General features: G+C 39.1%; 7 protein-coding genes across 8 annotated transcripts; 5 read left to right on the top strand and 2 right to left on the bottom strand.

Annotated features, from left to right (window-relative positions):
- Positions 1-12,800: 12,800 nt before the first annotated feature.
- Positions 12,801-17,049, bottom strand: LOC137737832 (brassinosteroid LRR receptor kinase-like). Its single transcript, XM_068477403.1, has one exon. The coding sequence runs from the start codon at positions 16,716-16,718 to the stop codon at positions 13,110-13,112; it is 3,609 nt and encodes a 1,202-aa protein (XP_068333504.1). The 5' UTR covers positions 16,719-17,049; the 3' UTR covers positions 12,801-13,109.
- A 14,083-nt stretch (positions 17,050-31,132) lies between these two features.
- On the top strand, positions 31,133-32,319 carry LOC137725477 (uncharacterized). Its single transcript, XM_068464181.1, has 4 exons — positions 31,133-31,187; positions 31,280-31,362; positions 31,416-32,019; positions 32,132-32,319. Exons 1-4 carry the CDS (start codon positions 31,133-31,135, stop codon positions 32,317-32,319), a joined length of 930 nt encoding a protein of 309 aa, XP_068320282.1.
- Positions 32,320-39,160: 6,841 nt separating this feature from the next.
- On the bottom strand, positions 39,161-44,881 carry LOC137736136 (UDP-rhamnose/UDP-galactose transporter 4-like). Of its 2 annotated transcripts, none has more exons than XM_068475465.1 (6): positions 44,559-44,878; positions 43,935-44,150; positions 41,809-41,993; positions 41,509-41,709; positions 40,962-41,123; positions 39,161-39,769 (listed from the first exon to the last, which is right to left on the bottom strand). In XM_068475465.1, the coding sequence occupies exons 2-6, from the start codon at positions 44,062-44,064 to the stop codon at positions 39,449-39,451; spliced, it is 999 nt and encodes a 332-aa protein (XP_068331566.1). In that variant the 5' UTR covers positions 44,065-44,150; positions 44,559-44,878; the 3' UTR covers positions 39,161-39,448. The 2 variants fall into 2 exon arrangements, with proteins under 2 accessions (XP_068331566.1, XP_068331571.1); XM_068475470.1 differs by having other exon boundaries at positions 39,627-39,786; positions 44,559-44,881.
- A 32,608-nt stretch (positions 44,882-77,489) lies between these two features.
- Positions 77,490-79,442, top strand: LOC137725474 (TSL-kinase interacting protein 1-like). Its single transcript, XM_068464170.1, has 4 exons — positions 77,490-78,352; positions 78,577-78,758; positions 78,872-79,110; positions 79,181-79,442. The coding sequence occupies exons 1-4, from the start codon at positions 78,226-78,228 to the stop codon at positions 79,440-79,442; spliced, it is 810 nt and encodes a 269-aa protein (XP_068320271.1). The 5' UTR covers positions 77,490-78,225.
- A 118-nt stretch (positions 79,443-79,560) lies between these two features.
- On the top strand, positions 79,561-81,199 carry LOC137728475 (uncharacterized). Its single transcript, XM_068467255.1, has 3 exons — positions 79,561-79,958; positions 80,757-80,879; positions 80,976-81,199. Exons 1-3 carry the CDS (start codon positions 79,707-79,709, stop codon positions 81,069-81,071), a joined length of 471 nt encoding a protein of 156 aa, XP_068323356.1. The 5' UTR covers positions 79,561-79,706; the 3' UTR covers positions 81,072-81,199.
- A 19,352-nt stretch (positions 81,200-100,551) lies between these two features.
- Positions 100,552-102,587, top strand: LOC137725464 (uncharacterized; the record flags this gene model as incomplete). Its single annotated transcript, XM_068464158.1, has 2 exons — positions 100,552-101,043; positions 101,880-102,587. Coding segments are annotated over 2 exons (1,200 nt in total), but the record flags the coding sequence as incomplete, so codon positions are not given.
- Positions 102,588-114,359: 11,772 nt separating this feature from the next.
- Positions 114,360-117,945, top strand: LOC137725455 (probable serine/threonine-protein kinase At1g54610). Its single transcript, XM_068464146.1, has 7 exons — positions 114,360-114,770; positions 114,890-115,174; positions 115,376-115,690; positions 115,823-116,044; positions 116,227-116,321; positions 116,902-116,968; positions 117,499-117,945. Exons 1-7 carry the CDS (start codon positions 114,360-114,362, stop codon positions 117,943-117,945), a joined length of 1,842 nt encoding a protein of 613 aa, XP_068320247.1.
- The last annotated feature ends 24,600 nt before the right edge of the window (positions 117,946-142,545 follow it).

Genomic DNA, 142,545 nt, shown 5'->3' with positions numbered 1-142,545 from the left:
TAATTTTGAACAATTTTTCTAAGTATTTGGAATAATTTGTTTGGCTTTGGTTTGTTTTGAATTATGGATTGTTATTTGAATGGATATTATTTTCTTGAATTGCTTAATTGAATGAATGGACTTATATTTATATATGTGATCAATTCAATCAATTTATTTCTAGGTATGTCTAATGGGGAAGTTAGTTGTCTGGCAGATAGTGCAACCACGCACACCATCTTGCATAAACGACACTATTTTACTAATTTAATACCCAAGTAAGCTCATTTGACAACTCTCTTAGGCTCATCCAACCTGATTGAAGGATACGGAAAGGTACGTATCATGTTGTCAAATGGTACAATTTTAACCATTAAGGAGCCACTTTATTCTCCACGTTCTAGAAGAACGTTGTTGAGTTTTAGAGATATTCGAGATAATCAATATCATATTGAAACCACTGAAGATAATAGTTTTGAATTTCTTTGTATCACTTCATATGAATATGGCCAGAAGCATATTCATAAGAAGTTGGAATGTCTGACGAGTGGGTTGTACATCACAACCATTCACGTCATAAAAGCCCACAGTGTGGCCGGCCATATGTCTGAGTTCCAGAACACTTTGTTGCTTTGGCATGACCTTCTGTGACATCTTGGATGTGACTTGATGCGCCGTATCCTCAAAACTTCACACGGGCATAAGTTACATCCCTATGTAAGACTTCCGCCATGCAAAGCGTGTTCTTTAAGGAAGTTGAATACTCAACCCTTATATACAAAGATTATTAACGACCCCCCTAAGTTTCTTTAGAGGATTTAAGGGGACATTTATGGACCTATCCAACCAACTTGTGGACCATTTAGATACTTTATGGTGTTGGTTTATGCATCGACACAATAGTCATATGTTTGCTTTTGTCTACACGCAACAATGCGTTTGCTAAACTCCTAGCTCAAATCATTAAGCGAAGGGCTCACCACCCTGATTATCCGATTAAGTCGATTCGATTAGATAATGCTGGAGAGTTTACATAACAGACTTTTGATCATTAAGATTAATAATGCTCCTTACGGGATTAGCCGCAAATGAACACTTCGCCTGGAAGGTTGCTCATGTTAACTATCGGAGTGTGACCTTAACCATGAATGTACACTCGTCCGTGGGCCTAGTCAAGAGTACACGCTCCTCCACGCTCTAAGAAGGGAGTATACGCTATCTCGGGGGCCCAATCGGGAGTGTACACTGCCTGAACACTCAGTTCGTGGCTGGTCAAGTGGTTGCTTGCCGGGACGCTGCTAGAGAGGTTCTTTGTCTGCCCTTCTCCTACTTCAGGACATCTCGTCTGGGGCACGTTGCATCTCGATATGCTATAAGAGCTGGTTCACCAAGGTTGAATGTTGTACGAGGGCGCTCGTCAACTCTATGATGTGTCGAGACAAGTGTTGTTCTCCATTTGGGTTGGAATAGCATGGAAGGAATGCGTCTCCTTGAGCAATGGAAGTGTGGTAGACTCCGAGCGCGAGATTTAAGTTAGGAAATGTCAAATCCACAGAAAAATGTGGTGAAAATGCTTCTAATTCTATCGTCGGTCCGAAAATTTAGAGCCAGGATAGTTGAACTAATCTTAGATCGATTTAGGCTGCTTGGAAGGCCATGGGAGTAGATTGGGCCGTGGGAACAGGCTGGGCCACGAAAGCAAGCTGAGCTACAGTATTGGGCTGCTTGACGGGAACAGGCTAGGCGACGAGAGTAGGCTGCTCAGCGGAAGCAGGCTGGGCCAAGTAAGTGGGCTACCTGACGTGTGGCACACGTGGATGTGAGGCTAGGGCTCTGCTTGGCAACGCTTAGGGCTCGCGTTGGGCTTAGAGTGACATGGCTTGGGCCGTGGTTTTGGTGTCGTGGGCCTTAGATGGCACAGCTCAAGCAGTGGTGGTGGTGTCATAGACCGCGTTGCGGGTGGTGGCCACCGCGGTGGTTGCCATGGTAGAGCCTTATAGCAGTGGTGCCACTCCACCTATGATCAGATTTAGCCTCGTGGATCGCCACGGTCCCATTTCTTGAATATTGGAATTTTCACTTGTGGAATTTTCTAAATTTCTAGCCCTTGTATTTCTCTTTGATGTTTTATCAAAGAATCTTTGCAAATAAAAATTATCATAATAAGAACGTACAAAAAATATACAAATGGACAAGAAAAAAATAGAGAAAAACCTTTTATGCGAGAGTCTTCTACGAGCGTGTGTACTTCAACTTTCAATGAAAGCACCAATTTGTGGATAAAAATTTCCGCCTCCTTCTTCTTGGACAAAATTGCACCTACAAAACAATTAACACCTTAGGGTCAAGGCCAAGAGCCTTACTCACCCACGATGAATGGGTGGGGCTTTGGCCGAAGAACCTCCGATGCCAAAGTTAGAATTTAGAGAGAAAAGTGTTTAGAGAGTTTTTGGAGTATTGCAAGAGTGTGGACTTAGGTTTTTAGAGGAAATGAAGTTGAATATATAATGCATGGCCGGTCTTCTTCTTGAGAAAAGGTGGCCGGCCCTTTGGGATATTTTTGTGTGAAATGGGTGATTTAATTGCTAATTAATGTATTAATTAGGAATAAATCCATTAATTAGCCAATTAACTCAATTTATATGGAATGTTTTGAAGGTTATGAAATAATTACCTTGTGGAAAATATAGGATGAGGATGGATGAAATAACTTTGAATTTGTTACCTATTTTGGGCACTTTTGACTTGATTGTGGGATGTTTGTCCACTGCTCACACATAGGAATTCTGGTGCTCCTCAAGGGTAATTTTGTCATTTTTGCCCCAAAAATCCATGTGTCGCCTCTTGATTATTTTTGGCTCCATAAATGCCCCCACACCTGTTGGGCTGCTCGAAGGAAAGGGCAACAGGTGTAGAGATCTTTTTGCTTTAGGAAACATATGATTGTTTCCTATTTTGATGTTGATTCTCTCTCTAATAGGAAATTAGATCCTTCTATAAAAGGGAAATAAATTTCTCTCAAAGCCAATTTAAGTCCACCTTAAGTGGGTTATTAAATCAACTTTGGATAGCGACTTATTATACCCTACAAGAGAGAGAGAGCTTAGAGGATATTTGTTCCCCCTCCTCTAGCAATTTTCTACATTTTGCTCGTGCAAAGGATCGTCTTTCATTACTTTCTTTGTCTTCTCCGCACCGCATCGAGGTAAGAAAAATTAATGTTCCTTGTCTTTTTCTTGGATAATGCTATTGCGGGGCAGCCATCGGGGTGGTGCGGTACGTCAATTGGCAAGGCCCAGAAGTTGGCTCGGCATGGGGCAATGAGGTGTTGTGGCAGGGACTATTACTTGGGCTACTCAGCTTAGCTAGAGCCAAGGGCAGCTTACGCGGCTGGGGCCGTGGATTGAGGTGTTGGGGTACAATGCTAGGCGAGCTGCATAACTTATGTCATTTAGGCTCTTGGACCTAACGGGGGCCAAGCCGGTGATTGAGAGATATTAGAAGGTCGAGGGCCTCATGGGCTACTAGAATGTTGTGCATGCAGGCCTCTTGCCTGTTGGTCTGGGAGAAAAAATGAGGAAAAAACTAGTATTGGTTGAGTTCCCTTGCTGAGTACCGTGAATAACATTGGCTGCTTAGTTTTCTTCGTGAGGAGAAATGTGGGTTGCTTCCGAGAGAGAAGGTAAAGAGAATTAAGGCGGATACTTTAGCTCGTATGATCGCTATCGTGGAGCCTACTGTGAATGAAGGTGGAAAAAGAAGATTTTTCCCGTCTGCTTAAGAGATGCTGGTTAAGAAAAAACTGAAGACTTCTTCTGTTGTTCATGAGGGTCCACCTGCTGTCGAGAGGCCTGTGATTAAGGCTGCTAGATCTGAGCCTGTGACGCCTACCATGTCAAGAATGGCTAATTCGATTGCTGATAGTATTGCTCAATGGAGAGGTCTTGTCATGCCCTCAGTGCCAAAGTCTATGCCAAAACGTCCGTTGGGAGCTAAGTCTTGTTCTCATTCGAAAAAGGCTTGCTATTATGAAGAACGATAAGGTGGACTCTGCTGCTAAAGTGGCATTAAGGCCCACTCCCTCTGCTACTGAGACTGATTCGCCTGATAAGAAGAAGAAGACTGCTCGCGTGAGCAGTTGTGAAAAATCCATTAAGCCTGCTTCTGGGAAGGTTACTAAGATCTGTATGCTCTTGAAACCAGATCTGCTTGAAGACATGGACGCTTGTGCCAAGTTTGTTGATGGCGTTTAGAAATGTTTGTTTTCCCAAGTTCCTTTACGAAACATACGACCCAATATATAAGGACTGCTTTGCTTGCTATGATGTAGATATAGCAAAGTTACCAAGGAGATGGCAAAGACTATAGCAGCTGAAGCTTATTCCTCGACCAAGAAGATCAAAAGGTTGGATTTTGAGATCGTTGCTTTGAAAGGGTCTAATATTTCTACCCTCATTTCTTTTGCAGCTTGAGACCGCTCGCCTAGATATTGTTGACTTGAATACTAAGCTTGACGCGATCCAAGTTAAGTATGAAAGTACAGAGAAGGAGATTGGATGTTACATACCTCAAATTCAAGATCTTGGGTTTATAGTTTATGAGCTTCGTTTCGTTACTTACGCAAGGGATGAAGAGTTGATTGCTACTTATAATCAAGTGATCCACTTCAAGCAAATCGTCGATAGGCTTAAACCCCAAGTGCTATGACTTCAAGGTGTACTAAAGATCAACGAAAGTCTGAAAAAGGAAGTGGATGAGCTGTAGCTCGTCCATGTTGGTCTGCTCGAGGAAAATGAGCAACTAAAGGGTGAGAAAAATGGGCTCGAGGTTTTGAGACCTTCTCTATTTCTCCGGAAGACTTGCTTGCTTTTACTTTTGAGGCTTCCATTGGTGAAGTAGTTAAAGAAGTTGGTGGCCAGGCTAAGGCAGCCAGGGGTGAAACGTTGGATGATGCCTCTGCTAAGAGCGTCGTGGTTGCTAAAGGTGTGGCGATCGAGTAGTCGTGGGATGTCCAAGCTGCTGAAGTGTAGTCTTTTAGGTAGCCTTTAGGATTTTCTTTGTTTTTCCTTGTAGCTATTGTTTTTCTTGAACTCATTCGGCCTTTGCTAGTTGTTTATAAATATGCTTCCTTTGCTTTTCTTCATCTTCGCTTCTTTTATGCATGCCCTAACCTTTAGACTTTATAGACTAGTGGCAGGCGTGCTACTTTTCTATAAGCAGACAGGCCCGCATAACCTATGCAGTCGTAGGTGTTGGTGTAGAACTTTGCAAAGTTGTTAGCCATAGGGTTGGCAGCCGAATGCCTTACTTACAGAAGCAGACAAGTCCGCATAACCACTAGGCTGTTAACCTTGGCTTTCTCCAATTCCGTAGGTTGCGTAGCAAGTATCACAACACTTTAGGACTTGGTGTAAGTTATTCCGCGCTTGGCAGAGGTGAAGCATATCGACTACATAGCATGTTGGCAGTGAATAAAGCTTCATATATGAACGCCAGCTTGTTTAACCTTTCACAAGAATGTGCAATTATATAAGTCTAGCATGGCTTTATTGCTCAAAGGGCAAGCCGTAGGCAGTCTTCTGAAAACCGTAGGCTACCTTACTGTACTCGGTAGCAACTTTAGGTTTCTAGGGCAGCCGTCCATAGGGCGTACTGCGTAATGTGCCCCTCCGTCTCTAGGGCCTGGTTCCTTGCAGATTAGGCCAAGAAACCCAAAATCCTTCAGTTAGCTAAGCCTTGAAAAATACCATTGTGGCTACTTCTAGGAATCCTGACGCAAGCCATCATACATCTAGTTATACTAAAGCAACTAGGCTCATCCACGTCTGGATATTTAGAGTGTAGAGTTTATCCTCCCGTCTTGGAGAGTTGCCAATGTGGGTGTCGGGGAATTGGCTTACCCTTTCGCACTGGAGAGCATGGTTAGTCCCTCGGAAGGCCCAATTCCTGCAATAAGTCCCTAAAAAGGGCGCGGTCTTCTTTTGAACTGTAAAAGTGATTAGTTGTTGTAAGCATACAGCCAAGCCAAGTTATGATTTCTTCTGAATTCCTTATTGAAAAACGAATGAAACGAACGAGAACTTAGTTGTAAGGTAGGAACTACATAACAACTGGATAGTCCTCGGCTTGTGAGGTGATACCCGTCAAGTTGCTTGAGTCTTCAGACTTTGATGTAGTGGGAGGTCACACCTGGTACTTCCTCATATTGTAGGCGCTTCACTGCTTTTCGATCTTGTTATCGTTTAATGGTGGCAAGGGTGTAATTACTTTTGCCGCCTACTTTGCTGATCTTGTACGGACCTTCCTAAATGGGATATATCTTTTTGGAGCCTTCTCTGTGGGCAGTGATGAAGGTTTTTCTTAGGACTAGATCTTCGGGCTAGAACTGCTAGATCTTGGCCTTTTTGTTGTAGCTGGAAATGAGCTGTTGCTGGTAGGCTGTGATGCAGGTAATGGTCTACTCACGCTTCTCCTCTACCAGATCTAAGTTTGTGGCTATCTCCTTACTGTTCTACTCAATGATTGGTAGTAGAACGATGATACTTGACTTAATGACATTGGGATGAATGATTGCTTCTGAGCCAAATGCCAAAGAGAAAAGAGTCTCACTGATTGCTCGTCTTTTGGTGGTGCGATATGCCCATAGACATCCGGGGAGTTCATCTGGCCATTTTCCCTTCTTGTTGGTGAGGGATTTCTTAAGGCAGTCGAGGATCATCTTGTTGGATGCTTCGACGTGGACATGTGCTGCTTGATGCCATACTTTTGGAAGAACTTCGCCACATCTTTGCCCACGAATTGCGGGCCGTTGTCTGTGACGATGGACTGAAAGATGCTAAATCATCAAATGTTGTTCCTCCATATGAAGTGCTCTATGTCCGTTGGAGTCATAGTCGTCTTAGGCTCTGCTTCTACCCATTTAGTGAAGTAGTCAGTTGCCACCATCATCATGCATCTACCCTCAGTAGCAGGCGGCATAATTCCTACCAGGTTGATTTCCCACTTCATGAATCGCCAAGGACTCGTATGCTGGTGTAGCTCTCTGGCAAGCAGTGCTAGTATCGACTTGTAACATTGGCAAAGGTCGTACTTTTGTATTAACTCCTTAGCATATTGGTGCATGGTAAGCCAATAGTAGCTTGCGTTAAGAACCTTTTGTGCTAAGGATCGACCTCCGAAGTGATTTCCATAAATGCCTTCGTGGATTAAGCTTAGAACTTTCAAGTCATCGAGAGGTACTAGACAGCGGAGATGTGGTCTGGTGTAGAATCTTCGGATAAGAATGTCGTGCTATATGTAGTAGCGTGCTGCCTTGATTTGGACCTTCCTAGAATCCAATCTTTCCGTAGGGAATGTGCTATTGACCAGGTAGTCTACAATGGAATCTTGCCAGTTTGGAGTTGTAATAACCTGTGATACCTCGGCTACTGGCTTCACCTCTATGCTTGGCTTGTCTAGATATCCTCCGAGATAAGGCATTTGAGTTGGTGGTCGATGGCAGAGCCTAGGCCGGCTAGTGCATCCACGCGAGTGTTGTCTGCCATCAAGTCTTTTGCCATTTGAAAGCCTGCTAGTAGGGTTTCGTACTCTGTTTCGTTGTTGGGTACTTTGAAGCCTAGAGTGATCACATGTTCGAGTATCGAATCATCTGGGGTGACAAAAACTATGCCTGCTCTTGAACCTTTGTAGTTGGATGAGTCGTTGACATGCAAATGCCAAAAGTCTCCATCGGGTAGAACAGGCATGGCTAGGGCATGCTCGGTTACCTTGGAGGCGTCGTTGGGCCACTCTATTGCATTATGAATACATAGTAGGGAGTCGTGGAGTTAGGGTCATGTTACATGTAGCAAGAGATGCTCAACAGCTGGTATTGGACCATTCTAGATCTAAATTATAGAGCAAGGGTCGGCTAAGGCCGTGTAGCGTACAACAGAAGGTAGTGCTCAACTGCCGGTACATGTTGCTCCTAAGTAGAATCTTTTGGGGCGACAAGGACAAAACTTGCTTCCGAATGTTTCCTTCTAGTGTTCATCTGCCCTTGGAGTGTCTTTTGGGCTGAGTTGTTGCGTTCGTCAGAAAACTTTGCATCCGTCAGGGTTTACGCCTTTATCGTTGAGTGTCTGGATTGAGCAGAATAATGTGCCATGAGGATGACTGCATGCATTTAAAGGTAAAACTTGAGCTTTTGGGTTGCAACAACTATCGCCAAAGTTAGCTTTTGAATTTCTTATAGCATCGAGGAGAGCTTTTGAACTGTGGAATAAAGGTAGTTGGGCCCCTAGCTCTTCTTATATAATGGTAGAGCTTATTGCTGCTTCAGATACTGTCAAACATGTGAATAAGTCCTCTTCTACTTCTGGTTTAGATAATATAGAGGTGATGTCAAGTACTCCTTCAAGTCCTCGAATGTGCATTGGCGAGCCTCGTCCCAAAGTGCATGTTTCTTTTCCAGAGCAAAAGAATCTACTAGAGTTAGATCTTCTTTCATGATCAATTTTTTGAATAGCAGGTGGTCTGCTGGAAGTCCTTTTTGGAAGGCTGTTTTAGCTATTGAGTCGTTGCATCCGACTATCCTTGCCTTCTCTGCTTTAAACCTCTTCACATAGTCACAAAGCGACTCTTTTGGGTTCTTCTTGACGTTAAACAAATGGTCGGACTTCTTTTTGATCGAGCGATAGGATGAATATTCTTTGGTGAAAACCAAAGAAAGTTCATCGAAACTCTAAATAAATTGTGGCGGTAGGGTGTAAAACCAATCTTGCATCTCACCTTGTAGAGTAGTGGTGAATATCTTGCACATGAGATCATTATTGTTTCGACAGAGGATCATTACGCTTCGGTAGTGTTTTAAGTGTTTTGGGTGTTCATCCCCTTTGAAAGATGTGAAATACGGCATGTTGAACTCGCGTGGGGGCTCTGCTTGCTCGATCTCGTATGTGAAAGGTGACCTGCTTATGTTAGTCACGTTCTGTCGTAGTGCCTTATTGGCGACCTCATTGCGTTGAAAATTACGCAATCGCTTGGTCAAGAATCTCTCTATTTCTTCCTGAATTTTCCTTTGTTGGGGTAGCGGAGCTCTCGGCTGCCCCCAGCCATGAATTGCTAGTCTAGGCTGCTTTTCCATGTGTTTGGCTCGTCTATACCATGGATGTAGTGCGTGTGGTGCGTTCCTAGCAGGCGAGCGAGTTCTTCGTAGGCTGCCGATTGGGCTTGAGTGACTAGTTCTCTCCATCCGTCGTGCTACCTACTCCAATATAAGATGAATGATGCTCTTTACGGGTTCAACCGCAAATGAACACTTCGCTTGGAAGGTTGCTCATGTTAACTATCGGAGTGTGACCCCAACCGTGAATGTACACTCGTCCGTGGGCCTAGTCGAAAGTGCACTCTCCTCCGTGCTCTAAGACGGGAGTATACGTTATCTCGGGGGCCCAATCAGGAGTGTAAATTACTCGAACACTCGGTTCGTGGCTGGTCGAGTAGCTGCTTGCCGGGACACTGCTGGAGAGGTTCTTTGTTTGCCCTTGTCCTACTTCGGGACGCTGCTGGAGAGGTTCTTTGGTTAAGTGGCTGCTTGCCAGGACATTGCTGGATGCGCTGTAAGAGCTGGTTCACTAAGGTCATCTGTTGTGCAAGGGCGCTCGTCAACTCTATGACTTGTCGAGACAAGTGTTGCTCTCCATTTGGGTTGGAATAACTTGGAAAGAATGCGTCTCCTTGAGCAGTGGAAGTGTGGTAGACTCCGGGCGCGAGATTTGAGTTAGGAAATGTCAAAACCGCAGAAAAATGTGGTCAAAATGCTCCTAGTTCGATCGTCAGTCCGAAAATTTGGAGCCGGGACAGTTGAACTAATCTTAGATGGGCTGCTTGGAAAGCCACGAGAGTAGACTGGGCCGCAAGAGTAGGTTGGGCCACGGAAGCAAGCTGGGCCACGGGAATAGGCTACTCGGCGGAAGCAGGCTGGGCCACGAGAGCAAAGTGCTCGACGGGAGCAAGCTGGGCCACGAGAGCAGGCTTGGCCACGGGAGTGGGCTGCTCGATGTGTGGTGTACGTGGATGCGAGGCTAAGGCTCGGCTTGGCAACGTGTTGGGCTCGCATTGGGCTTGGAGTGACATGGCTTGGGCCGTGGTTTTGGTGTCGTGGGCCTTAGATGGCACGGTTTGGGCTTGCTTAGGTGGCACAGCTCGAGCCGTGGTGATGGCGCCATGGACCTCGCCGCGGGTGGTAGCCATGGTGGCCATCGCAGTGGTTGCCATGGTGGAGCCCCGTAGCAGTGGTTCCACTTCACCTATGATCACATTTAGCCTCGTGGATCGCCGCGGTCCCATTCCTTGAATATTGGAATTTTCACTTGTAGAATTTTCTAAATTTCTAGCCATTGTATTTCTCTTTGACGTTTTATCAAAGAATCTTTGCAAATAAAAAATTATAATAACAAGAACGTACGAAAAATATACAAATGGACAAGAAAAAATAGAGAAAACCTTTTATGCAAGAGTCTTCTACGAGTGTGTGTACTTCAACTCTCAATGAAAGCACCAATTTGTGGATGCAAATTTCCGCCACCTTCTTCTTGGACAAAATTGCACCTACAAAACAATTAACACCTTAGGGTCAAGGCCAAGAGCCTCACGCGGCCACGATGAATGGGGGGCACTTTAGCCGAAGAACCTCCGATGCCAAAGTTAGAATTTAGAGAGAAAAGTGTTTAGAGAGTTTTTAGAGTTTTTCAAGTGTGTGGACTTAGGTTTTTAGAGGAAATGATGTTGAATTTATAGTGCATGGCCGGTCCTCCTCTTAAGAAAAGGTGGCTGGCCCTTTGAGATATTTTTGTGTGAAATGGGTGATTTAATTGGTAATTAATGGATTAATAAGGAATAAATCCATTAATTAGCCAATTAACTCAATTTATATGGAATGTTTTGAAGGTTATGAAATAATTGGAAAATATAGGATGAGGATGGATGAAATAACTTTGAATTTGTTACCTATTTTGGGCACTTTTGACTTGATTGTGGGATGTTTGTCCACTGCTTGCGCGTAGGAATTCCGGTGCTCCTCAAGGGTAATTTTGTCACTTTTGCCTTAAAAATCCACGTGTCACCTCTTGATTATTTTTGGCTCCACAACAACTCTGAGCCATTTTGTACTCGGTAACAATAAGCCATTTTCTTAAATAAATAAAAAATGAGTAAAACAAGTCACAAAACCATTCAACCCTTGTAACTTAATTATGCCCGTCTAGACAGTTTAAGTGGGCGCCTAGACGAGTTTTCTGTTCTTATATAGAGAGAGGTGCTTTCACATCTTCTTAACCGGAAACGGCTGGGGAGAGGAAAGGGGTATCAAAAACACATAAAAGTAGTAAATATAAATGGATATAGTAGGTTCCATCTCTTCTATGGGGAAGCGACAAAAAAACATCTTGTTCTTTCTTCAACAATTTCTGATCTCTAGTGGACCTCTCAGTAGGATTCGAACCCAAATGAAGTTCTAACCATCTGTCAGAGAAAAAAGAACGACAAAAGTCCATTGACCGCCTAACTGACACCGAGTAAAATCTCCTTGTGCTTCAAGACCCTACAGTAACAACAAGGAGTGCGCTCATCGCGGATGGAATAGCTGTTGGGCGGTTAGGACACATGTAAATAGGAGCAAGAAAGTTCTATGGAAAAATGAAGGTTCAATTCGATGTTTAACGGGGAGTTACAATATAGATGTAGGCTAAGTAAATCAATAAACAGTCTTGGTTCTTTTGAAAATGCCAGTACACGCTCTTTTATTTTCTAAATGAGTAAAAAATAGGTACAATCGTCTAACGTCTGGACGACTTTAGACGGAAGCTTTCAGAACACGGGTTAGAAATAACTTAAAAGAAAGAAACATGTAGAAAAGAAAACGACATGTTAGGCATGGGGGTGGTGGGGTGGGGGCATTCCAAGTCAAGATCTGACATAACAAGTTGATAATGTTGATGGAAGCACCAATTAATTATTTGATTTGTTAGTCAGGAGGAGGGGTAGAAGCAAATTTTCCCAGCTGGACCGAGAGCACGTGCGGTGCACCATTGCACGCACATTGTCGATGAGAAATGGACAAATTTTAATTGTATTAATGTGTTTTAAAATTGGTTTTTGGAAAAGGGGCAGTCATGAAGGAAACGTTGAATGCAATTTCCACCAGTTTTGAGGTTACGGCTCGCAAATTATGGGAATTGGGGAATGGTCCACTCTACACAGAGATGTGATTGATGGAATAGGCTCCTAACGGATTCACTTTATCAAAATTTTATTCCTCAGTCCATCTTATTCGTTTATTAGTTATTTTAGATATAATAACCAAAAAAATTTAAGTTAGACAAATTGACAGTTTTTTGTGATTTTATTGTCTTGCTGTTGTTGTTTTTTTTTTTTTTTTTCATTTTTTTGGAAACTTACTGTTGTTTTCTTTTGAAGTCTTAAAATTTAATTCTTACTCGAGTAATAATTCATAAATTACTGAAGTAATATTTCAACAACTCCTTAAATAATGTATTTATGTGGCCTAAAATTATAGGCATGTGGTTGGGGCCTACCATATGAGTGAGAGAGAGAGAGAGTGAAACCAAATCAGGTAGGGCCAAAACAGAACTCTCCAGTTAGTGATGATGAATGAGGTCACAATCGCAACAGCTTGTTTTAGATTTTTTTTTTTTTTTTTTTTTTTTTTTAATTTCAAAAGATAAATTTTATTAGATTAGAAGTTAGATTAATCATCTACAACCGACGTCGCCATCATACAAGTCCTGAAAGAGAAGCAAATGTAAAGCAAAGGCAGCATGACAACTGAATGAATTGAAAACTGAAGCTGTTTATATACACATTTATAACAAGAAGGAAGTTAGACAAGAAGAAGAAGAACCCTTCTCACTTCTCAGCTCTCTCTCTCTCTCTCTCTCTCTCTCTCTCTCTCTCTCTCTCTCTCTCTCTCTACTGTATAAATAACCACATTACAATTACATACATTAAATTGGCTGCTCCATCCAATTCCAACGCATTTTCAACTTGTAAACAAGAGGGAAACAAAATTGGGACAGCTTCCTTCTTCCAGTACAATTCTCTTGAAAAATCGGCCTTCTGCCTATCCCGGCCTACTGCTTGCTTTCCGGGACTTCTTTTATGCTCATCTCTACCATTTCAACTCCGCCAAAAACTCTGTCGTCGTCCATGGCTATCGTTGATTGGGAGTCCATCCCAGACCCGGCTTGGATTTCCTTGAACATTGCCATCACTTGGATCATTGTTGGACGCCGCCATGGCCTGTCGTCCAAACAAGCACAAGCTACCTTCAAGTGCTGTAAAAGCTCAATCTCAAGGCTTGCGTCCTCTTTCATGAGCTCCGGATCAAAAACATCACTTATTTTCAATTTAGCGTGTTGTTTTACCCAACCCACGAGATTATTGTCGCCAAAATCTGCTGAATCTGTAGGCCGTCTTCCCGTTAGCAGCTCAAGCAATACTACTCCATAACTATAAACATCACCTTTCGTGGAACATCTAAAGCTCTGGTAGTATTCAGGAGGGACATAACCAGGGGTGCCTGCTAGAGTGCTCACACTCAAATGGGTGTCCATTGCACTCATAAGCCTTGCCATTCCAAAATCGGAGACTCTGGCTTCCAAATTTTCATCCACCAGCACATTGCTTGATTTCATATCCCTGTGAATGATGTGTGGGATGCAATTGTGGTGAAGAAAGGCCAGTCCCCTCGCGGACCCAATGGCAATCTTCCTCCTTGCAGCCCAGTTCAACTTGATGCCAGCTTTCTTCGGTTCATGTAAAACATCATCTAAGCTTCCATATTTCATGTACTCATAAACCAAAAGCCGTTCTTCTCCTACTTTGCAGTATCCAAGGAGGGGGACAAGGTTCCGGTGCTTGATCTTCCCTATTGTTTCCATTTCTGCAGTGAATTCGCGATCACCCTGTCCGCTGATATGTATTAGTTTCTTTATGGCTACGACACTGCCATCTTTCAATTGGGCCTTGTATACATCACCAAAACCACCTTTGCCAATAAGGCTGTTATCGTGGAAACCATTGGTGGCCTCGAGAAGATCTGCAAAAGTGAGCTTTTGAAGGGGCTTCTCAAATGTCGCAAGGTTGATGCTTAATGCTTCCCGGGCACCTGTTAGCTTCCAGCCATTGGCAGTTCCTGATTGGTTACAACTGTCGATACAAACATCAAGGGCCGATTCCTTTTTTTTTCGCCTTTTCTTGGTTTCAATGGCAACAATGAACAAACCAAAGATGCAGAAAAGTGAGATGAGTAACCCCATTGCCACACTGCCCACCAGGGATGGTTCTCTTCGATGAGACTTTTGATGTGCATTTGCATTTGGCCCCAAAGCTCCCCCACATGAAGCCAAAGGATAGCCACATAGGCCAGAATTGTTGGCAAATCTGTAGGCAGGGAACGTCTCAAATTGACCCGACTCTGGAATCATTCCAGACAAACGGTTGTTTGATAGATCAATCTCCGTTAGCAAGGTAAGGCCACTCAGAGCCGGTGGAATAGTCCCCGCAAGGCTATTGCTAGAGAGATCAAGAATGTTAAGGCCGGTCATTTTTCCAAGCTCTTGTGGGATTGAACCAGATATATTGTTATGGCCCAAATTCAAAATATAGAGATAGTACATGCTCCCAATCTCTTTGGGAATGCTACCGGACAAGGAGTTATGCGAAAGATCAAGGAAAATCATAGAACCATTATGGTTAAACGTTGGTTGGAGAATACCTCTGTAAACTCTAGTGAAGTTGCAGGGATTTCTTGTCGAAATCCTGTTCAGTTGCCCGTCTCTGATACCCGCAAACTCGAGCAAATTTCCTGCTCCATGGCACTCCTTGCTACCATCATTCTTGATATATACATACGTTTTGGAAGCAACAAAATTCACTGCAATGTTTCCGGATTGCTTGAAAAGCGAAGGAGGGATTGTGCCATTCAACAAGTTGGTATTGAGATCCAACCATATCAAGCTCTTACAGTCACCGAGCTCCGGGGGAATATCACCAGAGAATGAGTTATTACTGAGCTTGAGTATTGCTAGATTTGGAAGCTTCCCAATCCACCTGGGAACCTCACCACTCAACTTGTTGTTAGCCAATGAAATCCAATTCAAATTGGTGCAGTTGCTTAAACCGATGGGAATCGACCCCGTAAGGTCGTTGAAGTCCAGAATGAGATTCTCAAGCGACCCAAGGTACATCAGCTCTTGTGGGATTTCCCCACTCAGCTGGTTCAACCAAATGATCAAATCGCGAAGCTTTGACAACGACCCCAAGCTCGAAGGGATGGTGCCCTTGAGATTATTGAAGCTCAAATCAAGAGAAACAAGCTGAGAACAGTTGCTCAAAGACGGAGGGATCGTGCCGGTAAACAGATTGTTCTGAAGGTACAGCTCCTTCCAGCTGTTGCTAGGCTCCCCGCAGAGCCCAGCTGGGATTGACCCAGACAAACTGTTGGAGCTGAGATCCAAGCTCTCCAATGTCGCGAGCTTAGACAGAGAATTGGGCAGAGGACCAAAGAATTTGTTGAAAGAAAGCGACACAGCCTTTAAGTTGGTGAACTTCATCAAAATCTCAACGGGCAACTCACCAGAAAAGTTATTGGCGGATATGTCCAGCGATTCCAACGAAGAACAAGAGCTCAGTGCATCAGGAACCGAACCCGAAAGGCTATTAGCCGACAGATCGAGCTCCACAAGCTCTGCACACGAATCCATTAAGCTCACAGGAATTATACCCTGAAACCTATTACCTCCAAGTGACAGGAACTTCAAGCTGTTGGTGGGCATGGCCGGAATCGGACCGTCGAAGTGGTTCATGGAGAGGTTCAAGAAACTGAGCTGCTTGCAGGAGGAGATAGCGCGACCAACGTCGCCAGAAAACTTGTTGCCAGAGATGTCAAGGTGGTCCAAAGCCGAGCAATCCCCGAAAGACGGAAGAGAAATGGAGAAGTTGTTGGAGGACAAGTCCAAGTGCTCCAGCTTGCTGCAGGTGGACACAACGCTCATCTCGCCGGAGATTTTGTTCCCCTTCAAAACCAACCTCTGCAAGTCACCGCAACCGTCGGATAAGATCCAACGGACGACGTTGGGGCCTGTAATCTTGTTGTAAGAAAGATCAAGAACTTGGAGGTTGCGGAGGGGAAAGGCGGAGGAGGACGGTTTGGTGGGTAAAACGAGAGAGTTTGAGGAGAGGTTGAGGAAGGTCAAGGCGGAGCAAGCGGCGGCGAAGTCGGGGACGTCTGAAAGAGGGCCGGAAAGGGAGTTGTGAGCCAGATCTAAGGAGGTGAGGTGAGGGCTGCACTTGGTTCTGGTAGGGAAGTGGAGGGAGATAGAGCCGGAGAGAGAGGCTGAATTGAGAAAGAGAGATTCAAGGGAGTCGAGGGTCATGAGGAACGTGGAAACAACGGTCAGATTTGTAGCGAGGGAGATGGAGGAGAGGTCTATGGACGAAACCCTGGTTGCTTTGCAGGAAATACCAGAAAAGGAACATGGGTTTTGGTTGGGGAGCCAGTTGGGGAGGATGGTTGGGGTTGGAAGGGAGGATTTGAAGCTGAGGAGTTGCTGGGTGTATCTGTAAGAGGAGGAGGTGGGCGGAGTTGCAGAGGTGGGTGGCAGAGGGAGGAGGAGGAGGAGGAGGAGGAGGAGGTAGAAGGGGAAGGGGAAGTGAGAAATGGACTTGTGGGATATCATATTTTGGGTTTTGAGGTGGTGGTGAAAGAAGAAGGGGTTTGGTTTTAGGTTCTGAGGTCTGCCATTAGAGAGAGCTCATAAGCTACAGCTGCCAGTTGAGAGAGAGAGAGAGAGGAGAGAGAGACAGAGAGTCAAAAGCCGGACAAAGGAAGGTAAGAAGAGTATATATCAAGTGGACACACGCAGGGGTTGCTCACATGCCATGTGACTCCTTCTCTCTTCCTTCTCTCTTCTCCGTCTGTCTGGCTGTTTGTCCGAATTTACACTTTCTCTCTCAACACTTTTTCCTTACAAAATCACTTTTTAATCCGACTACTGCTTTTGTTATCAATCATTCTTTTTAGCTCTCGGTCTATTTATTATGCAATTTAGTACTATGGTTTGAAATATGATATTCACATATTTTATTTTACTTTTTATATATTCTTTGATAATTTATATTCATTGATTTTTTTCAATTCATCTGATTTGACGATTGAAAATTAAAAAAAGTATGTGAGAAGTAAAATGGGTTGTGTGGATATCACACCCCTTACGGTTTTCTTTACGTTAAAAGTTTTACGTTTAATTATGATCGAAGATGAATTAAAATCACTTTATTATTAGTTCATTATGAGATTAAATCTATACTCTTCTTTTTTTTTAATGTAGATAAAATAATTTGTTAAAAAATAAAAAAAAAAAAACTCTCAGTTTATTTTATTTCTGACAATTTATTTTTGTTTGTTTTGAGTAAGAGACAGGGACGAAGAGATTTGAAACTCAAAGTACGTGTGTTTAGTGAGGGTGTTTAGTGAATAAGATTTGTTAATTAATAAAAAGATAGATTATTCTCTCTCCTAAAATGATTAACTATAATTATCACGTTCTCCTTGTCTTTGTCTCTCTAGCTTTATGGCTTTCTGTGTACGTGAGAGAATTCAGATGAGAGCAAACCATAGATCGATCTATATATCTATCTATCACTGTCAATTTATTAAGATTCCATCTCTTGATTTATTGGGTCTTTTTAATTAGGGGATCTGGTCTTATATTTTTTTAATTAATAATTTTGTTTAGTTATTTCTTATATCAAGCTAAAATTAAAGAAAGGGACAAAGTTTGAACTGAGAAAGATGCACTTGTTTAAAAAAGAAGACATTGTCCACACGTCGATTCGTCACTTACAAAAACATGAAAAGAAAAAAAAAAACTCATATAAAGGGTTGGATTGAATCACCATATCCATTGTTTAGGGTGAGTGTGATTCGCTTTCACATCCAAGTTTTTTTATAAATAAAAATTAAAAGTTACACCTAATTAGTGGATATAAACTTAATTCTCGAACCACCCAGAAAAAAAAAATTAAAAAATTAAAAAATAAAATAAAAGAGAGGGGATTTACACCTCACCTCTTGAGAAATGAAAAAAAAAAACATTAAGAAGAGGAGGAGGGTCATAGAACCGAATGCCTCTAAAATAAGTCTAAAAGATAAAATCTTTCAAAACAAAACAATAAGATTAGGAAAATCTATAGGTCTCGAAAAATCTAAGTAATTAAGTTGCATTAAAATTATGATATAGCCTGCTACTAGTTGTCGACCCAAGATTAACATTAACAAGCTCATCGGTATCATCCTTAACCCAAAGCCAAGGTGAAGGATGCCATAAAAGTAAAACAAATCAAATATGCACTTGGACCAAGGCCAAGGTGAAGGATGCCACAATTGTAGGAAGGGATGCATGGCTAATCTCAGGCCATTAGCAAGGAGTCGCCATTAGCAAGGAGTTGCTAAGACAAGTATATAGGTTTTAACAAAGATTAAGTTCACTAAACACGATGAACCCTGACTTCTTACATTGTGTCATATTTACATTTCAAGCAAGCAACTCCGAATTGCAATTATGCAAATTAATCCCTAGACTTGAGACATCATGATTGGCATATGGATACGCCGATGACTTTTGTTACATGTACTATGCCAGAGCTATGAAGGTGCTACGTTTGAGACATCATGGTTGGCATATAGGGGACAATGTTTTAATTTTATCAAAGAATGCATCTGGAAGCGTCTCCAAAGTTGGAAAGGAAAACTCTTAAGCTCGGTGGGTCGGGAAATCCTTGTCAAGGTGGTTGCTTAGGCAATCCCTCTCTACAACATGAGTTGTTTTCTTTTACCTAAATATTTCTGTGATGAACTTAATGGTCTTGTTTAACAATTCTGGTGGAACGAATCCGACTATGGCAGAAAGATCCATTGGTTGGCTTGGGACAAGCTTTGTCTTCCTAAATGTGATAGGCATCTAGGCTTCAGAAATCTACATGCTTTCAATCTCGGGATGCTTGCCAAACAAGGTTGGAAGCTGTCAACTGAACCTAACTCTTTGGTGACACTCGTTCCTCGCGCCAATTATTTTCCCTTTTCCCTTTTTTTCCAAGCAAAGGTTAAGCTCGGTGACTCTTTTATTTGGAGAAGCTTATGTTCTAGTAGAGAGGTGCTCACTAGGGGATCGAGACGGCGAGTAGGATCTGGATAAAAGATTAACATATGGGTTCCTTTGCCTTCATCATTTCGTATTTTCTCCACTAAGCCTCATGCCTGCCCCGTTTCTCTGGTCAATGATCTCATTAATGTGGAAGAGAAATGTTGGAGAACTAATGTCATAAGGACTTTATTCTTAGCTTTAGAGGCCAACCTTATTCTCTCTATTCCTATTAGCCATCGTCTTGGAAGATAGACTCATTTGGCACTTCAACAAACCTATCGTGTGGCACTTGACTTGGTTTCTGGCAGGATCAGCCGGGCTTCTTCCTCAAGTATATCTGACCCTTCCTTGCTTTGGAAAACGATTTGGGGAGCCAAAGTCCCTCCAAAAGTTCAAATAAATGCGTGGCGTCCTTGCAAGGACATTGTCCCAACAAAGTCCAATTTGGTAAAGCGTCACATAACCTCTGACTCTATGTATATTTTGTGGCAGTGTCGGCGAATCACAAGTCCATATTCGTTATGACTACCTTTTTGCAGCCTGTGTGTGGAGTTTCTTTCCTCTGGGTCCCCTACCTTGTGGCCTCTCATTCTCCTCGCCTGTTGTTGGATGATGTATCTCCTTCCCAAACTTGATAAGCATAATTTTGATTTAATTATGATGCTCTATGCTATTTGGAGCGCTAGGAATATTATGCTTTGGTTAGGTAAATGTGATCCCCCCTAACATCGTGGTATCTCGCACCATCTCCTAGTGGCAAAACTTCCAACTTGCCTCCACCCCTACTTTCGCTACTAGCCACTCTTCGGACTCATCAACTGTGAAGTGGGTGAATCCTAGGCTTGGTTTTTTGAAACTTAATGTGGACGGAGCTTGGAATGCAAACTGTCTCATTGGTGGCGTACGTGTGGTTCTCTGAGACACTGCGGGCAATTTTGTAGCAGGCTTAGCTAAGTATTTCCCTCACGTTCCTTTCTCCTCTCTTTGCTGAGGCTTTGGTGGTCAAGGAAGGTCTTGCCTTGGCGTCTTCTAGAGGTCTTCACAATATAGTTATTGAGAGTGATTCACTCTAGATCACCCAATCTCTCTGATCTTCTTCGTTAGACCATTCTCCTATTGGTCTCATCATCGAGGACTCTAGAGAGCTTTCCTTGGGGATCACTAGAGTTTGTTTTACCCATATAAGACGTCAAGCAAATGAAGTTGCTCATCGACTTGCCCATTGTTGTCTTCGTCCAGCAGCCCTTCATGTTGTCTGAGGAACCACCAGACTTCATTTTAGATGTTTTATTTGCATATTGTAATTCTGATCAGTGACTGCTCCCCTTTTGTATCGCCGTTGATTAAAAAAAAAAAAAAAGAAGTTCTTTACCAACTTCACTTCTCTCGAAGTACCTAAGGATATATATGCTTGGATGATTGGATCTCACAACTTCACTTGTCACTTTCTAATTGTTAGTTTGGCACTGCTTGCTTGTTTAAGTGTTAGAAGTAATTACTTTTTCAATGACAACGTGACGTAATTTAATTGTACAAAAATCATAATTGGAAAACTGTTCATTTTTTTTTATCATCGTCTAAAGATCATTATCTGAATAAATGTGTTCAACTTGGGTACCATTTAGTCATCCCTATGAATCAAATTATTGATGATTCATCACGAAGGTGTAACTTGTACCATAATTGTCAATTTGTTTGGCACATATAGATGTGCTAAACGGTCTCCAATTGCTTGAATTTTTCTAGAGATGATCTTTAAATGCTGACAAAGATAATGAATGGTTCTTATTTGTAGGGTGAATGATGTTGAAGGAAGAATGACTCTTTTCATGTAAGGATCAAGTATTGTCCTTTTAGTTTTCATTATGTATACTCGAGAAAGAGTGAAAGTATATTAGAGAAATGAGGAATTGAGAAGAAAGAAGAGAAGATGGAGAATGAAGTTAGATAATAAGAAAACGAAAAAATAAAAATGAAAACAACTTAAAGTATTTTTAATTTTTTGTTATTTGTTTTCATATTGTGTGTTACTCCTCCTTGCACATTCCTTTCACATTTCTTCCACCAATCTTCTTTTACTCTTTTTTTTTTTTTTTTTCATTCCTCATTTCACACGCACTCTTTTTCTTTATTTATAACATAGAGAATAAACAAACTATTTGAAAAATAAATTCACATTCTTCACTATACCATTATGATTTAGAGATGTGTTATCCACACACCATTTTTTACTTTTTACATTCCTTTGTTAATTTTATCTTTTGATTTCCTATAATTCATTCGATTCGACGATCGAAAATTAAAAAAGTATGTAGATAACACACCTCTATGATTTACATTTAGAAATTTCAAGATGTATTTTTTTCAGTGCAGGACAGGAGTGCAAAAATAATGGCAGAAATGCATAACTGGAATTTGCACACGAACAGTGAAGTTGGTGAAGTGCCAAATTAAATACATCAATGTCAAATCAATGCCACAATGCCATGTGTTTTTTTTTTTTCTTTTTAAATTTTTATGTTTTACTTCCAATGCTGTTGCGATTAGCCTGTGAGTGTGTATTTGGTATGTTGTGACTAATTCAAATGAATTTGAGTTTAGTTTATTATTTATTGTGTTATATGTGAGATGGACAAAACTAGACATGATTGATTATGTATTCACAATAAAGTAAGTTATTTAACATGTCTTTATATATGAGTTACAAGTCTTGTCTTATATGTCCCTACCAATTCAATCATATTTAGCCCACCAAACGGACTCTTAAGTGTTACCATGTACCCAAAACATGCATCAATGGAATGCAGTTATCACAAACCCATAAATGTCCACCCCACACTATCCAAATTCTACTTTATATTTATCTCTGGTGTGGCTTATCTAAATATGTTTGCAGGAAAAATTTTGAGTTTAACCGAATGTATATTTATTTTCTTTATTTTTGAGATCATTTTTAAGTGGAGAGATGCAGATTTGAAATGTAAAAATCATACGTACATCTCAAAGTCTGAGGGATATGAATGCAAATTTTAGGATAATCTTTTGTGTTAGAGTAATATTAACAAGCGATATTAAAGATAAGGGTAAATTACATTTTACCCCCTGAGGTATGGGGTAAATTTCAATTCCTTACAATATCTTTAAAACATTTCAATTTCATACATTTACTTATCATTTTATTTCAATTTCATATATCCGTTAGAAAATCTATTAAGTGATGACGTGGCAAATATGGGATCCACATTTGTGCTGACATGGCTACCACATTGTGCCATGAGGCAAAAAAATTTAATTTTTTATGCATTTAAAATATAATATTATTTACCCCATTAAAATAAAAAATAAAAAAAAACTAACCCAGAACCCCCTCGCAACCTACTTCTCCATCTTCTCCCTCTTCACCTCTCATCCCTTCTCTCTCTCTCTCTCCCTCCCCCCCCCCCAAAAACCCACTCCTTCCTCTTCACCCCCGACCCACCTTCAGCTTCGAGGCCCCAGCCAAGACTTTCCGAAGACGACGGCATCGGAGATCATGAAAGGTCGGGTTGACCGAATTTCGGTGCCGTTGCGGCGAGCTCTTCTACTTCTAGCACCAGTCCTCCGACCACCATGTGTGCAGCTACAACTATTTGGGGTTTTGGGTAGGGGGTTGCGGGGGAGGTGGGGTGGGGTTGGGGGTGAAGAGGAAGGAGTGGGTTGGGGAGAGAGAAGGGATGGGAGGTGAAAAGGGAGGAGATGAAGAAATGGGTCGTCAAGCGGGGTGGGGGGGGCGAAGGGTTCTGGGTTAGTTTTGTTTTGTTGTTTTTTGTTTTTAATAGGGTAAATAATAATATATTTTAAATGCATAATAAATTAAATTTTTTTTTGCCACATGGCACTAATGTGGTAGCCACGTCAGGATAGATGTGGATCCCATATTTGCCACGTCATCACTTAACAATTTACTTAACAAATTTTCTAACGGATGTATAAAATTGAAATAAAATGATAAGTAAATGTATGAAATTGAAATGTTTTAAAGATGTTATAAGAAATTGAAATTGACCCCAAACATGAGGGGGTAAAATGTAATTTACCCTAAAGATAAAGAAAAAAGAATAAACTCGTACCTGTATAGCAGAATTTCTCAGTGTTTTGTATTAAATTAAATAGACAGATATTCGAAGATGATGTGTCCAAGAGAGGCAGATTGTCTGCCTTCCTGTTTGGGTGCCCTTCCCATCCCCTCCTATTTTTGTGCGATCACGGTTAAGCCACATTAACATTTTATATTGATTTTTTTAATAGAGATAATAAGACAAAAAGCAATAGGAATATAAAATATTTATGTGGCTTAACTGTGACCGCATAAATAGGAAGGGATGGGAAGGGCACCTAAACAGGAGGGTAGACAATCTGTCTCCGTGTCCAGGACCACCAAAGCTCAATTGTGGCTGTGGGGGAGCTTCAATTATTCTGGAATTTTCAACTATATACATAGTAAAAGCCCACAAAATACATGAAGCTTTCAATGAGCTCTTTCAAATTTAATTGTTGATTATTATTATCTCATGTATCTTCTATATATAAAGCCAATGAAAAGGTGAATAGTGATTTTTGTGTCACCAAGTTTCAACAAAAATATTTGAACAAAAATGCCCTCAAGATAAAAAACTTCAAAGGTATTCCAAAATAATGCACCAAATAAGGCAAAAGCATTTTCATCATTTTAACAATATTTTTTTTTTTGTGTTTTTTTTTAATTATTACCTCACAATAGGCTATCAATAATAAAAAACTAAATCACAAGCTTCTGATAAAAACCGAGCAGTTCTAGTAAGATTTATAATATGAATGCCTTTACACTTTGCAGAGATATAAGGTGCCATTCTAGGATTCCAGATTCAATTTCCCTATTTTTAAATACGTTCAAAACATCTTAAGAGGCATGTAATGCCAGTTATAAAAAAAAGGTCATTTACACGTGAATAATTATGTGATTAAATTAGTTGTCAAATGATTGTTTGTTTTTTTTTTTTCAACAAACGATATTATCTATACTAAGGGGGAGGGGGTGGGCTTAGCCTCACAATGGGCTAACAATAATGTAATTCAATAAGTTGTTTATTAAGTATTATTTTCTCTATTTTAAACACATTCAAAACATCTTAAGAGGCGTGTAATGCCGGTTATAAAAAAATTCTTTAGCACGCAGATAATAATGTGATTAAATTAGTTGTCAAATGTTTTTTTTTTTTTTAACAAACAATATTATCTACACTAAGGATGAAGGGGTGTGCTTAGCTTCACAATGGGCTAGCAATAATATGATTCAATTAGTTGTTTATTAAATATTATTTTCTCTATTTTTAAACACGTTCAAAACATCTTAAGAGGCATGTAATGCCAAGTATAAAAAAAATCTTTCACACGCGGATAATAATGTCACATCCCGGGCCTCGACCCCCACCACATCCCGGGCTCAACTCCACCGTAGCACGATATTGCCCACTTTAGGCCCCGACCACGCCCTCACGGTTTTGTTTCTGGGAACTCACACGAGAACTTCCCAGTGGGTCACCCATCCAAAGAATGCTCTTCCCCGAACTCGCTTAACTTCGGAGTTCCTACAGAACCCGAAGCTAGTGAGCTCCCAAAAGGCCTCATGCTAGGTAGAGATGAGAATATACATATAAGGCTTATGGGATCCACTCCCCTGGGTGATGTGGGATGTTACAAATAATGTGATTAAATGACATTAAATTAGTTGTCAAATGACTATTTTTTTTTTTTTTAACAAACGATATTATATACACTAAGGAGGAGGGGGTGGGCTTAGCCTCACAATGGGCTAGCAAGAATGTGATTCATTCAGTTGTTTATTAAATATTATTTTCTCTATTTTTAAACACGTTCAAAACATCTTAAGAGTCGTGTAATGCTGGTTATAAAAAAAGGTTTTTCGCACACGGATAATAATGTGATTAAATTAGTTGTCAAATGATTTTTTTTTTAACAAACGATATTATCTACACTAAGAGCAAAAAAGGTGGACTTAACCTCACAATGGGATAGCAATAATGTGATTCAATCATTTCTTTATTAAATATTATTTTCTCTATTCTTAATGTAAATTTCGTAGCGACCGATTTTATTATGCCGATTCAGCTGTTTTAATTGGTTTATGAGGGGTTTGTTCTAGCATGATCTAAGATTATTCATTTATTTCAAATATTTAACTTTCCTTTTGTCAATTTACACATATAAATACATTTAAAATGACACACCCCGATCGAGATCAGGGCATGCTGGCCGTCACGTGGAAGTGACGTAACCATGTGCACAGTGCGGAAGCTAATAAAATAATAATAAAAGTAGTACGAATAATTAAAATTAAGCTTTACACAAAGTGATAACATACATGTGCAAGCGTAAGTGTGAAAACAAAGTTCAGAGCACGAAGACCTAATGCAGTCCGGGAGAAAACGATACTACAAAAGCACACCCGAAGGTGGTCCTACACTGGTAATAATCTGTCAGATATGCCGGGGAAATCCTCAGGGGAGCCACCAAAAGTGCTAGCCAATTAGAACTTGGAGGGGCGCAAAACAAAAGCGTAAGTGGGCAAAAACAAAGCTTTTCAAAAACCATTTCATAAACAAAGTTCTAACTCCTCGCCGTAAAACCTGTATACTTCCCAGAAAATATAATATACACATATATAAATCATGCTCGGAAAATATGCCATGCCAAATGCCTCGAATAAATGCAAGTGCTCAGGTAATGTCAAAACCAATGCCATGTAATCTGTCAGCCGGAGTCACCTAACGTGACCTATACGGCTGAATCTAGAGCTCAGATCTCCAACTCACTAACTATACCTGCACACGAGTCGAAACCACCTAAAGTGGTCTGTATGGCAGGACTGGGTGTAATATAAGTACGCTCAAGTGCTACGATCACGTGAAGGCTGGGCGAACAATCGCGGGTCACCTACGAGTCGGAACCACCTAAAGTGGTTTGTACGACAGGACTGTGCACTTAACTTGGATCCAAGATGAGCGTGTGGTGCAGGAGGTGAACATCACGTGAAGGACTGTGCCCAACTCTGGGCGGGAGCACTGACACCAGGGGTGCAGGTTATGAGCTCTCTATGCATCTCAAATCACTACTGAATGTAAACATAAATCATAACTCACCTGGCACTTACCTGTGCGTCCGCAGCACCAAACATAAATAGACATATGCAACTCATAATGCATAAATAAATGGCAAACAATAAGCATGGCATATAAACGTATAATGTTTCAAATCAATTTCTGGGAAAAACATAAGTATATAGGTATATACGAAAAACCAAAAGCCCACTCACTGGTATGTAGAAGGGTCGTAACCCCCTTGCCTCGAGTGACCGGGCTCGTCCTCGGGATAGGTCTCACCTATATGCGAAACAACTATAAAAACGTTAATTTTAAAACACATAACCAACCTTATGAAATAACTTCTCATACAATGCTCAAATGGGGTGTATGAATACACCAACGTGATCTACTCAACCTCAGGAACATCCCCATATTTTTAGAAAAATTTTCCACCGTCGCACGCGCCCCCACGCGCCGGCCAAGGCACGTGCCTGGCACACTGACGGTGTCAGTTAACGGCGTCAGGAATATTTCGTTAATTTTAACGGATTCCGTTAACGCCGTTAGGAATATTTCGTTCAAACTGACGGAATATTCCGTTCAAACTGATGAAATATTCCGTCATCTTCTCCGGCGAGGCTCAAACGCCGTCGGTGGCGCCGGAAAATAGTGAAAATTTCAAAACTTCATATCTTCTTCGTTTTTCAACCAAATTTCACAAAATTGGTACCAAAATGAAGCTTACAACGAGAGGACCAAATCCATACCACTTTTAAGTGCTAAAACACACGGAATCTCGCCGGGAAAACACCACCAACTCCGGCCAAGCTTGTAACTCATGATCCCGACGTCCAAAACCTTCAAATGAACCACCCCGAGCCTCTAAGGACCTCACCAAGCTCCCTACAAGCTTGAAATTCCCAAAAACACAATAATTAACGTGTGCATGAACAGTGACAAAATCGGGGTATCCCGAGTTCGACGTGAAAACGAAGGTATCCTTACCTGAAATGGGTATGGTTGAACTTCTACGGACCTCACGAGGATGAATATGTATTTTGTTTCCTCGATCTGTGAAGATTTGGAGGGTTTTGGGGTGTGTCCGTACAAATAGGAATAGAAATGGGAAAGAGAAAGGGCTCGGGACAGGGTGCAGGGCAAGGAAAGGGTGAGAGAGGTGTGGGGGAGTGTGTGTGGTCCAGAACCTGCCAACAAAAATCCCAAAAACAACCACACAACGAAACAACCATGCTAAGGGCAAAATCGTCATTTTAACCCTACGGTTCGAAAATCTGGAACGGGTTGTCACATAAAATGTGTAAATCGTGCGTAGCACGCAGTGATTCAAAAAATGCCTTCATCATTTTAATTAGTTCTTTTGTGCTGTTTTTTTTTTCTTTTAATTAGTACCTCACAATAGGCTAGCAATAATGTGATTAAATTATTTGTCAAATAACAAATTTTTTTGTGATATGTTTGTTTGTTTTCTTTTTTTAATTAGTTGTAACGACCCGTCCCCAAAAACTACAGTTTTTATAACTTTAAAATGTGAAATTTTGAAAATGCCCTTCGAGGCAAATGCATTGACTTTTGTTAACCTCCTTGTCGAGTCATGTAAGATCCATTTTCTTGGTGTATCCTCGTAGTACTCGTCGCTACGAACGCATGGACGCAAACGGAACGTAATTTGAAGTTATTAACGAATGAAGTAGGGAAAAATTGTAAATTTATTATTTTCTAGAATGCTCCGGATTTTTGGAGCAAAATCTGGAAAGCTACATGTGTGGCCTAGATTAAAGGGAAGAAAAGATGGGCGGTGGAGATGAAATATAAAGGAGCGAAATGAGGGGCGGGACGCCCAATTAGAAAGAATGGAAAGAAGAGAGTGACCAATGGGGGAGAGAAGAAAGGAGGGGAAAGGAGATAGTGGAGGAGCATCGGATCACCCTTGACCCGGTTCCTCCCCGTCAACCCGACCCGTTCCACATTATTCCGACTTGATTTTCGTTGGTTTTTCCGTTAAATCGCCGCCATCAAGCACCTGGAAAACATTCCATGATCTCCAAAAGCTAAGTGTGGGGGAAAGGAAAGGAGGTTGTGTTTTGTTTTCTTTGTTTTGCTTGGGGACTAGCAAAAGCTAAGTGTGGGGGAATTTGATACGAGCATATTTATACGACTTTGTTAGCCTATTTTCTTGCATTTACTCAGTTGATGGACATTTTTGAAGATCAAAAGAGGCTAGGAATGTGCTAAAGAGTTGAAGAAATTAATTCAAGACATAGAAGATAAGGAATCAGCTAAAGAGACGAAACATTATCCAAAACCTTATCTTATCTTATCCTAACCTTATCCTAATCCTATTGTACCTAAATTCCAGCTGCAAGGGGGAGTTATTTTCATATTAGGACATCTAAAAACTTGATTTCTAGAAGGCCTTACCTTTTCCTAAAAGGGTGCCACATACCTTATCCCTTGTCCTTGTTGGTTTATATTGTGCAATCCTTTTCCAACGCAACCTTTGGAGTGCCAAATCCTTCTCCAAAACTACCTTGTGTCGTGTACCCTCAGCCTATAAATGCACCACAATGCCGCACCATTCAGATCACCACACACAAGAGCTTGAAAATCAGAAAAACACATTTGTGCCTAGCTTAGCAAGGAAGGAGAAGAAGAAGCTTGGAGCCATGCCTGCCATTCAAGACCTTTGGATTGCTAGTTTTAGTTAAATGTTTATTTTAATTTGGTTTTCAATTATGATGAACATGTGGAACTAATTTCGTTTTAGCTAGAGGTGAATTCAAAGCCATGAACATATATGTGATATGAATTGATTGTATTTAGTTATTGTTTCATAAATCGTGAATGCAATTTACTTAACTATTTGATTGATAACTTATTCTTGTGTGTTGATTAAGGGGCCCACTTAGTTTGCATGCATGAATTTGATGCTAAAATATAAGGGAGTTTCACCTAATAGTTATGAACTTATATTTACAAGTAGCGGAGGTTGCTAGTCACGATCGCGTTAAGTAAATTCCTGGCAGGAGTATCATGCAGTTTATAGTTACGAATGTCATGTCAATGCTTATGATTTTCACATAACTTAATGACCTTTGATATGTATCTCTATTATGCCGTTCATATAGGGAACTTGATAAGAATAATTTGATTGCGTCGCTAAGTCCAATTCAATGAATTTAAGAAAATCTTAGAGTTAATTTATGCAGGTCATGGTTAACTTGGGGCATTGTCATTCATGGTTTCTAGGAAGAATAACTGGAAATCGATTTGTATGCATATGTGTCATGTGTGGAGAAGGACCCTCTAGCTAGCCTTTCACCCCCTTCATTCACCTTAATTTAGTATCAATTAGTTTGTTTTCTGCAAGTTACTTAGTTTTAGTTTTAAATTTCGTCCAAACCAAGCCCCCATCATTGTGTCATTTTAGTTTAGTTTTAAAATTCGTTCAAACCTGTCCCCATTAGTATTTTCAGTCAAGTTAAGTCTAGAATTCGTCCAAATCACCCTTTAGTTCCTGTTTTGAGTCAATTTGTTTGTTTTGTGCTATTTTGAGTTAGTTTGTGTTGATTAGCATCCCTTCTAATCCCCGGCCTAGAACAATCTTTACTTACGTATACTACAATTGTCTAAAAAGGGTTTAATTTGTGTGTTAGTTTCTATCACATCAAATTTTGGCGCCGTTGCCGGGGATTAGCAAAATTGCTAATCTTCCCCTTTGTTTATGTTTTCGTGTTTCTTTTATGTTTCTGATTTTGTTTTGTTTTCTTTGTTTTAGGTACTAGTTTATGACTCAAAGTTCTCAACTTGTTCGTGAGCATATATTGGAGTTTGACGACGATTTTGAACAAACTTTGAGAAGGAAAATGAAGCAGCCAGAATTCAATCCACCTAGTTCTAATTCCGAATTTGAAATTGAAGCTGAAATTGAGACAGATTCGAAAGGGGAACAAGACATGGCTGTGGACAATTGAACAATCAAGGAACTGTCAGCCTCGGGATTGGATAATGTAGTCCCTCTTTGCATTCAACACCCTAGGACAGCTCAAGGTAAGACCGATAAATTTGAATTGAAGTCTAGTTTGCTGCATCACATTCTCAAATACCATGGGCTGTCTATGGAAGATCCGAACAAGCATCTTAAGGAATTTGAAGTGGTGTGTTCGAGTATGACACCAATCAACGTGGATGGGAATATTTTGAAGATGAAAGCCTTTCCATTTTCTCTTATGGACAAGGTTAAAGATTGGCTCTATGAACTAGCACCTGGAACCGTTACTTCTTGGGAAAGCATGAAGAAAGCATTCTTAGAGAAATTCTTCACAACTTCAAGAGTCATTCTTTTGAGGAAGAAAATTAGTGGAATTCAACAAGGCCCGAGAGAATCCTTTCCAGTGTACTATGAGTGTCTTAAGACATTAGTTGCATCCTGCCCACAACATCAAATGAAGAAAGAGCTTTTAATTCAATATTTCTATGAAGGACTACTTCCACTTGAGAGACAAATGCTTGATGTTTCAGCAGAAGGTGCCTTGGTTGACAAAACACCAATTGCAGCGAAGATCTTAATAGCGAACTGAGCCTTGAATGCACAACAATACGAAGAAGTTGGATAGAGAGACCCCCCCCCCCCACGAGAACACCAAGTTAATGAGGTAAGTTCAATGGTCGAAATTCAATCTCAATTGGCTAATCTCACTATTCTTGTGTCACAGGTTGTTGAAGGATCCAAAATGCAAGGAACAAGTACTTGTAGCGTATGCTCTATGCAAGGATACCCCACTGATTAATGTCCTCAATTAATAGAGAATGGAGGATGGGAAAGTGCCAATGCCATGGGTTATCAAGGCCAAAATCAACCAAGGTATGACCCGTTTTCTAACACATACAACCCGGCTCGAGAGAGTATCCAAATATGAAGTGGAGTGAACCTCAACAAACTTATCAACAAAGCAGATATAGACAGCCACCTCCGGGACTCTATCAAAGGCCATTCGCACCACCACAACTCCCACCACAATCTGCCCAACCAAATTCAGGTTCGTCATTAGATAATGATAAAATTCTTCAAGCACTAACTTTTTTGACTCAGGGTTTACAAAAGCAAGCCAAAGAGATGGACGAAGTGAAGAAGAAAATTGGGCAGATGGCGGAATTCATAGGACAGTTTAGAGAACAAGGCAAACTACCTAGTTCAACCATTGTCGATCTAAATGAAGGTTTTGAAACCGCCAACACTATCACGTTAAGAAGTGGCAAGGAGATTGGAACAAGTTCAAAAACGTCAAAATCAACCCAAGATGAGGATGAAAAGTTGCTGCAACAAGAAGAAATAGCCATAACAAGGAAAGAACACCCCTTGCCGCAACACCCTAAGCACCCTATGCCATCCAACTCAACTAAGGTAGGTCCAAATTCAATTCCTTCTGACCTTATTCCACCAAATGTGCCTTTCTCTGGCAGGTTTATGCAATCTAGGAACAAAGCTAATGAAAAAGACATTTTAGAGACCTTCAGGAAGATGCAAGTCAATATCCTGCTCCTTGATGCGATAAAGCAAATTTCGAAGTATGCTAAGTTTTTTAAGAAGCTTTGTACAACAAAGAAACAAATTCTGGAGAAACAGGTGGTACATGTAAGTGAAAATGTCTCTGCAATGTTGCAAAGAAAGCTGCCACCTAAATGCAAAGATCCAGGTAGTTTCACTATCCCTTGTGTAATTGGTAATACAAGGTTTGAACATGCTATGCTAGATTTAGGTGCTTCCATTAATGTCATGCCATTTTGTTTATGCATCTATGAATCTAGGAGAGCTTAAAAATGATGGATTTATTATCCAACTAGCTGATCGTTCTAATGCATATCCGAAAGGAGTTTTGGAAGATGTTTTGGTGCAGGTTAACCATTTGATCTTTCCAGCTGATTTTTATGTGCTTGAGATGGAAGATTCAACCCATTCTCCACATTACCAATCTTACTTGGATGACCTTTCATGAAAACAGCCCAAACCAAGATTGATGTGGCCAATGGAGCGTTAACGATGGAGTTTGGTGGCGATATGATTAAATTCAATGTTTCTGAATCTGTTAAGAATCCTAATGATGTTCGTTCTTGTTTTGCCATAGATGTGATTAAAAATTTAGGGCAGGAACGTTCAACAGCACCAATCAAGAAGGATGTATCTAGAACCACCATCGAATAGGGAATTGGAGAGGAGCACAAGGAACACGCCACTGCCCTCAAAATACCCAATCTGGCCGAGAGCATCCCTAGTGAATTTGTTGACAGTGCTGCTACTTTTGAGCCTTCGTCGCAGTATATTGGTGAGCCACCTATTCCAATTCCAATTCCCATTTCAATTAATAGGTTGTTACCTTCTTTGGTGCAGGTACCCAATCGAATCCAAGGTGGTGGGATAGTTTCGTTGACTTTTGGAAACATAACACCAAAATTAGGAAGGATCACTATCCTTTGCCGTTCATAGATCCAATGCATGAGTATTTTGAGGAGCATGTCGTGGAGGAAATACCCCTCTATGCCATGGACCCTAATGGAGCTTCAAAGGAGATATCATCCGGCTGTAAGACGTTAAAGCAAGCACTTCTTGGGAGGCAACCCATGTGTTCAAATAAAGAAGATCTAGGAATCTCCGACTCCAAAACCAGATTTGCGTTCCTTAACCCTACTCTTTATTGCTTTTACCTTGCCATAATTGTCATGTTTGTTAGTTATGTTGTTTGATTGTTTGCGTGTGAGTCTACTTTTGAAACATTGACGACAATGTTTGGTTTGAGTGTGGGGGGTAAATAGATGTTTATCATGACTTATTTTCAAAATTCACCACCTATCACTACTAATGTTGTTATTCACTATTTTAAAGTGTTTTCAAGTCATAAAACAAAAAAAACAAAAAAAAATTTCGAAAAAAGTTTGAAAAAATACCAGAAAGAGTCGTTTTTGTTGAGTGTTTGTGTCTTAGGGTACCTTCCAACACAATGACGAGGATTTGGTTTTTAATTGCATGACTGCTAAAGAAAGTTACAAACATGGGTGGAAGTTTGATATGCTCTTTGGTTAATGCTTAGATGTAGTTGTCATTTACGAATTAACTTGTAATCACAAAGAGAAAAAAAATCAATTTTTGTAACATTCTTGAAGGAAGAAACTCAAATTAACGCTACAACCCTGAGAGACTTAAGCCTAAACTTTATTTGGAGAGTTATTAATCTGTGATGTTTTTGTTTTCTAAAGTCGTTGCATGATCTCATTATTTCTTTGCTTGGTTGCTACTTAGAATGCTTTTTCATCATTTTAGTTCCAAATACTAGAACTCATACCCATTTCATTCAAAGCATAAAATTGAGTGCATAACAAATAACAAGATGAAGTTGTTTAGTTAAACCAGAGCCAAAAAGCCTTACCCTTTGCATATGTATTGTAGGTTTAACCCCGTTGAGCCTTAGTTAACCTATTTTCTTTGTTAGCCACATTATCCTTACCTAGCCTAGAATAGGACTATCCATACCCTTGTTCTTAAAGAATAGTGGAGCATGACTTAGAGGGAATTCCTTTTGATCAACATTATGCAGAAAAACAAGTGTGGGGGAAGGTTTTTCATTGGAAATCTATAAGGTTGTACGTTTAGTGTGCCAAAGAAAGAAAAGGGCACGGAAAAAAAAAAAACTTGAAAAAGAGAAAGAAGAAAGGAAAAAAAAAACAAAAAAAAAAGAAGAGAAAGTTGAGAAAAGAAATGAAAAGAGTTGAGAAATAAGTGAGAATGAACTCACAAGTATTGGTTCTTGAAGAAATGGTCCAAAAGTTTGAATCCGGCCCTAAGTGTGTAAGAATCTTTCCCTTGTGTTTGAAGTTAGTTGCTACATTCAAAAGTTGAATTCTAAGTGTTGATTTCATTACTTTGCTTACTATCACTTTAAGAACTTTTGTGTATCCTTAACCATTCTTTGTTAGCCAATACCTTAGCCCTGTTACAACCCTTAGATTTCTATCTTGATTGTTATGTGATTCAATAGGTGGAGTTTGAAATTGGTATGAACATATGGTATCCCTGGTTCTCATTTCTAAGTAGTGGCATTCCATTCATGAGATCATATACATGTTGTATTAATAATTTCAGAAAGTGCCTTCTTTGTTATAACATATGTGAGTGTTAGTCATGTTTACTTCAATCTTCTCACATTACTTAGTATAGGGACTGTAGTCAGAAAATCTGTGTGAAAATAGAGAGTATATCCGGTGAGGAATTGAGTGGATTCTCTAAGGCATGTTACTACATTCAAAATGTTGTTTTAATTGATTAAATGCGAGCTAGTGAGTGGTTACTGCGATTCAGTATAAGCCCGTGGGTAAGGAGAGCTAAAATATGTAGGAGTGGTGATTTTTAACATGTCATGTTTCATTGGAAATCCCTGAGGCAATTGTTGGAAGGTTTAGGTTGTGTTTTGGTTTCTTTGTTTTGCTTGGGGACTAGCAAAAGCTAAGTGTGGGGGAATTTGATATGACCATATTTATGCGACTTTGTAAGCCTATTTCCTTGCATTTACTTAGTTAGTTTATATTTATTAGAGTGTTTTAAGCTTTTGTAGGTTCAAATGGCAAAAGTGGCAAGAAAAGGCAATTTGGAGCATTTTAGAGCAGTTTTGGGCTTGGAATGGATAGCACATGCATGGAGCAAGGTGGATGGATGTTTTTGAAGGTCAAAAGAGGCTAGGAATGTGCTAAAGAGTTGAAGAAATTAATTCAAGATATAGAAGATAAGGAATCATCTAAAACGAAGGAACATTATCCAAAACCTTATCTTATCTTATCCTAACCTTATCCTAATCCTATTGTACCTAAATTCCAATTGTAAGGGGGAGTTATTTTCATATTAGGACACCTAAAAACCTGATTTCTAGAAGGCCTTACCTTTTCCTAAAAGGGTGCCGCATACCTTATCCCTTGTCCTTGTTGGTTTATGTTGTGCAATCCTTTTCCAACACAACCTTTGGAGTGCCAAATCCTTCTTCAAAACTACCTTGTGCCGTGTGCCCTCAACCTATAAATACACCACAATGCTGCACCATTCAGATCACCATACACAAGAGCCTGAAAATCAGAAAAACACACTTATGCTGCAGCTTGGCAAGTAAGGAGAAGAAGAAGCTTGGAGTCGTGCCTGCCATTCAAGACATTTGGATTGCTGGAGCGTTTCTAGGTGTATTCTATCCTTAGTTTTAGTTCAATGTTTATTTTAATTTGGTTTTCAATTATGATGAACATGTGGAACTAATTTCGTTTTAGCTAGAGGTGAATTCAAAGCCATGAACATATATGTGATATGAATTGATTATATCCAGTTATTTTTTCATAAATCGTGAATGCAATTTACTTAACTACTTGATTGATAACTTATTCTTGTGTGTTGATTAAAGGGGCCCACTTAGTTTGCATGCATGAATTTGATGCTAAAATATAAGGGAGTTTCACCTAATAGCTATGAACTCATATTTACAAGTAGTGGAGGTTGCTAGTCACGATTGCGTTAAGTAAATTCCTGACAAGAGTATCATGCAGTTCATAGTTACAAATGTCATGTCAATGCTTATGATTTTCACAGAACTTAATGATCTTTGATATGTATCTCTATTATGCAGTTCATATAGGGAACTTGATAAGAATAATTTGGTTGCGTCGCTGATTCCAATTCAATGAATTTAGGAAAATCGGAGAGTTAGTTTGTGCAGTTCACGGTTAACTTGGGGCATTGTCATTCATGGTTTATAGGAAGAATAACTGGAAATCGATTTGTATGCATATGTGTTATGTGTGGAGAATGACCCTCTAGCTAGCCTTTCACCCCATTCATTCACCTCAATTTAGTATCAATTAGTTTGTTTTCTACAAGTTACTTAGTTTTAGTTTTAAATTTCATCCAAACCATTAGTATTTTGAGTCAAGTTAAGTCTAGAATTTGTCCAAATCACCCTTTAGTTCCTGTTTTGAGTCAATTTGTTTGTTTTGTGCTGTTTTGAGTTAGTTTGGTCAATTTTGAGTCATTAGAGTCTAGTTTTGTGTTTTTAAGTCGAGTTTGTGTTGATTAGCATCCATTCTAATTCCCGGCCTAGAACAATCCCTACTTACGTATACTACAATTGTCTAAAAATGGTTTAATTTGTGTGTTAGTTTCTATCACATCAGCTTTGCTTGCCATGTCGTAAATAAGTTACATTTTAAATATTGCATTGTTACACTTGTGAATTGTATTGTGTGATGTTGCGGAGACTCACGTAAGCTTCAGGTGATTATTATGTGATTGAATAGGTTATATTGCATTGGTATGCACACATTTATTTAGAGCTCATCATGGCTGCACCCTGGTATTAGTGCTCCCGCTTGAGGTTAGGGCCAGCCTTCACGTGATTGTTCACCTCCCGCACCACACGCTAACCTTGGATCCAAGCCTGGTGCCAGTCTGTCGTACAAACCACAATAGGTGGTTTCAACTTGTAGGTGACCTACGATTTATCTCACAGCTTTCACGTAATCGTAGCACTTGAGCGTACATATTTATACCCAGCCTGTTGTACAAGTCACACTAGGTGACTCCAACTCGTGTGCTAGCCTAGATTGATGAGCTACAGGTCCAATCTTACAGGTCACGTTAGGTGACTTTGACTGGCATACTATTTTATATTGGTTTCACACCTGGCTTACATTTATTTTTGCTGAGATATTATGACACGGCATACTTTAGTTTTCGCTGCTCTTGTGCATTGGTTTTTATACCTACGTTGTAGTATTATTTTCTGAAAACTATATTGGTTTTACGGCAAAGGGTTATAACGCTTTCAAAAGGTTTTTATTAAAACTTTATTTTTTAGGCCCACTCACCCTTGTTTTTCGCCCCTCCAGGTGTTAGTAGCAGAGTTTTTGTACCAACAAGGATTATTGGCAAATCTTGTGTAGGCGATTATCATTGATGGTATAATTCTCACATTATTTTATTGTACTGTACTTATGATCTGTCATCACATGTGAAATGGGTTCATACTCGCTCACCACGCCCTCTTGTATTTAGGCACTTTTAGGTTTAAATTTATTCACATCTTCCACATCCATACACTTTATGGCTTCGTCACCTTCCAAGTGTTGGCCAACGCAGCTCGATTTGGATTCCTAGTGGACATCCCAGGTCGGGGCGTGTCACTATTACCTCACAATAGGCTAGCAATAATGTAATTCAATTTATCTATTTTAAACATGTTCAAAACATCTTAAGAGGCATGTAATGCCGATTATAAAAAAGATCATACGCACACAGATAATAATATGATTAAATTAGTTGTCAAATGATTATTTTTTTTAAAAACGATATTATCTACACTAAGGGAGATAGGTGGGCTTAGCCTCACAATGGCCAACAACAATGTGATTCAATCAATTGTTTATTAAATATTATTTTCTCCATTTTAAGCACGTTCAAAACATCTTAAGAGTCGTGTAATGCCGGCTATAAAAAAAAGTTTTTCACATGCGAATAATAATGTGATTAAATTAGCTGTCAAATGATTTTCTATTTATTTATTTATTTCTTTTTTTTTACCAAACGATATTATCTACACTAAGGGGAAAGATGAGCTTAGCCTCACAATGGGCTAGTAATAATGTGATTCAATCAGTTGTTATTAAATATTATTTTCTCTATTTTTAAACACGTTCAAAACATATTAAAAGGCGTGTAAAACCGATTATAAAGAAGGTTTTTCGCAAGCGGATAATAATGTGATTAAAATGCATTAAATTAGTTATCAAATGATTGTTTTTTTTTTTTTAACAAACGATATTATCTACACTAAGGGGAAGATGATGGGTTTAGCCTCACAATAGGCTAGCAATAATGTGATTCAATCAGTTGTTTATTAAATATTATTTTCTCTATTTTTAAACACGTTCAAAACATCTTAAGAGTCGCGTAATGTCTTTTATAAAAAAATGTCTTTTGCACGCAGATAATAATGTGATTAAATTAGTTGTCAAATGATTGTTTTTGTTTAACAAACGATATTATCTACACTAAGGGGGAGGGGGTGGGATTAACCTCACAATGAGCTAGTAATAATGTTATTCATTTAATTGTTTATTAAATATTATTTTCTCTATTTTTAAACATGTTCAAAACATCTTAGGAGGCGTGTAATGCTAGTTATAAAAAAAGGTCATTCGCACACGGATAATAATGTGATTAAATTAGTTGTCAAATGAATTTTTTTTTTTTAACAAAAGATATTATCTACACTAAAAGGGAAGGGGTAGGTTTAGCCTCACAATGGACTAGCAATAATGTAATTCAATCAATTGTTTATTAAATATTATTTTCTCTATTCTTAATGTAAATTCTATGAAAACCGATTTTATTATGTAAATTCTACTGCTTTAACTGATTTACAAGGGTTTTCTTCTAGCATGATCTAAGATTATTCATTTACGTCAAATATTTGACTCTTCTTTTGTCAATTTATGCATATAAATACATTTAAAACGTGCATGTTACACGTAGCATGCCGTAATTCAAAAAATGTCTTATGCACGTTCTGGTAAAGGATCCTCCCCGGATCCATTTCCTGGGGATCCTAAGGATCCCGTGATCGTGACCGTTCATCGTATATCGTGCGGTCAAAAATCGTTAAATACTATTTATATTTAATTTTAAATTTTGAAATGATTTCTGACTGCATGATGTACGATGAACGGTCACGATCACATAATCCCTAGGATTCCCAGAAAAAGATCCCACGAGGATCCTTTTCCCCATATTATTTACCTCACAACATGAGATGGTCAGAATTTCACTTAACAAATAAATTACTATAAAAAGATAACTGTGGTACAAGGTAAACTTCCAAGAGGGAACTTTTACACCCATCCAATGCAATGGAAACTTTCAGTGTGAGTAAATTCAACAACATGAATATGATGAGCTATGGTGAAAACAAAAAATGTTGTATAACCGGCGGGACGAAAGATCTGGCTTAACGTTGTCAAGAAACTCCTCGAATCATCTGACCACAATGCGCTCTCTATTTCTTTCGATTTACCTCCAACTGTTGTCATACCTGTCACTGAATTCTAGACCTTCTCATCCACATCAGAAGATTCTGATAATAAGCCACCGTTCTTTTGGGATTTGCTGCCTGGAAGACGCTCCTTGCCTCCTGGCTTGGACGAGGCATTGCCGTACCATATCATTCCCAATATTGCGATGAACATACCTATGACTACTTGATGATTGAGACCCTCTTTCCCGAATAATATGAATCCTAAGATCAAGACCAGGATTGTCTTCATATGGCCAAGGACTTGAAACGACACAGCAGTAAATCTACCAATGCAGATGAACTGGCTGAGGTTGGTTCCAACCGCAATGGTGCAAGACAGGACAATCAATGACTGCACAAAACAAATAGCTGCTGAAATCATTAACCGCAGTGACAAAGTCATTTCAGCTGTAAGCAAAATGCAGGTAGTCATATGTCATAATAACCGCTTCAAACTCCACCCATTTTTATTTGTCTGAAAAGACCTATCATATAATGGTCTAACTAAAGTTTGCTTAAAAGCCAAGACTATTAGTGTCAATCAGGGCCTATTGAGGGGAAAAAAAATACCAGAAAAAAGAGTCACCTGTATATTATAAAGATTATCACAACGAAGAAACTGTGGATTACATGAAACATGAAAATCAATTGACTATACTTGAGAAGTGATAACTTTTTATTCAATTTCATAGGGAGAAAAAGAACAAATTCATCAATAAGATCAATAGAGAAATGAGAGATGCCGCAAATCTTGCACAGTTATTGCACACAAAAAACGTATTTTGAAACTTGTTTGGAAGTTCTTTCAAAATGACTTTGCAAGCGTTTTTGGTGAAAATGTTTTTACAACCAATTCTTAGCAAAACTCTTAAGGGAATCCTGGAAAAGCACTTCAGTACTTTTGGAACTCAAAAACAATTTCTTTAAAAGCACTTTCTACCATTATAAAAGCACGTCCAAAGGAGTCCTATGTGTGCACTATTGTTGGCTTGAAGTAGTATGGAGTTTTGTGCACTCATATTGGCACCTTTTCAGGTTGATACAATACAGAGAGAGGAAATATGGTTTCTTTTCCTGATAAATAAATTTTCCAAACCTAATTGATTTGGCACCATAAATCTCTTATGGAATTTGCCAAGAAAAATTTTAAGGCTCACCAGATTAGGAGCTGCCCACATTTAAAAATATCATGACGTTACTAACACAACCACACGATTAGAGCCTGACACCACAATTGAAACAACAATCAACATAATACATTGGAGAAACCAAGGATCTAATAAATATCGTGCAAACTTGTCATGGAATACAAAGAAATAAATCTAATAACTACTTTGAAGGGTTAACTATGATATTGAATATAATGAACATGCTGCGAGATGCAGTCACAAGAGAAGATGTGGGCCTAACATTCAGAGCACATGCAACTGAGCATGAATAATGAAGAATATTATTCATATAAGGGGTACTGAAACATTAAGTAATTGGGCCCCACTATGATAAATTTGTATCTATCAATAATAAGATTATCATATATAACTTACCGTGGATATCAAATGATAGTCGTATGCGTAAACTGTTTTATTTGTCAACCAGTAGTCCAAGAAGGGGCCTAATATCAGCAAAGATGCAGCCTGTACCGGTGCAGTATGTCCCAATAAGTTGAACGACCCAAGAGAATACTTCCGTTGAAGAGAGTGTACATACTGCACAAACTCAGATAGTGAACAATGTTGCAAGGCAAGGGACAAACAGAATAAAAATGGCTAAAGTGGGGCTTGGAGTTGACCAAAATTAGTCAATCCACATCTAAGAACACATCCTATACACAAACTGATCTGGACACTCAACATTGCACAGCCCCAACCCATTTAGAAATAATATGGCTATTGATTAAGGTTAGCCGGTTAAACAACTTGAAGATTTCTTAAGTGGATGCATTTTAAAAATAATAGATGGAAACATCAATTGAGTTGAAACTTCATATGTCGAGCCTCAGGAGACCAGGACTCGCTTAACGACCATAACCCATTCCATCGTGGTCCTACTGTATCTATATAAGATCACGAGTTTCAGTTAAGAGGTACTTACATGCTGTTGAAGGGCAGTGCTCCAAACTGCTACTAAAGCAGCTATAAAGCCCTTGGCATTGACACTGACATCAGTAACAGTACAAACTGCAACACCCAGGAGAACCAATGTTATGCTCAGCTTTGTGCCCCTTGAGTAACGCACATTGTCCAAGACAACTTCAAGAAAACATGATACTGGGATCATAGTCAGCTTTGCGATCTGACAATAATGTTTGAAAACAAAACCATGTTAATTTTTCAAATCTATATCACGAAAAAAAAAAAAAAATGTAGTATTCACTAGTTTACCAACACTAACCTGATAGAATCCCACAGAGTTCCACATTAAACTCACATTCATTCCGACTATGGAGAAATTTGCAAATAAAACAAATTTCAATAGATCAGGTAACGGTAGTTGAGAGGGCTGGATATATCCCAGCCATTTAAGAACAACGGTCAGTAAGGTTGTTGTGGCAAAATGCAGACCCGTTAATGTTGTTGCTGCATTATGTAGAGAAAAATGTCAAGATCGATGAAAATCTTCTGCTACAGTTTCCCAAAATAAAATCTTCTTTTTCTTTTAAAGCAGCAGTGTGTTAGATTACATATGCAGAGCCATTCAAGGCCCTAATGTGTCACCTGAACCTTCTCACATTTTGCCAATTTTGTGTTCATTCGTACTGTATCTTAATTTATTTGATTTTATATTAGAGCTGACCCTTCTGAGCCCTCACCCTTGGACTCTCTTTTCTTACCCTTGATCCATGTGTGCCACTTAATGCCTCAATTTTTACTTAATTTATCCTCCTATCTAAGCCCAGCTTCTTAAAATCTTTCCCTGTTCGTTATCCCTATCTCATTATTGTGTCAAATTGCCATTACTTTTTATTTCACATTCTCATTCGGATTCTGATTTTGGAATGGTAACAGATGAGATATCAAAATTGCAGTAATTATAATGATTGCATTGCATATATAGATGAGTTTATTGTTTTGGCACCTTAAATTTCAGTATCACTGTTTATTATTTAAAGTTGGTTTCCTTAGGAACAATCTTGGCTCCACCTTTGTAAGATTATGAACCATCCACACTACTAGACGTGCCATGTCGATGACATGTTAAGAATATGTCATGCACACTACTCAGGTAATATCACTCAAATAATATTATATTTATGAATATATTTATATCCGGACACGCTTGTAGACTTGTAATTTCTCCTTAAGGAAAAGAAATATGGCCAAAATACAATTTAGAGGACTTTATTCTAATTGCGGACTGGACCTTAGGTGCACAAAAGTCAAGCTCCTCTTCGAGAATTATTTAGCAGAAGAGAATAGTTCTTTCTGCACCCACCGCGTGGTTGTGTGATTCTTCTTTGAGAAATTTTGGGCTACCTTGCAACTAGACTAGAACGAAACTTTAATAAAACTGGTTTGATGGCAATTAGGGTCCTACCGACTTATTTGCATAATTCTTCCCTTCTCATAACTCCCCACTTCTTAGAGAATGGTTAAATCTAATAAGAAACGTACACTCAAAAGAAGCAGTTCCAATCTTATCATCACCACCATCAATCCATCTTGTTTACCATGCCAAAATGTTTCACCATCATCCCCACGTTTCGACTCTTGCTACCAACAAGAACAAGGGGCCTAGAGACTAGAACAAATCTGAGGAAGATCATTACAGGGTTAAAGCCTACAATTTACAGTGAATTGGAAAATCTATGCATTTTCGTTTTCCTTTTCTGCACCACCTTTCAGTTATAACTATTAGAACCTAAATCATTAAGTTTATAACTATTAGAACCTAAATCATTAAGTAGAATTAACATTTCAAAGAAAAATATGTGTCCTCTTTAGTCAACTTTATGCAATGAGTTTCAGGACCATCTTTAAGTCATAGAGGTTTTGTTTATATCCAAGATCAAATAGATCCTTCTCCACACACCAATCATAAAACGGTGCAAAGTTTAATTCCACCTTCCAATATCTAGTTATCAATCGACCATTATAAGCTATGTCAATAAACTCCCCCAATCCTGTGATCTATATTCATCGAGTAGAGTATGGCTTCGAGGTTAGTTACACTCCCTCCGTCTTTAAATTTAATTGGCGGAAAAGGAGGAGCAATAACAATTTGAAAACTAAAAAAGGTAATTTTCCAAAAAGCAAAGTGAGAAAATTTACCAACTCACAAGAGGCAAACCGAAACCCGAAAGCCAAGAATAAACATTTTCATAACGACTTCAAAAAACATAGCAATATTTAAAAGAAAAAAGAAGCGTCCTTTACGACATTTCAATGTGATTCTAAGAACTAAAACACTCAGAAATTTGATAGATGTTAATAAAAAATAGGCATCAAACTGATTACTGATTTTATAGGGGAATGCAACCGAAGAAACTCAGCGAACAAAACAGGACAACAGAAACTTACCGAAACTGAAACCGTGCGTAGCCATCAACGATTTATTGACAATGATTATACCAACAGATGTGACGACATTGAACAACCATGACGCGGCATCAAGAGAAGCCTTCCGATCAGCTTTGCCTGCTGAAGCCATTTTTAACCTACAGCTCCTACTTGATCACCAGATTCTTCACTGCTTACTTAGTCTTCATAAATCAATCCGCCCGCCCGAATCGTTATCTGTGCAGTATTAGGGCATCATATTACACACCATGAATACTAAAATCAGCAATTTTCAAATTAACCACAGAAAAAGCAATTAAATTTCCAAATTGATCCCAGATTTGAATTTCTACACAAAAGAACCATGAATTCAATACAATAATATAACCCAGAACACAAATGAGAAAACAATTTCCAAATCTGAACCGCCATTGCTACAATCCCAAACAGATCCACGAAAAAATCAGAGGGAAACAAAATATGATAAAATAAAATTTGGATTTCAAACTGCATAACAGATAACAGAAAATGTAAGTCAAATCCAAAGAAGCAGCCAGCACCCCAATTAAACAAAAACTCCAATGCTTCAGCTTCCCGGGAAAACAATGGAAAACGAAAAGCGAGTGGGAAGCTGAAAGTGGGAACCTGAGAAACGAAGACGAAGAAGAAGAGGATTCAGAGAAGGCCTCGGGATTTGCGCACGTAATAAAAGGAGGAGGAGGAGTTTGAGAGAAGAACAACGCCCCGAATTCGATGGCGTTTGCGGAATTGAACAACGCCGTCCTCGTCGCCATTAAAGACAGAGATGGAGACGTAGACTGTGGGAAAGTGAATCAACCCTCTCTCTCTCTCTAGGTTTTATTTTATTGTAATTAAGATTCATCTTAATTAGGTTTGGATTAGGAGAAAGGTGCTTCATTTTGTGCTCATCATACAAGAGAGCAGGAGACAGGGTATATCTTTATGGATCTTTTACAAGCTACGAGAATGGCAAGGAATGTATTCAATTGGAATTTGAGCAAAATTATACTAATGTATGCCACACATAAAGTGCATGTGAAGTGTTTTATTTTTATTTTTTTGTATAAAAGAAATGAAAAAAATTGAAAAAGAGAGGAAGAGAGTGAGAGATAACGTAGGAGTAGGAAGAGAGAGTAAAAGGTTTTTTATTTTTTTTATTTTTTTTTATTTTTTTTTTTTACAATTAAAGATGTTAAAATCACTCGTATGTGATGCTTAAACAAAAAATAGAAAAATATTTGCTTTGTAAAATTACGTTACTGCTCTTAACTTTTTTTTTTTATGACAGAATACTAAATAGTCTTTTCACTCTCTTTTGGTTGACAAAGTGATGCGAGATTTATACGCACACAAATTAAACCCTCTTTTCGTCAAATTGTAGTATATGTATAAGTAGGGATCGTTCTAGACCGGGGATTAGGAGGGATTGTTAACCACTTGGATTTGACTCAAAAACGTAAAATAACAATATGAAACACTATACTAGACTCAAAGAATGCAAAACTAAACTTGAAAACACTAAGACAAACCAAAAGACTCAAAACAACACAAACACACTCAAATCTGCCTAAAAACCACTTTCTGGGCAGATTTGAGCACAAACACAAATTTGGACGAAATTAAGTAATAACTTGACTCAAGAACGTAAAAACACAATATAAAACACTAAACTAACTCAAAGAATGTAAAACTAAACACTTAAAACATTAAAACAAACCAAAAGACTCAAACATCACCCAAAACACTCAAAACTGCCTTAAAATCACTTTCTGGGCAGTTTTGAGCACTTTGGTGAATTTGGACGAAATTGGGAAATAAAATGAATCAAAACACTTAAAAGCACAAACTAAATTGATTTCTAACTAAATTGGACATTAAAGTAAAGGGGGATTTAGATTTATACGAAAATTGAAATAACAAAACAAGTTAATAAACTAAACAGATTGTAAAACAAATTTGATGGAATGGAATGAATGGATGATAGAATGGCTAAGGGGTTCATCTCCATACATGTTATACTTGCATAATAAAATGATTTCCAATTGCATTTCAATAAACTATGATACTCAACACCCCAAGTTAACCGTGATGCACTAATTAACCTTCAAATCTTCCTAACGTTATTGAATTGGATGATGCATGCGACAATTCAAAACATTCCCCACAAGTCCTCAACATGAATGCATAGAAGAGGTACAAGCAAGAATCATTACGCTCTATGAAAATTGTAAGTGTTGACGAGGCATTCGTTACTATGGAATACGCATGAAACTTATGCCAAGAATTCGTTTAACGCGATTGTTTATAAGCAACCTCCACTACTTGTGAATATAAGTTCGTAACTATTAGGTGAAACTTACTTATATTCTAGCGTCATATTCATGTATGAAAATTAAGTGTGCACTCTCAATAAACATACATAAATAAGTTATCAATCAAACAGTTAAACAAATTGAATCCACAACTTATGAAACGCAATTAGAAGTAATCAAATCAAAATGCAAGCATAAACATATATTTCGAATCCCCCCCTAGCCAAGGGGGGTTTAGTTCCTCATAACTTTGAAATCAAAGAAACACCTAAACATTCCAACAACTCAAACTTGAATTGTATGAACGTTTAGGCACTCTTCTCTTCCATTCCTCATACGTACAAAACAAAGAGAATTGAATTTAAACATTGAAATCAAAGAAACACCTAAACATTCCAACAACTCAAACTTGAATTGTATGAACGTTTAGGCACTCTTCTCTTCCTCGTTGTTGTATCACAAGGTCTATGGTGAGTTTTGGTGGTGTGAATGGTTTGGGGAGTGGTTGGAGTGGCTGCAATGGAGGAGAAAAGTGTTTTGGTGGCTGCTGCAAGGGTGTGGAGAGGTTTTGACGAATTTCTGGAATATGGAAGAGTGTATGAGAATGAATATGAATGAGTGTGAAGTCTGTATGGTATTTATAGGGAGAAAGAGAGGGAACATGACAGCTAGGAACTTGGTGGAAATCTGAAATGGTGATGGGAGATGCATGTGGCTGATTTATGCATGTGATTAAAGGGTGGGAATGCATGTGCTTTGACAGAAATGAAAGGGAATGCATGTGCAATGAGTGTGGAGTGAATGATTGAATGCATGTGGCTGATTTATGAATGATTATGGTTGCATGTGGGTGAAGGTGTGGCTGCATAGTTGAATGATTAAAGTGCATGTGGGTGGAAATGCATGTGCAAGGTTGTTGTTGTGATAAGTGATAAGTGTATGGTTATGATAAGTGAATGATATGATAAGTGGATGATAAGATAAGTGAATGATATGATAAGTGGATAATATGATAAGTGGTGAATGATAAGTGGTGAATGATATGTAATGATATGTGGGAGTGTGGCTGAAATGAAGGAGTGGAATGTTGGAATGTTATGCACGGCTAAGGATATAGGAAAGGTTTAAATGTCCTAAAACTAAAGGGAACAAGGTTCCAACACTTTGGTCTTCAATTAGGTCTTCAATTTCGTCCAACACTTTGGCTCCAAGCATAAGCTATCCATCCTAAGCCCAAAAGTGCTCCAAAAGTCTCCAAAATGCATCTTTTTGCTCCTTTAGCCCTTTGGACCTACAAACACACGAAAATAGCTTAAAGTACTAAAATAACTAAAGAAACATAACGTAAATGCACGAGAACAAGCCATTTAAGTCGCATGAATATGCTCCTATCACAAAGAGGGTTATATTAATATGTAGTTGAGATGATTAATATAACCGTTGTCTAATGGTCATATATAATTTATGTAATATATGTATTTAATACAATCATTATCTAACCATCTTGATGGTGATTACATTAAATCCATATGTATTGTCGTCATTTTCGTAATTTTGATGTCTTTGATTTACAAAGGTTTTATGTAAATCTTTAGTGAAATCCCTCATAATCTTAGTGGGAGATTTTGTCAAAGGCTTACTTTTCTTTTTTATTGAATGGAAAACAATAGCTTTATTGATAAATCTCATCGAAAGTACAAATCTTGGTTGAGTACATCCCCATTGACGTCTAGATGTTCCTCAAACCAAACTGTTGAATCACGACCATATAAACGTGACCTCTTGACTTGGCGAGGCGATGAGCCACACCATTACAACTTCTCGAGGATATACGATATTGTACCCATAGACATCAACTCCTAGATATCAGTGGCAATAAAGCCGAAACTAGATAGATCCATACTACTACCATTACAGGCAGCCATAGTTTCCATATAATCAGTCTTCACTACAATTTGATCTTATCCAAGAGACTTCGCAAGGTGCAAGTCTGCCCTAATAGCAAGAAGTTCCCCTTGCTTGACCGAAGCAATACCTTGAAACCTCCACACCCCCGCCACCTTGAAACTTATTCCTTCCCCGCTATTACCATTCAGCACCTCCAACTCCCTCATTCAGTTGTACAGCACCATCAACGTTCAGTTTAAGCTACCCATCACTAGGTGATAACCACCAATCCTATTTTGGCTCCTACACTCAACGAGGTTGCTGGTTGACCACCTGGAAATCATGAAGCCATCTAAACATCCTTTGAATCACCTCTAAAGGTTCGGAAAATTGCGCCTCCCATACCACACCATTTTGCTCCGTCTAAATGGCCCAAATCACCATCAGTACTACATCAAAACTCACCCTTTTGTCCTCCCAAATTCAGAATAGTCATTCCCTTAATGACTCATTAGAATTCACCATCGTCACCAAGCCTAATCGTGCAACGAACCATACCGCACGAGAAAAACTACAATCCTGCAATACATGTTGCGTTGTTTCTCCAGCAACATCACATCTTGGACACGAAACCTCGAGCCTCACTCCCTTGGTTATAAGGTTGGCTCTTGTCGAAAAAGCATCAGTGTAAATGCTCCACCCACACACTTTAACTTTTAGCGACACGCGCCTTAAAAAATTCTTGTTATAGACCACAATATGCACCCCCATCGTCAGAAGAAGAAGAAGCCTTTAAAGTCGAAGAAGCACAAATTGTTCTTGCCACCTTATAAGCACTCTTGCCAGAAGATTAAAAAAAAAAAAAACCATTTTTTTTCATAATGCCACATCAACTTATCAGGTGACCTTCGAATGCTAAGTGGAATCAAACAAATGTAACGAACTTCTTCCTTTGCAAATAGCTGTTGCAACAGCTCAAATCTCCAGAGCATGTCCTCTAATACGATCAAGTCTTTCACCTTAGCTCTCCAAGTGAAAAAGGAGTCTGTGTAATAATCTTGAAAATAATGGTCTCGGTAACCATCTATCCTTCTATGCCTGAACGTCTTCGCCATTGCCGATAGCCCATCTTGAGCCCTACTCCAACACACATTGTGCCTTCAAAATACTCTTCCATACATAGAGAAGCAGTAGGATGTGCAACGACATTCCAAAAAACGTCATTATGAAAGTATTTTGCCCTCAACACTCGAGCCACTAGAGACAGTGCATGATGGACAAACCTTTATCCTTTCTTTGCAAGGAGGGTTAAGTTAAAGGCGTAAAGATCTCAAAAGCCCAACCTGCCCTCGTGGTTAGGACAACACATTTTCTAGCAAGACATACTGATTTTTTAGTACTTGACGACACTACTCCACCAAAACCTTGCCATTAATTGTTGAAGTTCTTCGCAAAAGGATTTAGGGAGCAAGAAACTTTGTATGGCATAATGCAACACTACTTTTATGAAAATTAATCATTTGGCCAGAAGCTTGAGAATATACATCCAGTACATGTTAAACAACACCACAGTCCTCAATAGTAGCACGACCGAAAAAGAAACTATCATCTGCATACAAGAGATGATGGAGACTTGGTGCCGAATCTGCAATTTGAATCCTATGAAGAACCCTTTCCCATTCGTTCAAAGAAATTAGAGTAGATAACCCTTCACAAAAAGAAAGAAAAGATAGGGTGAAAGAGTATCACCCTACCTCAATCCTTGCGATGGAATCAAATACCCTTTCACCTCCCCATTAACCCGAAAAGAGTATGCCACGGAAGACACGCAAACCACAACAAGTTTAAACCAAGCATCAGCAAAACCCATTCGAGTCATCATAGCTTCCAAAAAACTCATTTCAACTCGATCATAAGCTTTACTCAAATCCAATTTGAACGCAAAGAAACCTTCATTTCCACTCCTCTTACTATGGAGTAAATGTCCAACCACGATTGCCAACAAAGAATTATCGGAGATTAAGCCCCCGGGTCCAAACACACTTTGAAACAGAGAAATCAATGAAGATAATATTGGCTTTAACTGATTTGCCAACACCTTAGCACATATCTTATATAGGACATTGCACAAGCTACTTGGACGTAACTGAGACATGTCCTGAGGCTCCTTAACCTTCGGTATCAAAACCACATGCGTATAACAAACCTCTTTCAGTAGCTTACCTGTCTCAAAAAACAACTGAACAGATCTCACTACATCACCACCAACAATGTGCCAAAACTTTTGATAGAACAAAGATGACATCCTATTAGGCTCTGGTGAATTGGAAGAATGCATTTGAAACAACACACCCTTGACTTCCTCTTTTGTAACCAGACCCAATAAACATGCATTAGGGAGCACATCTTGTGAAGTAAAAATATTCTTAAAGTACTGTAAAACAGCTGATTCAATACCTTGCCACCATCCCCATCTCGTAGGTCTATGATAAAGTTGTTTCTGTTTCAATTCGATGCTCTCCTATGAAACCACTCTGAATTTCGGTCCCTTTCCTTCAACTACATAGCTCGTGATCTTTGTCTCGAATAGGTTTCTTCCTAAGTGAGTAAGCAATCCCACATTTCCATTAGATCCTTCATCTACAAAATAATCTCTCCATGTAGAGTGATAGGAGCATATTTAGGCGACTTAGCTAGCTTATTCTTGTGCATTTGTGTTATTATTTCTTAGTTAATGTAGTATTTTAACTCATTTTCGTGTGTTTGTAGGTCCAAAGGGATAAAGTACCAAGAAAGTGCACTTTGGTGCATTTTGGAGCAGTTTTGGGCACTAAGTGGATAGCTTGTATATGGGCCAAAATGGATGGACGAATTTGGAGGTCAAAAGGCTAGAAATCTGATAAGAAGATGAAGAAATTAAACTCAAGATAAAGTGGATAAGGAATTAGCTCAAAAGAGGAAACATTATCCAAAACCTTATCCAACATTATCCAAAACCTTATCTTATCTTATCCTATCCTAACCTAATCTTGTTCCACCTTAATCCTAACTGCAAGTGGACCTAAAAACATGATTTCTAGAAGCCTTATCTAACCCTAAAAGGGTGCTGCATCTTTCCCCCTTTTATCTCTTCTAGAAAACCCAAAATCAGCCACAAAACACCTAGTTTCTAGAAGGCCCAATGTTAGACGAATTTCCTAAACCTTTTTCCTTTTGGATTCTGATTTAAAGGGCCTCATTCCTTGTGGATTTCGGTTACACAAATCCTTTTATGAAACTAATTGGGCCAAACCCTCTCCTAAGTGGATTTAACTCACTTGTGCCAAACCCTAGGGCCCTAATCCAATAAATCTGCTAAGTGTAACCCTAATCTAATTAACCCTAGGACTATATAAACATATTTTCAGCCACAATTTCGGAACACCCCCTTATGCTATTCAGAAACTTGTTGCCGCAACCCCTAGCCTCCATTCTTTATCCTTCATCCATTCCCTACACCTCCATACACAACCTGCCGCACTCTACCACCAAAATTAGCCATTATTCAGCATCCTAAACAAGAACACACCATTCAAAACCCCCTACACCACCACCCACAACTTGTGCCGCAGCAAGGAAGAGGAAGGGAAGCCTAGCCGTGCATCCCATTCGACTTGGAATTGCTGGAACATTTTAGGTGTAATCTTTCTTGTGTTTTTCAATGTTTAATTTCAAGAATCTTTGATTTGTGAGTATGAGGAACTAATCCTCTTTTCACTAGGGGAAAATTCGAAACCATGGCTATATTTGCAATATGATTTGATTACTTCCAGTTGTGATTTCATGAATTGAGAATCCAATTTACTTATTTGTTTAAATTAAAACTTGTTTGTGTATGTGGGTTGAGAGTGCACACTTAATTTGCATGCATAAATCTGATGCTAGGGTATAAGGAAACTCCACCTAATCGTTGGGAACTTATATTCATAAGTAGTAAAGGTTGTTAGTCACAATCATGTTAAGTAGATTCTTGGCATAAGTATCATGCGCTTTCATAGTTACGAATGCCTCGTCAACATTTATGATTTTCATAGAATTTAATGATCTTTGATTGTTTCTCTATTATGCGCTTTCATATAGAGAACTTTTGAGGAATAATTTGATTGCAATGTGCTAATTCCATTCAATTCAATGACTTAAGGAAAATCTGAAGGTTAATTTAAGCGTACCTAATTAACTTGGGGTGTTGAGGTTAATGATTCATTGAATAAGCAACTAGAGATTGTTTTGTATGCAAGTCTGTTATGTGTGGAGAAAGACCTCCTTGCTAGCCTACCATCCACTTAATTCTACCAATTTCGTGCACATCTGCCTAGTTAAATTTCTTGCTTTGTTTGTTTTATTTTCGTCCAAAACCAAATCCCCATTTATTCTCGAGTGTCTAACTAGTTAGAATATGTTTTAGATTGTGTTTTGAAGAGTTTTGTGTCAAGTTAGAACCAAATTTCGTCCAATTTTGTGTTTAGAGTCAAATCTGCCCAGTTTGTGTTTTTTAGGCAGTTTTGAGTGTTTTCAGCTTATTGTGAGTCTTGTGAACTTGTTTTGAGTCTTTTGAGTTGAGTTAAGTGTTTAAAAGCTTTGTTTTATTTATTTGAGTCAGTTTAAAGTGTTTAGCAATCCCTCCTAATCCCCGGTTTAAGAACGATCCCTACTTACTTATATGCTACAATTGTCAAAAGATGGTTAATTTGTGCGTTAAGTTAATTTTCGCATCATAGAGCTATTCAAAGAGAACCCCCAACTTATCCCTTACGACTCCAAACTCTTTCTTTGTATTACCAAAAGTACTCCATTGCCAATCAAGTAGTGCTAGACTAGTTCCTTTGATTTTGGAACATACCTAGAAGAATTTTACCCCCCAACCTCACGGCTCTATCTTTCCTTTACCACATCATCACACCCGTCTCTATGCAACCACATTTCCTTGAAACAAAAACATTTAGTCCTCCTATGTACCACCGAATTCATTGTACGAATCTCAACCAATATTGTTAGATGGTCCGACTTAGATGGGTTCAAATAAACCATGCGAGGGCAAGGGAATAAGTCTCCCCAACCTTGCGTGGCAAAGCCTCTATCCAAATGACATTTCACACCATTTTCGCTATTTTTCCCCCAAGTGATGGAGTTGAGATCCACCAAATTGCATGAATTCATCGCCTCCCTAAATATAGCCATCCGTCTATCCCCATGCATCGTGGTCGTTGAAAATATCTAACATGAATTTTAGGAAAATGGCAGAAAACAAATTGAGCCTTTGGATCTATAGAAGAACCTTCTCCACGAACCTTCAGTTCCTTAGCATCAAGCTAGAGTATGCTAATAACGTGTTGTAAGTCTATCTGACTGAGCAATTAAAGGGCAAAGAATAAGGGGTGTGGCGGCAAAAGAGAGATGATGTAATTCTAAGGTGTGTTTGATCCCAACCCATTGTGCCTTTATTTATAATAGTAGGAAGGTAAATTATTTATCTCAATAGGATTACAACTCTAATAGGATAATATTTAAAGATAAGATATGGTAGAATTCATAAGGATTTTCTACAATTTATATGATCATATTCCTAAATAATTAGGACAACAACATGATCAATCACAAAGCAATATTATTTGATTAATGTACATTTTTTAGACATCATGATTATTGTGTTGAGTTTTTTTTTTATACATCGATATATTACACTAAGAGGGTGAGTGAAAAAATTGGTTGCAAATTCTTCAATTTTGAAATTCGAATTAAGACCTCTTGTTAGAATTTTATATTATAATATGCATTAGATATTATTATATTTAATTTCAAAATTGAATGAAAAAATATATGCTAATTGAGGTGCAAAGTGCATATAATTAGGTTTCTTAAGAGTATCTCCAAATAATATGTCAAAATGTCCAAATCAACATTAATATTCAAAAAAGGCAGCAACAATGTTTTCCAACTGAGAAGTCAAATCTGATGTGGTGTGACATGTAATGACAGTTCTCCCTCTTACTGTCAAATTTGACAGTACCTTCAACTAATTTTTAATTTATTATTAAAATACTTTTCACCAATTTTTTATTGTTTTAAAACATTTAAAATAATTAATTGTTGATGACAATGAAGAGTCAGTCTCAGCCGATGACGATGAATCGGAACTACAAAGCTTGGCCTTAGCTGATGCCTCAATTTGCCACCCAAAAGTCGTTGCTGTCGAATCTTAGCCTCGTTGGTTTCGCCTTGTGTGGTGACTCCGGCTGTACTGCCCATGCCCATGTTCTCGTCTTTGAGGGAGGTCTTGGGAGATAAGGTGTATTGATGGGCATTGTCAATGAAAGGGTTGATTTGGCTTTGGTCACCTAAAAATGATGACAAGGAGGGTGGTGGCGGATCAAGTGAGAGCGATGTGGAGGTGGAGAGGAGGTTAGACCATGATTTGAGTAGGTGAAAGATGGTTTCGCATATGGGTGTTGGAAAATGGATGTGAGGAGGTGTTTTTTTTTTTTTTTGGGAGGGGGGTTGCGAAGGTCAATGAAGAGGTGTTGGAAAATAAATTTTAAAATACAAAATAAAAACTATGAAAGGAAAATAATATAAAAATAATAGTTTAATTTGACATATCGGATGGAGAGAAAAATTTTTTAAATGTCAAAATTTGTCATGTTTAAATTTAATGTTTAAAAATTGACATCTCCTTTATAGATGATCCAATAAAACCAAATAATGTAGCAGTATCATTATGCAAAAGACATAACTTTTGTAATGGTATATGAATTAGATGAAAAGATAGCATCAATAGCGAACAACCACTACAACCGTTCCTAGAAGTCACTTAGGCTCTTTATGTCACATCCCGGCCCGGGGGGGATCGCTTCCCAGGCCGGGATGTGACAATTTGGTATCAAAGCCTAACCCTGGTCGCGAGTGTGCCGACGAGGATAGATAGCTGATCGTCGCAGAGGAGAGATAGCTGTGTTGCTTTGTTTCTTAGGCTTTAACAACCTTTCGAAAACAAAGCTTTGAGCTGTGTTGCTTTGTTTCTTAGGCTTTAACAACCTTTCGAAAACAAAGCTTTGGGATGTTGGCGCGTTAAGCCTCTTGAAGACAGAGGTTCGGTCTTAACTACCAATGCGATTAAGCATTGAAATTCTGGGGCTTGAACGGCTCATCCTATCGAAGACCGACGTCCGAGGGGCGGGTTTAGGCTCTTCTCGATCTTGTTCAATGCTCACGCTGACGTATTGAGTGCTAGTGTTTTTCGCTTTGTTTGAAATCATCACTGGTGCATCTGGTGTGAAGCTAAGTCCAGCTTTGTTGTTATCAACTCCGTAACCATGCTCCTTCAACTTCTTTTGAGTTTTGGTGAGGTTACGTTCTTTGTCATTGACAGTGTTTGAAACCTTCTTTCTAGACATAGAAGAGGAAGCGAAGTCGTGCCCGGCCTTCGACCTGAGTTTGTAGGCATTTGGGTCGAAACCTTCCTCGGTCTTCTTGGTTGGAAGAAAGCTTGATTCCACCTTCTTTGGTAGAGCTTTTATGAAGCCTTGTGGTAGTCTTGCGACCTTAGCACCCCCTAGCTGTGTCAGAGGCAAAACTGCATTCGTCTTAAGCAACTTCACATTATCCTTGTGCCACTGTGTGTCGGCTTTTCTTGTTCCAGTTTCGAATAGAGATTGACCATTCTTTCTTCTTGACATCGGGATATACCGGAATATGGGTGTGTTCAGTCCTTTTGAAGGCATTCTACTCCCTTTGGTTGTTGCAGGTTTAGCAAACTCGTCATCGTCTTTGTTTGAAGATGGCACGGCTTGCTCTTTTTGCTTTTTAGGCATAGCTTGCCACTCCTGCTTTTTAAGTGTTGCTTTGCCCGTGGATTTGATCTCTTCTGGAAGAGCTTCGGGCACCATGTCTTCGTCCATGTAGAACTTGACGTCTGCAAAGTGTGATTCGGCTTCGGTGAATAGCTTGGTGTCACCTTGGATCACCTTCACTCATTCTCGGTAAAATTTTAGGCATTGGTGAAGGGTGGATAGTACCACCCCATTTACGTGGATCCAAGGTCTTCCTTGGAGTAAGCTATAAGAAGTTCTTGCATCAATCACGTGGAATATCGTGCTTGATTTGAGCTCACTAATGGTCATCTCTACTCGAATCATGCCCATCGCCCTTTGTCTTCCTTGGTTAAAACCCTGGATCAGCAGACGGCTCAGGGATAATTCATTCACCTTGATGCCGATTATGGTCATTGTTGATTTTGGCATGATGTTTATGGCCGACCCATTATCCACAAGCATGCGATTGACTTTGTGTTCCCTTACGTACCCCGAGACGAAGAGAGGACGGTTGTGAGGCTTTGATCCCAGCAGTAGGTCTTCGTCAGTGAAGTTAATTGTGTCATGGGTGGCACAACATGTGGCACATTCATGTGGCTGAAGCTTCAAGCCTTCATCGTTACTTTCTTGTACTTCGTGGTCACTGGGACTCGCCAAGACTGCTGCTAGTGCTCTTCGCATCTTTTTTTGGCAATCGTAGCGCTTCCTCAATGCTAAAGTGTGTTAGCAGACCTTCTTCAGGTGTGAGGGTCTTTTCTACCTCAGTGGTGATAACTTTGCCTTTTGAGGGCTCTTCTATTTCTACTTCAACCATGTGACAGGCGACAGTAGTGCACTATTGGAAAAAGTCATTCGGGAAGTACTCGTGCAAGGAAACGGGAATGCGTGGCTCCTGCTCTATAGGTTCCCCAGCATATATTGTCTTATCATCCTTTATGTTTCTTTTAGGCTTCCCATTGTTGCAGCCGTGGTGATTTCTTCTTTGTTCCACCTTTGGTTGTATGACTCGTGGTCTTGGCTTCCTTGTCTTTTTGTAGGTTACCAATATCCATCATTCTTCATCATCAGTATGTGCATCTTGGTCGTTTCCCCCCAGTGATGGTTGTGTAGGAGGTACCATGCAACTTGAGCATTCACGGGAATGGTCAGGTGTCGCTTGGAGAGGCACTGGATCGAACGATCCAAACGCAATTGTAGTGGTCTGCGTTGCGGCCGTGTCCTTAAGGTCGAGCTCAATTTGCCCTTGTTGTGCTAGCTTCATGATGAGTTCTTTAAGAACGAAGCACTTGTGAATAAGATGGCACACAATACGATGGTACTTGCAGTACCTAGGATCGTTTATGCGATTCATTTCTTCAGGACGCTTACATTCGGGTAGCTCAATCACTTTTTTTTCCAGCAAGTCATCTAACATGGCAGCCATGTCAAAGTCAGGAAAAGGGTACGTTTTCTGTTCCAACTCTCTCAAGGTGCTCTTGTATCTGTCTTGGGTGCAAGACGGCTCACCTTTCTTTATCTCCTTCGTTTTCTTTTTGGAGGAGATCTTGATGGGCGCTAAGGAAGTCTTAATGGGGGTAGTGTTGACAGTGAAAGCTTCCTTAGCGAGCTTTTTCCCAGTTTTGTCTACATTTGGGGCGAATACTTTATCCTTCTTGAAGTTAGTAATCGGCTCCTTTTTCCCATGATTAGCGATACTCAGCTCCATGTTGTGGGAACGAGTTGCCAGCTGGTCGAATGTTCTTGGTTTTATGCCTTGGATGATGTAATGTAACCCCTAGTGCATACCTTAAACGCACATCTCAATGGCAGAGGTTTCAGAAAGCCGGTCTTTGCAATCCAGACTTAAGGAGCGCCATCTATTGATGTAGTCGACGATAGGTTCATCTTTCCACTGCTTCGTACTAGTCAGCTCTAGCATGCTTACAGTACGGCGAGTGCTGTAGAAGCGGTTGAGGAATTCCCTTTCTAGCTGGTCCCAACTATTGATAGACTCGAGTTCGAGGTCGGTGTACCAGTCAAAAGCGTTACTTTTTAGGGAACGCACGAATTGTTTGACGAGGTAGTCCCCCTCTGTCCCAGCATTGTTGCAAGTTCGGGTTGCCTTTTCCATTGAACTGCATGAATTTTGGGGGCTGATAACCCCTTGGCATCTTCAAAGCATCAATGTTCTTGGAGTAAGGCTTTGAGTACAGTACAGAGTCATGTGAGCTTCCTTCGTATTGTGTCTTGATAGTGCTTGCAATCATCTCCTGTAGCTGCTGGATAGAGAGAGATCCCATGAACGTCGTTGCTTGGTCTAGCTTCAGCTTCTCTTCGACTTTCTCCGCTAGAGGCTCATCTTCTTCGTCGACTTCTTTCTTTAATAGGCCAACATTTGGGTTGACTTTCACGTCAGGCCACGCATCTAGTTGGTTGACAAGTGCGGCAATCTGCAAGTCCTTCTCTTCCACAGTTTGTGTGAGCTTTGCGATTGTTTCATTCATCTGAGCTAGCTGCTCCTCGATTGAAGTTGCTCCAGTGGTCATGACTTGCATGGTTGTACTGCTGCTCGAATCAGCGTCGGAGAGTAGGGACTCTGAGTATTTCCTCGGGCTCTCTCCTCTTGACACCCTTAGCAAAGCTAGGGTGATCACAGGCTCGTGCCTCAGGTGCTCTTGTTCCTTTGACAGAGTTAATGTAGGGACAGAAGCCGCGGCAAAAAGAGCTCTTGCCTTACTTTGGGTTGTGATGCCCGAAATATCACCACTTGTGGTGATGATGTTCTTGTTCTTCGCTTTGATTGCGGGAACAGCTTGATCTTTTCTTGATGCCATTTGCGTTTTTCGATGATTTGATGATAGAGATGAGAGGTAGAGATGTCCCACCGGGCGTGCCAAATTTGTAAACACGAAAAATTCCTGAAACAAGAAACAAGAATACGTGTACAAAATATATTTTTGTATTAATGATTTTAGGGTTACAATCTCTTAGTAATTTGATCCTCTGATTCTATCTTCGTAGGGTGTAGGTTTGTGGATGAGTTGTTGATCCAAAGGGCCGTCGAGGCTTGATCTAGGGATGAACAGTTGATGAATGGATCTTTAAGGGGCGTTGGGCTTGATCTTGAAGAATGGTTAGATGTATGGGTTTGTTGAGGTTGTTGATCCAAAGGGTCGTTGGGGCTTGATCTTAGGATGAACGGATGATGAATGATGAACACTTTCTTCAAGGGGCCGTCGGGGCTTGATCTTGAGTTGGTGGAAGTTCTTCAAGGGCCGTTGGGGCTTGATCTTGAAGGAGGATTTGACGAAGAACGAAGATTGCTTTCTTGATCCTTCGGGATTTTCTTGAGAGCTTTAGAGTTTAAAGGCTTCAAGGTTTTGGTGTGTATGTAAATTCCTCCCCTTTCCTCTTGATGGAGAAGGCTATTTATAGGCCAAGAGGGTGAATCACCACCATCCATTTTTGGTGAAGTGAGTGGAGTTGGTAGGTGAAGTAAATGTGTAATGTAGGTGAAGTAAGTGGAAGTTGTAGGTGAAATGAGTGTGTGATGTAGGTGAAATAAGTGTGTGAGGTTGGTGAAGTAAGTGGGAGTTGTAGGTGAAATGAGTGTGTGATGTAGGTGAAATAAATGTGTGAGGTTGGTGAAGTAAGTGGAAGTTGTAGGTGAAATGAGTGAAGGTTGTAATTTTAATACATTGGTCAACATTTATTTCACTGAAATTTCAATGTCTACAGCTTCTACTTCGGATTATTGATTGTTGAATTTTGAGAGAGAACGCCTACCGAACAACAAACACAAGAGTAGGGGCGAAATTTTGTCTTTGGACATTGCATTTATGCAAGTCTCAATCTCCAAGTTTGTTAGTTTTTCTTACCTTCCCTTTACTTTTATATTGATTTTGTACATAAATGATGTTGCGATTTTCCTTATAATATTATCATTGGAATTCTTGTGAGTAATTCTCATATTTTCTAATATTGCTCCAACACCTCTTACTTACAAGTGAAGAAGAATACTACTTGATAGTAATACTAAGTAACATCGTGCGAGTCAATACATTTATCATTTTTTTGAATTAAAAAGCCATGATTTGAAGTTGAAACCTCTTATGTGTTGAGTAGAAAAATACAGTAAATTATAGTTGGTTAGTACCGTATAACTTAGTGGGTTGATATTAGTCGCTTGAAGTATCATAATATGATTGAAGGCTCTTGTATGAAATAATGAATCTTGTGGGGATGGATGTGTTTAGGAGATGGGGCATATGAGTGTTATTTTCTTTGTTCGTTTGTGCCAATAAAAGTCACATTCCTATTCTATTCATTGTTGTTCATGTGGTGATAGAAATGGGTTTGGTGAACTTTCAACACAGTTTTCATATAAATAATATGTGCTTGGTTATGTGAAAGATACTTTTCTTTGGGTCCATTAATTTGATGCCTAATTATGTCTTTAGCTTTATGGAAGATTGGATATTTGCCTAACAAAAATGACACTTCTATTGACCCTTGGGACGTTGGACCACAAAATTGGTTTCAACTTCCTCTTATTCTTTGTACGATGTTGATTTTTTTTTTTTTTTATGCACTGATGTGACAGAACTAACCATAACTAAATATCTTATATGGTTTCGTTACCTACGTAATCAACTTGACTCAAACTCAAAGCCTCAACCAAATGGAGAAATATACCACCTAAACCAATGACTAGTTGGTATTTATGTTGTATGAATTATTCTTTCTCGTTAGACATTTTTTTTTTTTTTTCAAAACATAACCTTTCACTCTCAAAGTGCTAGTATTAAATTTCACATGTGATATTTTTCCCTTCCTTTCTTCTATTTTGCCACATGTGAAAGCAATTTTCTCCTCAAAAGCTTGAACAAAATGGAATTGATGTTTTGGCTTAAGAGGGTAATGTGCCCATACATGAAGCAAAGTTACGAGATTTAAATTGATAGAAAATTGTACATAATAGCTTTGAATCAAATAGTAAGGACTGACACATTAATGAGTGCATGGACCAATTCAGCAATTGATTCTTTTATAATTTACGTTTTAATCTCTTAGTGTTGGGAGACTTTTAGCTCAATGTGGACTTAGGTTTTGAGAACATCCTCTTGTCTCCCTTGGTTTGGTTTTGGTCTAAGTCCTGGAATACCTTGAAAGAATTAGCACCTCTTAGGAAATATCCGGGTTAGATCAATAACTCGAAGATGGCATGATTAAGCAAATAATGGCTAGCTCAAGTGAGGCATGGTGTGGAAGCTAGAAGTTTATCGATTTAGCATGGGAGAGGGAGAGCTTGCATGGTTGTATGGTGTTCCAGGTTGGATAATCTGAGTTTCCTAGGGTGGTAACAAGGCTTTAAATGGCTAGGATATTCAGAGGAAAGCCATGGAAAACACTCAGGTTGCAGGGGTGATATTCCTTGAGGTTTCAATGATGTTTGCACTTAGGGAGAGACTTCCCTAGCTTGGTGTAACACAACCTTCTCACGTCTCCCCTTTTTTTCTGGATTGAGTTCTTAGATCTCCTAAATGCCTTCTAACTTACCTTTTGTAGATGAATGACTCCCTTTTAGGATTCCTAAGGAATCTCTAAATGTGGCTTGGTTTTCTCTCTTTTTTCCCCTTAGTCCTTTTGCTATTTCCGTTTTGGTACAAGATAGATAGACGTTGTACGCTTCGTGAAACCTACACTAGGCTTTCTTCTCAAGGTGTTGTTTTCCCAGGTCAACTTCCTTAGGCGTTACTTCTGGTAACAGGTCTTCTAGCTTTTGCGCGTTGTTCTTCTGCGTGTGCTGGGAAGGGAAAGTCAACTTCTCTCCTCATTAAATGCATGCTCTGCTAGGCTTTCACGTGACCTTAAGGTCTGGGGTTTGGTTTCATTCTAACTAAGTTGGTTAACTTGCTAAGGAAATGAAGAAACTAAGTCTGCTCTCTCTCAAACTTACCCACGTGGATTTCAAAGGTTATGGGCTTGGATCTTTGGGCTCCCATACAGCCTAAAGTCTTTCATAATCTTGATTCTGCATAGGCCCGATAAACTTCCGTAACCATCCACACCACAATTCACTTGGCAAGCCATGGGCATGTGAATTGGGCTTACTTTAGCATGAATAGTGATTAACGTGATAAGGCTTGGCATGACGTATATGCATGGATTTGCATCGGCATGGCCGGATTTATATAAATGTCCGGCTTAACAACAGTAGTGTGACATGATTGTAAATATTTTTCTTTCTTGATTCCTCACCTTTGTATGTGTTTGAAGCTCGTATAGCAATTAGACTTTGAGACTTGACCGAGCTTGCATGTGATATTTTTGGACCTCAACACCTAGCAAACACATAGACCAAATTATATGTATATTTCCCAATGGTTCCTTTTCTAAACATGCACGAAACTGGCATGTGCATATTTTCCAGTGATCCTTAATTAATTAAAAAGAGAAAAGTGAGTGAGGTGTTTGTCTTTGTTTATATATAATTTAGAAAGGTATCAAGAAACGTGAAAAGCAGTCATTCATTAGCTAGGTAGTGGCATTGCCCCTCTTAACGTGCTGCCCTTTTGCTTTGCATACTCAAGTCTCTCATGCTTTCACCATACTCTGAGCGAAATTAGCCATTAATTTAAGCGATAATTTACACTAGCTTACACTAAGAGAATGAAAAAAAGTTTGAATGCGAGGCTCAATGAGTTAAAAAGACCCTAATCAACAGGGCAATTCACCACTTGTAGCAATGTCATATATTTAAAAACTAAAACTTATAGAATGATACTAGGAGTGTCAACAAGTTAATTTTAACTCATAATCATATTGATATTTTTCTCGTCATTTTGCAGTACTACATAGTAGGTCACACGTGTAGCCAATTCAACACACTTGAGCAAAAATGGCCATTAACATTCATGTGCAAGGCAACTTAGATAACATACTCCACTTGAATCCAAACAAGGAAATTGGCGTAATCAATTTATGAATTTTGACTTTTTGTCCAAATTATAAGTTTTTCTCTCATTCAAGGGTAAAATTTCATAAAAATGACTATATTTCAGCCTGCTAAAAGTATCCTAATATACTCCACTTGAAATTTCAAGGTACAATTACTAAAAGCATATAACTTACCCTAAAATACGATACATGTATCACTGTATCATCATACAGACATAAAAAATAAGTGAGGCTTACTTGGACTCATTATCAATCAATAGATTGTTTGTGTCATATTAACAAGAGAACTACATTGACGAATTCTTAAAATATAAGAGTATAGTAAATTTACCATTAAAGTTTAGTAGTATTCTTGTCACGCCCCGGACTCGCGGTTGGCGGAAAAATGAAACCCCACACCTGCCCTCCACGCAAGCTAAAAATAAAATCAAATAAAAGAAGTGAAAGTGGGTGGAAAATATAAATTTCCTCTTATAAAAGAAACTCAAGAATTCTTTACAAGGCAAAAATAAATAAATGAATAAATTCTCTATCCTCACATTTAATCTAATCTCATCCCGCCTACCATTTTGATTGTTTAGCTAGTAAACCTGCACAACCATAAAGGGGCAAGCTTCAAAAGCTCAATAGGGACACAAGCTTATCACAGTAAATTGACAATACTAAATTAAGTGTCATAAAATCACGTAACCAAATATCAAATTATTATTGGTAACAATGCATAAGTGCAATGCTCATCTCTACCCATTAATTAATATAATAAAACATGCGGACATGCACGACCCATACCGTTCATTTTATCTCTGCAACTGTGGTTTGCGTGTTCTGTTATACAAATTAACCCCCTTGTAACTCAATCATCCCAATTTTTCCTTTTGTTAATCATCTTGCCTAAACTCTTTGTCGCCAGTCCCAAATTACCCTTAAAGAATCTGTGCACTGTGTGGGCTTGCCTGAGACTTGGTACCTACTAAGAGTTTGGCTCAACTACACAAAAGATCATTTCCAATTACCCTCATTTCCAATTCCTTTTTCAACATCGAAGTTGTAACCACTTCACACACATGAATGATGCTCTCAACTATAACATTCCAGTAGTAATAATGTAAGATCCCACATCGCCCAGGGGAGTGATCCTTATATGTATATTCTCATTCCTACCTAGCACGAGGCCTTTTGGGAGCTCATTAGCTTCAGGTTCCATGGGAACTCCGAAGTTAAGCAAGTAGTGCGCGAGAGCACTCCTATGATGGGTGACCCACTGAGAAGTTTTCGTGTGAGTTCCCAGAAACAAAATCGTGGGCCCAAAGCGGACAACATCATGCTACGGTGGTGGAGCGAGCCCATGATGTGGTGGACCCCGGATCGGGATGTGACAAATAACAGGTAAGCAACCAACTAAAGCAATAATCCAAATAACACCCAACCACATTACTCAAACAACACAAATATAGTACTGCACAATTTAATAAAATCAATATCTATAAAGGTTTGCCGTATTTCTCCTACCTAAATTCCAAAACATGGCTCCAACTTTGTAATAGTTCACCACCTTGATAAAATCTTATTCACATATATGAGCAAATTACCAAATGCATGACATGAACTCTAATCCTAATTAACATATTTAAGTTTACCGATTCGCAATACTAATTCACAAGTTATTATATGTTGATCAACTCCAAACACATGCTATACTTGATACAGTTGAAACTATATCTATGAACATATGCAGACAGTTTCATGCCGAGAAAGCTAGCTTGGTTTACTCAGGCTCGTGCAAAGTTATATGCATGAATACCAGCATATACATATATAGTTTCTCTTAAAACCAATAAGAAGGATATATGTTCGAATTAATTACTATGCTTAAGTCTTCTTCTATTCCACAACCTCTAATAATGATAAGAGATAATATTTAGCATGTGATAATTATATATAGGTAAGATGATCTCCAATTGTAAAGTTTGATAGCTACACGTCTATGCAGATATACATACATATATAAAACAAACCAACAGATATGAAGCACGACTGAGTTCTACAGTATATAGAGCCTAATTAGGTTGTCCATTATGTGACTTAGCTGAACTCTCCCGCTCTCCCTAGTGTAAAATATATTGCTTTTCAAAAAAAAAAATAAAAGCTCTCACTTCCAAATAAAGAGGAATACCTTCAGACTGTAGTATTGAACTATTACAAAATTAAAATGAATAATATAAAAATATAGTTTTTAAGTCAAATACTACCGTAAAAGTCTATTAGACTTATTTTAATCAAAATAAGTATCTTTTTTTTATATATATAAAATACAGGTCTTCACAATTCTTTTCATTTACAAGTAGGGAGAAAGACTTACATAACACAAGTACACCATCACAGTGATGTCTTATACCAATGAAATAAAGATGTTTGTAAATTTTTTTATCCATATGTTCTTGTTTCATTGACATAAGACATCACATGACAATGTATTCCTACCATGTAATTTGCTCTGCAACTAAGAGATGATATGTATGACTCCCGTAAAACTTGAAACTAATGTTTTATTTTTCCTTTCAAACAGAGCGCTTAAAACCCAAAATAGAAATGAAAGCAACACAACTTAGCTAAAAGGTCCAACACGAAAAGCTCAATTAGGCCTACTTAAGAGCATATCCACAAGTTTGTTAAAAAGGCTGGAATCCCCCCCACATCCACTGACCTAAAAATGGGGCGAGGGGGTGGCCGATTGCTGGACTCCACCACTACTATTGGGCTGTTCAGTTAATTCAAACCAGGGCTTGAGCCCGTTAGATTTCGCCAACGTCAGTCGTGACGTCAGCCAGCAGGGCCCCACGCAATGCACTGAGCCTGCAGCATCTCTCTAAACTGTTGATTTTCAACGGTCCTCTCGACCGAGGTCATTGAATTTCCAACACCAGTGTTCTAAAAATTAAGAAATGTGCCTAGACTTGCTGAGGCACCCATCTAAACCGCCTAAACCGCCTAATCCGTCCAAACCCACCTAGACACCTGCCTAGGTTGAAACTCACTTAGATACAAAATAGATAATTTTCCTTTTGCATTTTATTATTTTCAATAAATTGTAAGAGACTTATTGAACACTTAAATAAACACACATTATATGTTTGCTCTCCATGCTTTCTGTAATACCCTAAAAATTTAAACATTTGAATATGCGGAGATGATCGAAAAAAAAAAATTGATTTATGGTTATGAAAATAGAAATTGGGAAATTTTTAAAGTTTTAATTTCGGAAATTATTATAATGTACTAAGTTTGAAGTTTGAAAATTTATTATTTAAAATCCATGAACCATTTGAGGTCACAATTTATATTTTTGAATAGAGCTCGATCTCACGAACGTGTGGGTGCAAACTGTTTGTGAAACAGAGTTATAACGAAGAAGTTATTAACGTTTAAAGTCGAGGATAAATTGGTAATTTTAAACTACTTTGGAAGACTCCAGAAAATCTAGAGCCATGTGTTATGCCACGTGTGTGACAACCCGTTCCAAATTTTACGTTTTTATTTTATTTAAAAAGCGTGAATTTATGAAATTGCCCTAGAGGTAAGGACTTTGACTTCTGTTAACCATCGTCTAGAGAGACGTATGACTTATTTTTTTAACATATTCTCGTAATACTCGTGGATGTGAACGCATAGGCGAAAACCGTTTACGAGTCCGGATTATAACGGTATAGTTACGGACGTTCAAAATTGGTTATTCAAGATTTAGTGTTGGTTAAATTAAATCCCCAATCAGAAATTGGTTATTTAAGGTGAAGCCCAATCAGAAAAAGGAAAGAAAAGAAAAAAACAAAAAAAAAAAAAAAAAAAAAAAAAAATCCCAGCTTTCCCGTGGGTTTTTCCCACTCGCGACCACCCACTTTCCAAGGGCGATTCCGACCAACTCCGGTGGAGTTTTTCGATGCCACCACCACCATCTTGAAGCTCTCATTCCCCTCTACAAAACCCACCCAAGAACCACCTTGATTAACCATGGTATGAGGCGGTTTGAGGCCACGAAAGTTGACGAAAATCAATGGTGCTCTGGCCACCCTTCTCGATTTTCCGGCAAATCGGCAAAGCGATGGCCGATGCCACCACTTGGGCTTTGTAGCCCATCATCCCAGGAGCAAAACCCAACCAACCTTGACCCCGTTGGACCACCGTAGACGACGAATCGATGTCGGGAAGTTTTAGGCACCCGCCGGCTTCGTGGGCAAAATTGACCATCTTCCGTCCACTTTTGGACTTTGTGGCAGGTATGAAAGTTGCTCCACTCACTGAGATATTCATTTCTGTGAAGTTTGAGAATTTTTGGAAATAGTTGAATTTTCCGGCGAGTTGGGGCGGCCGACCGCCACCCGCGGCGGCGCGTGCGGCGGCGCGTGGCCAGTGGGCCGCCAATGCTATTTTTAGGCTATGTCAAATGTCTTGAATTCAGTTTTGTCATTTGAATGACGTAGGTTGATAGTTGGAACCTAAATTCGTTACGATACGTTACTTGATAAAATGTGAATCTATGATCCGACCGTTGGATCGTCACCAAAATTGGACACATTATAATATGTAATATTTAAATATTATAGGAATTTACGGATCGGGAATCCGACTTACGGATCTTCCTGAATTGGATTTGTAAGTTAGTAAAATAAATGTTCACGGTCACTTGTTTTAGGCAATTGGCGGAGATCTGACCGTTGGATCGTAATGAAATTTTAATATGTTATTCTAGTAACATATTGTGGATCGTTGGGAGTTGCGGATTAGAAATCTGATATGCGGATCTTCCGGGTCAAGTTATACAGGGTTGTAAACCCTACCGTCGATCTTTGACCGACGGTTGACTTGTGGTCAATGGGTATCAAACTATTTTAGAATGTCGTTGAGGTTGTGTTTTATGTGAATTACATATTCTACGGATAAGAGTTCTGAGATGTGATTTGATAATTGGTCACAGGGACCAATCATTCAGGACGCCTCGATGCGTGCGCTAGAGAATCATAGCGTGGACTCCAGGTGAGTGCATCTTTTCCTTTTTATCGTACATATTATTGAGAGTTCTATCGACACTTTTAAATTGATTAGGCATATTACTTTCATACATATTTATTGTGAATGCTTGAAGTACTATATGAACTACGAATGGCTTGATCCCTGTCTAGGGTACGTAGGCAGTCTAACGAGACGTTAGATGCAGCCATAAAATATTTGAGACAAAAGCCTTGCTTGGGAAATTGAGTAATGCGAAGGAAATTTGTAAAGGCAAGTTTTAGTTTTGTGAATTAGTTAGTTAAATTAGAGTTAATTGGGTTGTCATGGATAATTACCCCTGAAAATAAGTAGTTTGGGAGTAGGGTGTTACTGATTGTACACTTCACACCATATTGTTTATAATTGAAAATGCTACGACATGGTTAAGTAGTAGATTGCATCATGATATATCCATATGTATATTACTTGCATATAATTATTGGGAATGCTTTCAAGTGCAAAGGTGAACTCAGGACACCCAGGTAAGTTCAGGTGAGTTTATGGTAATAGTTGAATCGATTGTGTTATAGCATGACTACAGTTATGAGTTAAGCAATTTCGATACTACTGGTTGCCATGAGTTGCACATGTTATATTGAGATGCATTGAGAGCTTATAAACCTGCACCCCGGTGTTAGTGCTCCCGCCCGTGGCCAGGGCACAGTCCTTCACGTGATGTTCACCTCCCGCACCTTACGCTCACCTTGGATTCAAGGTAGGTGCACAGTCCTGTCGTACAGACCACTTTAGGTGGTTCCGACTCGTAGGTGACCCGCGATTATTCGCCCAGTCTTCACGTGATCGTAGCACTTGAACGTATTTATTTACACCCAGTCCTGTCGTACAGACCACTTTAGGTGGTTCCGACTCGTGTGCAGGTATACTTATTGAGCTATTGGTTAGCCAAGATTGATGAGATATGGATAAGTCGTACAGGTCACTATAGGTGACTCCGACTTATATGCTAGCCATGATTGATGAGATATGGATAAGTCGTACAGGTCACTATAGGTGACTCCGATTTATATGCTAGCCATGACGGATGAGATATGGATAAGTCTTACAGTTCACTATAGATGACTTCGACTTATATGCTAGCCATGATTGATGAGATATGGATAAGTCGTACAGGTCACTATAAGTGACTCCAACTTATATGCTAGCCATGATTGATGAGATATGGATAAGTCGTACAGGTCACTATAGGTGACTCCGACTTATATGCTAGCCATGATTGATGAGATATGGATAAGATGTACAAGTCATTTTAGATGACTCTGATTGATATATCACTTTGTATTGATTTAGTTCATTTGGCCTTCTTATTAATGTATGGTGGAGTTGATGGCAAACCGTGGTTTTGGTCATTTCTGAGTATGGTTTGGATATCTGTATATATGTTGTACTGTCTTATGGAAAACGATACGGGTTTTACATTTAGGGGCATTACTTTTTGAGAGGTAGTAACTTTGGGAAGCATGGTTTTATTGCTTACTCACACCTTCTGTTTGGTGCCCTCCAGGTTTTAACTGCTGAGTTTGTATCGACAAGAATCTGTGGCGAATCTTAGTATTGATGGATATTTTTGAGGGTATGATTCTTACCCACACTACTGTACCTTACTTATGCTCTGACATCGCGTGTGAAATGGGTTCGCTCCCACTTGTAGTGCACTCTGGTATTTGGACACTTTTAGATTCAAATTCATTCACTTTTTATACACTATCACATTTTATGGCTTCGTCACCTTCCAGGTGTCGGCCAGCACAGCTCGATTCAGGGTCCAAGTGGACTTTCTGGGTCGGGGTGTGTCAACGTGTGTGGCTGGGATGAAAGGAAAAGAAAAGGGAAGAAAGAAATGGAAGGCTAGGATGAGAAGGAGAGAAGAGAAAAAAAGAAAGGAGGGGAAAGGAGGGAGAAAAGAAAGGGAAAACCGGACCCTCCCTTGGCCCGCCTGCCCGACCTGGTCAAATTTTCCGTTTCCGACCACCGTTGATGATTGCAATGGTGCCAAAATGATCCTCACTCTAAGACCAATTGATCCCTCTTCAATTTTTACACTTAAACCGACGAGGGGGAGTTTAATTTTGAGGAAAATACCCATGGTGGGTGCGTCGGCCTTGGGTGGAGATCCACCAAATCTGAAATGTTTTTTCTCAATCACCACCACCTTTAGTACCTTCTTGAGCTCAGAAACAAAGCCCAAACAAGTTTGGGGGCGTCGAGGTTCGTTTGAGGTCAAATCGAACACACCCAAATTCAAGGGTTTCCAGTGGTTCAAGGCAATTTTCAGGTGTTTCCCACCCAAGTTGGACTTGGCCACATGTATAAAAATCGTTCCCCTCACTGAGATCAATTTACCTGTAAAATTTGGTAATTTTTAGAAATAGTTGAATTTTCCGGCTAATTGGGGCGGCTGACTGCCACCCGCGACGGCGGGTGCGGTGGCCCACGGCCAAGGAGCCGACATTTTGTTTTTATACGAATTGTCTCATTATGCTTTTGAGACCTAACTGCTATGATTTGAATATTAATACGATTGTGGTATATGTTGGACTAAATGAATATATTTGGATTTGGTTTGAATTTTTGTATATGTGAACTACGAATGGCTTGATTCCTATTTAGGGTACGTAGGTAGTCTAACGAGACATTAGATGCAGCCATACAATAAGTGAGATTAAATAAACGAGACAAAGCTTTGATTGAGAAACTAAGAAAGGAGTTTGGAATTTTATTATAAAAGGAAATCTTATGTTTTGTATATTTAAATTCTAGTTATAAATTGTGTGAACGTTTAATAAATCAAACAGGAGAATTGAATTGGGTCTATCATTGGAACTATTTCCTGAAAATAAATATTTCGGAGCCGAGGCGCGACAAAATGATATCAGAGCAAATGATCCTATTCTACAAGATGCACTATTCTTGAGTCTTATTGGTGTGAATTATGACATGCATTGTGGTTGCATTAATTCATATTTTCAGGAATAAAGTGGCATTCATGTTTTATATGTGAAATACATATATAAATTGTGTTATGTTTGTGGTGCAATTTCCTTGGTAAATATGAAGGTTTCGTTAATGGGAATTGTGATTTGCGGTTATAATGCATTATTTCTAAGTTCTTTGAGTAATGAGAAAGTTATGTGAAATATATCTATATATGTTGAGAATCATCATGAAGTGAAATGAATTGGATTGACATTATGTTATGTATTATGAGATATTATTGAGTTGTGGGTGTGAATTATGAATTGTATTGATATTGCTTTATTTCATAAGTTCTATGAGTATGACGGAAATTATGTGGAATGTATATATTGTGAATTATGATGCTTTGAATTGAATTGAATGGGAGTAGGAAAATTTTAAAATATCGTATTCATGTTATAGCTTCGAAGATGAGCATTTGATTAAAGTTTTGGACTAATCTTGAATTGAATCGATATTAGGCTATGCATTATGAAAATGTTGAATGTTAAGGTGATTGTGAGGTGGTGACAAGTAGATGGAGAATTTGTATTATACCTGGCACTTGAGAAATTGAATTGAGATATAAGGGTGGATATGTGAATTGGGCAATAAGGTCCATGGATATAAGGGTGGACATGTGAGATTGGGCAAAAAAGGCCCATAATGTGAAATGGGGAGAGAAAGGCTCGTGAAGGTGAAATTGGACGGAAAAGGCCTGTAGATGTGAAAAAAAAAAACAAAAAAAAAAAAAAAAAAAAAAAAAGAAGAAGAAGAAGAAAAGGAAAAATAAAGTGTGATGTGTATTGGCCAGGTATATTACAATCTTTTCCAGGCTACTAGTCACTAATTGAAATAAAAGAAAATGACGGTGAAATCATTGTTCTGTCAATGATAAGTGTGGATAGAAATTTTAAAATGTTGGACAACGATAAATGTGGTCGGAAATGTTAATATTTATGGAAGATATGATGATTTGTTGAAGGGGAATGAAATTATAAACTGTGATTATGGTTTGCCATTATAATGAGAATGGTGGGTGGATATAAAGAAATTATGGAATCAAATTTTTGAGTTTGTTTAATAGAACTGCTTTCCCAACTGAGTTTCTTCGTTTGATGAAAAGAATTGATAGAAAAAGTTGATAATTATACACTTGATTGGTTTGGTTCGCTATTAACACATTATGGGGTGAAATTCTGATATTTTGTTAGCCACGTTAGTCATGGCTAGAAATTTGGCATGTGACTTTGTCAATGTGAGATAAGTTAGTTCTATGACTGAGACTACCTTTAAATTAATACATGAATTGATTGCATAATTTGTTTTCGTGAGAAATTGGAAACAAATTTGTTGAATTATTACCATCTTATTCATTGTGTTGGAGTATGTGGAAGTTTATAAAATTATTCTTGCACAACTCAGCCAATAAATGATCTTAATATCGATGCTCGTCTTACCATTATAACCTTGATTCAAATCAAATTGGTTGAACGTGGCATGTTTACTAAAGTTTAACCCTTCATGTGTAAGAAAGAGAATAACTACTGCCATGATAGCTATTCTTGATTCAAAGATTGTTTTCACAAAGTTCACATTGATACCTATGATCTCGTTCCTTGTGTAGTAAAATATGACATAGGTATGCTCTGAAAACAAAACTAAAGGAATGTCAAATTTGTTTTTGAGCAAAAGTACGCATATAATAGATGATATGGAAATAATTTGAGTCAAATTTGATCAATGACTCATAATTCGGTTCATTTGTGATCACTTGATATTCTTCCTTCCATTACCTAGTGATGTGATTGGAAATTCCAATAAATTTGGTTGGAATTTTGGAACTTGATTTGTCTATTTTAATGGTTGGTTGAAATTTTAATATTTATTTAGCCAACAAGATTTATGGCTTAAGGTTGATATTATTTTGCCAATGAATATGGCTGGGAATCTGTGAATGTGGGCGGAAATCACGATGATTTATTCATTGATTTCTTTATTTTGAGTTTGAATAAACTCGTAGAATGAGGTTATAACTTTATTCATTATAAAAGGAATGGTGAGAGTAGTTCAAATCACTTTTTGTAAATCGATGGTAGAAATCTTTGTTTTGCCAAAGATGATTATGGCTAGAAATTTTAAACTCTTATGGCCAATGATAATTATGGTTGAAAATTTTAATATTTATTAAAATCATGATGATTTTACAAAAGGGAATGAAATCACAACCGAAGATGAAGGAAACCACAAATTGAGGTTATGTTTGGTTTAATATTTAGTGGTGGAAGAATGAAGGAAAAAATAAATAAATAAATAAAAAAAATTGTGACCTAGCTAGTGTGTCACTCTAATAACGATCTTTTAATTGTGTGTGTAATCCCGAATGCTCTAAATTCAAATGCAATAGATGAACATATTCTCAAGTTCAACCCGTGCCTTGATTGGTTGATGCATGTTAATTTCAAGTATTGGTTTCTTTATAATTAGGGCGTTTAGTAGTCCTTGAATAGCTTTTGGAGATCTATGTCCGGTTCATGCTCATGTGTGGGAAGCTCTTCTAGAAAGAGTTCAAGAACGTATATATATTTGGTATCCATGCCCATTCATTAATCAACGGAGAGGAGAAGAGAGATAAAATTATTAATTTTGCTATGTGTAATTAAGTAAATGGCGAAAATGAAGGAAATCAAGGAATGAGATTTTGATTTCATTCTAACGGAACTTGCGGATTTTTATTTTAATGTAGTGGCAAGTAATGAGGGTTGAAATTCAAATGATTTTGGTTGGAATTTTTGTTAATGGATTTGTAAATTGTAGTGGTTGACCTTGACATTGTTAATGTATGTGGTTAGAATTTACGATATTTATTCTGTTAATGTATGTGGCTAGAAGTTATGATATTTTTACTTATCAAGTAATGTAGTTGGAAAATTGAGAAAATGTGTGAAAATCACGATAAATTATTCATTGATTATTTATTTCTAACTTGAATAAAATCGTAGACAGATGTTATAATTTTATTCACCATAAAGGAAATGGTGGAAATGGTGCTAGTTCCATCTCCTAACTTGAATGTTGAAATCTTGAGGATGAGGTTTATTTTAACGGAGGGAGAATGTAATACCCTGAAAATTTAAATATATGAATATGTGGAGAAGATCGAAAAAAAAAATCGATTTATGGTTATGAAAATAGAAATTGGGAAATTTTTAAAGTTTTAATTCCGGAAATTATTATAATGTACGAAGTTTGAAGTTTGAAAATTTATTATTTAAAATCCACGAACCATTTGAGGTCACAATTTATATTTTTGAATAGAGCTCGATCTCATGAACGTGTGGGCGCAAACCATTTGTTAAACGAAGTTATAACGAAAAAGTTATTAACGTTTAAAGTCGGGGATAAATTGGTAATTTTAAACTTCTTTGGAAGGCTCCAGAAAATCTAAAGCCATGTGTTATGCCACGTGTGTGGCTGGGATGAAAGGAAAAGAAAAGGGAAGAAAGAAATGGACGGCTAGGACGAGAAGGAGAGTAGAGAAAAAAAAGAAAGGAGGGGAAATGAGGGAGAACAGAAAAGGAGAACCAGACCCTCCCTCAGCTTGCCGACTCGACCCGGTCAAATTTTCCGTTTCTGACAATCGTTGATGACTTCAATGGTGCCAAAATGACTTCACTCCAAGACCAATTGATCCCTCTTCAATTTTTACACTTAAATCGACGAGGGGGAGTTCAATTTTGAGGAAAATACCCACGGTGGGTGCGTCGGCCTTAGGTGGAGATCCACCAAATCTGAAACATTTTTGCTCAATCACCACCACCTTTAGTACCCTCTTGAGCTCAGAAACAAAGCCCAAACAAGTCTGGGGACGTTGGGGTTTGTTTGAGTTTAGATCGAACACACCCAAATTCAAGGGTTTCTGGCGGTTCAAGGAAGTTTTCAGGTGTTTCCTGCCCAAATTAGACTTGGCCACATGTATAAAAATTGTTCCCGTCACTGAGATCTATTTACCTATAAAATTTGGTAATTTTTAGAAATAGTTGAATTTTCCCGCGAGCCAGGGGAGGGTGCAATGGCGCACGGCCAAGGAGCCGACATTGTATTTTTATGCAAATTTCGTTATTTTCATTATGATTTTGAGACCTAACTGCTATGGTTTGAATATTAATACGATTGTGGTATATGCTGGATTAAATGAATATATTTGGATTTGGTTTGAATTTTTGTATATGTGAACTACGAATGGCTTGATCCTTGTTTAGGGTACGTAGGCAGTCTAACGAGACGTTAGATGCAGCCATACAATAATTGAGATTAAATAAATGGGACAAAACTTTGATTGAGAAATTGAACTAAGAAAGGAGTTTGGAATTTTATTATAAAAGGAAATCTTATGTTTTGTATATTTAAATTCTAGTTATAAATTGTGTGAACATTTAATAAATCAAACAGGAGATTTGAATTGGGCCTATCATTGGAACTATTTCCCGAAAATAAATATTTCAGAGACAGGGCGTGACACTTTTATTATGTTCCAATACTTCATAATATATATGTCATTTTATTTTCTAGTTTATGATAAAATTATATATATTTTAAGTATAAACAGACATTTATTTACACAAAATACAATAGATTTACTTAAATCCATCTAGTCCTCCTAGGCGCTAGGCCCCAGCCCGCCATCCGACTAGTGCCTAGCGTCTTTTAGAACCTTGTCCAACAGTAAAAAAAATTGGATTTTATTAGTTGAGTTACGTGGCATAATTTGTTGTATCTGATTTCATAAAATTTTGGAATTCAACAATCAGGATTAATTCAACTGTAAAAATAAAAATACAAAAAATATTTTTTATTATGTTTTACCTTACCATCTTATTCATTCCCCACACAACACCACACCACAACTCAATATTTATTTTTATTACAATCTTTTTAAACAAACTTACAAAGTTCAATGTGACATCCCACATCGTCTAGGAGAGTGATCCTTAAATGTATATTCTCATCCCTACCTAGCACGAGGTCTTTTGGGAGCTCACTGGCTTCGGGTTCCGTAGGAACTCCGAAGTTAAGCGAGAAGGGGGCTAAAGCAATCCCATGATGGGTGACCCACTGGGAAGTTGCTCGTGAGTTCCCAAAAACAAAACCGTGCGGGAATGGTAAGCCCAAAGCGGACAATATCGTGCTACGGTGGTGGAGCGGGCCCGGGAAGTGATCCATCCCGGGCCGGGATGTGACATTCAACATACCTACAAATAACACAATTACACATAACACACTTACAAACAAGTATCTTTGTCATTTATTGAAAATCTCATAAAAAATTTAGGTGATAATGACATGTGGAAGATAAGGCCAATAAAACATAAAAAGAATAACATTTTTTTTTTTTTTTTTTTTGTGAATAGCCCTCGCCCTTGCCATCATCCTTTCCTTTTTGAAAAGGGGTTGAGTTGCGCAAAGGCAACTACTGTTTAAAGTGAATAGTAAGCGTAATTCAAGTGCTTTGCCCTTGCCCTTGCTCTCCTACAACAGGTAGACCTTGCTCTAACACTTGAGGGGGAGTGCTTTAAATCTAAATTTGGATCATTGGATCAACCAAACATTACAACCGTCCGATTAAATAAAGAGGGGTAAATTACACCAAACTACTTTAATTATGGGTCGAACCCCAAGCTCATACCTTATGTATTAAACATTGTAATGTCATACCTCAACTTATGAATTCGTGTCAATGTCATACCTCAGTTAAGTTTCTGTCAATTTGACTGTTAAATTATAAATTATTATTAAATTATTAAATTTTTATTAATAATAAATAAATAAATTATTAATTAATTAATTAATTTTTTATTCTAATTACCGAAGGAGTGGGCCCCGTTCTTGCCACATCATTATTTAACAGTCAAAGTGACAAGAAGCCTAACGGAGGTGTGACATTGTAACGAATTCATAAGTTGAGATATGACATTATAATATTTAAAACATGAATGAGATCGTGGTTCAACCCATACTTAAGGTAGTTTTTTGTAGTACTCAAAAAAGAGCCTTTGGGCTTGTTGCAAGTGGTAGACACACACGCCAGCGTGGAACCCTGCAGCTGATGCTTTGTCGTGTGGCATGCGTAGCACACGTCGGTAGGCTGCGGATGGGGGAAAAACAGTCGCGCTTATCCCATATATATATTTTTTTAACAAATAATATTATCTACATTAAGGGGAGGGGATGAACTTAGCCTCACAATGGACTAGCAATAATATGGTTTAAATTCACCTTTAATGAGAATTGAATATAAAACTTTTTACTTGCAAGTAAGGAAGATACCACCATAGCGTAGTATTAAGTGGCTTATCCCAAACTTAAATTGTGGGAGAATCAGGCCCAAAATCATTTTTTCTCCAAGACCAATTTCAGCCCAATTTTCAGCTTTTATCCTCTCCCATCAATTGCATTTGGTCTAGCCGGCAGTATGTATAAAGTGGAGACCCACTCAAACTCAAACAGAGCTTTGTAAATTCCAGATTCATTCCCGCCAATCTCTCTCTCTCTCTCTCTCTCTCTCTCTCTCTATTAAGGTACGATTCTCTCTCTTCTAAATTATGGTAAAGTGATTCGACCCAAGAGCTATATATGTTTACAGATTCAATTGTGTTTTTTATTCTTTATTGTTTGGGTCTCCATTACGAGAAATTAGGGCACACTATTTTCATTCAGAATCGTTTAATTTACTTTCGTTTGTTTATATGGGTATTCATCGAAACCCTAGCTCCTGGAGTTACTGGGATTCCGTGTGTGTGTGTAATTCTGGCAAGGGGTTGATCTTCAAACTTTAAATTAAATCTCAAATTCGTTTAATTTAATACGGAGAATTCTCAAATTTTCGAATTTGGAGTGTCAATTTGGAAGAGTTGAACTTGGACTGACGAGAGCACGGGATCGTTATAGTGCAGAATTTTAATTGGCCGGTCATTTTTGTTTCGGGTTTTGTTTCGTGCAGGTTATTATGAAATCTATGTTTTGGGTAGAAAATTGCAGGAAACAATTAGGATAATATGTGTGAGACAGGGCAGCGTAGCTTTTGTGCCATTCAAATGATATAGGCTCTCGTTTCATATAGAAGAAGACGAGAAACAAAAATTTAAACAAAAATGGAATACTCTTGGTGTACACCAATTAATTAGTTTCTTGATGTCCAATTTCGTTGAAGCCTGAAAAAAATGCAGTATTGTCTTACTTAGGAGAAGGACTGCGTGACAGTAGGCTAAAGATCGGTGAAGCCTAACCAGCATGAAAGTTTGTAGAGAAACAAACAGGAAGGTGATCAAGGTTCCTATAGAAAGCAGAGCAGGTATAGGAAGTAGCATGAGAGAACAGAAAACAGGGAGAACTACCCGAGTCTGCCCCAAAGCAACAGGTAGGTAATCCCATCTGAGTAAAGCTTGAATGCTTTTAACTCAATTGGTCATTCTTGCACTTTCTTGCAAGTAGAAGGTTTTCCACAAAATATTACAAATAATTCTAGACAAATGTCCTTTGATTTGATTAGCATGTCCATGCTCTGAGATGTTATGCATATTGAATTTTCAATTGCGCCTATCTTGGGCATTCCTTTAATTAGTTGCATCTTATCCTTCTTAGGGAAAGGTGGGTGTGCTGATGGCATGTATTTGGAGCTTCCTGACAAAGGTGGGCCCTTTTCAGGAATAACAAAGAGACCGCCTGATCTTGAGTGTTGTCAAGGGAAAACATTTCTTCCGCAGTCAAAGATCAAGTTGCAGCTTTTCCCTGTAAATGAAGTTACTCGCATGCGATTGGAAAAGGTTGATCATAAATCATGAAGATATGAAAAATTAGAACAGCACTATGCATCTGCAAGATAAAAGATTTTGTCACTTTAATTTCTTAGTTTGTTTTCCTTTTATTTCATTTTCAGGATGGACATCATCCATATTTAGAACTCATTCTTAGACCACAGAAGAAGATTACTTCTGTGCTAAAGCACCTTAATGACAAGTGGGGGAGTTCAAGCGTTGCTCTTAATGAGCTGGTTCTATTCCCATATAAGATGCATGACAGTATGTCTAGTAACAGAAGATGGACACTGAATGATGGTGACATTAGTGCCGGAGCTGTCTATGCAGATATTGGATGCCCTGCAGTTTTTCGCTTAAGGTATAAGTCTTTACTCAATTTTCTTAATCAATGTATTATTTAATTTTTCTGACTTGATATGCTTCTTAAGGTATGGCTGGCTCTCTACTGAACCTAAAGGTGCTGATCAACCTTCTACATCAGCTAATGACTTACAATCTGAGGTTGAACAGAGATGTAGAAGCGCCTCCACAGAGAATGTATATGATGAATTAGGGAAACAGACTGTGTTAGCAACAAAAGATTTCAGATCAATCAAAGCAAGAGAAACAATAAATGCAGATGCTGAGAATATTTCTACTGGAGTTGTTAATCTCAAGGTAAATTTTTCTGCTGATTCTTTCTCTGATTGATTGTTTGTTCTTTTATTCATATGTGTGTGTGCGATCACATACCTTACATGGGTTAACCTTAAAATTATCACTATACTACAACAACAACCACAACAACAACAAAGCCTTATCCCATCTTTACAGGCCAAGTGCAATAACAGTGAAGAAAAACAAATTGGGAAAAATGAAGGCTTTCATCCTACTGAAACAAAAAATGATTCAAAGTCATTTGCGTTGTGGGATTGTCCTTCTATAAGCATTGGTGGCCTCTTGTCCGAAGCATCCATGCAGGGCAAGCTCGATCAATTTTATGCACAACCAGTTGAGAGCAATGCAGGCTTGCCACATCCTCAAGGTCAAAGGCCATCCACTCATGACTCATGCTTATCTATTTTTGATGCTGAAGAAACTTGCCATGCATTTCCTTCTCAAAAATTCTCTTTGTCGGGAAAAGATGTTCTGGGGTTTGGTGGAAGTCGTGGAGGTTTCAACCAGAATCCTGGTTCTAAACTATTCAAGCTCCCTAATGCAGCAAAGGTTAGCTGAGTTCTATTCATGCATTTCATTCTGTTATTGCAACTGAGCTATTTTTATGTTGTTTAAATCTGTATTTCATGTTTTGTGGCTTTGGTCTCATTTAAATTAACTATGCTTCGAATACTACTTTGTTGGATTGGTATGATAAATTCCATAGATCTTCCTACTCCATAAATATATTTGGATTTTTCATCAATCTGAAATTGTTTTAACTGGTAATCAGAACTTGTCTTGAAATGAGGCATGGTGAATATTTAGTATATTGAAGTCAAGTTTCTGAATGTCTTGACATTGAAGGGTGTTATAACCTTTGATTTGGTTAAATGAGATATCAAATTTGTCTGTCGTTTACTTTTTTATATTGTTAAGACATAAAAGAACCTGATTGATCAGTCACTTCTGGTATATCTTATCCATTGATGTATTAATCATCTGTTTGGTTTTGTACACCTTTCAAAAGTTTACTTGATCAGGATAGGACGATAATGTCAATACATTGCTTTGTATTTTTTAATGTCCTGCGTAAGTCTCTTTAAGCACCTTTAACGAGCAAGTAGCTAGCTTCCACCTTACTTAACAGCAAGGCATGAAAACCTTCGCCTATAGTGTGTAATATCATATGGCGAGGCTATTTAATTCACTAGTATCATCCCAAAGTCATTGGGATAAAGGCTCTGTCAAGATTTGAAACAGCATGTAGCTGTGTTCCTTGTCAGGGGTATGAACTCACTTGGGCCATTCAAGCCGTTGAAAATTTCAAGTAAAACGAAAATATCTTATGTTGGATGTCTATTGCAGTCTAACAATGTAGATGGGCTGCTGCAAGACCAGCGTGCTTGTCAGGAATCGAATACAGCTCTCATGATTTGTTCGCGAGTGAACAACGATGACAGAAGTCTTGGGCTGTCAGGCATCAAATGGGTATTTGAATATCTTATCGAAAGTGATTTGATTGTTTTGAAGTTTCCGAAATTGTAAATTGCTAATGGTTTTAATTTACTGCTTGGACACACACAGACCGACTCCTTGGGGCCGTTTGATCTTGGCCTCCCTGTTTCCCAGAAGCTCATCAATGGAGAGAGTACAAGCAGCATAAGTGGATTTGTCAAGTAGCCGAATACTCAGATCAATGCTTGGTACAGTTGTGGAAGTTTGCCAAATTTATTTGAGCTGGACTTGCCAAAATGAATATTAGATGATTTGATGTGTTACTAAATGCGCTCATATAACCAAATGTGCTTCTGACAATGTTAAAGACCCTTTTTATTTTTATTTTTTTATTTTTTTATTTTTTTATTTTTATTTGGGGGAAAAGGAGAAAAGGTTAAAAGTTTTTCTTCTAGCAAGCATTTAGATTATTGTTAAAATTTTGGACCGTTTGGAAGTATTTGATCAAGCACTTTCGCTCACAAGAGCTTTTACTTGAAGCGTGTATCCAAAATTTTAATAAAAACCGAAATGCTTTTACAACCAACACTTACAACTTTTGTGCCAAATATTATTAGAAGCGTTTGTGGTTATGCGGAAAAGTGTGCATTCTAAAGATGGGGATTTTTGTGCCCTCCCGTTTGCAAAATTTGTTTTCGTTTTAATTTTTGGGTAAATGAAAAAGGGTAGAAGGAAGTGGATGTAAATTGTAATGATGAAGAAAATGCCCAAATTAAGAAATCTGGGGATGTGGTGTGCTGGTCCCTTCAATTTTCTTGAGAACACAGTCCCATGTCCTTTTGCAAAGCAAATAAATAAATACTATATACACAAAAAATTGGGACTGTTTATTTTGTAAGTCTTGATTTATAGATTATTCTTACAAAAATTCAATTCAATCCGAAATCATTTATCTATTTAATTATCATAATGAAATTCAATGTATTTTAGAGAATATATTCGTCAATTTCTTTGAACTCAATTAGATGTCTCAAATATTTTCGATTTGACTAATATTTTGTAAGAATGATTTATGAAATGTAACTTGAAAAATAAACAGTTTGGATCGTTAAAGTTTAATTTGGTGTGGATCCAACAACTAATCCCCATTTTTATGAAAAAGAAAATAGAGATCTCTTCTCTTAAAGGTTTCCTTGAAATATGAAATATGTGTTTGTGTACACACACACACACACACACACACACAGATATATATATATATATATATATATGTTGCAATCATATTTAGAATAGAAATGTGATTGTGTAAATCCAAGTAGATATAGGGATATCTCTTATATTCCTATTAGGAGTTGATTACCTATTAAGAGTTGCAATCCTAAAAGGGTAAGGTTTTTACCTATCCTACTACTATAAATAAAGGCACAATGGGGGTGATACAAAACACACCTCACAATTAAATCTCTCTCTTCCCTCTTGCTACAGCTGGCCTCCTCTTTCTCTAATCCCTTAGATTAATTCAATCAAATAGCTCTACAACACGTTATCAGCACGCTCTTACCAGTAGCTGAGTAAGGTTATCTTCCACAAAATTCAAACGCTCTTCTTTGTTTTCTGCCAATCAGGTACGCTTAAACTAAAGGAAGATATTTGAAACGTCCACGAAGCATGAAAACATTCCCCATGATGCATGAACCCCTCTATGTTTATATTTTCCTTCTGATATATATATATATATATATATATATATATATATATATATATTGTATATGTTCATATATTTGTCAATATATATATATATATTTGTTTCATGCATTATGCAATTAAATTGCTATATGGAATTTGTGAGTCAAAGCATATAAACAAATTAAAAGCAATTCTAGGGTTTTTTCAAACCATAACGATGTCGAAAATATATATATATATATATATGGCGTTGGGCACTGTGCGGTACCACCATCGCACCACCACGGCAGCAGCCCTCTGGGCCTTGCTGCAACCACACGGACACCCTCAGGCCTTCGGCCTAGTTGACCTGCATGGGCTTAAAGTCATAGCCTGCTCTCTAAGGAAGTTCGTAGCCTTCCTGGATTTGTCCTTGTGAACCCAGCTTGCATTGCCAGCAACATTAAGCTGCTAGGCCTTACCTTGCGCCTCGACCCACTTCTCGTAACTCTGTCTGATGGGTTACGCTTGCCCCGACCAGGACCCAGCCTCGGCTGGGCTTCCCACGCGAACACAAGGCTAGCATTCCATTGGGCCTGACCATGCCCCCCCCCCCAACCCCAATTCAGCCTAAATGCCAGCAGCTTGCTGCTGGGCTCCCTGTCTAGGCCCGTGGCCTGTAGTCATTTATGGGCTGCTACTGCAGCCATACCTTAGCCCTCTACTCACAGCACCCAGTCCAATTATTTTGGGCTATGTTTTTTTCGACCCAATGATATTATTTTTGGCATTATTTTGCTTCCACGATCGACCCCATGTTTGGTCCCGATATATTGAATCAATTAAAAGTGATATGCAGTCCATTAATCTTATAATGAAACCAAAATTATTGACCTGAAGATCACTTTTGGACATTAACGATTCAATAATTTATTTTTATACTTTGAACCGTTGACATACTTTCATAGTAACGAAGCTCTAACACTTGAGTTCCCGAAGAAACTCAAATCCACTACACTAAAATCAGCATATTGCATTATGCATTTCTTACAGGAACATTTCCTTTATGAACTAATCGTTCATAAAATCTAAATTGAACCAATAGTTTCATATTTAGTGCCTTTGAAACTTGAAGTTTTCATTCAAAACTTACCACGTGAAACCTGTAGTTTTCATGCATAAATTAAACCAATACATGTCTATAGAACTTGAATGTTCTATGATATATGTCTATGGATCACCGTATGACTAATCACCTTTTTTTTTTGTACCCTCTGTTTTAGGGACATGTCGAACTTAAACAAGCTCGATTTCACCACTCTGGAAGTCTCCGGAAGAAACTACCTGAAGTGGGTTTAAGACGTGAAGCTCCATCTTACTACAAAGGGTATTAGAGCCACCATCGAGGCACCCACCGACGACAACCCTGTCGACGAAGCTCATAAAACTACTGCAATGATCTTCATTCGAAGACACATCCATGATGCTTTGTAGACCAAGTACCTCGTTGAGGAGGACCCACACACCCTTTAGCTTGCTCTAGCCGACCGTTTCGATCACTAGAAAGACATATACTTGCCTAAAGCAAGACATGACTGGCAGAATCTTCGCTTCCAAGACTTTAAGTCCGTGAATGAATACAACTCTAAAGTTTGTAGAATCTGATCATTGCTGAAGTTTTGTAAAGTGGAACTAAACAAATCAGATCTCCTGGAGAATACCTATTCGACCTTCCATGCCATCAATATTGTCTTGCAACAACAATATAAGGCATAGAAATTCACCAAATTTTCGGATTTGATCACTGTACTACTTCTCGTTGAAAAGCAGAACTAGCTTTTGATGAAGAATCATCAAGCCCGACCAACTGGATTAAACGCCGTTCCTGAAGCGTACTCAACCAATTTTAGCAGCCACAAATGACGAAAGAATCGTCGTGGACGTGGTAATGGGTGGCAAGTTCCACCATGGGCCCAAGGTCCACAAAGTGCTGTCCCCAAGGGAGGAAATGTGACCCAGCAGCGTCCACCCCTTGCCCCTAAGGCCCTGAACATCAAGAACAAGGGCATCAAAGCTTCTGTTTAGTCAGCTTCCACTAAAATGGATATGTTTTATCGCTTTGGATCAAAAGATCATTGGTTACGCGTATGCCGAGCTAACCCTAAGGCTATTGCCAAGTATTATTCTCGCCATGAGTCTAACTTTGCACATGTGGATCATCTGGAAGATGCTACTACATCCATGAAGATATCAGATTTTCATGAGGCGTCAGCGCCTATGGACGAATAAGTTAGACATGTTCTTAGGGTGTTTACCCCTAGTGGCCGAATCCACTAGGAGTGGCCGGCCCCTCTCCCCTATTTTTTAGGTTTATGGTTTAAGTTAAAACATTTTTTCTAAGTCTTATTTGTTTGGTTTTGGTTTGTTTTGAATTATGGATTGTTATTTGATGAATATTATTTCTCGAATTGCTTAATTGAATGAATAGAATTATATCTATACATGTGACCAATTCAATCAATTTATTTCTAGGTATGTCTAGCGGGGAAGTTAATTGTCTGGTTGATAGTGCTACCACGTACACCATCTTGTGTGAGCGACACTATTTTACTAACTTAATACCCAAAAAAGCACATCTGACAACTCTTTCAAGCCCATCCAACCTAATTGAAAGATACGAAAAGGCCCGTATCATGATGTCCAATGGTACAGTCTTAACCATTAAAGAGGCACTCTATTCTCCACGTGAAGAATGTTGCTGAGTTTTAGAGATATTTGAGATAATCAATATCATATTGAAACCACTGAAGATAATGGTTTTGAATTTCTTTGTATCACTTCGTGTGAATATGGCCAGAAGCGTATTCACGAGATCTTCCCGTCATTAGGGGGGAGATAAGCATGCTAACGTTCTTAGAGAATGTTGCAAATTGTTGTGGTATGCTCTGACTATGTCTCATTTAGAACCCTACACTACCCAATTTGAAACTGAGGTGCGACGAATTATAGGTCTTCGGAGCATTGCTTAAAGCATGCTAGATGCTTTTAATGATCTAGCTAAGGTGACAATATCACATATACCCATTGCAAACGCACTTGCAAGGATAAATGTACCCCGTATACATTAACAACCCGCCTGGGAAGGTCGGACTGTCCCCGAATGTGGGGGAGGCCGCACCTTCCACGTGGCATGGTACATTGGTAACTAGCCAATCATCTGCTTGAACCCTGAAGCGTGGCAGATCCCTTGGTTCAAAGGATTCACAACCTCGGAATAGGAAAACGACACTAACTAGTGACCCTAGTATGAATTCAATCATCGCTCACTCATCCGTTCCAACGCATTCTAGATTACAGTGATGTCTTAGATGAGACAACCCGACCTCCCGAGAATCACTAGATTTCGATCCATTATGCAGTGTTGGATGAGGTTTGGAATAAGAATGAGATGATCGTCGACGATGCATTTGCGTACACAGTAGCTACTGACATCTTGCTTAGCAATGACATTGAATGATTAAACTACATTCCGTTGATGAATGCCAACGTAGAACCAATTAGTCAAACTGGAAACAAGCAATCCAGCTTGAACTTGATTCGCTTGCGAAACGTAAAGTGTTTGGACCTGTTGTTCCTCCACCACCACGTGTGAAGCCCGTTGGCTACAAGTAGGCTTTCATGAGGAAGCATAATGAGAATAATGAAATAGTGCGGTACAAGGCACTCCTCATAGAGCAAGGCTTCTCTTAGCGACCTGGGATTGATTACGAGGAGACGTATTCCCCCGTAATGGACGTTATAATTTTCCGCTACCTAATCAGCTTGGTAGTTTCCCAAAAAACTGAATATGCATCTTATGGACGTGGTAACCACGTATCTCTATAGGGATCTAGATACGGAAATATACGTGAAAGTTCCAGAAGGACTTCCATTGACTGGTTCAAATAGTTCTAGACCATGGAACGCTTTCTCAATTAGATTGACGAGGTTACTCTACAGATTGAAACAATTCAGGCGGATGCGGTATAACCATCTGAGTGAATATTTGACAAGTTGATGTGAATAATAATAGCACTCAAATTTAACCCTCTTATTGACAATTGTAGTAAAGATGTAAGTAGGGATCGTTCTAGGCCGGGGATTAGGAGGGATTGCTAATCTAATAAAAACTGACTCAAGAATACAAAACTAGGCTTAAAAACACTTAAATAAACTCAAAGACTCTTAACTAAACTTATATGACTCAAAACAAACTAAAGAGACTCAAAACAACACAAAACAATCAAATAGACTCAAACTAGACTCTAGGACTTAATTTGGACGAAAATAGAATTGGGTTTGACTAAAAACACTTAAAAACACAAATTGGACAAATTCTAGCTATTTAGACACAACAAAGTAAAGGGGATTGGGTTTTTGGACGAATTTAAAGTAAAACAAATAACTTAAATACTTAAACAAGGTTTGGACAAATTTGGGGAAATAGATGGATGATTAGCTAGCTAGAGGATTGTTTTCCACACATGATACATTTGAACACAAATTGATTTCCAGTTGCTTTCTCAATAAACCATGAACCTCAACACCCCAGATTAACAGTGACATCATTAATTAACCCTCAGATTCTCCTTTACTTATTGGATTGGATGACATCATTTGACAACCCAAAGCATTCTTCAAAAGTTCCCTACATGACATCATAATAGAGATACAATCAAAGATCATTACGTTCTATGAAAATCATAAGCATTGACAAAGCATTCATAACTATGACATCATGATACTTATGCCAGGGATTTAACTTCACATGATTGTGATAAACAACCTTAACTACTTGTGAATATAAATTTGTAACGATTATGTGAAACTCCCTTATATTCTAGCATCAAATTCAAGCATGCAAACTAAGTAGGCCTCTTTAATCAACATACAAGAATAAGTTCCCAATCAAACGGTTAAGTAAATTGCATTCACAATTTATGAAATCACAACTGGAATTAATCAATTCATATCACAAACATAATCATGGTTTCAAAGTCTCCCCTAGCTAAAACGGGTTTAGCCTCTCATGTTCACAGCAAAACAAAGAAAACTTGAATTAAACATTGAAAACAAAAGATAGATTACACCTAAAAATGTTCCAACAATCCAACTTGAATGCAAAAACGTCCAAGGCTTCTTCTCCTCTCCTTCTTCCTTACTAGGTTGCGGCACAAAGGTTTTAGGGTGTGAAAAGTGGTCTTTAGTGTATTAGGGTCAAGGATGGATGTATGGCAGGAAGGTATGATGAAGGAAAGAGCACAGGATGGTATATGGAAGGTGATGAAGGCTGTGGATTAAGGTGTAGAAGGGTGAATGATGGCTGGTTGTGTATGTGAATGAATAGGTTTGTATTGATGTGAAAATTAATTTGACACACAAATTAAACTCTATTTATGACAATTGTAGTATATATGCAAGTAGGGATCGTTCTAGACTGGGGATTAACTAGGGATGCTAATCAACACAATTAAGACTTAAAAGCACTAATTTAGACTTTATAGACTTAAAACTAACTCAAAACACTTAAAACAGCAACAAACACTCAAAAAGACTCAATTCTAGACCTAAAAGTGCTTTTGACGAAAATAAAACTTAACTTAACTCAAAAGACTAAAGGAAAACAGATTTTGACTCAAATAACAAGACTAAATGAAAGGGAGATTGTTTTTGACGAATTTAAAACTTAAAACAGAAACTTTGTATAAAACACTTTGCAAAAACAAGTTTAGGTGAATTAAATGGGTGAAAGGATAGTTAGAGGGTCCTTCTCCACACATGACATATGCATATAAACCAATTTCCAGTTATTATTCCTTTAGACTATGAATGACAACGCTCCAAGTTAATTGCATCGCACAACTAACCATTAAATTTTCCTTATTTATTGAATTGGATGGAATACGCATGGTAACCAAATTAGCTTTCTCAAGTTCTCTATATGAAACGCATAGTAAAGATACATATTAAAAGTCATTAAGTTCTATGAAAATCATAAGCATTAACAAGGCATTCATCACCATGAAACGCGTGAGACTCATACCAAGGATTTACTTAACACGATTATGACTAGCAACCTCCAATACTTGTGAATATAAGTGAATAACTATTACGTGAAACTCCCTTATACTCTAGCATCAAATTCATGCATGCAAATTAAGTGTCGACCCTCAACCAACATACATAAACAAGTTTTGATAACTTAGATAAGCAAATCACATTCAAGACTCAAGAAATAATAACTGGATATAATCAATTCATATAAAACATATAATCATGGCTTCGAATTCACCTCTAACTAAAAAGAAATTAGTTCCACATGTTCATCATAATTGAACACCAAATAAACATAAATATTGAACTAAAATTAAGGATAGAAAGAACCAAGAAATGCTCCACACTCCAATGGCATGCACTGCATGCCCTTGGATGGCAGATTGCACAAGTCTTCTTCTCCTTCCTTCCTTGCTTGCAGCACTAGGGTGATGTGGTGTGAATTATGGTGTTTGATGGCTGAATGTATGAATGAATGAATGAATGAATGAGTGAATGGATGGTTTGAATGGTGCGGCAAAGGCTTGTACTTATAGGCTTAAACCCTAGGGAAATCAGATTAGGGTGTGGTAGAAATTAGGTGGGACAAGGTTTGCACAATCCTAGGGGAAAAGGATTAGGATTCCATGGCAAATACCAAGGAAGAAAGGAAAAAGGATTGTAGATTCTAGGGCTTCTAGAAGAGGGAGAGGCGCCACTTTTGTAGCGATTCTAGAAACAATGTGTTTTGTGGTAGAAATTGGACTTCTAGAAGGTATAAGGGGTGCGACACCTAATTAGGATTAGATAAGGTGTTCTAGAAAGAGTATTTAGGCAGATTTCTGGACCTAAAGGGACAAGAACACATGGCATAGGTGTAGGATATGAATTACAACTCCTAAACTTTGAAGGAATGGCATATATGTAGCACATAAAGGATTAGGCTTCTAGAATATGAGTTTATGTGTTTAAATATATATCTAATCCCTTCTAAATAGCTAGAATTAAGGCACAAACTGATTTGGATAAGATAAGATATGATAGGATAAGGTTAGGATATGATAAGATAAGGTTGGTTAATGTTCCTTATTTCTTGCTCTTTCCTTATCTTCTTTGCATTTGAACTTCTTTCTCCAGATTTGTAGCCTTTCCTAGCCTCTCTTGACTTCAATTTCGTCCATCCACTTTGCTCTATAGTTAAGCTATCCAATCCATGCCCAAAACTGCTCCAAATGGCTCCAAAATGCACTTTCTTGCTCCTTTTGCCATTAGGACCTAAAAACATACGAAAATAGCTTAAAAGACCATAATAAGTAGTAGTTAACTAACTAAATGCAAGGAAACAACATAACTAAGTAGCATAAATATGCTCCTATCATGTATATGGGTGCGGGAAAAGGTTATATATTTGAGGGAAATGATCTTGACTTTAATTAAATGGTTTAGGAAAGAATTAGACCCCAAATCCTCAAGGGAAAGGAGAATTAAAGTCAGAATCCCAAGGGAAAAAGGAAAGGAAACTTGCGGCAAGGAAGAATAGGAAAGGGAAGTGGTTTCCCTTGCACGGCAAGGAAGGGAAAGGTTAAGGTAAGTGCGGTAAGGACTAGAATAGTGCAAGGAAGGTTTAGTTTGTGTCCTAGAATGTATAAAAGACCTTCAATGTTGCTGGAAGTTAGGGACATTTAGGATTAGGAAAGGTCAAACCAAAATAGGAAGCCTTGGCCTAACTTTCCTACTTCAAGTAGGAAACCTTCTTTGATTAGGAATCCTAACATCTTTAATTCTTCAATTTCGTCCATTCCTTTTGCTCCAAGCATATGCTATCCATTCCAAGCCCAATTTTGCTCCAAAAGGCTCCAAAATGCACAGTCTTGCTATTTTAACCATAATGACCTAAAAACACACGAAAATAACTCAAAATACTTAAATAACTATGAACTAACAACATAAGTGTAAGAAAACAAGCTAACTAAGTCGCCTAAATATGCTCCTATCACAAGTCAGGGTTATGTGAACAACGAATTATGCCCATGTGTGTTCATAAAGAAGTCACATTCCGAATTTGCAATCGTTGTAGTTTATGTCGACGACGTGAACCTCATTGGAACTCCCGCAAAGCTTGAGAAAATTGTTGCACACTTGAAATCGGAATTTGAGATAAAAGATCTTGGGAAAACCTGATACTGTCTGGGCCTGGAAATCAAGCATTGTTCAGATGGAATCCTAGTACATCAATCGAACTATACCCAAAAGGTGTTGTCACCTTTTAATGAGGATAAAGCGAAGCCTTCGAGTACACCTATGGTCGTTTGGACTCTAGATGCTAAACGAGATCCCTTTTGTCCAAAAGAGGATGAGGAAGAGATTTTGGAACTTGAAATTCCATACCTAAGTGTAATTAGGACTTTATTGTACTTGGTTCAATGCACTGGACTCGACATCTCATTTGCTGTTAATATTTTGGCTAGATACAGCAATGCGCCCACATGCAAACACTGGAATGATGTTAAAGACATTTTTCGTTACCTTAAAAGTACGACAAATTTGGGCTTGCTCTATACCCATGAATCTTTGAGTGTTGCCGCCCCCTATGGTTCTCGAATTGATTCTAGCCTTGTTGGTTACGCAGATGCTAGATATCTGTCTGACCCACATAGGGCATGTTCTCAAACAGGCTATGTCTTTACCGTTAGAGACACCGCTATATCTTGAAGGTCTACCAAGCAAATGCTAGTTGCGACTTCTTCGAACTATGCTGAGATTCTCGCCCTCCATGAAGCATCGCGTGAGCGTTTTTGGTTCAGAGCAATTATGGAACATATTCGAAGCACTAGTGGTCTTATTTCTGTCGTTGACTTTCCTACGACGATCTTTGATGACAATGCAGCATGTATTGAGCAATTAAAGAAGGGATACATTACGAGAGACAACACCAAACACATAGCACCGAAGTTCTTTTACTCACATCAGCAACAACAACATCAGAACATTGAAGTCAAGCAAATCCATTCCCAAGACAACTTGGCCAATCTCTTCACCAAGCATTGCCCAACTTTACTTTTCAGAAGCTTGTCCAAGGAATCGGTATGCGTAAATTATCTAGATTGAATCGCTTGTAGTTCTTTTATTTTGAAGTTATATCTAATTCAGGGGAAGTATCCTAAAGCATACTCACTTGATCTTAATGTACTATTTTTCCTACGATTAGGAGCATTTTTCCCACTAGGTTTTTGCTACCTAACGAGGTTTTAGTGAGGCACCCATCATGGGATGATCCTATTTGACGTTTGTTTTAAGACATTATGCACTTCTCACTTTTCTCCTAAGTCTATGGGTTTTCACCAGCCTCAGGTTTTACCATAGTGAGGTTTTTGTGAGTTTTACTACCCATGCATACTTTCTTTTAAATTTGAGACTCGCATTCACCCGTTTTGCCGACGACTTCATTAACTGTTCTACCTTATCTACTGAAGATCTGGTGTGATGTTTTGTTTGAGTATTTACACACTTAAGGGGGAGTGTTGCAGTCTTATTGGATTAGGAATGTGATTGTGTAAATCCTAATGTATCTAGGAGTATCTTTGTATATTCCCTTCAGTAGTTAAATTCCTAATAGAGTTGTAATCCTAATAAGGTAAGGATTTAACCTTTCCCTACTACTATAAATAAAGGCACAATGGGGTGATACATCTCACTCTTCTTTCTCTGTTGCCGCCGACCTTTATCCCTCTCAGTTCTAAATACAATTCAATCAAATAGGCTTACAACATTATCAGTATTTTTTGTATAAACAATTGTTCATATTTTCTACAAAAATAGTTGTTGATGATTTTTTTTTTTTCACAGATAGTAATCAATATTTTGCAGAAACAAAATATTTTGTAGAAAATAGTAATTGATATTCAGAGATCGCTCAAAGCATGCCAGATGTTTGATAGGAGCATATTTATGCGACTTAATTGGCTTGTTCTCATGCATTTACGTTGTGTTTCTTTAGTTATTTTAGTCCTTTATGCCATTTTCGTGTGTTTCTAGGTTCATATGGCTAAGGAAGCAAAAAGGTGCATTTTGGAGCAAAATTGGGCTTGGAATGGATAGCATATGCTTGGAGCAAAAGGAATGGACGAAATTGAAGACCTAAAGATCTTATGTTTGAGCAATATCAAGGACTCCTACCTATTCTAGGTCACAAAACAATGTCCCTTGCAACATTAAAACCCTTGCCGTGTGTCCCTTGGTGTTTCCCTTCCTTGCCATGCAAGGAAGGGCCTTGTTACCTGTTTTAAACCATTTAAACACGTTCATTCATCAAACCATCTCAGCCATTCACTCAAACACCCTAAACTACAACCTTGCAGCCGCACCATTCATTCACATATTTTCATTCAGCCACATGCACTCATCATCATTCAACCTAGTTGTCACTCACATGCTTTCCCATTTCATTATTCATTCACTTTTCATTCATTCTATTCAGCCACAAAGAAAGCCGTGCATTCACCATCATTTTCCAGCACTTCCAAACCCCTTTGCCGTGCATTTCATACACTTTCCAGCCTTCCCACTTCATCATTGCAGCCACATTCTTCCATTCCCACTTCAATCATTCACCCTAGTTGGCAGCCACATGCTTTCCCATTTCAATATCACTCTTCCAAAAACATTCCAGCCACTTCCCCTTTAAAGCCGTGCATTTCATGTTCATTTCTAGCTTTCCCCCTTTATAAAACAATCAGCCACACTTCCACATGCATTCCCTCTTTAATCATTCCCTCCTAGCTGTCATTCACATGCTCTCCCATCCATTCTCTCCTTATAAAACCATGCATCCCATCACTTTTCACTCACACAATTTTCAGCCGTGCAAAACCATCCATTCCAGAAATAATCCCTGTGCCGTGCCTTCCTCCACCATTCCATCCATTCATACACACTTCACACCATCACACATCCATTCCTCCATACAAATACCACCCCAAAACCTATCCTTAGACCTTGTGCTGCAACAAAGAAGAGGAGAAGAGGGCCTAAACATTCATACAATTCAAGTTTGAGTTGTTGGAATTTTTAGGTGTTTCCTTTCCTTGATTTCAATGGTTAAATTTACTTATCTTTGTCTTGTATGTATGAGGAACTAAACCCCCTTTAGCTAGGGGGTGATTCGAAACCATGATTATATATGTGAAATAAGTTGATTACTTCCAGTTATCGTTTCATAAGTTGTGAATTCAATTTACTTATCTATGTGAATTACATTGATTTTTGTGTGTTGGTTAAGAGTGCACGCTTAATTATCATGCATAAATTGGATGCTAGGATATAAGGAAATTTCACCTAATCGTTATGGAATTATATTCACAAGTAGTAAAGGTTGATGATCTCAATCGCGTTAAGTAAATTCTTGGCATAAGTTTCATGCAATCATAGTAACAAGTGCTTCGTCAATGCTTATGGTTTTCATAGAACTTAATGATTCTTGCTTGTATCTCTATTATGGAATCATGTAGGGGACTTGTGGGGAATGTTTTGGGTTGTCGTATGCAATCATCCAATTCAATAACGTTAGGAAAATTTGAGGGTTAATTAGTGCAATTCACGGTTAATCTGGGGCATTGAGAATTCATGGTTTATTGAAAAGTAACTGGAAGTTGAATTACGTTGCATATATTTCATGTGTGGAGAAGAACCCCTTAGCTATTCCATCATCCATTGATTCATCACAATTTTGTCTTACAATCTGTTTTCTTTACAATCTGCCCATTTAGTTAAATTCGTCCAAACACAATCCCCCCCCCCCCCATATTTTGTTGAGTCTTAGTCATTCAAATCTGTTTTATTTTGTGTCTTTAAGCATTTGGAGTCATAAACACTTTCAAATTCGTCCAAATCAAGTTCTAGTTTCTGTTTGAGTCAATTTGATTGTTTTAGGCAGTTTGAGTGTTTCAAATCTGTTTTGAGGCATAGTAGTCTTGTTAAGAGTCTTTAAGTTTAGTTTTTGTGTTTTTAAGTCAATTTATATTAGATTAGCACCCCTAGTTAATCCCCGGTTAGAACGATCCCTACTTACATCATTACTACAATTGTCACAAATAGGGTTTAATTTGTGTGTCACATTCGTAACGCATCAATGTTTTTACTGATCTAGCAAAGGTGACGAGATCACATATACCTGCTGCAAATGCACCTGCAAGGATGGACATACTTAACGTACGTCGTAACACCGCCTTGGAAGGCCGGGTCGTCCCTGAGGGTGGGGTGGCCGTACCTCCCATGCAGCTGGGTACACTAGCCAATCACCTGCTACTACCCTGAAGCGTGGCAAGCCCCTTGGTACAAAGGATTCACAACCCCAGAAAAGGAAAATGGCATAAACTAGTGACCTTAGTCTGAATCCGACCATTGGTTACTCATTTGTTCCAATGCATGAGGTTATTCTAGATTACGGTGATGTCTTAGATGAGACATACCGGCCTTCCGAGAATAGTGAGATTTTGGTCCATTACGCAGTATTGGATGAGGTTTGGAATTGGAATGAGATGATTGTCGATGATGCTGATGTGATATTTTTTTAACACACAAATTAAAACCCTCTTTTTGATAGTTGTAGTATGTGAAAGTTGGGATCGTTCTAGGCCGAGGATTAGGAGGGATGCTAATCTACATAAATTAAATTCTAAATCACTAAACTAGACTCAAAAACAGAAAACTAAACTGAAACTGACTCAAAAGAAACTAAATTGACTCAAATAACTCAAAACAAGCACTAAGGGATGATTTGGACGAAAATCTAACTAAATTGACTCAAAACATGAATGGGGGGTTTGTTTGGACGAAAATTAACTTAAAACTAATAAGTTGCAGAAACAACTAAAGGTTGCACGAAATTAAGGTGACTAAAGGGGTAGCTAGAGGGTCCTTCTCCACACATGACACATATGCATACAAATCAATTTCCAGTTATTATTCCAATAAAGCATGAATGACAAAACCCCAAATTAATTGTGAACATCACTAATTAACTCTCAGATTTTCCTAATTTCATTGAATTGGACTCAGCGACGCAATCAAAGTATTCTTATCAAGTTCCATATATGAACTGCATGATAGAGATACATATCAAAGATCATTAAGTTCTGTGAAAATCATAAGCATTGACAAGTCATTCGTAACTATAAACTGCATGATACTTCTGCCAGGAATTTACTTAACATAGTCATGACTAGTGACCTTTATTACTTGTAAATATAAGTTCATAACGATTAGGTGAAATTCCCTTATATTCTAGCATCAGATTCATGCATGCAAACTAAGTAGGCCTCCTTAATCAACATACAAGAATAAGTTATCAATCAAACAGATAAGTAAATCGCATTCATGTTTTACGAAACAATAACTGGATGTAATTAATTCATATAAAACATATGTCCATGGCTTCGAATTCACCTCTAGCTAAAAAGAAATTAGTTCCACATGTCCATCATAATTGAAAACCAAATTAAAACAAACATCGGACTAAAACTAAGAATATAATACACCTAGAAATGCTACAGCACCCCAATGGTCTTGGATGGCAGGCACAGCACAAGCTCTTCTTCTCCTTCCTTCCTTGCAAAGCTGCGGCACAAAGTGTGTTTTTCTGATTTTCTCTCTAAAGCTTCCCCCCAAACTTGTGGCAAGGATTGAATATATATAGGCAGGGCACGACATTGTTTGTGGAGGAAAAGGATTAGTTGTTTGCATAGTTTTAGGACTCCTTAAATCAAATAAGAGGTGATTTAATATGATAAGGAATCCCCCTTGCAGCTAGAGATAAGGTAAGGTAGGATTAGGATAGGATAAGGTAAGATAAGGTAAGGTTGAGATAAAACAGGACTGGATAAGATAAGGTAAGTTTGGATAAGGTTCATTCTTTTCATCTGATTCCTTGTCTTCCAAGCTTCCAAATTTGATTCCTCCAGATTTTAGCACATATTTAGCACATGTAAAACACCAAAAACGTCCATCCATTATGCTCCACACACATGCTAACTAATCCAAGCCCAAAACTACTCTAAAATACTCCAAATTGCCTTTTCTTGCCAACTTTTCCATTTGGACTTGCAAACACACGAAAATGGCTTAAAACACTCTAATAAATAGAAACTAACCGAGTAGATGCAAGGAAATAGGCTAACAAAGTCATAGAAATATGCTTCTATCAATGCATTTGCGCATACCGTTGATTTCGACATTCGACATCATGCTTAGCGATGACATTGAACCACGTTCCATTAATGAATGTTGACGTTGAACGGACTGGTCAAACTAGAAATAAGCAATCCAGGTCGAACTCGATTCACTTATGAAACGTAAGGTTTTTGGGCCTGTAGCGCAATGAGAAGCCTATAGGCTACAAGTGGGTTTTCATAAGGAAGCGTAATGAGAAGAATGAAATAGTATGATACAAAGCACGCCTCGTAGTGCAAGGCTTCTCTCAGTGCCCTAGGATTGATTACGAGGAGATGTATTCCCCCATAATGGACATCATAATGTTCCGTTACCTTATCAGTTTGGTAGTTTCCGAAAAACTGAATATGCAGCTTATGGACGTGGTAACCGTGTATCTCTATGGGGATCTATATATGGAAATTTACATGAAAGTTCCAGAAGGACTTCCATTGATTGGTTCAAATAGTTCTAGACCACGGAACACTCTCTCGATTAGGTTAAGGAGATCACTCTATGGATTGAAACAATCCGGGCGGATGTGGTATATCCATTTAAGTGAATATTTGACAAGTCAAGGTTATGTGAACAATGAATTATGCCCATGCGTGTTCATAAAGAAGTCACACTTCAGATTTGCAATCGTTGCAGTTTATGTCGACGACATGAACCTCATCGGAACTCCCACAAAGCTTGAGGAAATTGTCGTTCACTTAAAATCAAAATTTGAGATGAAAGATCTTGGAAAAACTCGATATTGTCTCGATCTGGAGATCGAACATTGTTCGGATGGAATCCTAGTACATCAATCGAACAACACCTAAAAGGTGCTATGATGTTTTAATGAGGATAAAGTAAAGCCTTCGAGTACTCCTATGGTCTTTCGGACTCTAGATGCTAAATAAGATCCCTTCTCGTGCATTTACGTTATGTTTCTCTCGTTATTTTAGTCCTTTATGCTTCTTTTGTGTGTTTTCAGGTTCTAAGGGCCTAGGGAGCAAGAAAGTGCATTTTGAGGCCATTTGGAGCATTTTTGGGCATGGATTGGATAGCTTATCCATGAAGCCAAGAGGATGGACGAATTTGAAGGCCTTGTATGCACTTGAAGACACAAAACAATGGCCCTAACCCAATCACATTCACCTTGCCTTGGGCTTAACACAAACACCATTCCTTGCCATGCAAGGGGGAGCAATTTGGGTCCATTTCATGTACTTAAACTCTAGCCCAATCCACATTCACTTCAAAGCCATGCAAAACCTTTCAAAACCCTTTAATCATTCCCTTTTAAATTATGATTTTATTTCCTAACCCTACATGCATTATTTATTAGCATCTTCACATGCATTCACACACCATCTTCCCTTTTACAAAACACATTGCCGTGCCTTCCCTTCACAATTTCAGCTTTCCTCCTTTTAATTCCACATGCATTCACTTCATCATTACACCACCACTCATTCTTTAAATCCACATGCACATTCAATCATTCATTCAAGCCCCCTTGTGCCATGTTTCCCCCTTTGTTCCCACCTATCACATGCATCATCATCAAACAAACTCTAATTGCCGTGGGTTCCCTTTGCTCCCCTTGTGCAATTCCAGTTTTCACATGTGTCCTAGCTGTTTTTCCATCATTCCTCCACACAAATGCTTAAACAAACAGCCATATGTTCCCTCCACTACCCCTATAAATACCCTAGCATTCATTCATTCACTCCCCATTCAATTCACATCTCATTCACAACACAACACCCCTCAAACACTTCCATTCTTCCCTTAGCCGTGAGTCCCCCTTCTCTTATAATCCAAACACCAATCCTCTTCCACTTCCATCACTCCTCACTTCATTCCACACTTCACATAATCCCCAAAGCTCACCTTAGACCTTGTGCCACAACAACGAGGAAGAGAAGAGTGCCTAAACGTTCATACAATTCAAGTGTGAGTTGTTGGAATGTTTAGGTGTTTCTTTGATTTCAATGTTTGAATTAAATTTTCTTTGTTTTGTAATGGAAGAGAAGAGTGCCTAAACGTTCATACAATTCAAGTGTGAGTTGTTGGAATGTTTAGTTGTTTCTTTGATTTCAAGGTTATGAGGAACTAAACCCCCTTTAGCTAGGGGGTGATTCGAAACTATGTTTATATTTGCAATATGAATTGATTACTTTTGGTTGGAATTTCATAAGTTGTGGATTCAATTCGTTTAACTGTTTGATTGAAAACTTATTTATGTATGTTCATTGAGATTGCAAGCTTAATTTTCATGCATGAATATGACGCTAGAATATAAGTGAGTTTCACCTAATCGTTATGAACTTATATTCACAAGTAGTGGAGGTTGCTTATAAACAATCGCGTTAAACGAATTCTTGGCATAAGTTTCATGCGTATTCCATAGTAACGAATGCCTCGTCAACACTTATAATTTTCATTGAACTTAATGATCTTTGTTGAATGTCTCTATCATGCGTATTCCATAGTTAGGGACTTTGATTAAGAATAATTTGGTTGTAATGCGTATTCCATTCAATCCAACGAATTTAGGGAAATCTGAAAGTTAATCTAAGCGGACCTAATTAACTTGGAGCATTGAGTTTCACAACTTATCGAAAGACCAACTGAGAATCAATATTGTATGCAAGTGTAACATGTGTGGAGAAGAACCCCTTAGCCATTCTATCATCCATTCATTCCATTCCATCAAATTCGTTTTACAATCTGTTTCGTTTATTAACTTGTTTTGTTATTTCAATTTTCGTATAAATCTAAATCCCCCTTTACTTTAATGTCCAATTTAGTTAGAAATCAATTTAGTTTGTGCTTTTAAGTGTTTTGATTCATTTTATTTCCCAATTTCGTCCAAATTCACCAAAGTGCTCAAAACTGCCCAGAAAGTGATTTTAAGGCAGTTTTGAGTGTTTTGGGTGATGTTTGAGTCTTTTGGTTTGTTTTAATGTTCTAAGTGTTTAGTTTTACATTCTTTGAGTTAGTTTAGTGTTTTATATTGTGTTTTTACGTTCTTGAGTCAAGTTATTACTTAATTTCGTCCAAATTTGTGTTTGTGCTCAAATCTGCCCAGAAAGTGGTTTTTAGGCAGATTTGAGTATGTTTGTGTTGTTTTGAGTCTTTTGGTTTGTCTTAGTGTTTTAAAGTTTAGTTTTGCATTCTTTGAGTCTAGTATAGTGTTTCATATTGTTATTTTACGTTTTTGAGTCAAATCCAAGTGGTTAACAATCCCTCCTAATCCCCGGTCTAGAACGATCCCTACTTATACATATACTACAATTTGACGAAAAGAGGGTTTAATTTGTGTGCGTATAAATCCCGCATCAAATTTTGGCGCCGTTGCCGGGGATTTAGCAACTTTGCTAATCCCTTGTCTTTATTTTTATAATTTTTTTGTTTTTCGTGCATTCTTATTTCAGATTCTTAGTTTGTTTGTTTCCTTGTTTTTTTTTAGGTACTGTGTATGACTCGTAGCTCTCGGCCTATTATAGAGAACATCTCCGACTTTAACGGTGATTTTGAACGCACTTTGAGGAGAACGAGGAGTCAACAAGAACCACCACAACCTGGGCTTGAAGAAGACGAAGTAGGTGTAGAAGAAAAGCCCACGGATCAGATTTTTGAAGAAGAACAAGCCATGGCAGCAGATAATAGAACCATCAAGGAGCTTTCGGCCTCGGGTTTGGATAATGCATTGCCTCTTTGTATCCAATACCCCACGGCTGCAGAGGGGAAGACTGAGGAATTTGAACTCAAATCCAGTTTGTTACACCATATTCCGAAGTTCCATGGCTTGTCTATGGAAGACCCCAACAAACACTTGAAGGAGTTCGAGGTGGTTTGTTCGAGCATGACCCTCGTCAATGTGGATGGGAGTATATTGAAGATGAAGGCCTTTCCATTTTCACTTATGGACAAGGCCAAAGATTGGCTCTACGAACTAGCCCCGGGAACTGTGACTTCGTGGGAGAGTATGAAGCGTGCTTTCTTGGAGAAATTCTTCCCTACTTCGAGAGTGATTCTCCTACGGAAGAAAATTAGTGGTATTCAACAGAATCATGGTGAGACATTCCCGGCTTATTATGAGCGCTTCAAGGGCCTTGTAGCTTCATGTCCTCAACATCAAATGAAGGAGGAACTTCTCCTTCAATATTTCTATGAGGGCCTCCTTCCTATCGAACGTCAAATGCTTGATGCATCAGCGGGAGGAGCATTGGTGGACAAAACACCAAGGGATGCCAAGATTCTCATAGCCAACCGAGCGCTCAACGCTCAACAATATGAAGGAGTGGGTCAAAGGGAAGCCCCACGACAACAAAGTGTAAATGAGGTGAGTGCTATTTCTGAAATTCAATCACAACTTGCTAATCTTACTTCTCTTGTTTCTCAGGTTGTGATTGGTCCAAAAGCACAAGAACACCAAGTTTGTGGCGTGTGCTCAATTCAAGGGCATCCATCCGACAAGTGCCCTCAACTAATCGAGAATGGTGGGTGGGAATCTGCCAATGCAATTGGTTTCCAAGGACAAAATCAAAACAACCCATACTCGAACACTTACAATGCCGGATGGAGGGACCATCCAAACTTCAAATGGAGGGAGCCACAACAAGCTGCCCAACAAGGAGGATTTAGGCCAAACCCCCCTGGTTTTTATTCCAAGCCGTATGCACCCCAACAACCCCAACAACCTTCGGCATCATCTTATTCAGGTACGTCCTTGGAAAGTGATCAAGCTATGCAATTACTAACCTCTATTTCGCAGGGTTGCAAAATCCAAACAACAGGATAGCAAATAACGAGAAGGAGATGACGGATATGAAGAAACAAATAGGGCAGATTTCTGAGTTCCTTGGACAGATTAGAGAGTAAGGAAAGCTTCCTAGCTCAACCACAGTCAATCCAAAGGGAGGATTCGAATCCGCCAAGGCCATCACCCTAAGGGGTGGAAAAGAAGTTGGGACCGAGCCAAACAATCCCAAATCTGCCCATAAAGTAGATGAAGAGACGACACAACCTGAGGCAGATCACCCTAACTCGGCCAAATCAGGTAATTTAAGTTCAAATTCATGTACTTCACGTCCTAATCTGCCCAATGTACCTTTTCCTCGCAGGTTCATGCAAGAAAAAAAGGAAGAAAGCGAGAAGGACATTCTTGAAACGTTCCGGAAGGTGCAAGTGAACATACCGCTTCTCGATGCAATCAAACAGGTTCCAAAGTATGCTAAATTCCTCAAGAACCTATGCAATACAAAGAGAAGAAGGGCAAACAAAGAGGTAGTGAAGGTAAGCGAGAATGTGTCCGCTGTTTTGCAACGTAAACTGCCTACCAAGTGCAAAGACCCCGGTAGTTTCACGATTCCTTGTGTGATTGGACATAATCGTTTTGAACATGCCATGCTTGATTTAGGTGCATCCATAAATGTCATGCCTTATTCTATTTATGCATCTATGAATTTGGGTGAATTAAAACAAGATGGTGTAATTATACAATTGGCTGATCGTTCTAACGCGTATCCAAAAGGAGTTTTGGAGGATGTGCTTGTGCAGGTGAACCATTTAATTTTTCCGGCTGATTTCTACGTCCTAGACATGGAGGATTCAGCCCATTCTACATCTTTGCCGATTCTCCTTGGTAGGCCATTCATGAAGACGGCCCGAACGAAGATTGATGTATACAAAGGCACCTTGACAATGGAATTCGATGGGGAAGTGATTGATTTTAATATTTCTGAAACTATGAGATATCCCGTTGATGACCATTCTTGTTTTTCCATTGATGTTATCGATTCTTTGGCGCAGGTATACCTTGAAGAATTGAACGAGGATGCCCTGGAAACAACCATCACTAAGGCCATAGAGCGCAAAAATGAAGGATTTGGGCCAATGCAAGGCCACGGCAAGGAGGAGGAATTCTTTGCAATGGGTTCTAGTGAAGAAATAATTGAGGTTGTGGCAGCCCTTGAGTCATTGCCACAACAATATGGTAAGGTTCCACTCTCACTTTCAAATTCAGTTTCCACTAAGATGCTACCTTCTGTTGTTCAGGCACCATCGCTTGAACTTAAGCCGTTGCCGGACCATTTGAAGTATGTGTTTTTGGAAAAGGCGAAACATTGCCCGTCATCATTTCATCAAGTCTCACGGCAATGGAGGAGGAGAAGCTTGTGAGGGTGCTGCGAGAGCACAAAACGGCCATAGGGTGGACTTTGGCCGACATTAAAGGAATAAGCCCTACCACATGCATGCACCGTATACTTCTTGAGGAGGGGGCTAAACCAACTCGAGAGGCTCAACGCCGTCTCAACCCTCCGATGATGGAAGTGGTGAAGAAGGAAATAATCAAGCTTTTGGATTGCGGAGTGATCTACCCTATCTCCGATAGCCATTGGGTCTCTCCAGTTCAAGTCGTTCCCAAGAAGTCCGGAGTAACTGTTATCAAGAATGATGAGAATGAGCTCGTGCCTACACGCATTCAGACTGGATGGCGAGTATGTATCAATTACCGGAAGCTAAATGCCATGACTAGGAAAGATCACTTTCCTTTGCCATTCATCGACCAGATGCTCGAAAGGTTAGCCGGTCATGCTTTTTACTGTTTTCTTGATGGATACTCTGGATATAACCAAATTGTGATAGCCCCGGATGATCAAGAGAAGACCACATTCACATGTCCCTTTGGAACATTTGCTTATCGTCGCATGCCATTTGGCTTATGCAACGCACCGGCCACTTTCCAAAGGTGTATGGTAAGTATATTTTCCGATTTTGTTGAAAAGATCATTGAGGTTTTCATGGATGATTTCAGTGTATTTGGGAGTTCATTTGATAATTGCTTGGATAATCTGACCTTAATTTTGAAACGATGTGTTGAAACTAACCTTGTCTTGAATTGGGAGAAATGTCACTTTATGGTGAAACAAGGTATAGTTTTAGGACATATTGTTTCAGAAAAAGGAATTGAAGTAGATAAATCGAAAATAGACCTTGTACGTCACTTACCCTCTCCTACTTCGGTTAGAGAGGTACGTTCGTTTCTTGGCCATGCAGGGTTCTATAGGCGTTTTATCAAGGACTTCTCCAAGATGTCCAACCCTCTTTGCCGATTGCTTCAAAAAGATGTGCCATTCAAGTTTGATGAAGAGTGTAATTCGGCATTTAACCAACTCAAGGAGAAGCTAGTCTCGGCCCCCATTATTGTACCTCCAGATTGGAGCCTTCCGTTCGAGCTCATGTGCGATGCATCCGACTATGCATTAGGAGCTGTTCTAGGACAAAGAAGAGACAAGCGGCCGCATGTCATATACTATGCCTCTCGGACTCTCAATGATGCCCAATTGAACTACTCCACGACGGAAAAAGAACTTCTAGCTGTGGTTTTTGCTGTAGATAAATTCCGTTCATATTTAATTGGTACTAAAGTAATCGTTTATTCTGATCATGCAGCTTTAAGGTACTTGATCACGAAAAAGGAAGCAAAGCCGAGGCTTATCCGTTGGATTCTTCTTCTTCAAGAATTTGATATTGAAATCCGGGATAAGAAAGGAAGCGAGAATGTAGTGGCTGACCATTTAAGCCGAATGATCCACGAGGAGCATGAACATGCCGTACCTATCCCTGAAACTTTTCCCGATGAGCAGCTGCTTTCCATTGAGGTAAGTGAACCATGGTATGCAGATTTAGTGAATTACTTGGTGGCTAAACAATTTCCAAATGAACTAAACAAGCACCAACGTGATAAGCTTAAAAATGATGCACGTTTCTATGTTTGGGATGACCCTTATTTGTGGAAGTATTGCTCAGATCAAATTGTACGTAGATGTGTGCATGATTCTGAATTTCACTCAATTCTAAGCTTTTGTCACACATATGCATGTGGTGGTCATTTTGGCACACAACGCACTGCCCTCAAGGTTCTAGAGTGTGGTTTTTATTGGCCGACTATATTTAGGGATGCTAGAACCTTTTGTATGTCTTGTGATCGTTGCCAACGAATGGGTAACATAGGTACCAAGGACCAAATGCCGCAAACCCCTGTCTTTAATGTTGAAATTTTTGATGTTTGGGGCATTGATTTCATGGGCCCTTTCCCTCCATCTTATGGTTTCACTTATATCTTGCTAGCCGTTGATTATGTTTCTAAATGGGTGGAAGCAAAAGCCACCCGTACTAACGATTCTAAGGTGGTTGCAAATTTCGTGAAAACTAACATTTTTGCTAGGTTTGGAATGCCGAGAGTAATCATAAGTGATGGAGGGTCTCACTTTTGCAATCGGACCATTGAGGCGTTGCTAAGAAAGTACCATGTCAACCATAAGGTCTCCACACCTTACCATCCTCAAACAAATGGCCAAGCCGAGGTGTCTAACCGAGAAATCAAACAAGTTTTGGAGAAGACCGTTGGACCAACAAGGAGGGATTGGAGCTTACGTTTAGATGATGCACTGTGGGCATATCGTACGGCATACAAAACACCCATTGGAATGTCACCTTTTCGGCTCGTCTATGGTAAGCCATGTCATTTGCCCGTAGAGTTAGAGCACAAGGCACATTGGGCCGTGAAGACTTTCAACATGGACATAGATGCAGCGGGAGTTCATAGGAAGCTCCAATTGAATGAACTTGAGGAGATTCGGAATGAAGCCTATGAGAATGCCCGGATGTACAAAGCCAAGACCAAAGCATTCCATGATAAAATGATTCGAACCAAGACCTTCACAGTTGGGCAGAAAGTGTTACTTTTCAACTCTCGCCTACGTTTGTTTCCTGGTAAGTTGCGTTCTAAATGGCTTGGCCCGTTTGTTGTTACTAATGTTTTCCCTCAAGGTGCAGTGCAAATCAAAAGTTCAAGGACGCAGCAAGAATTCAAAGTGAATGGGCATCGATTGAAGCCCTATTACGAGATGTTTGAGGAAGCATGTCGTGGAGGAGGTACCCCTCCATGCCGTGGAACCTAGTCAAGCTTAAACGGAGGTACCGTCCGGCTGCAAGACGTAAAAGCAAGCGCTACTTGGGAGGCAACCCATGCATTCAACAAAGGAAGACTTAGAAAGCACTCCAAATCCAGATTCCTAAAAAACTCTTCTCTTTGTTGCTATTTCGTTTCTGCCTTGTTAGGTTGTTTAGTTGTTATTGTTTGTTTGTTTATTAATTGTGTGAGTCTATGATTGTAACATTGAGAAAATGTTTGATTTATTGATAGGCACTGCTAAACAAAGAAAGATGGTGCTTCACAAAGGTTGTTTGCTTGAGGCCCCACTACGTGGCTTTACTCTTGAAGCGGAAGGCGTAGGAACAGAAGGCATCGGAGCGGAAGGCGTAGGAGCAGAAGGCATCGGAGCGGGAGGCATCGAAGATAGAGCATTCCAGGCCTCAATACTTGGCCAAGCGCTGGATGAGCCAGGAAAAAGGTGCCTCTGGAGGAAAGACGAAAACCTTTGACGGTCACTGTGAATCCGACCTTCAGACTCTTGCAGCTCATCAAGCTTCCTCTTCATGCCCGTCGAATAGTTGTTTGCAAGCACGTGCAAACTTCTATTCTCATACTTCAGCTGCTGGATCTCCTGCTTGAGACTTTCCACCTCTGCCATCAATGATTCCACCTGACGGGAGCGGGCAAGCAGGCGTTGGCCCATGTTGGACACAGAACTCGCACACTGAACACTAAGTGCGAGGGACTCTTGAACGGCCAGCTCATCGGACCGTCCTGACAGCAGCCTACTATCTTTCGGAGTGAGGAGGTTCCTAGCTACTATTGTAGCTGTTGTGGCGTCCTGCATCACGGAGTCTTCACATGTGAGAGGACCGTTAGAAGAAAAGAAAGAAGGGCGCCATACGTTACCTTGACGCGGCGCGCCCGTATCACTGCTAAGGCTCAATTCCAAGCTAAGGTTCGATGAGTTTGCCATTTTTCAAAAGTGTTCAAAGAGAAGGGTTGGAGTTAAATTTCAAAGGGCCGGAGTCGATTTTCAAGAATGGGAAATCTTCAGAGTGTGTTTGTTGTGGTGATCGATAGCTCAATAAAAAAGCCAAGGCGACGCGTCCACCAATTCAAAAAGCCGGAATTTCCGGCGTAATTTAGGCGACGCTTTCTCGGCTTTTCAGAAGGCGCGCTCAACTTTGTCAAAAGATTTCTTCTTTTCTGACAACACGTGGAGGCCATCATCACAACTACACATCTTTAGCCGACAAGCGCAAAGTTCGGCGACGCTTTCTCTGCTTTTCAGAAGACGCGTGCAGCTTTGTCAAAAGGAGCCGCATCTGCACTACCACGTGTCGCTCAGAAATCGAAGGGACGCCTGCTCAGAAATCGAAGAGGCGTATTCAGAAATCGAAGAGGCGCCACTATTTCAAAAAGCCAGAGTTGCGGGATCAAAACGTTTGTCGACAAAGGTAAAAAGTACCACCACTTGCTATTATCTCTATATATGTCGACCTTCGTCTTTTATGGCAGGGCAAACCTGAAGAAAATGCCCAACTCTCCCTCACCTCTGAGGGTGCACTCCCAGCAAAGCCTTTTGAAACACTAAATTCTTTCTTCTTCCCCAAAGATGATACCAGATGTCTGGAGTACAGATGACCCAGGAGGAAACAGCACAACAAATACATGTGCTGATTCATTCACCGCTTCTTCAAAAGCAAAGGTATCTCATATCATCAAGGTCAAAAGCAAAAGTATCTCATATCATGCTCTTTCCCTGTCTTTTTCTTTGTCCTTGTTCTTACTCGCATGGCAAAGTAAAACAAGCAATCAGCCGGCACTTGGAGTCAGTCTTCCGTTATGGAGCCAACTGCCTGGAATCTATTCCTGATTGCTTACCTAGCGTTGCTCTCGAGTAGTCATCTTCAACGGTTGATACACTTCCGGAGAAGGGACCACTTCTGCAAAGGGGAGCGAGTAAGGCAAGTGAAAATGATACATTGAAGCATGTGGAGACAAACATAGGCTGAGTTATCCTCCAACCCTTTTCAATACGAATTGGAAAGATTGAACAAAGAAACAGATAAAAGGGATAAGCTCAGACCTTCGGGGGAGACCAAAAGAACCATCCTGCTGCCCAGTTCAAGAAGTAGCACAAAGGAAAATCAACGATGGGCAGAAACCAGTTCAAGAGTAAGCCTGTGGAATCACAAAGATCAAAAGCCTCAATGCAATTACCAAGGAGAAGATGGAATTTACACTCTATAACCAGATTTGCGTCTCTAAACTCTTCTCTTTGTTAATTACATTCTGCCATGTTTAGTATGTTTAAGTGCTTTTTGTGTATTTACTTATGCTTTGTGTGAATCTATGCTTAAAACATTGAGGACAATGTTTGATTTAAGTGTGGGGGGGGTAACTAAGTATGTTGATGCAAATTCGTTGAATTTTATCACCCATAACTTCAAGTGTTGTTCCTTGCTGTTTTAAATGTTTTTAAGGTGTTTTTAAACTGTTTTAGCGTGTTTTGTTTTATAACTCCGAAAATCACATAAAAATTTGAAAAACATTTTTTTGAAAAGCCTAAAAAGAGTGTTTTGAGTTGTTTTTGTGTCTTAGGGAACCTTCCAACGTTATGATGAGGATTTGGTTTGTAATTGCATGACGGTTAGAAAGAGTTATAAACATAGAGAACAGTTTGATTTACTCTTGGTATATGCTTGGTTATGGTTATAATGTATGACTTCACATGCAATCATTAAAGAAACAAAATTCGTTTTTGTAACATGCTTGAAGGAAGGAACTCAAACAAACGCTACAACCCTGAGAGACTTGAGCCTATAACGTTCTTTGGAGAGTATAATCTGTGATTTCTTGTTTTCTAAAGTCGTTGCATGATCTCATTATTCTTTGCTTGGTTACTACTTAGAAGGCGTTTCATCATATAGTTCCAAATGCTAGAACTCATGCCCATTTCATTCAAAGCATGTTATTGATTTGCATAACACATATTCAAGATGAAGTTGTGTAGTTGCCACCATAGCCAAATAGCCTCACTTCCCATATTTCGTATATGTTGTAAGTTGTACCCCGGTTGAGCCGTGTTAGCCCATGTTCTTTGTTAACCCACTTTTTCCTCACCTAGCCTAGTTTAGGACAATCCCCACCCTTGTTCTTAAAAGATAGTGAGCATGACTTAATTGAATTCCTTTTGAGTTACATTATGAAAGAAAATAAGTGTGGGGGAGAGAATGTTTAAGTGTTTATGTTTTGAGATTCAAGAAGAAAAAAAAAAAAAAAAAAAAAAGAGAAAAGAATAAGTGATTGAAGAAAGGTTCCAAAACACCAATTCTGGGCGTAAATTGTCTAAATTCTCCCTTTTTGTTCAAAAGTTGAGTTTTCATTCAAAAGTGAATTCTAAGTTGATTCAAATGCTTTGCTCACTAATTTTTTTAAGAACCTTTGTTTTCCATATCCCTTCTTTGTTATCCACATACCCCAAGCCCCGTTACAACCCTTGACTTCTATCTTGAGTGTTGTGTATTTCAATTTGTGGAGTTTGAACTTGGTATGAGCTTATGGTGTCACTGGTTCTCGCATCTAAGTAGTAGCATTCCATTCATGAGATCATATCTAAACATGCTTATTAACTCCAGAAATTGTGTTCTTTGTGATACTTATATGTGAGTGTTCGTTTTCATGTTACATCAATCTTCTCACATATGACTAGATTAGGGTGTGTAGTTAGAAATTCTGAGTGAAAATCGAGTGCATATCTTGTAAGGAATTGAGCAAATTCTCTAAGGCATGTTACTACATTCAAAACATGGTTTTAAATGCTTAATTGTGAACTAGTATATGGTGACTATGATTAAGAATGTACTTAAGTGTGAAGATGACTAAAATCTGTGAGAATGATGATTTTTAACATGTCATGTGCATTGGAAATCCCTAAGACGGTTGTTGGAAGGTTTAGGTTGTGTTTTACGTGTTTAGTGTCGTTTTGTTTATTTGTTTTTATTCTGTTTTGCTCGAGGACTAGCAAAAGCTAAGTGTGGGGGTATTTGATAGGAGCATATTCATGCGACTTAAATGGCTCGTTCTCGTGCATTTACGTTATGTTTCTCTCGTTATTTTAGTCCTTTATGCTTCTTTTGTGTGTTTTCAGGTTCTAAGGGCCTAGGGAGCAAGAAAGTGCATTTTGAGGCCATTTGGAGCATTTTTGGGCATGGATTGGATAGCTTATCCATGAAGCCAAGAGGATGGACGAATTTGAAGGCCTTGTATGCACTTGAAGACACAAAACAATGGCCCTAACCCAATCACATTCACCTTGCCTTGGGCTTAACACAAACACCATTCCTTGCCATGCAAGGGGGAGCAATTTGGGTCCATTTCATGTACTTAAACTCTAGCCCAATCCACATTCACTTCAAAGCCATGCAAAACCTTTCAAAACCCTTTAATCATTCCCTTTTAAATTATGATTTTATTTCCTAACCCTACATGCATTATTTATTAGCATCTTCACATGCATTCACACACCATCTTCCCTTTTACAAAACACATTGCCGTGCCTTCCCTTCACAATTTCAGCTTTCCTCCTTTTAATTCCACATGCATTCACTTCATCATTACACCACCACTCATTCTTTAAATCCACATGCACATTCAATCATTCATTCAAGCCCCCTTGTGCCATGTTTCCCCCTTTGTTCCCACCTATCACATGCATCATCATCAAACAAACTCTAATTGCCGTGGGTTCCCTTTGCTCCCCTTGTGCAATTCCAGTTTTCACATGTGTCCTAGCTGTTTTTCCATCATTCCTCCACATAAATGCTTAAACAAACAGCCATATGTTCCCTCCACTACCCCTATAAATACCCTAGCATTCATTCATTCACTCCCCATTCAATTCACATCTCATTCACAACACAACACCCCTCAAACACTTCCATTCTTCCCTTAGCCGTGAGTCCCCCTTCTCTTATAATCCAAACACCAATCCTCTTCCACTTCCATCACTCCTCACTTCATTCCACACTTCACATAATCCCCAAAGCTCACCTTAGACCTTGTGCCACAACAACGAGGAAGAGAAGAGTGCCTAAACGTTCATACAATTCAAGTGTGAGTTGTTGGAATGTTTAGGTGTTTCTTTGATTTCAATGTTTGAATTAAATTTTCTTTGTTTTGTAATGGAAGAGAAGAGTGCCTAAACGTTCATACAATTCAAGTGTGAGTTGTTGGAATGTTTAGTTGTTTCTTTGATTTCAAGGTTATGAGGAACTAAACCCCCTTTAGCTAGGGGGTGATTCGAAACTATGTTTATATTTGCAATATGAATTGATTACTTTTGGTTGGAATTTCATAAGTTGTGGATTCAATTCGTTTAACTGTTTGATTGAAAACTTATTTATGTATGTTCATTGAGATTGCAAGCTTAATTTTCATGCATGAATATGACGCTAGAATATAAGTGAGTTTCACCTAATCGTTATGAACTTATATTCACAAGTAGTGGAGGTTGCTTATAAACAATCGCGTTAAACGAATTCTTGGCATAAGTTTCATGCGTATTCCATAGTAACGAATGCCTCGTCAACACTTATAATTTTCATTGAACTTAATGATCTTTGTTGAATGTCTCTATCATGAGTATTCCATAGTTAGGGACTTTGATTAAGAATAATTTGGTTGTAATGCGTATTCCATTCAATCCAACGAATTTAGGGAAATCTGAAAGTTAATCTAAGCGGACCTAATTAACTTGGAGCATTGAGTTTCACAACTTATCGAAAGACCAACTGAGAATCAATATTGTATGCAAGTGTAACATGTGTGGAGAAGAACCCCTTAGCCATTCTATCATCCATTCATTCCATTCCATCAAATTCGTTTTACAATCTGTTTCGTTTATTAACTTGTTTTGTTATTTCAATTTTCGTATAAATCTAAATCCCCCTTTACTTTAATGTCCAATTTAGTTAGAAATCAATTTAGTTTGTGCTTTTAAGTGTTTTGATTCATTTTATTTCCCAATTTCGTCCAAATTCACCAAAGTGCTCAAAACTGCCCAGAAAGTGATTTTAAGGCAGTTTTGAGTGTTTTGGGTGATGTTTGAGTCTTTTGGTTTGTTTTAATGTTCTAAGTGTTTAGTTTTACATTCTTTGAGTTAGTTTAGTGTTTTATATTGTGTTTTTACGTTCTTGAGTCAAGTTATTACTTAATTTCGTCCAAATTTGTGTTTGTGCTCAAATCTGCCCAGAAAGTGGTTTTTAGGCAGATTTGAGTATGTTTGTGTTGTTTTGAGTCTTTTGGTTTGTCTTAGTGTTTTAAAGTTTAGTTTTGCATTCTTTGAGTCTAGTATAGTGTTTCATATTGTTATTTTACGTTTTTGAGTCAAATCCAAGTGGTTAACAATCCCTCCTAATCCCCGGTCTAGAACGATCCCTACTTATACATATACTACAATTTGACGAAAAGAGGGTTTAATTTGTGTGCGTATAAATCCCGCATCAGTGAATATTTGACAAGTCAAGGTTATGTGAACAATGAATTATGCCCATGCGTGTTCATAAAGAAGTCACACTTCAGATTTGCAATCGTTGCAGTTTATGTCGACGACATGAACCTCATCGGAACTCCCACAAAGCTTGAGGAAATTGTCGTTCACTTAAAATCAAAATTTGAGATGAAAGATCTTGGAAAAACTCGATATTGTCTCGATCTGGAGATCGAACATTGTTCGGATGGAATCCTAGTACATCAATCGAACAACACCTAAAAGGTGCTATGATGTTTTAATGAGGATAAAGTGAAGCCTTCGAGTACTCCTATGGTCTTTCGGACTCTAGATGCTAAATAAGATCCCTTCCGTCCAAATGAGGATGAGGAAGAGATTTTGGAGCCTGAAGTTCCGTACCTAAGTGCAATTGGTGCTTTATTGTACTTGGCTTAACGCACTAGACCCGACATCTCATTCACTGTTAATCTTTTGGCTAGATACAACAATGCACTTACATGCAGATACTAGAATGGTGTTAAAGACATTTTCCACTACCTTAAAGGCATGACATATTTGGGCTTGTTCTACACCCATGAATCATCGAGAAAAGCCGCCGCCCCCCTCGATCCTCTAGTTGATTCTCGCCTCGTTGGTTAAGCAGATGTTGGTTATCTGTCTAACCCACATAAGACAAGTTCTCAAACAGGCTATATCTTTACCGTTGAAGACACCGCTATATCTTGGAGGTCTACTAAGCAAATGCTAGTTGCAACTTCTTCAAAACATGCTGAGATTCTTGCTCTCTATGAAGCATCGCGTGAGTGCTTTTGGTTGAGAGCTGTCATGGAACATGTTCGAAGTACTAGTGGTCTTACATCCATTGTTGACCTTCCTAAAACAATCTTTGAAGACAATGCAGCATGTATCGAGCAGTTAAAGAAGGGATACATCAAGGGAGACAACACCAAGCACGTAGCGCCGAAGTTCTTTTATTCTCACCAACAACAACAACATCAAAACATTGAAGTCAAACAAATCCATTCCCAAGACAACTTGGCCGATCTCTTCACCAAGTCATTGCCCAAGTCTACTTTCCAGAAGCTCGTCGAAGGAATTGGTATTCGTAAATTGTTTGAGTTGAATTGCTTGAAGTTATCTTATTTGGAAGTTATGTCTAACTCAGGGGGAGCATCCTGAAGCATACTCACTTGATCTTAATGTACTATTTTTCCTACGATTAGGAGCATTTTTTTCACTGGGTTTTTGCTATCTAACGGGGTTTTGATGAGGCACCCATCTTGGGATGATCATACTTGATTGAGTTCACTATTTTTGTCTTGTTTGACGTTTGTTTTAGACATTATGCATACTTCTCACTTTTCTCCTTAGTCTATGGGTTTTTCCCCATGCCTTGGGTTTTACCATAGCGAGGTTTTGTGAGTTTTACTACCAATGCATACTTTCTTTAAATTTGAGACTCGCGTTCACCCGTTGTGTCGATGGTTTCATCAACTATTCTACCTTATCTGCTGAAGATCTGATGCGATGGTTTGTTGAGTATTTACACTCTCAAGGGGGAGTGTTGCAGTCATATTTAGAATAGGAATGTGATTGTGTAAATCCTAGTAGATATAGGGATATATCTTATATTCTTATTAGGAGTTGATTACCTATTAAGAGTTGTAATCCTAAATGGATAAGGTTTTTACTTATCCCACTACTGTAAATAAAGGCACAAGGGGGGTGATACAACACACACCTCACAATTAAATCTCTCTCTTCCCTCTTGCTACCGCCGGCCCTCTCTCTCTCTAATCCCTTAGATTAATTCAATTAAATAGGCCTACAACAATATATATATTTGAATGTTGATTTCTATGATGGCGGAGAAAGAGGAGCCAACTACAAAGACAATGTAATGGTTGGTATAATTCCGAGGCAATGCCGGCCAAGAAACGCTAGTGTCACTCGCTCTTGTTTCCATTTCGCATTTTCTGAAAAATTTGTACCAATTACCAACCATCTTCATTAATTGGGAATCACTGGATTTACCATGCTGTCATTGCTCACCAACACCACCATTGCTGCCACCGCCTAGGTGATATCGTCCACTCCAAAGTCGGTCAGAGACTTAATGGGTTGTGTTCAGACGAAAACTAACTCCCCAAGTCATGACCTTCAAGTCCTTGACAAGTTGAAACGCGACAATGGCTATGCCAAGGGGAGCACTGGAGGAAGACCCGTTACCCAAAAACACTCGAGGAAGGAGATTAAGCCGGTGTTCAATGGGGAGGATAAGATTGCTGATGGTGGTAGAACTGGTGGAGCAGGAGGAGGAGGAGGAGGAGAAGGTTTAGTTGTTCGAGAGAAAGAGAGAGGTAAGAACGGTGGGAATGTTTCGGGAAGGATGACGTTGGAGAAGATTGGAGGAGATGATGATGATATTGTGGATGGCTGGCCAAAGTGGCTGGTTGAGAATGTGCCTCAAGATGTCTTGGCTGGTTTCGTTCCAAAGACTGCTGACTCCTATGATAAACTTGCTAAGGTAATATCACTCCTCTAGACAGACTCCACTTACTAATTTGTTTGAATAAGGATGTTGGGATTTCTTGGTGGACAAGCAACCTGAATTTGGGTTTTGATATTTTTTTTGTTTTGTTGTAGGTAGGGCAGGGAACCTACAGCAATGTGTACAAAGCTCGTGACAGGGACACCAAAAAGATTGTTGCTTTGAAAAAAGTCCGGTTTGACACATCAGAGCCAGAGAGTGTCAAGTTTATGGCGAGGGAGATAACGATGCTACAGAAGCTAGATCATCCCAATATCATCAAGCTTGAAGGGGTAGCTACATCAAGAATGCAGTATAGTCTATATCTCGTCTTTGATTTGATGCAGTCCGACTTGACTAGAGTAATCTCACGTCCTGGAAAGAGGCTCACTGAACCCCAGGTTGGCATTTTATCTCGTCATCTATCCCTACGCCTAAAAATTTGTTTTATCTATATATGTTACGTAGCTTTTGGGCTTATACGTGCGCATAAGTACAGATGAACTAAGAGTGTAACGGAAATGGTGTGGAATTCATAGTAATAAATGATCAGACGGACAGATTTAGGTAGTTTTTTTTATTCCTTTTTCTCTTTCATACAGGTCAAGTGCTATATGCAGCAGCTTCTTGCTGGTCTCCAGCACTGCCATGAAAACGGGATTTTACACCGAGACATTAAAGCTTCCAACTTGCTAATAGACAGAAATGGGATGTTGAAAATTGCAGATTTTGGGCTTGCAAATTTTTTCCCTCCGAAGAAACGTCCTCTTACAAGCCGAGTTGTGACACTCTGGTACAGAGCGCCAGAGCTCTTGTTAGGTTCTACAGATTATGGAGTTGGTATTGATCTTTGGAGTGCAGGATGCCTGTTGGCAGAGATGTTTGTTGGGAGGCCAGTTATGCCTGGGAGGAACGAGGTAAAATGATTTTATCCTAAACTTCGTTTTCAAAACCAGAAACCTCAATTATATTCACACAAGGAATCATCGATGATCCCACCATCATTTTTGAGAACTTACATAGGCAGAGACATTAATTTGTGTATTCAGGTTGAGCAACTTCATAAGATCTTCAAGCTTTGTGGTTTACCCGGAGAGGATTACTGGAAGAAAATGAAGTTACCAACAAGCTTCCGACCACCACAACATTACAAACCTAGTTATGAAGAGTTCTTCAGGGACTTCTCAAGTTCATCATTTGATCTCTTAACAACACTTCTTGCTCTGGACCCGGCATCTCGTGGCAGTGCTGCTTCTGCTCTCCGAAGTCAAGTGAGTACAATCCGAAGCTCTTTCTTCGTGTAATCAATGTTTTCCGTTACTTCTTTTTGGTCCCTAGCTTCCCTTTCATTTGGCTCACCAACTGCAATCTGCATCTGAAATTTGGTCCCTAGCTTCCCTTTTAGTATCCGCTCAACATGTATTTACAAATTGTAAATTCTTTCTGGTTTCAGTTTTTTAGTTCGAGTCCGTTGGCATGTGACCTTTCAGCTCTACCAGTAATGTATAAAGAGAAGGACGAACGCACTCACACCAAGGATCGGAAGAAGTATGCTATTTCAAATTTCAATTATACATTGCAATTTACTTTCGTTCACTATTTTGATTAATTTAGGCATAACAATAGACTGAAAGAAGGAAAGATGACCCAAATTATAATTTATAATTTGTTTTTATGAAGTTTTTAACATTTGACCAAATCTTACTTTCCATAACGCAAATTGGGATGATGTACCCCTTCAAGCTAATGATATCGGGATGATCAAATTTTGCTTTACATAATATTAACATTTGATCAATACATCCTTCTCGTGTACAATTTTACAAATTCATTAGCGTATCAATTGCATTTTTCCATCTTTCATTACATGCTAGATTTGCTGTTTCTGTTTTTTGGGTGGTTAAGAAGGCATATTCCGATGTTCGATTGATATTAGACATGGTGCATTTTGTTCATAGCAAAATGGTTTTCTGTAATGAAGAGTTGCAGAAACGGAACCCTCACAACGACTGTCATGAATCTTGTAAAAATCTTCAAGAAATTTTGAAATCTAGCGAGGGCTTTTATTTAAATGCTACCAAAACACAATTGCTAATTAGTGTGCTTTTCCATCTTAATTATGTACAAGGAGGACTTCCAAACCAAAGCAACCGTCTCAAACGAATCGCGGACTGGTTCAGAGAAAGGTTCAAGAGGTCAGAGGAGGATTTGAATCTTCTAATGAAGTAAATTCTGCACCTTCATAAATCTCTGATCTTAAATCATGATTTTCATTTGAATTATCCATTAAATTAATCCTTTTCTTAGTTCCACTTAATTGGGTAATTCAGTTAAGCTGTTATGTGTTTCACAAGTTTCTTGGCGGTGTCTCCCTAATTTAGTAGTTTTTAGAAGGGAAATGAAATGTGTACATTACTTTGATCGATCCAAATGTTAGAATTAAACATGGTGTGCGTACGGAAAAAAAGGGTATGTGAATACCATCGCCTTACATAATAAATGAAACTACCATTATCCTTACGAAATTCTTTGCAGAAACCTGTAAAAGTAGAGAATTTTCCGATCTGTATTCTTCTCCTGACTAGCTAGTGTAAGTATTGAATTACTATCGCCTCTTATTTATAAATGGAGTTGTAATATTGTACTGCATATGCATGCGATTGATATACATATACGCATAGCTCATGACGATCGATGTACATATATGGTTTTTGTACTTGTTTAGTTTTCGCAGCTGGAAAAGAAGGCGGAACCAAACATGTACCGGCAAGTAATGGGAAGTTTGCACAGCCAGGATATGGGAAGCATCCATAGCGAAACGGGAAGCATGCATAGCCAAGACCAAGACCAAGAGACAGGCAACAGTGCAAGCAGCAGCACTTCCTCCTATACTTTCAACACAAGCAGAAGAAGAAACAGCATATATGACAACTTGCATGCATCTCTTTCTCCAATAATTCGGTCGCACCAAAAACGGTTCCCAACCACCGAGGGTCATCCTAATGCTTTGAAGAACATCAATCCCGATATTCTTAAGAACATCAACAACTTCGCGCTCTTGCAGGCCTCGATAAAAGATATCATCAACCATACTGAAGGCAGTGCGCTGTCTCAGTTCCGCAGATCTCATTCAACATTGGACTTCCGAAACATTGATCTGGACAAGATGTGATAACTAGTACAGTGTGGATCAGACTGGACTAAGATTGAATAGACAAACGGAACATATATTTATCAGGCCATTGGGCTGGTTTGATATTGCTGTGCTTTGAAAAAAAACTGCTTCTGCTGTGCTGTGAGAATAAGCGGCTGTGAAATAAAGCAGTAGAGTGTTTGGTAAACTTTTTTGTAAAAGTGCTTTTGAAAAAAAAAAACAGTATTATAGTGTTTGGTAAACTTTTATGTAAAACAGATGTGAAAAAAAGCCGATTTTTCAAAGCTGGGTTTTGCAGCTTCTTGTTTTTGGCTTTTTTTCACCCAAAATTGTGAAAAAAAGCTGAAGCTGAATGTTTACCAAACACAAAAACAGCTCCCAGCTTTTTTTGATACCAGCGTTTTTCAGAATCACTTCAGTGCCAAACCAGGTCTTAAGCTGTTATATTCTTCCATGCGCGCTATTTACAAGCTTATAATTCCTTTTCCTCCATTTTTCGGTTTCTATTCAGGGAACTGAGTTTGTGCTATAAATAAATCTTTGTATGGACCCTTTCTTTACTCGATTATTTATGCTAAATTCTCTTGGGAATAAATAATTTACAATGACAGAAAAGTAGTAATTTTTATGATTCTCTTCAATTTAATATTTACTTGTTTGACAAGTAATTGTTTTACGGAAGCTCCAACAAATAGTTTTCCAAAAGGTGGTTTTCCTATTGTTTTTCTTGAAACTTCCCTGGTTTTTATGTTTTTAACAATCTGTTACTAGGTTTGTTGCAACTAAAGCACTTGCCTTTGAATTCACTATTTTTCTTTGAATTCCCTTGGCTTTATGCTTCTTCTTTTTTTCTTGTTTCTTGACCTATGGAGTTTCCACTAGTTTTTTTTTTTCTTCAGAATCACAGTTGTCTTCCTTGATTCTTAGCCTGACAATCAAATCCTCAAGTCTCATCTCTTTGCACTTGTGCTTGAGATAAGTCTTGAAATCTTTCCAAGAATGTGGTAATTTTTCAATTGTAGGAACCACTTGGGATGATTCACTCAACTACATCTTTTTTGAATGAATTTCATGCAAAATAAGTTGGAGTTCTTGGACTTAACTGATGACCGTTTTGAAGTCCACCATAATGTAGTCAAGAAAACGACCGGTAATAAATTTCTTCATTCGAGCATCTTCAATGTGATATTTATTGTCTAATGACTCCCATAGAGCCCTAGCAGTCTTAAATGAGCTATACACATTGTATAATGCATCACTTTAGCCATTGCGAATATAATTCCTACACAAGAAATCTAATTGGTGCCAAGTCTTAACAGCAACCACAAATTTAGTTGTCCTGTCAGGGGCTAGATGTTTTGGTTTTAGAATATGGGCCAAATTGAGAGTGGTCAAATTAAATAACATATTTTGTTACCACCTCTTGAAATCAGTTATATTAAACTTTTCAGATCTTTCTCGAAGCAAGGATCACCATAGGTAGAGCATGAGCCACACATTTTCTCTTATCGTTACTAATGCCATCATGTCACATCCAGGTCCGGGCCCCCACCACATCCCGAGCTCGACTCCACCGTAACATGATATTGTCCGCTTTGGGCCCCGACCACGCTCTCACGGTTTTGTTTCTAGGAATTCACGCGAGAACTTCCCAGTGAGTCACCTATCATGGGATTGCTCTCGCGAGAACTCACTTAATTTCGGAGTTCCGATGAACTCTGAAGCCAGTGAGCTCCCAAAAAACCTCGTGCTAGGTAGAGATGGGAATATACATATAAGGCTTACAGGATCCACTCCCCTGGGTGATGTGGGATGTCACAATATACCCCCCTTAGGGGCCCGATGTCCTTGTCGGCACACTTTTGACTAGGGATAGGCTCTGATACCAAATTGTCACATCCTAACCTGGGCCCCCACCACATCCTGGGCTCAACTCCACAGTAGCACGATATTGTCCGCTTTGGGCTCCGACCACGCCCTCACGGTTTTGTTTTTGGGAACTTACGCAAGAACTTCCCAATGAGTCACCCATCATGGGATTGCTCTTGCACGAACTAGCTTAACTTCGAAGTTCCGATGAACTCCGAAGCCAGTGAGCTCCCAAAAGACCTCGTGCTAGGTAGAGATGAGAATATACATATAAGGCTTATAGGATCTACTCCCCTGGACGATGTGGGATGTCACACATCATCTTTAGTAATACCACTCATTTTCCTTCACATATATGAAAATTCCAAAATTTAATAAAAAGTAAATAACAACTTTTTAAGAAATCTAACTAATAAATACAACGATTATCACTAAGTAAAAACAATATTGATTTCGTCTTAAGATTGTTAGTAATCATGTAGTGATAATTGCTATATTTATAAAACTTTGAAAACAAAATACAATATAAATTTGAAATTGTATAAAGAAAATGACAACATAAAAGTAAGATAAACTTTACGGATGATCAAGTTTAGAACGGGGTTCTATCTCCTTAAGACAAAACAGCCTCTTCACATGTGCTCAAGGATTTGCTTGACAAACATCTCCCAGGATATAACGATCAACTTCTTGTGAAAGTAGCACTTCAATATCCGAAAAAAATGAACTCAAAATTGTGTTTGAACTCTTCCTTGAAAAATACTAAAACTATTGTATGAATGCTATATAGAACTAGAAATCTGGATGAATTGAATGAATGAATGCTATATAGAACTAGAAATCTGGATTCTTTATTTATAGGCATTAATACCTCTAATCAGAAACGGCACACCCGATATGGGAAAGGAATCCTCTCCGGATCCCTTTCTTCTAATCTATCAAGTTCGAAGATCCGGACCATTAAAATTTGATTCAACAGCTCACTTTAAAAGTTATAATTTAAAAGTTATAATAATTTTAGCAGTTTAATCAAATTTCAATAATTCGAATTCTCGAATTTGGTGGATTAGAAGAAAGGGATCCGGAGAGGATCCCTTTTCCCCCGATAAGGTTGTCTTTTCAAAACCAATCATTGCTTCTTTTCACTTTAGACAGTTTCAACCTTTCACGTTGAGCAGATACCATACTTTTTACATGTGTGTCCAATGCATCTTTTCAAATATAATATATTCAAATGATTTTTTCTGGCAGCGAAGATGCTTACCAATTTGGTTTTGGTACTGCAAACTGCAAAGGTTGCATTTTTGAAAGTATAATATTTGGGTACTTACTTATGAGTATTGATTATACTCATTGTGTATGCGGTCCAATAATGTAATAACATATCATTATATAACAATCTCATAATTAGGGATGGGCAACAGTTATGGTGGACGGGTAACCACGGTTATTTACTCATAACCGTTTAAGCTCTTACCCCATAACCGTTTAAGCTCTTACCCATAACCGTTCAAGCTCTTACCCCATAACCGTTTAGCCATTGAGTATTTGCATAAACAGGTATACTCATACTTATAACCGTTTACAAATGCTAAAACATACTTGTAACCGTATACCCATTTAATCATAACCACGTACCCGTTTATCCGTTTTTAACCCGTTTACTCTTTTTTTTACCCGTCTACCTTTTATTTTTAAAAACTTGAAAATTACAAAAGAAATTTGTCATAATTTTCTTTTTTCAACAATTAAACACCGTTATAAGGGCATTTAACATGCATTTTCATATTAATGGTAATATTATTTATGAATGAGTAATGCTATTTTTACCATGTAATTGTACAATATCATCTTAAGTGTCATCTAATGTAGACATCCAAATCATTTAAATTAATCAGTTTATTCAATTAAAATCAATTCAAAAAACTAACAATTAAATGACTAATTTAAAAAACAATCAAAGAGAAGGAGAAGGCAGTCGTGAAAGAGAAGTGGAAGGAAGGAGCAGACTCCTCGGAGCTCCAACCGATGGGCTATCTGGGTTGTGCTCCTCCTCTTTGACCCTCTCGTCCTCCCCATTTCAATTTGTGATCCGCCTGAGAACCCCTTAGAAACTCCATCAGTACCTCTCTGTCTCTCTCTCTCTCTCATATTTTTTGTTCATTTAATTGCTTAGTGTTGTTTAGCTAGAAAGAATTAAGCTATTTCGATTTAATTTCTACGTCCTCGATTGCATTGTGCGAGAATTTTGTTATTTGCACTGCATCTACTGAAATTGTTTTGTGCAAAAAAATCATAAATCTTTCACTTTAAAGACTATAACTTTACTTTAATTAGCTTCTGTAATCACTACCCAAGTTCTAAAATCTGAGTACCCATGCTTACATTCGGTCAAATTTTTCCCGAGATTCAAAGAAACAATTGGGTCTGTTGTAATATAAAATTTGAAACAAAGTGGAATTTTGTTATGTTAGAGATTGTAGTAAGTTACAACTTTTGGATCAATTCCGAAAGTTTTGCTGTTGAATTACAGAGGTGCAAGCAGCTGAAAAAATTACACATGAAATTTTCCATCATTTAAAAAACCAAGTTGATTTAGATTGTGGTGGTGAAGAATTGAAAGCAGACTCCTCGTAATACCCATAGGGATCGTGGAACTAAACTCCTCGTAAACTCAAGTCATAATTTAAGCAGTTCTTTTATTTATTTTATTTTTTTAATTATTGGTTTTTTAAACTGATTTTAATTGAATAAAAGTTCTGATTAATTGAAATGACGGGGACAGCAACATCAAATGCCACCTAAGAATAGCATTATTGTTCATTCATTCAATTCATTCAGATTTCTAGTTATATATAGCATTCATACAATAGTTTTAGGATTTTTCAAGATATAGCATTCATACAATAGTTTTAGGATTTTTCAAGAAAGAGTTCAAACATAATTTTGAGTTCGGTTTTTTTGGAGATTGAAGTGTTACTTCCACAAGAAGTCAATCGTTATATCTTGGGTGATATTTGTCAAGCAAATCCTTGAGCACCTGTGAAGAGGCAGTTTTGTCTTAATGAGATAGAACCCTGTTCTAAACTTGATCATTCGTAAAGTTTATCTTACTTTTATGTTGTCATTTTCTTTATACAATTTCGAATCTATTTTGTATTTTGTTTTCAAAGTTTTATAAATATAGCAATTATCACTACATGTTTACTAACAATCTTAAGACGAAATCAATATTGTTTTTGCTTAGTGACAATTGTTGTATTTATTAGTTGGATTTCTTAAAAAGTTGTTATTTGCTTTTTATTAAATTGTGGAATTTTCATATATGTGAAGGAAAATGAGTGGTATTACTAAAGATGATGACATTAACGATAAGGGAAAATGTGTGGCTCATGCTTTACCTATGGTGATCCCTGCTTCGAGAGAAATCCGAAAAGTTTAATAGAACTAATTTCAAAAGGTGGCAACAAAAGATGCTATTTTATTTGACTACTCTCAATTTGACCCATATTTTGAAACCAGAACATCTAGCTCCTGACAGAACAACCGAATTTGTGGCTACTGTTGAGACTTGGCACCAATTAGATTTCTTGTGTAGGAATTATATTCTCAATGGCTTAAGTGATGCATTATACAATGTGTATAGCTTATTTAAGACTGCTAGTGTGGAGACTAAAATAATCCTACAAATTCTAGAGGCGACACGTGGACTTTTATTCAAGAATGGCAAGATTCCCTTAATAAATGGGCAGACTTCTCAGATGCACCCACGCGCAGCTCACATTCCTGAAAGATTCAGCAGCTAAACAAAACTGCCCACAACTCACCTGCCATTGACGAGGAATTAAAGATAAGGATTAATTATCCAAATCCTATATTTAATACATTCCTAATTGAAGATTGACTCCAATCAAGTAAATAATCCTAATTTAATTCAATTAAGGATTATTACCCTATTATCTCAAGATATTATCTCCTATTAAATATCTTGGAATATTTAGAGAATATTTCTCCAGTAAACCTTGTATGGCCGACCCTAGCCTTATAAATACCCCATATTTTACCAAATTGAAAAGGCTTTTGCAACCCTAAAAAGCCTTAAACACTTTACTCTCTAAGAGAAACTAACTTAGGCATCGGAGATTCGTTGACCTAACCCCCCCCCCCACCTCGTGGGCGTGTGAGGCTTAGGTCTTTGATCAAATGTGTTGATTGTTTTGTAGGTGCATTTTCTTTAAGACTGAAGATGGCGGAAATTTGCATCCACAAATTGGTGCTTTCATTGAGAGCTGATTCAAAATACTCGAAGAAGCCTTTCGCATTAGTTTCTTGAATTTTCTATTACGTTGAATTTCTCACACGTCATATCAATTAATTTTTCCTAGAAAAATTTCTTGATCAATCCCTGGAGAAATGAAACAATGGTAAGAAATTCAAAAACTACAACGAACAGAACCCTATACGTGGAAGGATTTGGACCGAAGAGTGGAGACGAGGACATAGCCCCACGACGAAGATCCTCAAGGCTCAAAACGACGGCAGGAGGAGCCTCACCACCACGGAACACCATCTTTGCCGTGACCCAATAGCCGCGGCAAGGCCACCAGGCCACGACACCACTCCCACCAAACCCAAGGCAGGAGGCCTAGGTCCACTTCCAAACCGCTGGGCAGGAGGCCCCAAACTTAGTAGCTGCCACAACAAGCCCTGGGTAGGAGGCCCAGCCCAATGCAGCAACAGGCCTTGTTGCACAGCAGGCCCGAATTCGAGCCCAGAATTCTACAGCCACTGCTAGCCAAGCAGCTCAGCGAGTCCAAGCCCAAGCCACTTAACCAACAAGCCAAGATGTGGCAGCCCAACGACCAGGAGGGCCCACGGTCATGCAGATCCAAGGCGAGCAAATGCCGGTCCAACACACCCTGCAGCCCAACCCATTCCGAGCCCACCTTCAACGGTCTAGATTCCGACCATAGGTCCTACGATTGACTCAGGGTTACTTACACCCCACTTTTCTGTAAGACTGCCCGCTCTAGGCTAAAGCTTTGTACCTGCAGTTCACTATACTTCCACCACGCATAGAGACACCCATTATCCGGACTCTTCCAACCCAAATGGCGAGCACCACCTGCCTCAGCAAGTCGCCAATTTGACGAACGCTCTCGCGCAGCAGGCCACTTTGGTGAGCCAACTCCTTGAGCGCATCGAGATGCAAGTGCCCCAAATGAGGTGCCCTGAAGCAGAACAAGGGTGGAAGAACGTGACTCATTCCAATGACGTCCCGACAAAGAGCCCATCAGCCCGCCACGAACCTAGCATTCGGGTAGTGCACACTCTAGTTTGGGCTCTCGAGGAAACGTTTTCTCCCGCCTAGACAGAGAAGCGTTCATTCCTGACTTGGCTCACGAGTCAGTGTGTATTCGAGGTTGGGTCCACACTTCGATAAGCACACAAGACCTTCCGGGAGAAGCGTCCACACGAGGCTAGGCCCATAAGGATATTCTTCTACGAGGCAACGGAGTAGGCAACCGCATGACGCACAGAGAAGAGTACGTTAGCAGTCCAGCTCAAGTTCCATTGGCAGCCCTCGCTAGGCGCGACGGTAAGCAGTATAGCTAGAACCACGTGCACCGCGACCACGGTATAGACGAACAAGATATGCCAAAAAGCAACATGGACTAGTAGGTCAGCACCAGGGATAGCTGGAGGCTCTGCTACCCTACCAGGCAAGAATCCAGGAGAAAGTACAAAGGCTCATAGCAGAGCAGCTGCACGGATTCTAACGTATTGACACTACCGACGATGCCCTCCATATAGACGTGGCCAACTTGAGCAGGTCACCTTTTATAGATGAGATCGAGCGATGAAGATCCGGACAGACACTTGATGCACTACTGAAGTGCCATGACCCTCAACGCCAACAATGACGTTCTCATGTGCAAGATCTTTGCCATGCCGCTACAAGGCGAGGTGCAAGATTGGTTCCACACCTTGCCGCCACGTTCAATCCAGAACTTCGATGAACTTTCCTTGGTTTTCACTAAGGAATATTCGTATTATCGATCGATCAAGAAGAGGTCTGGCCACCTTTTTAGCATGAAAAAGGATCCGAATGAGTCACACTACACCTATGTCAAGAGATTCAAGGCGGAAAGGCAAACATCGTCGGATTCGATAATAACATCGCATGTTCAGCTTTCCGAAAATGACTCCCAGCAGATCACCCACTTTTCAGAGAATTGATTATAGGCGAGAACTTGTCCTTGGCAAACTCTTATGCTTTAGCAGAAAAGCACTCCCAATGGGATGAAGAAAAGCGCTCCCAAAAGCCGCTTGAGCAACCGCGCAAAGACGCAGAATCGACTTAAAAGAAGCTTAGCAACAAACTACTCGATAACAAAAGCAAGCTAGGTGACAAACGTAGGGACTGGACCCCAACTAAGGGGGGCGCAATACCCAAGACGTACACCAGGTTCTCAGTCCCAGTCAGCCAAATCCTTCGCAACCTCAAGGATAAGCCATGGTTTAAGCTACCGCCACCTTTAAAAGGCGACACCTCTAAGATGAACCAGACCAAATATTGTGCATTCTATAGAGGTCCTGGGCACACAACCAATGATTGCACCACATGGAGGAAGTTCCTTGAGCAAATCATGAAGGAAGGCAAGTGCGGCCATTATGTCGACAGACCAGCTGCCCGGCCAAGGCAAGAAGCAGATGCCGATGCCAAACCCTCAACCAAGACAATCCGAATCAACAGCCGAATTCGAGCATCTGGGGGCCACCAATAAGTCAAAGAATAAGAAGATCCAGCAAGCGAGATCGGTCAATCAGGTTCAAGCCATAGATGTTGTACTTAGACTAATCGTCGGCTTTACCGAGCAAGACGCTAAGGGAGTAGACTTTCCCCACGACAACGCCCTGGTGATTTCTGTACAACTGGCTTATGCCATCGTTGACAAAGTCATGGTAGACAACAACAGCTCAGTCAACCTCTTACAACTTGTCAGTCATCCAGAAGATGAGCCTAGAAAGCATGATCCAACGCAAAATAGAGGTCTTGACCGGATTCAACAGACTCACCTCAACTGCCATTGGCACCATCACACTCGATGTAACCAGCCCACCGATTGTTTCATCGCAGATGATAGGAGCATATTCATGCGACTTAAATGGCTTGTTCTCGTGCATTTACGTTATGTTTCTTTAGTTATTTTAGTACTTTAAGCTATTTTCGTGTGTTTATAGGTCCAAATGGCTAAAGGAGCAAAAAGATGCATTTTGGAGACTTTTGGAGCACTTTTGGGCTAAGGATGGATAGCTTATGCTTGGCGCCAAAGTGTTGGACGAAATTGAAGACCTAATTGAAGACCAAAGTGTTGGAACCTTGTTCTCTTTAGTTTTAGGACATTTAAAACCTTTCCTAATCCCAATCATGCCATGCATAACACACATCCATTCTAACACATTGTCATTGCACATGCATTTCCTTCATTAGTTAATTCACATGCTCCATACTTATCATCACCACTCATTACTTATCACATATCATCACCACTTATCACTTATCATAACCACATATCATTCACCACTTATCATATCATACATTCATTTATCACTTATCATAATCATTCACTTATCACTTAACATATCATACACTTATCACTTATCACTCATAATCATCTACACATTTCAACCATTTAAACACATGTACTTCACCTACAACATCCACCTACTTCACCTACAACCTCCACTTACTTCACCAACCTCACACACTTACTTCACCTACAAATGACATAGCCATATGTTCCCTCCACTACTCCTATAAATACCCTTGCATTCATTCATTCAAGAAACATCTCATTTTCATACACAACACACCACAAACACTTCCATCTTCTCCCTAGCCGTGAGTCTCTCCATTTTCTGCACCATTCCCTTCCCTTTCTCCTCCATTTCTTCCATTTCCATAATCTCCCAATCCATTCAACACACCAACAACATCCCTTAGTCCTTGTGCTACAACGAAGACGAAGAGAAGAGGGCCTAAACGTTCATACAATTCACGTTTGAGTTGTTGGAATGTTTACGCGTTTCTTTGATTTCAATGTTTAAATTCAATTCTCTTTGTTTTGTAATATGAGGAATGGAAGAGAAGAGTGCCTAAACGTTCATACAATTCAAGTTTGAGTTGTTGGAATGTTTAGGTGTTTCTTTGATTTCAAAGTTATGAGGAACTAAACCCTTTTTGGCTAGGGGTGATTTCAATACCATGTTTATTTATGTGATATGAATTGATGAATTCCGGTTATAAACTCTTGATTCGTGAATGCAATTGGCTTAACTATTTGATGATTAACTTATTTGTGTTTGTTGATTGAGGGTCGACACTTAATTAGCATGCATGAATATGTGGCTAAAGTTTAAGAAGGTTTCACATAATCGTTACTAACTTATACTTGAAAGTAGTGAAGGTTGCTTGTCACGATCGCGTTAAGTTTAATTCTTAGCATGAGTAACATGATGTCATAGTTGCAAATGCTTTGTCAATGCTTATGGTTTTCATTATTCTTAATGATCTTCGATTGTATCTCTATTATGATGACATGTAGGGAACTTTTGAGAATGTTTTGGGTTGTCGAATGATGCCATCCAATCCAATAATATAAGGAAAATCTGAGGGTTAACTAGTGATGTCACGGTTAATTTGGGGCATTGTCGTTCATAATTCAATGAAGGAATAACTGGAAATTGATTCATATGCATAAATATCATGTGTAGAGAAAGAACCCTTAGCCAGCTTCCCATCCATTCATTTCCGTCAAATCCATATTTACAATTTGTTTTGTTTCCAAGTATTCATTTTAGTTTAATTTCGTCCAAATCCAATTCCCCCCTATTTCGTTGAAGTCTTAGTCTTAATCTTTCTTATTTTTAGTTTTGCTTTCTTCGAGCATTAAATAGTGTTTTATATTGTGTTTTTATGTTTTTAAGTCAATTTAGAAGGTTTTAGCAAGCCCTCCTAATCCCCGGTCTAGAACGATCCCTCACTTATCCATTCTACTACAACTGTCAAACGAGGGTTTAATTTGAGTGTCAAGTAATTCTCGCATCAAATTTTGGCGCCGTTGCCGGGGATTAGCAACTTTGCTAATCCCTTGTCTTTATTTTTATATTTTTTTGTTTTTCGTGCATTCTTATTTCAGATTCTTAGTTTGTTTGTTTCCTTGTTTTTTAGGTACTGTGTATGACTCGTAGCTCACGGCCTATTATAGAGAACATCTCCGACTTTGACGGTGATTTTGAACGCACTTTGAGGAGAACGAGGAGTCAACAAGAGCCACCACAACCTGGGCTTGAAGAAGACGAAGTAGGTGTAGAAGAAAAGCCCACGGATCAGATTTTTGAAGAAGAACAAGCCATGGCAGCAGATAATAGAACCATCAAGGAGCTTTCGGCCTCGGGTTTGGATAATGCATTGCCTCTTTGTATCCAATACCCCACGGCTGCAGAGGGGAAGACTGAGGAATTTGAACTCAAATCCAGTTTGTTACACCATATTCCGAAGTTCCATGGCTTGTCTATGGAAGACCCCAACAAACACTTGAAGGAGTTCGAGGTGGTTTGTTCGAGCATGACCCCCGTCAATGTGGATGGGAGTATATTGAAGATGAAGGCCTTTCCATTTTCACTTATGGACAAGGCCAAAGATTGGCTCTACGAACTAGCCCCGGGAACTGTGACTTCGTGGGAGAGTATGAAGCGTGCTTTCTTGGAGAAATTCTTCCCTACTTCGAGAGTGATTCTCCTACGGAAGAAAATTAGTGGTATTCAACAAAATCATGGTGAGACATTCCCGGCTTATTATGAGCGCTTCAAGGGCCTTGTAGCTTCATGTCCCCAACATCAAATGAAGGAGGAACTTCTCCTTCAATATTTCTATGAGGGCCTCCTTCCTATCGAACGTCAAATGCTTGATGCATCAGCGGGAGGAGCATTGGTGGACAAAACACCAAGGGATGCCAAGGTTCTCATAGCCAACCGAGCGCTCAACGCTCAACAATATGAAGGAGTGGGCCAAAGGGAAGCCCCACGGCAACAAAGTGTAAATGAGGTGAGTGCTATTTCTGAAATTCAATCACAACTTACTAATCTTACTTCTCTTGTTTCTCAGGTTGTGATTGGTCCAAAAGCACAAGAACACCAAGTCTGTGGCGTGTGCTCAATTCAAGGGCATCCATCCGACAAGTGCCCTCAACTAATCGAGAATGGTGGGTGGGAATTTGCCAATGCAATTGGTTTCCAAGGACAAAATCAAAACAACCCATACTCGAACACTTACAATGCCGGATGGAGGGACCATCCAAACTTCAAATGGAGGGAGCCACAACAAGCTGCCCAACAAGGAGGATTTAGGCCAAACCCCTCTGGTTTTTATTCCAAGCCGTATGCACCCCAACAATCCCAACAACCTTCGGCATCATCTCATTCAGGTACGTCTTTGGAAAGTAATCAAGCTATGCAATTACTAACCTCTATTTCGCAGGGGTTGCAAAATCAAAACAACCGGATAGAAAATAACGAGAAGGAGATGATGGATATGAAGAAACAAATAGGGCAGATTTCTGAGTTCCTTGGACAGATTAGAGAGCAAGGAAAACTTCCTAGCTCAACCACAGTCAATCCAAAGGGAGGATTCGAATCCGCCAAGGCCATCACCCTAAGGGGTGGAAAAGAAGTTGGGACCGAGCCAAACAATCCCAAATCTGCCCAGAAAGTAGATGAAGAGACGACACAACCTGAGGAAGTGTCTAGCTCACCCACGGTGAGGGTGAAAAACCCAATGCCGCAAGCCCCCAATCACCCTAACTCGGCCAAATCAGGTAATTTAAGTTCAAATTCATGTACTTCACATCCTAATCTGCCCAATGTACCTTTTCCTCGCAGGTTCATGCAAGAAAAAAAGGAAGAAAGCGAGAAGGACATTCTTGAAACGTTCCGGAAGGTGCAAGTGAACATACCGCTTCTCGATGCAATCAAACAGGTTCCAAAGTATGCTAAATTCCTCAAGGACCTATGCAATACAAAGAGAAGAAGGGCAAACAAAGAGGTAGTGAAGGTAAGCGAGAATGTGTCCGCTGTTTTGCAACGTAAACTGCCTACCAAGTGCAAAGACCCCGGTAGTTTCACGATTCCTTGTGTGATTGGACATAATCGTTTTGAACATGCCATGCTTGATTTAGGTGCATCCATAAATGTCATGCCTTATTCTATTTATGCATCTATGAATTTGGGTGAATTAAAACAAGATGGTGTAATTATACAATTGGCCGATCGTTCTAACGCGTATCCAAAAGGAGTTTTGGAAGATGTGCTTGTGCAGGTGAACCATTTAATTTTTCCGGCTGATTTCTACGTCCTAGACATGGAGGATTCAGCCCATTCTACATCTTTGCCGATTCTCCTTGGTAGGCCATTCATGAAGACGGCCCGAACGAAGATTGATGTATACAAAGGCACCTTGACAATGGAATTCGATGGGGAAGTGATTGATTTTAATATTTCTGAAACTATGAGATATCCCGTTGATGACCATTCTTGTTTTTCCATTGATGTTATCGATTCTTTGGCGCAGGTATACCTTGAAGAATTGAACGAGGACGCCCTGGAAACAACCATCACTAAGGCCATAGAGCGCAAAAATGAAGGATTTGGGCCAATGCAAGGCCACGGCAAGGAGGAGGAATTCTTTGCAATGGGTTCTAGTGAAGAAATAATTGAGGTTGTGGCAGCCCTTGAGTCATTGCCACACTATGGTAAGGTTCCACTCTCACTTTCAAATTCAGTTTCCACTAAGATGCTACCTTCTGTTGTTCAGGCACCATCGCTTGAACTTAAGCCATTGCCGGACCATTTGAAGTATGTGTTTTTGGGAAAAGGCGAAACATTGCCCGTCATCATTTCATCAAGTCTCACGGCAATGGAGGAGGAGAAGCTTGTGAGGGTGCTGCGAGAGCACAAAACGGCCATAGGGTGGACTTTGGCCGACATTAAAGGAATAAGCCCTACCACATGCATGCACCGTATACTTCTTGAGGAGGGGGCTAAACCAACTCGAGAGGCTCAACGCCGTCTCAACCCTCCGATGATGGAAGTGGTGAAGAAGGAAATAATCAAGCTTTTGGATTGCGGAGTGATCTACCCTATCTCCGATAGCCGTTGGGTCTCTCCAGTTCAAGTCGTTCCCAAGAAGTCCGGAGTAACTGTTATCAAGAATGATGAGAATGAGCTCGTGCCTACACGCATTCAGACTGGATGGCGAGTATGTATCGATTACCGGAAGCTAAATGCCATGACTAGGAAAGATCACTTTCCTTTGCCATTCATCGACCAGATGCTCGAAAGGTTAGCCGGTCATGCTTTTTACTGTTTTCTTGATGGATACTCTGGATATAACCAAATTGTGATAGCCCCTGATGATCAAGAGAAGACCACATTCACATGTCCCTTTGGAACATTTGCTTATCGTCGCATGCCATTTGGCTTATGCAACGCACCGGCCACTTTCCAAAGGTGTATGGTAAGTATATTTTCCGATTTTGTTGAAAAGATCATTGAGGTTTTCATGGATGATTTCAGTGTATTTGGGAGTTCATTTGATAATTGCTTGGATAATCTGACCTTAATTTTGAAACGATGTGTTGAAACTAACCTTGTCTTGAATTGGGAGAAATGTCACTTTATGGTGAAACAAGGTATAGTTTTAGGACATATTGTTTCAGAAAAAGGAATTGAAGTAGATAAATCGAAAATAGACCTTGTACGTCACTTACCCTCTCCTACTTCGGTTAGAGAGGTACGTTCGTTTCTTGGCCATGCAGGGTTCTATAGGCGTTTTATCAAGGACTTCTCCAAGATGTCCAACCCTCTTTGCCGATTGCTTCAAAAAGATGTGCCATTCAAGTTTGATGAAGAGTGTAATTCGGCATTTAACCAACTCAAGGAGAAGCTAGTCTCGGCCTCCATTATTGTACCTCCAGATTGGAGCCTTCCGTTCGAGCTCATGTGCGATGCATCCGACTATGCATTAGGAGCTGTTCTAGGACAAAGAAGAGACAAGCGGCCGCATGTCATATACTATGCCTCTCGGACTCTCAATGATGCCCAATTGAACTACTCCACGACGGAAAAAGAACTTCTAGCTGTGGTTTTTGCTTTAGATAAATTCCGTTCATATTTAATTGGTACTAAAGTAATCGTTTATTCTGATCATGCAGCTTTGAGGTACTTGCTCACGAAAAAGGAAGCAAAGCCGAGGCTTATCCGTTGGATTCTTCTTCTTCAAGAATTTGATATTGAAATCCGGGATAAGAAAGGAAGCGAGAATGTAGTGGCTGACCATTTAAGCCGAATGATCCACGAGGAGCATGAACATGCCGTACCTATCCCTGAAACTTTTCCCGATGAGCAGCTGCTATCCATTGAGGTAAGTGAACCATGGTATGCAGATTTAGTGAATTACTTGGTGGCTAAACAAATTCCAAATGAACTAAACAAGCACCAACGTGATAAGCTTAAAAATGATGCACGTTTCTATGTTTGGGATGACCCTTATTTGTGGAAGTATTGCTCAGATCAAATTGTACGTAGATGTGTGCATGATTCTGAATTTCACTCAATTCTAAGCTTTTGTCACACATATGCATGTGGTGGTCATTTTGGCACACAACGCACTGCCCTCAAGGTTCTAGAGTGTGGTTTTTATTGGCCGACTATATTTAGGGATGCTAGAACCTTTTGTATGTCTTGTGATCGTTGCCAACGAATGGGTAACATAGGTACCAAGGACCAAATGCCGCAAACCCCTGTCTTTAATGTTGAAATTTTTGATGTTTGGGGCATTGATTTCATGGGCCATTTCCCTCCATCTTATGGTTTCACTTATATCTTGCTAGCCGTTGATTATGTTTCTAAATGGGTGGAAGCAAAAGCCACCCGTACTAACGATTCTAAGGTGGTTGCAGATTTCGTGAAAACTAACATTTTTGCTAGGTTTGGAATGCCGAGAGTAATCATAAGTGATGGAGGGTCTCACTTTTGCAATCGGACCATTGAGGCGTTGCTAAGAAAGTACCATGTCAACCATAAGGTCTCCACACCTTACCATCCTCAAACAAATGGCCAAGCCGAGGTGTCTAACCGAGAAATCAAACAAATTTTGGAGAAGACCGTTGGACCAACAAGGAGGGATTGGAGCTTACGTTTAGATGATGCACTGTGGGCATATCGTACGGCGTACAAAACACCCATTGGGATGTCACCTTTTCGGCTCGTCTATGGTAAGCCATGTCATTTGCCCGTAGAGTTAGAGCACAAGGCACATTGGGCCGTGAAGACTTTCAACATGGACATAGATGCAGCGGGAGTTCATAGGAAGCTCCAATTGAATGAACTTGAGGAGATTCGGAATGAAGCCTATGAGAATGCCCGGATGTACAAAGCCAAGACCAAAGCATTCCATGATAAAATGATTCGAACCAAGACCTTCACAGTTGGGCAGAAAGTGTTACTTTTCAACTCTCGCCTACGTTTGTTTCCTGGTAAGTTGCGTTCTAAATGGATTGGCCCGTTTGTTGTTACTAACGTTTTACCTTATGGTGCAGTCCACATAAAAAGCTTAAGGAATGGCGTAGAATTCAAGGTGAACGGGCATCGGTTGAAGCCATATTACGAGCATGGTGTGGGGCAAGTGGTGGAAGACATTCCTTTCCATTCCGTGGGCTCAAATGAAGATTAAAAGAGGGTACTCGTCCGGCTGAAAGACGTAAAAGAAAGCGCTTCGTGGGAGGCAACCCATGCATCCGAATAGAGAAGAACTTGGAAACCCCTTTAAGAGACTTATTTTTATTCCTTTCTTTTTCTTTACTGCCTTTACTTTGCTTTCTTTCTCGTATTTGTTTATTTGCTTGCTCTGTTGTGACTTTCTGCTTAAAACATTGAGGACAAAGTTTGATTTAAGTGTGGGGGGGTAAACAATTTGTATTTGCATGAATTTCGTGGGATTTATTCACCTTTCACTTAGAATGTTGTTTCTTGCTGTTTTAAGCGTTTTTAGAGTGTTTTAGTGTGTTTTATAGTGTCTTGGTATAAAACTCCGAAAATTTGATAAAAATTTAAAAAAAAAAAAAAAAAAAAAAAAATTCTTTTGAAAAACCCAAAAATATGTGTTTTTAGAGTCATTTGAGTCATTTTGGTGTTTGTTTGTGTCTTAGCGCTACTTGGGAGGCAACCCATGCATTCAACAAAGGAAGACTTAGAAAGCACTCCAAATCCAGATTCCTAAAAAACTCTTCTCTTTGTTGCTATTTCGTTTCTGCCTTGTTAGGTTGTTTAGTTGTTATTGTTTGTTTGTTTATTAATTGTGTGAGTCTATGATTGTAACATTGAGAAAATGTTTGATTTATTGATAGGCACTGCTAAACAAAGAAAGATGGTGCTTCACAAAGGGTGTTTGCTTGAGGCCCCACTACGTGGCTTTACTCTTGAAGCGGAAGGCGTAGGAACAGAAGGCATCGGAGCGGAAGGCGTAGGAACAGAAGGCATAGGAGCAGAAGGCATCGGAGCGGGAGGCATCGAAGATAGAGCATTCCAGGCCTCAATACTTGGCCAAGCGCTGGATGAGCCAGGAAAAAGGTGCCTCTGGAGGAAAGACGAGAACCTTTGACGGTCACTGTGAATCCGACCTTCAGACTCTTGCAGCTCATCAAGCTTCCTCTTCATGCCCGTCGAATAGTTGTTTGCAAGCACGTGCAAACTTCTATTCTCATACTTCAGCTGCTGGATCTCCTGCTTGAGACTTTCCACCTCTGCCATCAATGATTCCACCTGACGGGAGCGGGCAAGCAGGCGTTGGCCCATGTTGGACACAGAACTCGCACACTGAACACTAAGTGCGAGGGACTCTTGAACGGCCAACTCATCGGACCGTCCTGACAGCAGCCTACTATCTTTTGGAGTGAGGAGGTTCCTAGCTACTATTGTAGCTGTTGTGGCGTCCTGCATCACAGAGTCTTCACCTGTGAGAGGACCGTTAGAAGAAAAGAAAGAAGGGCGCCATACGTTACCTTGACGCGGCGCGCCCGTATCACTGCTAAGGCTCAATTCCAAGCTAAGGTTCGATGAGTTTGCCATTTTCAAAAGTGTTCAAAAAGAAGGGGAGGATGAAGTTAAATTTCAAAGGGCCGGAGTCGGTTTTCAAGAATGGGAAATCTTCAGAGTGTGTTTGTTGTGGTGATCGATAGCTCAATAAAAAAAGCCAAGGCGACGCGTCCACCAATTCAAAAAGCCGGAATTTCCGGCGTAATTTAGGCGACGCTTTCTCGGCTTTTCAGAAGGCGCGTTCAACTTTGTCAAAAGATTTCTTCTTTTCAGACAACACGTGGAGGCCATCATCACAACTACACATCTTTAGCCGACAAGCGCAAAGTTCGGCGACGCTTTCTCTGCTTTTCAGAAAACGCGTGCAGCTTTGTCAAAAGGAGCCGCATCCGCACTACCACGTGTCGTTCAGAAAGCGGAGGGGCGTCGTTCAGAAATCGAAGGGGCGCCTGCTCAGAAATCGAAGAGGCGTCGTTCTGATATCGAAGAGACATTTGTCGACAAGGGTAAAAGAACAGTACCACCACTTGATATTATCTCTATATATGTCGACCTTCGTCTTTTATGGCAAGGCAAACCTGAAGAAAATGCCCAACTCTTCCTTACCTCTGAGGGCGCACTCCCAGCAAAGCCTCTTGAAATACTCAATTTTTTCTCCCCCAAAGAAGATACCAGAAACCTTGAGTACAAATGAGGCAGAAGGAAACGGTCGATCGAAGCATGTGGAGACAACCACAACAAATACATGTGCTGCTTCATTCGCCGTTTCTTCAAAAGCAAAGGTATCTCATATCATCAAGGTCTAAAGCAAAAGTATCTCATATCATGCTCTTTCCCTGTCTTTTTCTTTGTCCTTGTTCTTACTCGCATGGCAAAGTAAAAGAAGCAATCAGCCGGCACTTGGAGTCAGTCTTCCGATCTGGAGCCAACTGCCTGGAATCTATTCCTGATTGCTTACCTAGCGTTGCTCTCGAGTAGTCATCTTCAACGGTTGATACATTTCCAGAGAAGGGACCACTTCTGCAAGGGGGAGCAAGTAAGGCAAGGGGAAAATGATACATTGAAGCATGTGGAGACAAACTTAGGCTGAGTTATCCTCCAACCCTTTTCAATACGAATTGGAAAGATTGAACAAAGAAACAGACCAAAGGAGTAAGCTCAGACCTTCGGGGGAGACCAAAAGAACCATCCTGCTGCCCAGTTCAAGAAGTAGCACAAAGGAAAATCAACGGTGGGCAGAAACCAGTTCAAGGGTATGCCTGTGGAATCACAAAGATCAAAGCCTCAATGCAATTACCAAGGAGAAGATGGAATTTACACTCTATAACCAGATTTGCATCTCTAAACTCTTCTCTTTGTTAATTACATTATGCCATGTTTAGTATGTTTAGTTGCTTTTTGTGTGTTTACTTATGTTTTGTGTGAACCATATGCTTAAAACATTGAGGACAATGTTTGATTTAAGTGTGGGGGGGTAACTAAGTATATTTAATGCAAATTCGTGGGATTTTATCACCCATGACTTCAAATGTTGTTCCTTGCTGTTTTAAGGTGTTTTTAAGTTGTTTTAGAGTGTTTTAGTATGTTTTGTTTTTATAACTCCGAAAATCACATAAAAATTTGCATTAACATGTTTTAAAAAAAAAGCCTAAAAAGAGTGTTTTGAGTTGTTTTTGTGTGTTTGTGTCTTAGGGTACCTTCCAACACAATGATAAGGATTTGGTTTATAATTGCATGACGGTTAGAAAGAGTTATAAACATAGAGAAAAGTTTGATTTACTCTTGGTATATGCTTGGTTATGGTTATAATGTATGACTTCACATGCAATCATAAAAGAAAAAAATTCATTTTTGTAACATGCTTGAAGGAAGGAACTCAAACAAACGCTACAACCCTGAGAGACTTGAGCCTATAACGTTCTTTGGAGAGTATAATCTGTGATTTCTTGTTTTCTAAAGTCGTTGCATGATCTCATTATTCTTTGCTTGGTTACTACTTAGAAGGCGTTTCATCATATAGTTCCAAATGCTAGAACTCATGCCCATTTCATTCAAAGCATGTTATTGATTTGCATAACACATATTCAAGAAGAAGTTGTGTAGTGACCACCACCATAGCCAAATAGCCTTACTTCACATACTTCGTATATGTTGTAAGTTTTAACCCCGTTGAGCCTTGTTTAGCCTTTATTCTTTGTTTACCCACATTTTCCTCACCTAGCCTAGTTTAGGACAATCCCCACCCTTGTTCTTAAAAGATAGTGAGCATGACTTAATTGAATTCCTTTTGAGTTACATTATGAAAGAAAATAAGTGTGGGGGAGAGAATGTTTAAGTGTTGATGTTTTGAGATTCAAAAGAAAAGAAAAAGAAAAAAAAAAAAAAAAAAAAAAAAAGAGAGAAAAGAAAGAGAGAAAGAAAAAAGAGCTTGAAAAAAAAAAATGAAAGAATAAGTGATTGAAGAAAGGTTCCAAAACACCAATTCTGGGCGTAAATTGTCTAAATTCTCCCTTTTTGTTCAAAAGTTGAGTTTTCATTCAAAAGTGAATTCTAAGTTGATTCAAATGCTTTGCTCACTATTTCTTTAAGAACCTTTGTTTTCCATATCCCTTCTTTGTTATCCACATACCCCAAGCCCCGTTACAACCCTTGACTTCTATCTTGAGTGTTGTGTATTTCAATTTGTGGAGTTTGAACTTGGTATGAGCATATGGTGTCACTGGTTCTCGCGTCTAAGTAGTAGCATTCCATTCATGAGATCATATCTAAACATGCTTATTAACTCCAGAAATTGCGTTCTTTGTGATACATATATGTGAGTGTTCGTTTTCATGTTACATCAATCTTCTCACATATGACTAGATTAGGGTGTGTAGTTAGAAATTCTGAGTGAAAATCGAGTGCATATCTTGTAAGGAATTGAGCAAATTCTCTAAGGCATGTTACTACATTCAAAACATGGTTTTAAATGCTTAATTGTGAAATAGTATGTGGTGACTATGATTAAGAATGTACTCAAGTGTGAAGATGACTAAAATCTATGGGACTAATGATTTTTAACTTGTCATGTGCATTGGAAATCCGTGAGACGATTGTTGGAAGGTGTAGGTTGTGTTTTGTTCGTTTTGTCTAGTTTCGTGTTCTCTTGTTGTTTTGTTTTGCTCGAGGACTAGCAAAAGCTAAGTGTGGGGGTATTTGATAGGAGCATATTCATGCGACTTCAATGGCTTGTTCTCGTGCATTTACGTTATGTTTCTTTAGTTATTTTAGTACTTTAAGCTATTTTCGTGTGTTTATAGGTCCAAATGGCTAAAGGAGCAAAAAGATGCATTTTGGAGACTTTTGGAGCACTTTTGGGCTAAGGATGGATAGCTTATGCTTGGCGCCAAAGTGTTGGACGAAATTGAAGACCTAATTGAAGACCAAAGTGTTGGAACCTTGTTCTCTTTAGTTTTAGGACATTTAAAACCTTTCCTAATCCCAATCATGCCATGCATAACACACATCCATTCTAACACATTGTCATTGCACATGCATTTCCTTCATTAGTTAATTCACATGCTCCATACTTATCATCACCACTCATTACTTATCACATATCATCACCACTTATCACTTATCATAACCACATATCATTCACCACTTATCATATCATACATTCATTTATCACTTATCATAATCATTCACTTATCACTTAACATATCATACACTTATCACTTATCACTCATAATCATCTACACATTTCAACCATTTAAACACATGTACTTCACCTACAACATCCACCTACTTCACCTACAACCTCCACTTACTTCACCAACCTCACACACTTACTTCACCTACAAATGACATAGCCATATGTTCCCTCCACTACTCCTATAAATACCCTTGCATTCATTCATTCAAGAAACATCTCATTTTCATACACAACACACCACAAACACTTCCATCTTCTCCCTAGCCGTGAGTCTCTCCATTTTCTGCACCATTCCCTTCCCTTTCTCCTCCATTTCTTCCATTTCCATAATCTCCCAATCCATTCAACACACCAACAACATCCCTTAGTCCTTGTGCTACAACGAAGACGAAGAGAAGAGGGCCTAAACGTTCATACAATTCACGTTTGAGTTGTTGGAATGTTTACGCGTTTCTTTGATTTCAATGTTTAAATTCAATTCTCTTTGTTTTGTAATATGAGGAATGGAAGAGAAGAGTGCCTAAACGTTCATACAATTCAAGTTTGAGTTGTTGGAATGTTTAGGTGTTTCTTTGATTTCAAAGTTATGAGGAACTAAACCCTTTTTGGCTAGGGGTGATTTCAATACCATGTTTATTTATGTGATATGAATTGATGAATTCCGGTTATAAACTCTTGATTCGTGAATGCAATTGGCTTAACTATTTGATGATTAACTTATTTGTGTTTGTTGATTGAGGGTCGACACTTAATTAGCATGCATGAATATGTGGCTAAAGTTTAAGAAGGTTTCACATAATCGTTACTAACTTATACTTGAAAGTAGTGAAGGTTGCTTGTCACGATCGCGTTAAGTTTAATTCTTAGCATGAGTAACATGATGTCATAGTTGCAAATGCTTTGTCAATGCTTATGGTTTTCATTATTCTTAATGATCTTCGATTGTATCTCTATTATGATGACATGTAGGGAACTTTTGAGAATGTTTTGGGTTGTCGAATGATGCCATCCAATCCAATAATATAAGGAAAATCTGAGGGTTAACTAGTGATGTCACGGTTAATTTGGGGCATTGTCGTTCATAATTCAATGAAGGAATAACTGGAAATTGATTCATATGCATAAATATCATGTGTAGAGAAAGAACCCTTAGCCAGCTTCCCATCCATTCATTTCCGTCAAATCCATATTTACAATTTGTTTTGTTTCCAAGTATTCATTTTAGTTTAATTTCGTCCAAATCCAATTCCCCCCTATTTCGTTGAAGTCTTAGTCTTAATCTTTCTTATTTTTAGTTTTGCTTTCTTCGAGCATTAAATAGTGTTTTATATTGTGTTTTTATGTTTTTAAGTCAATTTAGAAGGTTTTAGCAAGCCCTCCTAATCCCCGGTCTAGAATGATCCCTCACTTATCCATTCTACTACAACTGTCAAACGAGGGTTTAATTTGAGTGTCAAGTAATTCTCGCATCAGCAGACCTTCAAGATCGTCAGCGACCCATCTCCCCATAATGGGATATTGGGCTGACCATGGCTAGTGAAGATTAAAGCTGTAACCTCGATTGAGTACCAGAAAATCCAATTTCGCATCCCAGGAGAAACAGTCGAATAAATCAAAGGCGACCAGGCCATGTCCAGGCGATGCCACTGTACAAGTTCTCAAGCAGTCGCAAAAGAAGTCTTTCCCCCTAGTAATAGCAGTTAAAGTGCAGAAAGACGACTTCACCCCCGCCAAATAGCAATAACAGCAGGCAAGTCAAGAAGATGGTGTCAAGGTTGACAATGCCCTAGAAGATGAATCAGGATGGAAACCCGAAGAAGACATCGAGGATATCATTCTTGACCCCGACCAGCCTAAAAAGACGGCTAGAATCGGCTCACGTCTGAGCTCAGCAGATAAGGAAGAGCTCACAACTTTCCTTAGGGAAAATTACGATGTATTCACATGGTTACCCTCTAACATGCCCGGCATTAATCCAGCGATAGCTTGTCATAAGTTGCACGTCGATCTTGCTGCCAAACCTCTGATCCAAAAAAGGTGACATTTCACATCCAAGCGAGTAGCGATCATTGAAGCGGAGATCAACAAGTTACTAGAGGCTGGATTTATTAAAGAAGTGGCACACTCAGCATGGCTGGCTAACGTCGTGCTAGTAAAGAAAAAAGAAAAGGGCAAATAGAGAGTGTGCGTGGATTACACCAACCTGAACAAGACATGCCCTAAAGACAACTATCTAGTTCCCCAAATCGACCTGCTCGTTGACTTAACATCTGGGAACCAGCTGCTCAGCTTCTTGGATGCATACTCAGGCTACAACCAAATTGCTATGCACAAGCCTGATAAAGAAAATACCGCATTTGTGATCGAGCGAGGCACATACTGCTATAAGGTCATGCCTTTTGGCCTTAAGAACGCAGAAGCAACCTACCAGCGACTCGTAAACACAATGTTCAAGAAGCAAATCAAAGTCACCATGGAAGTCTATGTCAACAACATCATGCTAAAGAGCAAGCAATGGTCAAACCACATTCGCAACTTGGCATAAACTTATGATATTCTCCAAGAATACAACATGAAGTGCAACCCAGCCAAGTGCACATTTGGCATCTCCTCAAACCGATTCTTAGGGTACCTTGTAACCCAACGAGGAATTGAGGCTCATCGAAGGCAGATCAAAGAAATTTTGGGCATGAAATCACCCACAACTCTGAAGGAAATCCAAGGTTTGACCGGACGAGCAGCCACACTCAATCGTTTCTTTTCGTGATCTACTGACCGATGCAAGCCTTTCTTCAAGGCAATAAAAAAGACGCAGAATGACAAGTGGGACGATGAGTGCGAGAAAGCATTTCAGGACCTAAAGCAATACCTGACATCACCTCCACTACTATCTAAACCGG

This window comes from Pyrus communis, chromosome 1, assembly GCF_963583255.1.
Source record: "Pyrus communis chromosome 1, drPyrComm1.1, whole genome shotgun sequence".
NCBI classification, from domain to species: Eukaryota; Viridiplantae; Streptophyta; class Magnoliopsida; order Rosales; family Rosaceae; genus Pyrus; species Pyrus communis.
The sequence above is the reverse complement of the archived record's forward strand: the minus strand, read 5'-3'. Positions and strand labels throughout refer to the sequence as shown.

Coding starts and splice junctions, on each gene's coding strand:
- LOC137737832 (XM_068477403.1), bottom strand. CDS start 16,718: ATGATATCCCACAAGTCCATTTCTCACTTCCCCTTCCCCTTCTACCTC.
- LOC137725477 (XM_068464181.1), top strand. CDS start 31,133: ATGGAGGATGGGAAAGTGCCAATGCCATGGGTTATCAAGGCCAAAATC. Junction 31,363..31,415: donor ATCTGCCCAACCAAATTCAG/GTTCGTCATTAG, acceptor TTTTTGACTCAG/GGTTTACAAAAGCAAGCCAA. Junction 32,020..32,131: donor ACCTAAATGCAAAGATCCAG/GTAGTTTCACTA, acceptor CTATGAATCTAG/GAGAGCTTAAAAATGATGGA.
- LOC137736136 (XM_068475465.1), bottom strand. CDS start 44,064: ATGGCTTCAGCAGGCAAAGCTGATCGGAAGGCTTCTCTTGATGCCGCG. Junction 41,710..41,808: donor ACTCTGTGGGATTCTATCAG/GTTAGTGTTGGT, acceptor CATTATTGTCAG/ATCGCAAAGCTGACTATGAT. Junction 39,770..40,961: donor ACTATCATTTGATATCCACG/GTAAGTTATATA, acceptor TGTTTTGTGCAG/TCATTGATTGTCCTGTCTTG.
- LOC137725474 (XM_068464170.1), top strand. CDS start 78,226: ATGAAAGTTTGTAGAGAAACAAACAGGAAGGTGATCAAGGTTCCTATA. Junction 78,353..78,576: donor AGTCTGCCCCAAAGCAACAG/GTAGGTAATCCC, acceptor TATCCTTCTTAG/GGAAAGGTGGGTGTGCTGAT. Junction 78,759..78,871: donor CTCGCATGCGATTGGAAAAG/GTTGATCATAAA, acceptor TTTCATTTTCAG/GATGGACATCATCCATATTT.
- LOC137728475 (XM_068467255.1), top strand. CDS start 79,707: ATGCAGGGCAAGCTCGATCAATTTTATGCACAACCAGTTGAGAGCAAT. Junction 79,959..80,756: donor AGCTCCCTAATGCAGCAAAG/GTTAGCTGAGTT, acceptor TGTCTATTGCAG/TCTAACAATGTAGATGGGCT. Junction 80,880..80,975: donor GGCTGTCAGGCATCAAATGG/GTATTTGAATAT, acceptor GGACACACACAG/ACCGACTCCTTGGGGCCGTT.
- LOC137725455 (XM_068464146.1), top strand. CDS start 114,360: ATGGGTTGTGTTCAGACGAAAACTAACTCCCCAAGTCATGACCTTCAA. Junction 116,045..116,226: donor CTTCTGCTCTCCGAAGTCAA/GTGAGTACAATC, acceptor TTCTGGTTTCAG/TTTTTTAGTTCGAGTCCGTT. Junction 116,969..117,498: donor TTCAGAGAAAGGTTCAAGAG/GTCAGAGGAGGA, acceptor GTACTTGTTTAG/TTTTCGCAGCTGGAAAAGAA.